This window comes from Callithrix jacchus, chromosome 15 (assembly GCF_049354715.1).
Source record: "Callithrix jacchus isolate 240 chromosome 15, calJac240_pri, whole genome shotgun sequence".
Lineage (NCBI taxonomy): Eukaryota > Metazoa > Chordata > Mammalia > Primates > Cebidae > Callithrix > Callithrix jacchus.
Genome location: NC_133516.1, coordinates 34,285,402 through 34,429,247, shown reverse-complemented (window position 1 = coordinate 34,429,247; position 143,846 = coordinate 34,285,402). Strand labels below are relative to the sequence as shown.

Below are 143,846 nucleotides of genomic sequence, written 5' to 3'. Positions count from 1 at the left end.
GGACTACAGGTGCATGCCACAATGCCCGGCTAATTTTTATATTTTTTTGTAGAGATGGGGTCTCACTGTGCTGCCCAGGCTGGTCTCAAACTCTGGGCTCTAGCAGTCTGCCTGCCTCAGCCTCACAAAGTGTTGGAATTCCAAGTGTGAGCCACTGCGTCTGGCCAAAATATGTATATTTCTATAAAATATGTCTATTCCTCAAATGATGGCAACAGGGAGGTTGCTGGAGGCAATGCACCGAGAAAAGGAACTTGGGCTAAAGTTCCTGCCTGGTTTGAGGCCCGGGTGATACTGATTTACTTCAGATGCTCCATAATGCAAAATAAAATCTCTGTTAACATGTAAGTGTAAGTACTAGAAGGAAAGCAGTGAGGTTCATAACGTCTAGGTAAATCAGAAACTACATTCAGCTAAAACAGAAATCTAAAATACAGTGAGTCAAACAAATTAGAGGTTTGTTTTACATCACCTGAAAGCAGTCTGAGAGTGGACAGTCCAGGCCCTGTGGGCAGAGCCATGGTGTCATTACGGAACTAAGCATTTATAGTTCCCGCACCGCCTCCCCACTATGTTGGACCAATATAAGTTATGAACACAGAAACAAAAAATTTATTAACATAGCATTAGCAAATCCAATTTAATGGAAAGTATATAACATTACAGTCACATATCGCTTAATGAGGGGGATATGTTCTGGGAAATGCACCATTAGGTGATTTCATTTTTGTGGGAACACCGTAGACTATCTTACATAAACGTAGATGGTATAGTGTTCAACATATCTAGGCTATGTAGACAAGGTATAGCCTATTGCTCCTAAGCTGCAAACCTGTACAGCCTATTACTCTGCTGAATACTTTAGGGAATTATAACACATGGTGTCTGTGTATTTAAGCATAGAAAAAGCATAGGAAAAACATCGTATTATAGTATTATGGGACAACTGGTGTATATGTGACTGAAATACTGTGATGTAGTGCATGAATGTATGTATTACATACACACTGCAACATGACCAAGTGGGCCTCATTTCAGGAATGCACAACTTCATATTTCAAAAATTCACAGTTTCAATACTTGAAAACCAACGATTATAACTTACATGATTAATTTAAAAGAGGAAAACCACATGATCATATTCACTTGAAGTTAGAAAACATTAGGGCTGGGCGTGGTGGCTCACGCCTGTAATCCCAGCACTTTAGGAGGCTGAGGTGGGTGGATCATGAGGTCAGAAATTCAAGACCAGCCTGGCCAACATGCTGAAACCCTGCCTTTACTAAAAATACAAAAAAAAGTTAGCCAGACATGATGGTGAGCGCCTACAATCCCACCCATCTGGGAGGTTGAGGCAGAGAATTGCTTGAACCTCGGAAGCAGAGTTTGCAGTGAGCCGAGATTGCGCCACTGCGCTGCAGCCTGGCAACACAGTGAGACTCTGTTTAAAAAAAAAAACAAAAAAACAACCATTTGACAAAATTCAACATTTGCTCATAATAAAGACTCTCAGCAAATTAGGACTAGAAGGGAATTTTCTCAACCTGATAAAGTTTATTTACAAGAATAAACTTTTTTTAATTTTTGTTACCCTACAGCTAATATCCTACTTAGCAGAGAAAGATTAAATGCTTTCCACCAATGTTGGGAACGAGGCAAGGGTGTTTTCTCTCACCAGTCCTGTTTACTAGATGTTCTTGCCAGAAAAAGAAATGAAGATATACAGGTTGGGAATAAGAAAATCAAACTACACCTATTCATAAGCAACAGGATTGTCTATGTAAAAAAAGCCCAAGGAATCTACAAAATAAAAGCCCAAAACTCTTCTAGAATAGGTAAGACAATTGAGCAACATTGCAGGAAACAAGGTTAACATAAAATTCAGTTATGTTTCTATATACTGACAATACACAACTGGAAACTTAAATATGAAAAACAGTACTATTTACAATAGTTCCACAAAGTGAAATTCTTAGGTTTACATCTAAAAAAAATGTACAGAATCTGTATTTGGAAAACTAGAAAACACTGACTAAAAGTACCAAAGAAGGCCTAAATCAGTGGAGGAACACTGTGTGTTCACACAATGGAAGACTCAGTAAAGATGTTAATTATACTCAGATTGATCTATAGATTTAATATAATTCCAGTCAAAATCCCAGAAAGATTTTTATAGATATATACAAGCTGATTCTAAAATTTATGTGGAAAATTCAAAATATGTGGATACCCAGAGCACTTTTGAAAAAGAACAACAAATTTAGAGTAATCGTATTATTTGATTTTAAGACTTATTATAAAGCTGCAGTAATAATTAAGACTGTGGTATTGGTAAAGGATAGACACATAGACCAATGAACTAGACTAGAGGGTCTGTAGACAGACGTACAAACAAGGCCAATCTATTTTTCACAAAGAAATAAAGGAATTCCCATGGAAAAAGGACAGTCTTGTTGTGGTCAAATAATTGGAAATTCATATGCAACAAAATGAACCCCAACCTAATCCTCATATAAAAATTAATTCAATGTGCACCTATGTAACAAACCTGCATGATCTGCACGTGTACTCCAGAACTTAAAGTATAATAAATACATTTCAAAAATTAATTCAAAATGAATCATAGCTATAAATGTAAAATGTAACTATAAAATCTTAGGAAATAACATATGAGAAAATCTTTATCACCTAGAATTAGAAAAGGAGTTCTTAGATACGACAAATGCGAAATTCATGAAGGTTCGTAATTTATTAATTGGACTTCATCCGTGAAAGATACTGTTAAGAAAATGAAAATATAAGCCACATAATGAGAGAACATATAAATCACATATCTCACAGATAACTTTTATCCATAATATATAAAGAACTCTCAAAATTCATTAGTAATTGTGATGGTTAATGCATGTGTCAATGTGACTGTGATAAAAGATGCCCAGATAGCTGGTAAAACAAAATTTCTTGGTGTGTCTGTGAGGTTGTTTCCGGAAGAGATTAGCATTGAAATTGGTAGGTTGAGTCAATGAGGTTGCCCTCATCAATGTGGTGGCCAGTATCCAATTTGTTGAGAGCCTGAATAGAACAAAAAGGTGGAAGAAGTATGAACTCACTCTCTTCTTGAGCTGGGACATTCACCTTCTCCTACAGAGCACCTGTTTCTCTGACTTCAGACTTTGGGACTTGCACCAGAGGGCACTCCTCCCCTTCCTACCCTTCCAGCTCCAGCCAAATTACCAGTTTCCTGGTTCTCCAGCTTTCAGAGGGCAGACTGTGAGACTTCTCAGTCTTCACAGTTGCAGTGAGCCAATCCCATGATAAATCTCTCTATTTCTATCTCATTTCCTATTGGTTCTGTTTCTCTGGAGAACCTCAATGAATACATTAATAAAATAAACAGTCCATTAACATATGGCCAAAGACTTGAGCAAACACATTACTGACACAAGAACAGAAAATGAAACACCGCATATTCTCACTCATAGGCGGGTGATGAAAAATGAGAACACATGGACACAGAAAGGGGAGTACTAAACACTGGGGTCTATTGGGGGGAAAAGGGGAGGGCCAGTGGGAGGGGGAGGTGGGGAGGGATAGCCTGGGGAGAAATGCCAAATGTGGATGAAGGGGAGAAGGAAAGAAAAGCACACTGCCATGTGTGTTCCTACGCAACTGTCTTGCATGCTCTGCTCATGTACCCCAAAACCTAAAATCCAATAAAAAATTAAAAAAAAAAAAGAAGATATATAGATACCAACTAAGCACACAAAGATGCTCATCACCATTAGCCATTAGGGAAATAAGTTAGCAAACTTTCTCAGTAAAGGATTAGACAGATAGTAAACATTTCCAGCTTTATGGGCTGAGAGGCAAAATTGATGATATGATGTGTATATGTAGTTACATAGCAAGAGAGAAAACAAGTTTCCACAAATTTTTATTGATGAAATTAAAGATATAATAAAAATTAAGTTTTGTAATGCAAGTGGACTAATGAAAATAACGCATTTTTTGGGTGAGGGAGGGACAACGTTTAGTTTAATTAGGGCCGAAAGTTAGTGTTTCCTGTCTTCGAAATCAGTTGCACATGCTTATATATAATAAATTTTATGTATTTCATCTTTGCACATATAAGCTTTATGTAAAATATTTGCTACTACCAAATACTAATACGAATCTGATATGGTTTGGATCTGTATCCCCACCAAATCTCAGGTTGAATTGTAATTCTCAGTGTTGGAGGTGGGGCCTGGTGGGAGGTGATTGGAGCATGGGGGTGGTCCTTCATGAAGGATTTAGCACCATCTCCTCAGTGCTGTTCTTGCCATAGTGAGTTCCCATAAGATCTGGTTGTTTAAAAGTATAGCAGCTCCCTGCCACCCTTCCTCCTGCTCCAGCCATGTGAAGTGCCAGCTTTCCTTTCATCTTCTGCCATGATTGTAAGTTTCCTGAGGTCTCCCTGGAAGCTGAGCAGACGCTGCCATGCTTCCTGTACAGCCTGAATCATGAGCCAATTAGACCTCTTTTCTTTATAAATTACCCAGTCTCAGGTATTTCTTTATAGCAGTAGAAAAATGGACTAATATAGAATCCATGAACATATGACTTTGATTGAGAATATTTTCACTTGGGAGACATTTATAGAGTTCTGTTAAATTCTTCTTTTGACATTTGCCTGTACACATGTCACTACATTTGTTGATTAACTACTTCCAGTTGAAGTTTAGGTGGTTGTTACTCAATTGCCCAAATAAGTATGTTTAGAAATGTTAAGATTCCCCTCATACTTGCCTAGAAGTCTGAAATGCACATGCTACTGGAACTGCAGTTTGAGTTCAGAAAAGACACCCCCTGCAAATGTGTGTGGGAATGGATATCTCACTTCATGTTTTAACTTTTGACATCTCAGGAAGTTCTTAGAGCAGTTTAACATTACTTATGATTCAAAACTGTGGCCAACATGACTTTACCACAGTGTAGGTGCTATGTATAAGTTTTGTTTTGCCCTTTAATTTCAGGTTTAATTCATTAAGGAACATAAAGACTGCAGCAAAAACTTATTTATAGTGCTATTCACTTATTTATAGTGTTATTTGGTAAATAGTAGTTAAAGGCAGTTTTTCTCATTCAGAAAAATTTCAATCTTGACCTTGAACTTTAAAGTTCTCAGTAAAACCTTGTCACTGCTAAGCCATGAAACTGCTGTGTGGTTGGGCAAGTCAGCACACCTAGCTTCTGTTTACCACAAAAGTTCATAGAACTGATGATGGTTCAGTCAATTATGCCATGTGAAGTTTACCATTGACACTACTGGTTCGGTAACAGGATTGATTCCAATATTTTCCACCAAGTACCCACAGATGAATCATAGGTTTTAAGCACCTATATTTTCATAAGCTTTGTTTTTTCAACTAAGCCTTTGTTTGGCCCCACACATATTTTCACTACTATCAGATTTATTACATCTTGGCACATTCCATTTTCAGGTTGTGTTGAATTAGCATTTTTTCAATTTCTTTAACAAATATTTTCATCCATGTTTGTTTCATACACATAGAGGTTAATTTCTCAGTCACTTCAAACTTGGCAGTTACCCTTCAGTAAGCAATAGCCGAGCTGCATTGGTACATCTGTCAATTCATTCAGAGCCAAGGAAAACCACTTGAAATTATTTGCCTTGTTGTTTAATTGACTCTCTGAGCAGTTATTCTCATTGAAAGGCTAACAATGGGCTTGGGGCAGTGGCTCACACCTGTAATCCCAGCACTTTGGGAGGCCAACACTAGCAGATTACCTGAGGTCAGGAATTCAAGACCAGCCTGGCCAACATGGTGAAATACCATCTCTACTAAAAATAAAAAAATTAGTCGGGTGTGGTGGCACATGCCTGGAATCCCAGCTACTCAAGAGGCTGAGGCAGGAGAATTGCTTGAACTTGGGAGGTGGAGGTTGCAGTGAGCCAAGATCACACCACTGCACTCCAGCCTCGGTGAGAATGACAGTCTGCCTAAAAAAAAAAGGCTACCAATGTTTATTTTCTCTGGACACATTTCTTCAGCTGCTGCAATCAAATATGATTTAATTAATTCACTACTGGTAATTGGAAAGCTATTTCTCTTGCAATCTCATTTTCATTTTTTAGTTTCTGTAAAGAAATTCAACTATAATGAGATAGGCCATTTAAAATGTCTAAATTTTATGATGATTGGTTTCTTGTAAGTTAGGAATATGGTGGCGTGCTTAGTCTGGTAATGCTGATGCATAACACTGTGCTCTTTTAGCACAGCTATAGTGTCATTGCATAATGGACACAATGCAATGATGCAGGTCTCCCGGGGGCCTGGCCAACATCTTTATCTTCAAATAGATGCTTCCTGCTCCTTTGCTGTCCCACACATTGTACCCTACTATTTCCCCATCCCAAACCTTATTGCTCTCTTCCCCACTCCCTCATTCCATTAACTCCAAACCAACACACTTGCCTCAAAGCATCTCCTCCTCTTACCTACACTCCCCCTACAGAACCACATCGGCCTCTGAGGCCAGGCTCAGGCAGAAAGGGGCCTTGCTTGTGCAGTGGCCACCCTCATCTATCTAATGCCTTGAGGTGCTGAGGGGCAGAGGAAGACAGGAGAGCACTTGAACCCATTTGAGCTTTGGATGGAGCCCAGGCTAGTCCGGCTAGTCCTGGGGGCCTCATGGAGTTTTCTGGCCTGTGTGTGTCCTGTCCTCTCAGGTGCCTGAAAGCAGACTGACCTGCGGATAGGTCAGACACAGGGGTATTAGCCACCGTGAAGGAATTTGTCTTGTCCCTCCAATTCCACCGTCCTCATCAGAGATATCATTGTTAGTTTTGTGTACATCCTCCTACTCCCCCTCTTCCAACACACATGTATTAATGTGTGCTTATATTGGGATCACCTTGCCTTTCATCGTGATTTGTTTCACTTACTAAATCTTGTACTTTTCTATATCTGTACATAGAGAGCAAACCCATTCTAATAGTTATTTGGAATACCAGTGTTTAAAGGAACTGAAAGCCATTTAACGAATACCAACCAGATTTTAATGAGCAGCATTATACCCCTTTAGGTCAATGCGTTAGTATTTGGGGTCTTCTAGGTTTTCTTTTTTTGTTTGTTTTTTGAGACGGAGTCTCACTCTGTCACCAGGCTGGAGTGCAGTGGTGCGATCTCAGTTCACTGCAACCTCCACTTCCCAGGTTCAAGCGATTCCCCTGCCTTAGCCTCCTGAGTAACTGGAACTACAGGTGCGCACCACCATGCCTAGCTAATTTTTGTATTTTTAGTAGAGACGGGATTTCACCGTGTTGGCCAGGATGGTCTCGATCTCTTGACCTTGTGATCCACCAGCCTCAGCCTCCCAAAGTGCTGGGATTACAGGCTTGTGCCACCACACCCTGCCAGAAGTTTTTTCTTTTTTTGAGATGGAGTTTCACTCTTACTGCCCAGGCTGGAGTGCAGTGGCGTGATCTCAGCTCATGGCATCCTCCACTTCCCGAGTTCAAGCAATTCTCCTGTAAGCTGTAAATTCAAGCTGTAAGCTGGGCTTACAGTGCCTGCCACCACACCCAGCTAATTTTTGAATTTTTAGTAGAGACAGGGTTTCGCCATTATTGGTCAGGCTGGTCTTGAACCCCTGACCTCAGGTGATCCACCTACCTTGGCCTCCCAAAGGGCTGGGATTACAGGCATGAGCTACCACACCCAGCATAGGTTTTTCTTAGAAGAGTCTCATATGCTGGAAGCCATCCTGGTGCCTGCATCACAGGTGCCCTTATGACATCACAGATCCCTCCCCTCCTCCACTCTTCCTACTGGAGTGGTGATCAGAGGAGTGCGGACCGGAGGGTGATGGAACCATCTAGCCCCTAGCCATGGGTAATTTAGTAAAGGGCAGACCTGTGGGGATTTTACCACCTGTCCCCAATTAGATGTTTTGTAAGAGGCAGTCAGAACCACACTCGCTTTCTGAGGAGGGGGTAAATTCCCCATAGTTACTTATGACAGGACCCCCTCTATGTCTGAAGTCCTAGAGGAAGCCAGGAAGCTGAATCTAGAAACAGTGAGAACCGTGGTTGACTTGGCACCTAGCAGTCGGGACAGTACCTTTTCCTTTCTCCCCTATTTTTCCCCATATACTCTGATTCCAGAAGGATAGCAAGCTGTTTTCAATGATCATCAAAGATAATGATGAAATCACAACGATAGAACAGAGCTGGAAGGAACAAAGGGGAGAAGAGGGAAGTGACTCCATTGCCAACACCCTCACCCCCACCCGGCCACGCGCTTACACCCAACTCTGAGAGTAGCTGGGTCCAGAGAGCATTAACTAGTGACATCTCTGACCCTTGTGGTCCAGCAGAGTGAGTCAAAGATCTATGGCCCTGTAATTTATTTCACTGAGGGAAATGGGCATTTGTCCTTATTACCTGACATCAATCAGGGTGTCCCAGAAAAACTGGGATGAAACATCAGCGTATGCAGAGCTGGAATGAACGGGGATTGGCTGTCTCTTTCCCCCAATTTCTTGTCAGGCAGAGAGATGTGAGTCTGGCTGAGATACAGAGCGGAGATTGTGGCAAGGAGCAGGGCAGAGGAGTGTGATCCCAGAACACACGGGGCTGGGGCTGCAAGTGGGGACTGTGGGGAATGCAGGGACCAAGGGGCAGGAATTAAAATGTATGTTAGTGTGTGGAGTGTCCATGTTTGTACTGATGTATGCACAGCTGAAGTTCAAGCTGTTCACCATGTGTGTGAGGCGGAGGAATCTGCTACTGCTTTGGTGAGGAGGAGGGAACACAGCAGCTTGCGGGTTTGACCTGAAGTCAGAGTAAAGAGGGCAGGGGAGCAAAGGACACCACTTCTCCGGCAGGTGGGAGGGCTCTGAAGGGAAGAGGCATGGATCCCAGGTAGATGGTAGCTCTTTTACCTCAGAGTCACAGTGTTCTTGCTCTAGACTGGCCAGCAAGGTCCAAGGAAAATGAGGTGAGGTAGCTAGGGCAGATGTACATCTATTTTGCAGATGGGGACACTGGGACTCAGAGGTCAAGGTGAGGTGAGCACATCCACTAACCTGTGGGTGGTAGAGGGAGAACACCTGCCTGGTATCCTGGGTTCAGCTGTTGTCCCGCCCCGTGCTGAGCTTCCATCATTGATAGAGGATCAGGGACCCTTCCTGGCATACCCTGAGTGTTCTCTGTTTTCTCTTGTAAGGTCCAAAAGAGAAGATCATCATGACAGAAAGGTCAGCGGCTGTTTTCATCCAGGCCTGGTGGCGGGGCACGCTGGTGCGACGCACGCTGCTGCATGCAGCCCTCAGGGCTTGGATCATTCAGTGCTGGTGGAGGCAGGTTCTGGCGAAGCTGCTGGCAAAGAGACAGAGGATGGTGTTGGAGATCTACGTGCAGCGGGAGTGGGCAGCAGTCAGGCTGCAGTCCTGGGTCCGCATGTGGCGTGTCTGCCGGCGTTACTGTCGTTTGCTCAACGCCGTCCGCATCATCCAGGTCTATTGGCGATGGCACAGCTGCCATTCCCGTGGCTTTATTGAGGGCCACTATGAACTCAAAGAAAACCAACTTAATGTTCAACTTGAAATCTCTCTGGGCTCACAGGCTTGTAAGGTGCAACAATGCATACCCCTTCCATTAAAAGAATGAGCAGGTCTGCTATATCTGTGTCCCCAGCTCTCTTTGCCAGATTTTTTTCGGGAGGTCATTGTTTGAGATAATGATGGGAAATACTAGGCATGTCACAAGTCAACTCTGAGGAATCAGCAGGGGTTGTCTGGGGTCCCATATGGAGAAAGATTCTGAGAGCCATCTTGGATGAGTAGGCCCTGTGATTGATTAGCAATGTCTGTCATAGGTAGGAGAGTTGGGCTTCAGGGTCACCAGGTCAACCAACTCTAGGGAGACTATGTAAAAATGGAAGCCCCTGTAGTTGTGCAGCATGGAAGACTGTGTCATCCTTTGCTATTTATTCATTCATTCATGGAGACTGGGTCTGCTCTGTTGCCCAGGGTGAAGTATAGTGGTTCAGTCATAGTTCACTGCAGCTTCCAACTCTTTCCTGCTGCCTTAGCATCCCGAGTAGCTGGGACCACAGGTGCCCACCTCCACACCTGGCTAATTTTTTAAAATTTGTTTGTAGAGATGGGGTCTCATTACGTTGCCCAGGCTGGTCTCAAACTCCTGGCTTCAAGTAATCCTCCTGCCATAGTCTCTGAAGTTGCTGGGATTACAGGTGTGACTCACTGTGCCGAGCCTCTTAAAGTAAATTTTAAGGATTTATTTTAAACACAGTGTTAAAATATACATAACATAAAATTTACTATTTTAACCATTTCAGGTGTATAGCTCAGTGGCATTAAGTACGTTCACATTGCTGTGCAACCATCACCCGCATCCAACCCCAGAACTTTTCTAACTTGCAAAATTGAAACATTGTACCCATTAAACAATACCTCCCCAGTCCTCCCTCCCCTAGCCCCTGACAATCACCATTCTACTTTCTGTCTCTATGAATTTGACTACTCAAAGTACCTCATATGAATGAAATCATACAGTGTTTGTTTTTTTGTGACTGGCTTATTCCACTTAGTATCATGTCTTAAAGAGTCATCCATATTGTAGCATGTGTCACATTTTCCTTCCTCAGGCCGAGTAATACTCCATTGTATGTATGTGCTGCATTTTATTCATCCATCCATGGAGGGACACTGGGATCCTTTCACCTTTTGGCTATTTGGATAATGCTGCTATGAACATGGATGTGCAAATATCTCTTCAAGACCCTGCTTTCAATTCTTTTGGGAATATACATAGAAGTGGAATTGCTGGATCATATGGTAATTCTATTTTTACTTTTTTTTTTGTTATTGTTATTTTAAGAGGTCTCATTATGTTGCAAAGGCTGGAGTGCAGTGGCTAGTCACAGGTGCAATCCCACTACTGATCAACACAGGAATTTTGACCTGCTCCATTTCCAATGGGGGATCGTTCACTGATACTAGGGAAACCTGGTGGTGCCCTGCTCCTAGTAGGTCACCATATTGATGCAAAACTTAGTGTGGACAACTGATTGGCAAAGGGCACTATAGCCCAGAGCTCCTGGACCAAAGTGATCTTCCTGTCTCAGCCTCCTGAGTAGCTGGGACTATAGGCACACCACCATGCCCCAGCTATTTTTAATTTATGCAGTAGCTGCCATACTGTTTTCCATAGCAACTGTAACATTTTACATTGCTACCAGCAGTGCACAAGCTATCCAATTTCTCCACGTCCTCATCAACACTTGTTATCTGTGCTTTTTTCATCATAGTCCTCCCAATGGGTATGAAGTGGCATGTCATTGTGTTTTTGATGTGCATTCTCCTAATGATTAGTGATGAAAAACATCTTTTTATGCTCTTGTTGGCAATGTAATATTTTCTTTGGAGAAATATCTATTCAAATTCTTTGCCCATTTTTGAATTGGGGTTTTTGGTCTTGTTAGTGTGTTGTAGGCTTTTAATACTTTCTAGGATATATGATTTATAAGGATTTTTTTCTCATTCTGTGGATTGCTTTTTACTCTATTGTTTTTGTCTTTTGATGCATAGAAATTTTTAATTTCTTTCTTTCTTTCTTTCTTTCTTTTTTTTTAGACAGAGTCACTCTCTGTCACCTGGCTGGAGTGCAGTGGTGTGATCTCCGCTCACTGCAACCTCCACCTCCTGGGTTCAAGTGATTCTTCTGCTTCAGTCTTCTGAGTAGCTGTGATTACACTCATGACATCACACACAGCTAATTTTTGTATTTTTAGTAGAGACGGGGTTTTACCATGTTGGCCATACTATCTTGAACTCCTGGCCCCAAGTGATCTACTCGCCTCGGCTTTACAAAGTGCTGGGATCACAAACATGAGCCACTGTCCCTGGCCAGAAGTTTTAAATTTTGGTGTAATTGAATTCACCAATTTTTTTTCTTTGTTGCCGGTTCTTTTGGTATCATATCTAATAAATCATTCCCAAATTCAGTGTTATGAAGATTTTCCTCTATGTTTTCTTCTAAGAGTTTTATAGCTTCATATCTTACATTTGGGTCTTTGATCCATTTTGAGTTAATTTTTGTATATGCTGTAAGGATTGCCTCTTCATTTTTTGCATGTGGATATCAGTTTTCCTGTCACCATTTGTTGAAGGCACTGTTTTTCCTTACTGAATAACTTGGGACCCTTGTTGGAAATCATTTGACCATATCCATGAAGGTTTATTTCTGGTCTCTCTCTTCTATTCTGCTGGTTTAGAGATCTGTATTTATGCCAGTACCACACTGTTTGATTACTGTAGCTTTGTAATAAGTTTTGAAATTTGGAAGAGATCTCCAACTTTGCTCTTCTTTTTTCAGTATTATTTTGGCTATTTGAGGGTCTCTTTAGATTCCATATAAATTTTAGGATGGGCATGGTGGCTCATGCCTGTAATCTCAGCACTTTGGGAGGCCAAGGTGGGAGGATCACTTGAGGTCAGGAGTTCAAGACCAGCCTGGCCAAAATGGTGAAACTCCATCTCTATTAAAAACACAAAAATTGGCCAGGTGTGGTATTGCACACCTGTAATCCCACCTACTCAGGAGGCTGAGACAGGAGAATCACTTGAACCCAGGAGGTGGAGGTTGCAGTAAGCCCAGATTGCACCACTGCACTCCAGCCTGGGTGACAGAGCAAGACCCTGTCTCAAAAAAAAGATACATTTTAGAATACATTTTTTCCTTTTCTTCCCTACCTCTCTCTAGTTTTGGATAATTTCTCTATTTCTGCAGGAAATGTCATTGGGGTTTTGATAGTCATGGCATTGACTCTGCAGATCCCTTTGGGTAGCACTGGCTTCTTAACAATACAAAGTCTTGAAGTCCATGCACACAGGAAGTCTTCACATTTGTCTGTGCCTTCTTTTGTTTCTTTCTGCAACATTTTGTAGTTTTCTTTTTTTTTGAGACGGATTTTCGCTGTTGTTACCCAGGCTGGAGTGCAATGGCACGATCTCGGCTCACCGCAATCTCCACCTCCTGGGTTCAAGCAATTCTCCTGCCTCAGCCTCCTGAGTAGCTGGGACTACAGATGCGCACCACCATGCCCAGCTAATTTTTGTATTTTTAGTAGAGACGGGGTTTTACCATGTTGACCAGGATGGTCTCGATCTCTTGACCTTGTGATCCACCCGCCTTGGCCTCCCAAAGTGCTGGGATTATAGGCGTGAACCACTGCGCCCGGCCCGTTTTGTAGTTTTCAAAGTTCAAGTCTTTCACTTCCTTGGGTAAGAGTATCCCTAAGTATTTTATTCTTTTTGATGGTATTGTAAATGGGGTTGTTTTCTTACTTTCCCTTTATGTATTATTTATTGTTCATGTACAGAAGTGCAACTGATTTAAAATTTTTTAATTAAAAAAATTTATTCATTTCTTTAGTCTTTTATCCCTTAAATGCAACTAATTTTTGTGTGTGTTGATTTTGTATCTTACTACTTTGCCGACTTCATTTATTAGTTCTAAGAGAGAGAGAGAGTGTGTGTGTGTGTGTGTGTGTAATTTGTAGGGGTTTTTACATGTAAAATCATACTGTATGTGAACAGATAATTTTACACCTTCCTTTCCAATCTGGATGCTTTTTATTTCTTTTTCTTGCTAATTGCCCTGGCTAGAACTTCCAGTACTATGCCGAACAGAAGTGGTGAGAGCAGTCATTTTTGCCTTGTTCCTGATCTTAGAGGAATAGCTTTCAGTCCTCCACCACTGGGGTTAATACACACAGAAAGGAAGAGATAGATCCTACAGCTTTCATTTTAGAATTTTGTTCATGAGACAGTAACACAAGCTCACTGGTTTATAAAAGACAGTTGAATCTAAATTATATTTCAGACAAAATGGGAACCTATTCATATGGCTTAACTTTGTTTTCCCTGTAGGTATTCTAATGAAGCCTGTGAACCAAAGTTTTGGAGAAAGCAGTTTCCATGGCAGTTTGATTTTTAAAAACCTCTTTCACACCCACTCCCTTTTTGTCCTTTTTAAATTTTAAAGTTTAAGGTTAAATTTTCCATGTTTATATTTTTGAAACTTGGAAAAAAAAAAAAAAACCATGGCTGAATTGTATAAGAAGAACAAAATCTCCAAGTAGTCTTGAACTAGTAACAAATCTATCTTTTGGTTGCTAGTCTGGTTGCTTAATTAGCATATGCAGCAGGGGAAACATTTTAGCAAATTTTTTCCAGCATTTTCTCATTGGCCTCTGTGTGGCAGAAAAAGTAAAATTTTTATGCTGGACAGAGATGCCTTATAGCATGGCTGTGAACTCAAGATTTTGACTTGTTTGATGTGAGAGCCTAACTTTTTTTTTTTTTTGAGACAGAGTCTCGTTCTGTCGCCAGGCGCCAGGCTGGAGTGTAGTGGTGTAATCTCAGCTCACTGCAACCTCCGCTTCCCGGGTTCAAGCAATTCTCCTGCCTCAGTCTCACGAGTAGCTGGGACTATAGGCGCGCGCCACCGTGCCCAGCTAATTTTTGTGTTTTTTCAGTAGAGATGGGGTTTCACCATATTGGCCAGAATGGTCTCAATCTCTTGACCTCACGATCTGCCCTCCTTGGCCTCCCATAGTGCCGGGATTACAGGTGTAAGCCACCATACCCGACGGAGAGCCTAACTTTTATAAACATTTATCTAGTTCATTTTCCTTTAGATTACTATTTTTTCAATTAAGCATTCCACTATCATTTGCAATTGTTAGGCAAATCTAAATGTATAGTTCTTTGTTTGTTGTTGTTTTTTTTTTTTTTTTTTGAGATGGAGTTTTACTCTGTTGTCCAGTCTGGAGTGCAGTAGTGTGATCTTGGCTCACTGCAACCTCCACTTCTTGGATTTAAGTGATTCTTCTGTCTCAATCTCCTGAGTAGCTAGGATTACAGGTACCTGCTATTACGCCCAGCTAATTTTTGTATTTTTAGTAGAGACAGGGTTTCGCCATGTTGGCCAGGCTGATCTTGAACTCTTGACCTCAGGTGATCTGCCCATCTTGGCCTCCCAAAGTGCTGGCATTACAGGCGTGAGCCACTGCACCTGGCCCGAAATTTATAGTTGTAAAAGGTGTCAACTTGTTGGTTACTATACAGCTGTTATAATTTGTAAAGCCATTAATTTGAAAGCCTTTAAGGCTTACAAAAAACAATCTTGGCCAGAATGCCATAAGGAGTGAGTTTTATCACAACACCAGTAGAAAAATCAGCAGGTTCAAAGTTGGCAGTAAAAAAATGCAGAGAACTTAGAAGACTCTAAGAGAGTTCTATAATGTTCTTCTGTAAATGTTAACTTTACAACTGCAGGTTTTTAGAATATTGATTATTTCAGTTCCGAATTTTTCTTGATTTAATTTTGCTCATCAGGGGCTGGGTGTGGTGGCTCATGCCTGTAATCCCAGCACTTTAGGAGGCTGCAACGAGAGGATCACTTGAGGCCAGGAGTTCTAGAGCAGCCTGGCCAACATGGTGAAACCGCATCTCTACAAAAATACAAAAATTAGCTGGGTACAGTGGCACATGCCTGTATCTCAGCTACTTGGGAGGCTGAAGTGGGAGGATCACTTGATCCCAGAATGTGGAGGTTGCAGTGAGCTGAGATGGTGCCACAGCACTCCAGCCTGGGTGACAGAACAAAACTGTCTCAAAAATAAAAAATAAAAATAAATAATGTTGCTCATCAATTTTAAAATGTTTTCAAGAGTGGGCTGTAATATGCAGACAGCTGGAGTCCCAGAAAATCTGGTATACCTTAATGTTTGAGAATTCCATTCTGTTTCTTATTAATCTCTCAAGAGCAAAGCAAATTCTATAAATCCTGTTGGGGAACATCAGGAGTTTAGGCTGGTGTTTCAGATGGTGGTGACTTCCCTAGTGGCTTTTCATTAGCAGTCCTGCACCCACCATCCAGAATGTTTGTTTTTGCTTTTAGAAGATCTTCAGAAACGAGAAAAAGAGTCAAACCAAATAAAAAAGAACCAGTATAAGAGTGTTTGCAAAAATTGTAACCTATGAATGCTGATCAATATATTAAATAAATTCCACGAACCAGAAAAGACATGTCTCACAGACTGAGTTCTCTTGTAGAAATAATAATTTACACTACCTCCTCTCCAAAAGTTTGTTATTTAGGTTGGAATAATCGTGTCAGAAATGAAACCTGAAAAAGAACACTATTGGAAGGGATGGACGATGCTTAGAACTGGTCTGCAGGACGCCCCTGAGCCCTTTGAGCTCTCTGCTTCCAAGGCTCACCTTGTAGAAAACATGAGAACTCAATTCAGAAAGACACACATCTTTATATAAGAAAGCACTTACCAGAAAAGGCAAAAAGTCTTTTCGTCATCCAGGGAGAGATGTATGGTCCTTTATTAAGGTTGCGTGATCCAAACCAGATCCCAAGTAATATCAAATAGTACCAAAAATAGGGAGGCTCAGCCTGAGGGAAGATTCAGCAGTGCAGAAAAGGTGAGCCTTGGAAGCAAAGCGCTCAAAGGGCTCAAGTGGGTCCTGTCAACCAGTGCCAAGAATACCGATCCCTTCCAATAGTGTTCTTTTTCAGATTTCATTTCTGACACAATTTATTCCAACCTAAATAACAAACATTTGGTGTAAATTATTCAACTCAGAAAACGTAAATGCAAATATCCTAGAGAAATTTATTGGGAAATTAGTCCAGTTGAGATATGTGGTCACGAATATAAATTAAGTCCATGCCTCACGGTTGTTGGTTTTGTCCCAGCCATGCTCCCTTATTCTGTAGGTGCGGAACAGGGAGATGGTTGGCTTCCTCTCCTACATGTCTGCAGAAAAAGAGTGGGCCAAGGGAGTCAGGTAATGCAGGGGAAAGAGGATAATAATTAACCATGGAATCTGCACTAGGTAAAGAAACATGCAAGAGCATGTCAGGGGTGGTGGCTGTAAAAAAATAATAGGGTCAATAAACTGGAAAACCTTATCATCTGAAGAAATATTCTATTGGGGTTATTGAAAAGGTGAACTGAAAGGAAAGAAGAAAGTAATCAAAGAATGGAAAACTAGAAAAACAATTTGAATAATAGTACATGTATTGGTGATGATGAGATCTAGAGCCTCATTGTCCAATGATTATTTAAATTTAAATTAAACAAAATCAAAAGTTCAATTCCTCAGTTGTACTAGGCACATTTCAGGTGCACTACACCCATGTGTGGCTAGTGGCTACTATGTTGGACAGCATAGAGAAGATCATCATCATCACAGAAGTTCTATAGAACAGCACTGTTTTGGTATGACTGTGGGAGTGAATAGCTGAGGAGAGCAGAAAACGTTTATTTGAGGTTAGAATGGAGGAGATTGTAGGGTCATCTTGACCAATGATAAAATCACCAATAATTGAGATAAGAGTAGGGGTGGGGGTAATATCAGAGGGAGCCCTGTTTGTCACATGACCTTTGGGGAGAGGAGTTCTGGTGAGAGAATTGTAGAGAAAGAGATGAGCTTCTGTGAACTTCTGTTTTCCACTAGTCCTCAGGGTCACCACCTAATCATTAGCATGCCCAGCCCCACTACCACTAAGGCCAGCCTCTTATTCTTCACCTGGGGCTGCATTGCATTGCTCCCAGGAGAATCAGCCAAATATTGCTATTCTTCCATCTAGGTGCTTGCCTAAAAGGAAACTGAGGCATCCCAGACCCCAGCTGACCTTGATTCTAGGTTGACAGAGCAGAGCCCAATAATCCATCCATATATGCAGAGGTGCCCAGAAGCTCCAGGAACATGCAGCCCAATTGCCTCCCAGATCTCTCAGTGAGAACAAAATAAGGCTGGGGATGGGTACAGAATTTCTAGCTCTGTCATATATCAGGGCAGACTGGAGCTTCCTAAAGCCATTATCAGCCCAAAACAGAGTCCATGGACACAGTGGGCAAACCTCACTGAAATTCTTTGCAAGGGAGAAGAGGAGGCAGCAAGGTTCAAGTCTCAAGATTCCCATTAGCTGGGGGACCCCGTGAGACACACAAGACCAGGTTAGACCTTTAATAGGGACAGTAGACTCAGTGCCTTTCCTGCCAGCCCTTAGGAATTGATGATCTCAATGTGAAACTGCAGGTGCGTGGCTGTGACCACACAATGGCCCCGGAGGAGAGCACAGGTCTGGCAGTTGTGGCATTGCCAGTGGCCCTGGATGACGTAGATGGCGTTGAGCACCTGGCAGTACCGCCAGTGGATACGCCACATACGGACCAAAGACTGGAGCTTGATCACTGCCCTCTCTCTGGTTGCGTAGGCGATCAGAGCTGCCCGCCGTTTCTTCTCCAGCACCCTCAACAGCGTCATCCGCCACCAGCACTGAATTATCCAGGCCCTGAGGGCCGCATGCAGCAGTGTCCTACGCACCAGGGTGCCCCGCCACCAGGCCTGGATCTTTATGGCTGCTTTTGTTCTTATTCTAGGTTTTTCCTAGGCAGAGACAAGGGAGATCACTCAGGAAACTTCCTGCCACCAACTTCTAGGATCTTCCTGGAAGGAGCCTAGGTTTCCTCTCTCAACATAAGGAAGGGCTGCCCCTTCCTTAGGGTTCAGAAGAGTTAGCAGGACACTGACTAGGATCCAGCAGACCTGGTGGTAACCTTCCTCTGCCACTGTGGACACATCACCTCACTCTCAGAGTTACAGAGTCCTTCTCCTGACTATCTCAGCAGTGCATGGATCAAGGGAAAAACCATTAGTAACTAGAAGGGTGCAGTAGCAATGTGCAGGACCTTGTTAGTTACTCATTTCTTCGGTGTTCACTGGGTTTGGAAAGCTTGGCCTCATAACCTTCTGCCTGGTTACTCTCTGCTAATTCCAGCCCCAAACCATCACTGGCCGATTTCTTTCTGCCACATCCATATATTTCAATACTATGGTGGGTTTTCAATACCCTGACCACATATTCTACTCTAAGTCTTTCCATATTTTGAACATTCTACCCTCTCATTCCAGGTTCTCACATTCTCACCTCTCAGCCCCATGCATTTCTTGATGGCTTTCATTCTTTCCAATCACTCTCAATGTCTCAATCAGACCCAGATCAGACAGCCTAGACTGAGAAGGGGATGGAGGGAAAATTAGCTAACATTGAGTTGACTCCTAATTAGCTAACATTGCGTTGACTCTGGATCCATAAGAGTCAAAGTCCCACACCTCATGATATAGATATAAATGTTCTGGATTTCTCTTAACTACATGGAATTCTCACCTTGGTTTTCTGCTGTTTCTTCTTCTGCAGTATCTTCCATTCAATGGTTTCGTCAACATCCTCAATTAAAATTAAAATTAAATTGCCTTTGGTCTGTCATCAGAATTAAATGTGAAATACATAAATGAGTAAGACTGTTGTTTCTCTCTATGGCTCTATACAAAGACATTACTTTAGCATCCTCTCTTTTCTCAAGTTCTGAAAAGCCCAGGGAGATACCTACCCACCCCTCATCCACCTAATAGATCTGGCCATGTCACTTACACAAAATCGAACCCCCATGGCCTGTCCCTAGATGGTTCATCAGCTCTGATTTCTCTGCATCCCAAGGTCTGGCATGAGTAACATGAGTGAGGAGAGAGCTCTGAATTCACAATTGCATTATGACATAGGGATTGGGGCATCTGCCACTGAGATGGGTCTCTGTCAGAAACAAACTCCAGGGGAACTTGTACCACCTGTCTACTTGCCTCTTGTCAGAGATGTGTCAGAGCTGAGAGTGGAAAAATAGAGCACTTGAGTGCCATTCCATACCAGGGCTCTCCTCATGTGAAGTCTATTTATAGTCCTTTCTCGTTACCAGAGGCATGGCAAAGCAGGGAGGACCATGGTGGTGCATCCTCACATCATTCTCCAGTGTCTGATGAAATTTAGCACTTCCTGTCTTACCTTGACTCAGTGCCTCATGATGCCTTAGGAATACACCAGATGAATTCAGATAGCTGTCAAATAAAGATCAAAACTTAATGACATAGAAAACAAAGATGGATAGTGGAAAATAAATTTAAAAGGCAGTATTCTGACAAGTTTTAAAGATACTCAGTTATTCTGACAAGTTTTAAAGATACTGGGTAATCAAGAAAGAGAACACAGTGGAATGGCAAAGGTGAAACAGCCACAGTAAATACAAGAAAATATTAGTAGTGACAAATTTGAACACTAAGAGGAAATGATTTTCTTTTTTCTTTTTTTTTTTTGAAATAGGGTGTCACTCTGTTGTCCAGGCTGGAGTGCAGCAGTGCAACTTTGGCTCATTGCATCCTCGACCTCCCTGGGCTCAGGCGATCCTCCCATCTCAGCCTTTTGAGTAATTGGGACTACAGGCACATACCATCATGCCTGGCTATTTTTTCATTTTTTATTCTTTTATTTTAAAAAATATTTATTTATTTAGAGAACCATTTCAACAATGTTTTGGAGTTTTCAGTGTACACTATGTTGATTGGGCTGGTCTCAAACCCCTGGGCTCAAGTAATTCTCCCACCTCAGCTTCCCAAAGTGCTGGAATTATAGGTGTGAGCCACCATACTTGGCCGATTTATACTTCTAAGAGTTTTTCAGCTTTAGCTCTTACATTTAGATCTTTGATCCATTTTAAGTTTTGTGTATGAAATGAGGCTAGGTTCAAATTCATTCTCTTGCATGTGGATATCCAGTTGTTTCAGCATAATTGGTTGAAAAGACAATTGTTTCCCATTGAATGGACTTGGCACTCTGGTCAAAACTCAACTGACCACAGATATATTAGTTTCTTTCAGACTCTCAATTCTATTTCACTGACCTATATGTCTGTCTTGGTGCCAGTACCACACTGGTTTGATCAACTGTAGCTTTGTAGTACAGTTTGAAATCAGGAAGTGTGAACCCTCCCACTTTTTTTTCTTTTTCAAGATTGCTTTGGCTATTCTGAGTTCCTTGAGTTTCCATATGAATTTTAGAACCAGCTTGTCAATTTCTGCAAAAGAAGCCAGCATAATAAGGGTTATGCTGAATCTGTAGATCAATTTGGAGAACACTGTCATTTTAGCAATATTAAGTCTTCTAACCCACAGACACAGATGTCTTAATTTATTTAGATCTTCTTAAACTTCTTTCAACAATATTTTGGAGTTTTCAGTGTACAAATCTTGCTCTTTTTCGCTAAAATTTATTCCTAAGTATTATACTCTTTTTGATGCTATTGTAAATGGAATTGTTTTCTTAATTTCATTTCATTTTTGGCTTGTTAATTGCTGATATAGAAATACAACCATTATTTGTATATTGAGCTTATATCCTGCAAACTTGAATCACTTCATCTGCAAATAGTGAGTTTTACTTTTTCTTTCCTAATCTCTATGTCTTTATTAATTTTCTTGACTAAGTGTTCTGGCTGGAATCTCTAGTACAATGTTGAATACAAGTGGTGAGCAGACATTTTTGTCTTGCTCCTGATCTTAGGGAGGAAGCTTTCAAAACTTCACCAGTAAGCATGATATTCGCTGTGAATTTTTCACTGGTGCCCTTATTCAGGTTGAGGGTTGAGGAAGTTCCTTTCTATTCCTAGTTTGTCCAGTTCTTTTTTTTTGTTTTTGTTTTTTGACCATAAAATGGTGTTAGATTTTGTCTAACGTTTTTTCTAATGTAGCAATTGGGATGATTATGATATTTTTCCTTTATTTTATTAATACAGTGACACAATAATTGTTGGGGGGTATTTTTTGTTTGTTTTGTTTTTTGTTTTTTGTTTTTTTTGAGATGGAGTCTAGCTCTGTCACCCAGGCTGGAGTTCAGTGGCATGATCTTAGCTCACTGCAACCTCCGACTCCCAGGTTCAAGTGATTTTCCTGCCTCAGCCTCCTGAGCAGCTGAGATTACAGCTGCCTGTCACACTGCCCAGCTAATTTTTGTATTTTTAGTAGAGACAGGGTTTCACTGTGTTGGAGGCTGGTCTCGAACTCTTGACCTTACCATCCACCCTCCTAGGCCTCCCAAAGTGCTGGGATTACAAGTGCAAGCCACCGTGCCCAGCCAATAATTGTTTTTTATTTGTTGAAACAATCTTGCTTCCCTTGGATAAATCTCACCTGGTTATGGTATATAATTCTATTTATAAGCTGCTGTATTTGGTTTATTAGCATTTTGTTGAGAATTTCTGCATGTTTATTCATAAGAAATATTGGTCTCTAGTTTCCTTTTCTTGCGATGTCCTTGTTTAAGTTTGGTATCAGGGTAATACTAACCTCATAGAATGAGTGGGAAAGTGTTCCCTCTTCTGTTTTTTTGGAAGATTATGCGAAGAGTTTGAGTTAATTATTATTTAAAATTTGGCAGAACTTACCAATGAAGCAATCTGGCTTTGGATTTTTCCTTGTGGGAAGTTGCTTTATTGTAATTCAATCTCTTTACTTCTTTGATATAGGTTTATTAATATTTTTCTATTGCTCTTGAGTCAGTCTTGGTAGTTTGTGTCTTTCTAGGAATTTGTTCTTTTCATCTATGATATGTGTTGTTGCCATAGAATTGTCCATTATATTGGCCAAAATATTCTTTTATAATTCTTTTTATTTCTGTAAGGTTGATAGTAATGGTCCCCCTTTCTTTCCTGATTTCAGTAGTTTGTGTCTTTCCCTCTTTTTCCTTGTTCAGCTTAGATAAAGCGTTGTCAATTTTGTTTTCCTTTCAAAGAACCAACTTTTCATTTTATTGACCTTTTTTGATCTTAAAATTATCCTTTATTTATTTATTCCTCAATCTTTATTATTTTCTTTCTTTTGTTTGTGTTGGGTTCAGTTTGTTCTTTTTCCAGTTTCCTAAGGTAAAAGGTTAGGTTATTGATTTAAAGGTTTTCTTTTTTAAAAAGTAGGAGTTTGTGGCTGTAAATTTCCCTCTGGGCACTTCTTTTGCTGCATCCTATAAGTTTTGGTATGTTGTTCTTGTCTTCATTCATCTCAAAATATTTTCTACATTTCTTTGATCCTTAGTTACTTCACAATGTTTTGTTTAATTTCCAAATTTTCTTCCACTATTTATTTCTAATTTCATCTTATTATTGTCAATAACATATATTATTTCAATTTTTAAAGAATATATTGAGATTTATTCCAACATATTTCTATCCTGGGGAATGTTCCATGTGCACTTGAGAAGAATGTATATTCTGCTCTTGTTGGATGGAGTATTCTATAGAGGTCTATTAGGTGTAGTCGGTTTTTATTGTGTTTTTCAAGTCTTCTATTTCCTTGCTGATCTTCTGTCTAGTTGTTCTATCTTTTGTTAAAATGCAATATTAAAGTCTCCAACTATGATTGTTAAATTGTTTCTTTCTCTTTTTAATTCTGTCAGTTTTTGCTTCATGGATTTTGGTGCTCTGCTATTAGGTGCATATGTATTTATCTTCTTGGTAAATTAACCCTTTTATCATTGTATAATGTCCTTATTTGTCACTGATAATGATTTTTGTCTCAAAATCTACTTTGTCTGATGTTAATACAGTTACTTCACCTTTGTTTTGGTTGTTGCTTGCAAAGCGTATCTTTTTCCATTCCTTTATTTTCAACCTATTTATGTCTTTGAATCTAAAACCAGTCTCTTGTACTTACAGTTGGATCATGTATTTTATCCATTCTGATAATCTTTGCCTTTTACTTTTAATTTAATGTAATCACTAATGAGAAAGAACTTCCTTCACTTTTCTGTCTGTTTCTACAGGTCGTGTGTGTGTGTTTCCTATTCTTCCGTCACCACCTCCCTTTGTGTTAAGTAGATATCTATTAGTGTACCATTTTAATTGCCTTATTGTTTCTTTTACTATATGTTTAAAAATTATTTTCTTTCGGTTACTCTGGTATTATTCTAGAGATATCTTAAATTTTGACGTCAAATCCATCTATTTTCCCTTTACAATTCAGGTTTTGTAATTTTCTAAACAAGTGCTTTCCCATCTAGAATGATGTTTTCCTATTAGATTCTGCTCCCAAAAGGAACTACCAGTTAACAAACCTAGATGGGCCTAACATGGACCACCCCCCATCCCTGCTCTTTAATGCTTTCTGTAATTTTTCCCTTTCCTGACTCTACTCAGTCCCTGCTTAGCCCCCTCTCTCATTCTCCCTTTAAAATGCCCAGTTACCTGTTTGCAAATAGAAGTTGAATTAAAACTTGTTGGAGTCTGTTCTTTATTGCAATAGTTACTACTAATTAAGATCTGTCCTTATCACTTTAACTAGTGTCCAGCTTAGTTTTTCTTTGATAATATCACCGCCCAGATCCTAAACTGGTCCCAGGGTGGCACACATACAGCATAGATTAGAAATGCATGCCAAAAGCTCTGAAAAAAAAATTAACATTGGAACTACAGCCAACAAAAGATCAGCTGTATCTCATTGGATTGACTGCCTGCTAAAACAAACAAACGAACAAGCAAAAATCAATACTCTCGAAAAGGTTGTAAGATGACACAGTATCTTACAAAATAGTACTGAAAATGTCCAGAATACAACAAAACTACTAAGAGTAAGAAAAACATAAACAACTATCGATGGGGAGGGCAATCGAAAGATGTCAACCCCAAGATGACTCACATATTAGAATTACCACACAGACTCAACAACAGTTATTATAGACATATTTCAAGAAGGAAGACTGAATAATATTGAAACATATGGAAATATAGGGTTCTTGGTAAAGAAATATAAGCATTTTTTAAAAGAAAAACTTATAACTGAAAATACAGTAATTATATAAAAAGTCACTAGAGTGGCTCAATAGCATAATGGAGATGACAAAGGAAAACTTGAAGATGAGCAACAGAAATTCTTAAATCTGAACAATGTAGAGAAGGATAAATAGAAGCAAAGGAAACATAGCCTCAGAGACTTATGGTATAATACCCAAAGATGTAATATTTTTGTCATGGGAGTACCCATAAAACAATGGAACAACATTTTTAAAGTGCTAAGTAAAAACAACTGTCAACCCAGAATTTTATATCTATCGAAAATAGTCATCAAGAAGGCAAAATGAAGACATTCTCAGTGAAGGAAAATCACAAGAATTCATCTCCAGTAGACCAGCTTTTTAAAAAATGCTAAAGTAAGTTATTCAAGTAGAAGGGAAATGACAACAAAGGAAAATCTGGAAAATTTAGGAAGAGCATTAAAATTAGGGATGAGCATCCAAAATGGGAAATAGCTGGGTAAATAGAATAAAATATTGTCATCTTAAATTCCTTAAAATATGTATGGTGGTTGAAATAAAAAATTATAACATTGTTAGATAGGACTGAGACAGCCAGGTGGGAAGGGATCCCTGGTAGAGCCTCCAACCAACCTGCACAGTAGGAGGAGTGTGCACTGGGGTGGAGCCACAGCAAGGAGGAGCCTGGCTCTTCCTCTTCCGGTTTGGAAGGTGGGATTCAAACTGTGAGGCAGGAAGCACACCAGCAGGGACTCTGGCTTTGTAGAGGACTCCCTGTTTCCCTTTTCTTTCTTTTCACCCAATAAAACCCTGCCTTATTCACTCTTCAAATCATCTGCAAGCCTAAATTTTTGTAGGCTGTGTGACATGGACCCCATCTTTAGCTGAACTAAGAAAAAGTCTTGCAACATTTTTGGCCTGCAACATGAGGGCTTGAGAAGTGTGAGTGAAATGGGGACTCAAAACCTTTCACTGTTGTTTCTAAGCCTTTTCATCCACAGACTTCTGAGCTTATGGGAAACCATCCCTCCACCCTTGTTGCTCCCAGGGGTTGGTAAGATTGGCCTTGGTCTCCATGATTTTTTCCTTCCTATTTTGGGAGCAGTGGCTCTCCTCCACCCTCCCCTTCCTGCCGGGTCTGGGACACATGGCCCAAGATACCCAAGTGGCTGGCTGGCATTTTCGGCCGTGCATGGAGTCTCTCTCTCCCTGGACCAGGGAGGCCAGCTCCAACCCACAAAGATTAAACTTGTCTCCCTGGTGGAGGAACCACTTTCCCCAGGCATTTTAAAACATTTTTTTCTTTCCTCTTCTCCATCATATCAGCAGTTAACTTTTAAGCAAGTTTTTTTTTTCTTTTTTACTTTTAAAGGACATTTTACTAGGCCAGCCCCACCAACTATCACTGTAAACAGTGATAGTTGTTTTTTCTCTTTACAGAGAATATAAATATTCTTTATATTGTGAAAAAGCTTTAATTGTGAAAAAGGATTTGTGAGGCTGGTCTTAAGCTGTAGCCAAACTGGTGTGCTCTGCATGTCTGTACGGTTCATAACAAACTTCCCTGCAAGCCTCCATCTTGTTTTACATCCTAGGAGCATGCCTTATAACTCCTGGGGCAAGGCTTTGTTTAGCAATCCTGCCTTAGGAATAAATTCCTTTCTGGTCCTGTTTCTTAAAGGGCCCCACCCAGTGACTGCCTGTAGTGTATGTGGGTGTGATGTCTATAAAAGGGCTCCAATAATTTGGCCTAAAGGAAAACAAGAGCTTGGATCAAATATTTTTTAAATGGAAGATAAAATACGTAGTATCTTTCAGTTCATGTGACTTTAATCTTTGAGAAATAAAAACAGCCTTAAAGATTATTGGTAAAATGCAGGTGTTATTAAAATGTAAGTAGGTGAACTAGATTGTGCAAGTTAGATGCATAGTTTGCTACATGTTTTAAGTTATAAACTGCTTTTTGAGTTTTGAAAACTATTTGACTTGCTGGCTTCACAATTGGTAAGGCCTGTGGACATACGGAACTAACCACACCCTTAATTAAGAAGGCAAAACTTGGCTACACCTAGCACACAATTAAAACAACGTACCAGGTTTTACATTAAAGTTAAAAATTGCTAGGAGTTACCATTATAACATGTAATTGAGACTACTGGAAATAAACTTACATGCAAGGTGTATAAGAACAATAAAATGTGTTTTTCAGCAAAAGGTTATAAGAAGGCATGGAAATGTAAACTTTTGCCTAGGGTTAAATAATTGTTTTAAATTAGATCAGATAAAGCTGAAGGGTCAAACAAGTGGTGGAAGATTGTGGAAATTAATCTTACAAAGGAGTTCTCTGCATGAACAAATTGACTAAGTTCAAAAGGGTATTATATAGTTTTTCTGTACTTAGAGCATTGAAATAAAAGCACAACAAGGTATTCTTAAGGCACTAATCTAGCTCATTGGCAAAATCTGTAAAGGGTTATAGGAGGTTTTTGCATCTTTAAAATTCCTCAGTCATTATTTTGGCAAAATAAATAGTTTATGGTAATCTGGAATTCTATTTCATAATATCAAGTTATTTTTTTTCTTGCTGGAGTCTTGTTCTGTTGCCAGGCTGTAGTGCAGTGGTGTGATCTCAGCTCACTGCAACCTCAGCCTCCCAGGTTCAAGCTAGTCTCCTGCCTCAGCCTCCTGAGTAGCTGGACTACAGGCGTGTGCCACCATGCCCAGCTAATTTTTGTATTTTTAGTAGAGACTGGGTTTCGCCAAGATGGTCTTGATCTCTTGACCTCGTGATCCATCCGCCTCAGCCTCCCAGAGTGCTGGGATTACAGCTGTCAGCCACTGCATCTGGCCAATATCAAGTGTTTTAAACTTCGAATGTATTTAACAGCCTTCCCAAAATCAAACTTCATTTTCAAAATTGTCTTTCCAATGCCTGGCTTTTTGGATGGTTCAGAGTCCCTGAAACACCCAGAAAAGAGGTAAAGAGGATTATTTGACATGCTCAGATACATGAGATTGCCAAAATAATGTTTAATTTTCTTTAGGTTATATTTTGGTGAATGGCAATATATATTCCAAACTTCTATGGGATTTCTAAAGTTCTTATGTCTGAATATATGCTATCAATCATAATTAAGGTTGTTATGTAAAGTTATTGTAAATCATGGTGATAACCAAACTTCTTTGTCAATTGTGTTTCTAACTGGAATTACCCAGGACATTTTGTTGTTCATAGAGAATTGTTGTCTTGTTTTAATTCTTTTCAAAAGCTGGTTTGTAATAAGCTCAAATACATATTTCTGATAACTTTAGAGACTGTGACTTAGGAATAAAAAAAGTATAGGACTTATGAAAAGCTGAAATATTTACAAATATCAAGCAAAACAAGAATTGACCAAATGGATCGAACTCAGAAAGCTGAAGCAATCTTTTTGACATTTGCTTGAAATATTGCTGATCCTTGTTTTGTTTTTCAGAGTCAAGGAAATGTATTTTGAACTATTTATAGCCTTTAATAATTAAGACAGGTATAGTCCTGTAATCAAAATTTGGAGCATGTTTATTTCTCTCTGCCTGCCTCTCCTGAATTTGGAAACTATCTGTGAGTTTTCTTAACTTATGGCAATATAGTTGTTTGCATCAGTGCAATAAGAATCCATTATTCTTTTGCAACAGGACACAATTGGAAAAAATGGTTATTTTACCAAGGATTTGACTGGAAAGGTATGCTTTCCTTTAGGGAGTCAAGCTTGACTTGCAGGGTAGTTAGAAACACAGTGGGGAAACTGTCTGCATACCTTCATCTATACAGTCCCTGTACAGGGTTTCTGACCTATGGTCAGTAAAAGAATGTCACTTTCTAACTGGTCCCAGAGCTCCAAGTTTATCTTGGGACCTTAAGAGAAGAGGATCACCCAACTTATAGGTATTTGAGGATAAAAGCCATGGCTGGGCTCAGCTTTAAAGGGTTTTATCTGAGATTCCTTGTGGAACAGACTTCTATCAAAGCCAATCCAAAAGGCCTATGTAGAAATAGTTATTCTTCTTGCACTTTATGCAAATAATTAGACTAAATATAAAATTAAAGTCTTATTTTCCAAACCACTGAGTTCTATGATCATTTGTTTCTTAACAAAAATGAGGACTGGAGAGAGAGAAATTATGTGCCAAAACTTAACATACATTTGTCATTAAATTATACACTTACTAAATGTTTTTAAGTTTTAGCCTACATTGTAGACTAACCCTGCTTGCTTGTTCCTGTGAACCAACCAGCAATCTCTCACTGCAGCTCAGAAAGAAGAAGGGGATGGGTAATGTAAAAATCTGGATCAATATTCTAGTTTTGTGCAATTATCCTGTAAATCCTGCCAGGTGATGGGAATAAATAGGATGCCCATCACTCAGAGGTTTCCTTTCTGGGAAAATAAGACCAAGGGAGCTAACCGAAGCCAAACACCATGCATCCAAATCCTAGCAAACATAAATATGGCCACCAGTTATCTGGGCATGTCACAAGACATTCTTTTCTCTCCCTTATTGGAGGAGGACTTGGTTCCACAGTTACACCTGAGCTTGTGATTCAGCTTATGATAAGGAGTCTATGCAACTGTCCTGGGACATTTTTGTCCCAAACTCAATTCCAAGCTTTGGGTCAAAGCCCTAGGGAAAAAAAACCTGGATCTGAGGGATCCAGAGTCAGATAATAATGGAAGTTAAAAGGCACAGCGAAGATGAGCGTGGCCGATTCCTGCCGATTAAGCGAAGCTTTCCATTTCATGGAAAAAGGCCACATTAGTATCCATGGAATAAATGAGGTCTAGGTAATCCAAGGCTACTGACAGTAGATGGGAAACAGCATAGGTGAGAGTGGGTAGTTCCTATTCTCTAGGCCCTCCCTGCTTCATGGGTGCAAGCCGGTTTACCATCCATGGCAGTGCCTGCCAAGTTTGCTGGGATTCAGGAGGCAAGGACAGAAGAGAGAAAGAGGATGCTCTTCCCTCTCTCCCTCATGTACCCTGGGTAACTGCTAGGAAGGGAAGGGAACCAGAGATGCCTGTTCCCCTCTTTCTAGATGGGTAGCCATTCATCTTCAGTCTGTACGCCTTTCTAGTGCATCATGAATCCCTGGAACTCCTTTGAAAAAAAACTTCTCTCTTCTGTCCTCTCTTCACTGATAGGTAATTGTGTCTCTGTAATACAGAACACTCCCATCAGATGCATCCTCCAAACTGGAAAGAGTTATTTTCCCAAACCTTAAACTGATTGGCTTAGGATTGGGCTCAGAGGAAGGGAACCCAGAAGCCCAGCATGCTGGCAAAAGGGTAAAGTTTTTTTACCAGTTGGGCTTTTGGCCTCCCTCTCCCTGTGCAAACAGGTAAAGGTCTTGGGATTTTTGAGCTCTCCTTACTCCTCCCCTTGTTTCATTTTAATACATGTTTTCTAATAACCTGATTTGGTTTGTCTGTTCTTGCCTTCAGGCTGTCAAACTCCAAATGGTCATGCAACCAGAGCAAGATATACTCCTGCTCACGGGAACCCTTAGGCCTCCGAGGGAGCTCTGACTGCCGTTTCCCCAAAACAGTGTCCCCTGTCAGCAGGAAGCAGTTAAGATCTATCTTCATCTTTATCCTTATTTTTATTCTAATGGCAGTTAGATGTACTTCATGTACTTCTTTAGAGAGGGGAATGAGACAGCCAGGTGGCAGAGCCTCTGAGCAACCTGCACACTGGGAGCAGTGTGCCCTGAGGTGGAGCCACAGAAGTTCACACCATTTGCAGCAAGGAGGAGCCTGGCTCTTCTTCTTCCTGTGTGGAACATGGGATTCAAACTGTGAGGCAGGAATTCTGGCTTTGCAGAGGGTCCCTGTTTCTCTTCTCTCCCTTTTCACCCAATAAAACCCTGCCTTAGTCACCCTTCAAATAGTCTTTGAGCCTAAATTTTTGTGGCTGTGTGACAAGGACCCCATCTTTAGCCAATCTAAGGAAAAGTCCTGCAGCAGGCCGTCAGTGTGTGTCGATGGAAGCCATACAACTACAATGCAGAGTCGTAAGGAAAACACGGGCAGGAGCTTTGTGTGCTAGGCATTGCCCAGGCCCTTTATATGCATTGTTTCATTTAATTCAGGCAGGAAGAGAACTCTGCAGTATAAGGAAGGTGACGAACACAGTCGCTTCACCAGTCCATCTGACAGGGTATCTGGATCTAGGCCTGTGGTCATTTCCTCAGTTCCCGAGTTCATCATGAGGACTGATACACTTAGCAGCTAGCAGAACCCTCGTTGAGTCCTTTGAGTTAGAGTCATTATGATAGGGAAGGTCAATAGGAAGCCCCTGAGGCCACCACTCCTTTATCAAAATAATAAATCAGAGACAATGCCACATTCTAGGAAGAAAGGGAGAATGGTCTTAAAGGGTGTGAGGGTGTTGGTCCACATCATGTCCTCATTTAATTCACCAATATGGCCTGTGAAACATTAAAAGGGTCATGGAAGACATTTGTAGATTAATATAAACTTAACCGAGTTGTAGTTCCAATCAGAGCCACTATGCCAGATTTATTATTATTAGCAGTGGAGTCTCACTCTGTCACCCAAGCTGGACTCAAGGGATCCTTCCACCTCAGCCTCCTAAATAACTGAGACTACAGGTGCATACCACCATGCTTAGTTAACTTTTTTAAAAAGTATTTTTGTAGAGATGGGGTCTTGCTATGTTGCCCAGGCTGGTCTTGAACTCCTGGCTTCAAGTGATCCTCCTGTCTTAGCCTCCCAAAGTGCTGGGATTAAAGGTGTGAGCCACTGTACCCAGCCTCAGATGTTATATCATCACTGGAACTTATCAACACAGCCTCCAGCACTAAATTTTTGAAATTCATATTAATAAGGGAAATAAAAATTGGTTCAAATTCACCTGACAAGGACAGTAGTGCATATTCGTCGTCCTGCACCAGGGCTCTTGCTCTAGACCCGTCTACCACATTATAATCCAAAGGGAATTTAATCCTCTGGATATGCTGCAGAACATCACACTATTTGTTTGTTTGTTAATTGGAACTGGGGAGCAGTAAGTGGTAAGTCTTCCGGCATGCATACCAGATGGTGGGAAATTACAGCAAAGATTTAGGGCCTTGTCACATTAGTGAAGGTTTTAAGGATTCTGTAGTCTAGGGTATGTTGGTGAAGGACAAGTTGTTAGACCTTGTACTTCCTACCACTAAGAAAGAGGAACGGTGCTAGTAGGTTTCTGTTGATCTTTGGAGGCAGCACATACCACAGTTGGGAACACTGTTTGATCTGTCTGTTGCGTGACTTGGACTTGGAAGCAGCCAGTTTTGAGTGCAGTCCAGAGTAAGAGAGAGGGAATTGCAGCAATTTCAGGCTATGGTATAAGCAGCCTGCAGCTTGGACCATTGCAGTAAGTGGAACCCATGGTGCTAGAGGGAATATGTAAGGATGCTGTGTGAGGGTCTCTGGAAAGCCTTCATTGAGGAGACGCAATTCTAAAGCAATGCCAAGGCATACTCAGCTATCCATCCACCATTCAGAAAGGAGCTCCTGATGCTGCTGAGTCCTGTAAGAGACTGAAAACCTTATCACGCATCATTAAACAGTGATGTGGTTGGAGATGTACATCGTGAGTTGGGTTTTGTCAGATACACCAAGTCATAGTGTTGGAAAAACACAGCGGCAACCAGCATTAAGATGAAAATGGTATAATCAGCATTAGGTCAAGATAGCCTGTTGCATTGACTCCTTTCTCTCAGCTCACTGTCTTCATGGGGATGTCTCTATGAACAGATGATGAAGGAGGAAAAAAATCCCAAGCTTGATTTATGAATCTGTCAGCTCAGTCATTGCTACAGTCAAGAACAGACTGCAGTCACACTCCCCCTCTACTCAGGGGTGGCCCTGAGGGACAGTGCTAAGGGAGAACTGCTCCAGTGGCAGAGTTTCAAATAGTACAGTGGGTCATCAATTTAGTGTGGAAGGAGATGTCAGTCAGGACCCATTATAAGATACATATCAAACTAGCTACTTTAACAGAGAATTTTAACAGAGAGTAAAATGCCCATTAACATGAAGATGTGCGTAATAAACTTCTTCACATCTTCTGTGTGTGGCGGGGGCTGGGTGGGTGTATGTCTGTGACATCATCAGTCCTGACATCTGAATGAAATTCTGGATGAGAGTAACCCTATGGTGACTATAATACAACTTGTTTTCAAGTGGCTGATTGGGCTCCTCTATGGATGGTGCATACTGGGGTTTCAGCATTGGTCTCTGATGCTGGCAGGTTAGACTTTGGGTAATAGAAGTAGGTTTTTTTTTTTTTTTTTGAGACGGAGTTTCGCTCTTATTACCCAGGCTGGAGTGCAATGGCTTGATCTCGGCTCACGGCAACCTCCGCCTCCTGGGTTCAGACAATTCTCCTGCCTCAGCCTCCTGAGTAGCTGGGATTACAGGCACGCGCCACCATGCCCAGCTAATTTTTTGTATGTTTTTAGTAGAGACGAGGTTTCACCATGTTGACCAGGATGGTCTTGATCTCTTGACCTCATGATCCACCCGCCTTGGCCTCCCAAAGTGTTGGGATTACAGGCGTGAGCCACTGTAGAAGTAGGTTTTTTTAGCCTTTATGCATGAAAGCCTGTACTGTTGGACGCATGTATCTCAAATCCTTCTGGCAACTCCATTTATATGCCCATTACATAGCTCTGGAATGGCCTGGTGCCTCTTCCATGATGGATACTCCCTGGCAGGTGTTAACATGTCTTACAAAGATCTTTGAACTTTGTTCACATACCCATAGGCCCATCCACAGGCCTCTACTACAGAGCTCATTGTCCTAATCTTCCAATCTTTTTACCTTCTAGGTCCCTGACCAATGGACCAAACAATTTATCACGGTCTATGAATCTGAATGTATTTTAACTTCAGTTCCCCACAAACTGATGATAAGGTCCACTGCCCTAAGCTCTTCTTTAGGAGGACTTCTCACTCCCATCTTTTAAGACCAGCCTTGAGTGAGACCACACTACGGCTTCAGGCCATTTTTGCCTTATACCCACATATGGTGTCAACCCATCTAGGAACCAGCAATGTTTTCCTCTCCCAATATCTGATCATAAGAGAATTCCCATGCACACTCAGGTGTAAGCCAAGGGAGAGGCGCTGATGAAATGGTGGTAGATGACATGGAGCTCAGGGCTACCTGCTGACGCAGCTTTCTTGTTTCCCCTAGCTTTGTTCATGCTCGGTCAGGAACATCCCGCTTCCATCTTATGATGGATTGATGCTGGGCTGACTCACCTTTGTGGATATGACAGAAACTAGGTTATGATGGGCATTTCTGGTTGCATGATCACTTGGAGTTCTATGATTGGGCATGTCATCTCTATCATAGCCCAGTGTCACACAGGGAGCTATTTGACAAAACGTGTACAGTTTATTGTGGGTGGCATAGAATTGCTTCAGAATCCTAGGAACCTGTGCTATGATTCAAGCAATCAGGTTTGCTATAAACTTTCCATGGCATCTTTTCCCACCACCATGAGAAGTGTATACTAAGACCTACCAGGTCATATGGCCCAAGTGGCAGAGCTACTTATACCACGGCCCAGACCTGCTGCAGAGCATTTCCTGCTGAGTCTTTTTCAACACTGACAGCCATTTATGTCACCTGAAATATGATCAGGTTAGAGCTGTATTCCCAGAAGTGAAACATACTGCTCCCAGAAGCCAGAGTCATACTAGATGTTCTGTTTCATTCCTCATGATGGGAGATGTGAAATATGATAATCTGTCCTTTATTTTGGAAGGAATGCCCTGGTATGTCTCAGACCACTTGCTTTTTTACTAATGTGGTGAAAGTCTCAATGTTCATAGAGTTCATCTGTCTTCTCTGGAGTGCACGTGCCTTACCAAGTCCTGCAGTGTAGTTGCCACTTCCGACTCATCATTGTGCTTAGCACAATGTCATCAATGTAGTAGACCAGTGTGTTGTTCTGTGGAATATGATAATATATTACAACAGTGGGCAGAAGAGTTAACATTGCTCTGGGGCAAGATACTAAAAGGTGTACTGTTGGCTGTTATAAATAAAATGAACTTTCTGATAGGGCTGGAAAGGAATGCACTTGCCAAGTCAATGGCTGAATAACATATGGACTGAGGCAATGTTAAATTGCTCTGCACAATATACAACATCTGGTACAGTAGGAATAATTGGGGATGCTGATTTATTGAATCTGACCCACTGTCTCATCCTACAGGATCTGCCTAGTTTTAGCTGGGGTCAGTTTGGTGAAATAAGATGTAAATAAATGACTCCAAAGGAAAAAATATCTGTAAGTCTCAACAGAAGTCTCCAACTTCCAAAGAACGTTTACTATTAAAAACACTTGAACTTAGGCCACCAGTAATTTTTATCCAAGAAGTCATGACCATGCAGAAACAAGAAAATATTTTCCCTATAGTATCTTCCCTAAAATAAGCGCCAGTAATCCTAGACTTCTGATATTCAAGCACCTGTATACTCCTCTCACCCCTTGAGTGTGGCTACACTAAGTGATTTGCTCTAATGGATAAAATATGGCAGAAATGATAGGATATCCCATATAAGGTTAGTTTGCAAAAAGTCTGTCTTCCATCTTGAGCTCCTTCTCTTTCTCAATCTGAGGGAATCAAGTTGCCATGTTGGAAGCTGCCCTGTGGGGAGGTGGACATGGCCAGGAACTGACATCTCCAGCCAGTAGCTGTCAAGGATCTGGAGCCTGCCTGCAGCCATGTGAATGGGCTTGGAGGTGGATCCTCTACCAGCAGAACCCTGGCTGACACCTCGATTGCAGCCTTATGATGGACTCTGAGCCAGAGATGTCCAGCTAAGCTGTGCTCAGATTTCTGACCTACAGAAACTGTGAAACAGTGTTTGTTGTTGTATTAGTCTGTTTTCACACTGCTGATAAACACATACCTGAGACTGGGCAATTTACAAAAGAAAGAGGCTTACTGGACTTACAGTTTCACATGGCTGGGAAGCCTCACAATCATGGTGGAAGGCAAGAAGGAACAAGTCATGTCTTACATGGATGGCAGCAGGCAAAGAGAGAGCTTGTGGAGGCAAACTCCTGTTTTAACAACCATCAGATCTCCTGAGGCTTATTCAATATCATGAGAAGAGCATGGGAAAGACTCCCATCCATGATTCAATCACCTCCCACCAGGTTCCTCCCATGACACATAGGAATTATGGGAACTACAATTCAAGATGAATTTTGGTGGGGACACAGCCAAACCATATCAGTTGTTTTAAGATGCTAAATTTTGGGGGTAACTTATGCAGTAATAGATAACACACACTACTTTGCAAACACTAAATCATGGATCTAAGCAATGTTTATCAATGACTACTGAAATAATCAGGTGAAAAGCTGATGCTTAGAGCAAGGTAACAGTACCTGAATCTCTTAATAAATCCCCATATCACAAAAAAAGACAGACAAATGTTATGAGCCTACTGATGTGACACAAGAGAAATTACACAATACCCTTATGACATGGTCTTGCAGAAAGAGCAAAACAATCCTGAAACCGATCAATCTTCTAGATCTATTTCCAGGAAAAATGGGGAACAAAAGGACATGCTATATGACACCCAATGATATAATCAACAAAATGCACACTGAGGGAAACCCTCAATTGTTCTGCAGAACTAATAAAAAAGTTTCTTCGGCAAATAAACTGCTAGTAAACAAAGGAGAGGGGAGGAAAATTTAGAGATTGAAAGAGACTAGGGTGAGGTGGCTCATGCCTATAATCCCAGCACTTTAGGACGCCAAGGTGGGTGGATCACAAGGTCAGGATATCGAGACCATCCTGGCTAACACGGTGAAACCCCATCTTGACTAAAAAATATAAAAATTAGCTGGGCATGGTGATGTATGCCTGTAGTCCCAGCTACTCGGGAGGCTAAGGCAGGAGAATTGCTCGAACCCAGGAGAGAGAGGTTGCAGTGAGCTGAGACTGCGCCACTGAACTCCAGCCTGGCACCTCGTGACAGAGCAAGACTCTGTCTCAAAATAAATAAATAAAAATAAAAGAGACTAAAGGGATATATTAACCAAGTGCAACATGGGGGCTTTGTCAAAAGCCTGATTCAAACAAATCAACTGTAAGAACAAAAAGGACATTTTTAAAGTAACTGAAGACGTTTGAACAATGACTGAATAATAGATGATATGAGGGAGTGTTTGTTGTGTTGGATGTGATGACAACATTATGGTAATGTGTTTTTTAATTACATTTTAAATCTTGAAGTAATTGCAGATTCACATACAATTACAAGACACAATTCAGAAGGATCCAGTGTATCCTTTATCCAATTTCCTCCAATTGTGAGATCTTGCAAAACTATAGTGCAGTATCACAGTGGCACTGATACACTCAAGGTCCAGAACAATTTCATCATCCCAGAGATTCTTCCTGTTGCTCTTTAAACACACACACACACACACACACATTAAAAAATAATAGAGATGGGGTGTTGCCAAGGCTGGTCTTGAACTCCTGAGCTTGAGCAATCCTCCCTCCTCGACCTCCCAAAGCGTTGCGAGAACAGGCATGAGCCACCGAACCAGGTCCCTGCTGCTTTTTTGTAACAACATTCATCCCCTTCTGCCCTCCCCTCTTGACTCATTAATGTGTTCTCCACTTCTATAATCTTTGTCATTTCAGGAATGTTGTATAAATGGAATTAGCCCCGGCACAGTGGCTCATGCCTATAATCCCAGCACTTTGGGAGGCTGAGGCAGGGGATCACCTGAGGTCAGGAGTTTGAGACCAGACTAGTCAACATGGTGAAACACTGTCTCTACTAAAAATACAAAAAGTAGCCAGGGGTGGTGATGCATGCCTGTTGTAATCCCAGCTACTGGGAGGCTGAGACAGGAGAATCGCTTGAACCCTGGAGGTGGAGGTTGCAGTGAGCCAAGATAGCACCATTGTGCTCCAGCCTGGGCAACAAAAGTGAAACTTTGTCTCAAAAAAAATGAATAAGAGAAAATGGAGTTATACAGTTGTACTGTGTAGTCTTTGAGTGAAGCTACTTGCTATTGTCACGTGTAGCTATGAATTACTCTAATAATGCTGCACTGCACACTGTATCCCACACCCTATAACTTAACAACTAATCAATGTTATTTCTGCAAACTGGGGAGAATTCCTGACAAACAACTTTGTATCAGCTCACTCCCTTTCCCCCTTTGCCTTTAAAAACCTGATTGAAACAAAGGCCAAATGGAGATCATATCCAAGGTTACCTGCGTGTGAGTCTTCCAGGCAGCTGTCTTAACTTTGGCTAAAGTAAACTCTTTAAATTACATTTTGTGCCTCAGCCTCTTCCTTTTAGGTCAGCACTGTCTAACCATTCACCCATTTGGGTTGGCCCACTTTTTTTTGGCTATTCTAAAGATACAGAAAAAAACAACTTACTTTATCCTATCATACATCCAACTATACTCAACACAGTACTTCACCTCTGGTCACCAAGAAGTGCGTGGGGATTTCTCCCCACAAAGAAATTCTCTGGCAGATTCTTCAATGGACACCAGCTTGGTGTCCTCTACCGCAATTCAGTTCTGACAGTATCTACCTAGAGATAACTTCAGATTCCATAGCTTGGGGGCTCAGTCCCACAAGACTGACTCACACTTCGGATGCTAATCACGAGCACAAGTTGTTGCCCTAGAGGACAGAAGGCAACAACAACAAGAAAAATCAGAGACCAAGGTGGGTGAAATGAATATTGTTGCTACAGTCAGTTATGAGTGATGACAAGGGCTAGGGCAGTGCTACCCAGAGTGTGGTCTGTGGACTGGAAACAGCGATGGGCTGTTTGTTACCAGTGAAATAAGTACAGAGATTGAGGATAAGCATGGAGAAACTATTATAGCAAATTAAAATAGCAGTATTATGTGTTCTAATAATTTAAAATAAGGCTTTTGTTCTCTATTACTTTTCCATGTATTTTTCTCAGAATTCATTTTTATTATTTTCCGTATGAACTGGTCTGTGATGAATTGGACATCTTTAGGAAGGAGTCCTTCCCTACGGACAGCTTGGGAGACATCGCCACACACAGGGAGGCGGTGAGGGCAGTGGGAGCCATGTTTGTGTTCAGTGCCCTGGGGGAAGCAGGTGCTAAGGAGGCAAGAGGGAGGCAGAGCTCTGGTGCTTTAAGATCGTGATTATCAGCTGCTTCCAAAGACTTGGAGGCTTCCTGTCCATCAGCCTCCAAGTTGGCATGAGAATCACCAACCTTGCACCCAGTTGTCACTAAGGACGGCCTCCTGTGCTTTCCCTGGGCAACACTGCTCCTGACGGCCTGACTTCTGTCAGGAGCTTGGCAATAGAAACCCAATGTGTGCAAGCCCCCTTTGGCCCCTGGCAGCTGAATGAAAGAGCATGGGCTCAGACACAACTGTCTTCCAAGAGAGTGCCCAGATTCTTCAGGAAGGTGAAGCCCATACCCTTCCGATTCCAAGCTCAGGAGACAGGAATGATGCCAGGGCTGTGGAGTGGGACATCTGGCTCTGCACATGAGGACAGCCTTGGGCTGCAATTTCTGATTTGCATGTAAAGGCAGCAGCATATGGCCACTGTCAGTCCTCACAGGGACCATAGGCACTATTGGGGCAGGGAGTGGGGAAGGAGGAGGTACTCACACTGAAGTCTTTCCCCAGGTAGAGAAGGAGAGAAAGAGCAGGGCACAAATCCCAGGGTCCCTGTGGTGAGGGGAATCACTGAGACTCATATGACCTGGTCAGACATTTATTGGGGCAGTGGAACCTGTTCTCCATGCCCCAGGCCTTTCAGATTGATAGGATTTCAATGTGGAACTCTGGATGCTTTGAAGGGATTGCACACTGGACCTGTAAAAAACCATCAGTCTGGAAGGCAAGGCTCCCCTCTGGAACCTGGAACAGGCAGAGAGCGTTGCACATTTGGCAGTAACGTTGCCGGCACTGCCACATGCGGATGCAGGCCTGGAGCTTGACAGCTGCTTGCTCCTGGATGACATAGGTCCTCAACAGGGCCTGCTGCCGCTGACGGATCCGCCTCTGCACCAACGTCCTCCACCAGCACTGAATCATCCAGGCCCTGAGGGCAGCGACCAGCAGGGTCCTGCGCACCAGGACCCCACGCCACCAGGCCTGGATCTGCCCAGCCGCCTTCACCCTTTTTTTGTGACACAGTTGTGCAAGAAGCAGCTAGCCAAACAAAGCAGAGGACTCCAGTGAATTTGTCAACATCAAACATAGGTCGTTCTCTAAAGAATCAGCTCTCCCCCTGCTGGTTCTGAGGACCCAGGAGACCCGGGTGGGGTTTGTCCTCTACTTCTTTCCTGTCCATGGCTCTGGGCACATCTGTCCACTCTCAGAGTCGCAGTGCCCTCATCTATGAAACTGGGATATGTTTGATCTGTGGACTTCTCGGGTTCATAGGTCTAGGGGAGACACTTTCTGGTCCAGAAGACAAGGGTGTGAGAAACTGAAAGATCTTTATGAGAATCAGTGAACCTCCGCATATATGGTCTGTGTCCTGGTCTAAACTCCAGCCCACGATGCTGCCTCCTGATGTCTTGTGTGGTGCTGCAGCCCTTTGGGGTTTCCCCTCACCTCACTTCTGCGGACTTCCACTACCATGTCTCAGAGCCTCCTCATCCTCCTGGGCCTTTCCACTTCCTGTGCTGAGCCCCACCCGCCAGGTGGCTGTGCACATGCTGCTTCCTCCTCTCTCTACCGTCTGTCTCCATACCTTACTCAATTCACCCAGGAGAGGCAGGGCTTGAGAGAATAAGAGGGCAATGCTGAGCCAGCCCCTATGGGACCAGAGATGGAGCTCCATTTCTAAGAACTCTGGGGTCAAAGAGTCAATGATCTGTGGTTCCCTCACCCTCCTGGGCCCCACTTACCTTCCGCTGCCTCTCTCTCTCTAGTGCATCTTCATCTGGACCAAATTTCTGTAATCAGAATGTGGGTGTAGGGGAGCATGGGTGAGGACCAGCCCGGCTGCAAAGTCCCCACAGCCCCAGTTCCCCATTCTTTGCCTGTGTCCTAAGAAGTGGCCTGGTGCTTCCCTGGGCCATGGGACAACTCCCCACCCCTGGGGGAGTGTGTGTCTTACACAGCATTGACTGCCCATGGTTTTGGAGCAGTGGTTCAGGTGATCATCTCCCTCTGGTTGCTGCTCCCTGACCTTGGCAGGGGCAGGAAGGGTGGAAAAAGAGATGGCCATGATGTCACAAGGGCAACTGTGACCAGGGGCCAGGGTGCCTTTTCCAGGCTCAAAGTTGATTGATAAAGAGCAAATACCTGCTCTCCTGTTGAATTCCTCGGGCAACTCTGTTGAATAAAAATTCTGCGAATATCCTTTCCCAGATCGTCATCCGCCTGCTAACTTTTTTCATGGTTGTCTTTCCTTCCACAGTGATCTTTAATTTTGGCATGCTGGAATCCATTGCCCCTTTGCAATTCTGCTTTTGTAGTTTTCTAAGGAAGTGCTTTTCCGTCCAAGATCATAGGTTTTTCTGAGATTCTGGTCTACCTTTTACATTAAGGTGTTTTAACATTTAATGTAGATGTGTTTATGAGACATTTACAATTAGAAATGACAATGGGGATGTTACCACTGACCCCACAGAAATAAAAATAACCATCAGAGACTACTATGAATGCCCGTATGCATACAAACTTGAAAACCTAGAAGAGGTGGATAAATTCCTAAACACATACACCCTCCCAAGATTGAAACAGGAAGAAACTGATTCTCTGAACAGACTAATAATGAGGTCTGAAATGGAATTAGTAGTAAATAGCTTACCAACCAAATAAAGCACAGGACAAGAAGGATCCACAGCTGAATTCTATAAGATGTAAAACGAAGAGCGTGTGGCATTCCTACGGAAACAATTCCCAAAAAATTGAGGGAGAGAGACTCCTCCCCAGCTCATTCTATGAGGTCAGCATCATCCTGATAACAAAACCTGGCAACAACAAAACTTTAGGTTAATATCCTTGACAAACATTGATGCAAAAATCATCAACAAAGTACTTGCAAACTGAATCTAACAGCCCATCAAAAAGCTAACCCACCATGATCAAGTAGACTTCATCCCTGCAATGTAAGGTTGGTTCAACATAAGCAAATCAATAAAATGTAATTCATCACATAAACATAGCTACAGATAAAAACTGCATGATTATCTTAATAGATGCAGGAAAGGCTTTCAATAAAATTCAAGATCTCTTCGTGTTAAAAACTCTCAATAAACTAGGTACTGAAGGGACATACTTCAAAATAAGAGCCATGTATGATAAACCCACAGCCAACATCATACTGAATGGACAAAAGCTGAAAGCATTCTCCGTGAAAACTGGCACAAGACAAGGATGCCCTCTCTCACCACTCCTATTCAACATGGTACTGGAAGTCTTGGCTGGATTAATCAGCCAAGAGAAAGAAATAAAGGGCATCCAAATGGGAAGAGAGAAGATCAAACTATCCCTGTGGGCAAATGAGATGATCCTATATCTAGAAAAAGCCATAGTCTTGGCCCAAAAGCTCCTTCAGCTGATAAATAACTTCAGCAATGTCTTAGGATACAAAATCAACATAAAAAAGTACTTGCATTCCTATACACTAACAACACTCAAGCTGAGAGCCAAATCATTCACAATCTCATTCACAATTGCCACAAAAAGAATAAAACCTAGGAATACAGCTAACAAGGGAGGTGAAAGATCCCTACAGTGAGAATTACAAAACACTGCTCAAAGAAATCAGAAATGACACAAACAAGTGGGAAAACATCTCATGCTCACGAATAGGGAGAAATCAGTATGATTAAAATGGTCTTCTGCCAAAAACAATTTAAAGGTTCATTATTATTCCTAGCAAACTACCAATGACATTCTTCACAGGACTAGAAAGAACTATTTTAAAATTCATATGGAACCAAAACAGAGCTCCAACAGCCAAGGCAATCCTAATCAAAAACAACAAAGCCGGAGGCACCACATTACACAACTCCAAGCTGTACTGCAGGACCACAGTAACCACAACAGCGTGGGAGGAGGGCAGAAACAGACATGTAGACCAATGGAACAGAATAGTGAGCCCAGAAAAAAGGCCACACACCTAAAAGCATCTGATCTTTGAGAAAGCTGATGAAAACAAGCAATGGGGAAAGGACTCCCTATTCAATAAATGGTGCTGGGATAACTGGCAAGCCATATGCAGAAGATCGAAGCTGGACCCCTTCCTTATACTGTATACAAAAATCATCTCAAGATGGATTAAAGACTTAAACGTAAACCACAAACTATAAAAACTCTGGGAGACAACCTAGGCAATACCGTTCTAGACATAGGAATAGGCAAAGATTTCATGATGAAGACCCTGAAAGCAATCGCAACAAAAGCAAAAATTGACAAATGGCATCTAATTAAATTAAAGAGCTTCTGTACAGCAAGAAAAACTATCAACAGAGTAAACGGGCACCTATATTATGGGATTAAAGATTTGCAAACTATGCATCTTGCAAATGTCTAATATCCAGTATGTATAAGAAACAAACAAATTTACAAGAAAAAACAAACAACCCAATTGAAAAGTGGGCAAGGGACACGAACAGACACTTCTCAAAAGAAGACATACATGTGGCCAACAAAATGTGACAAAAAGATCAATATCACTGATCATTAGAGAAAAGCAAATCAAAGCCACAGTTAGATACCATTTTACACCAGTCAGACTGGCTACTATTAAAAAAAAACAGATGCTGGTAAGGTTGTGGAGAAAAGGGAACACTTATACATTCTTGGTGGGAGTGTAAATTAGTTTAACTATTATGGAAAGCAGTGTGGTGATTCCTCAAAGAGCTAAAATGAGAACTACCATTCAACCCAACAATCCCATTGCCGCCCATCACTGGTATATACCCAGAGGAAAATAAGTCATTTTACCATAAAGACACATGCATACAAATATTCACTGCTATTTACAATAGAAAAGACATGGAATCAACCTAAATGCCCAGCAATGACAGACTGGATAAAGAAAATGTGCTACATATACACCATGGAGTACTATGCAGCCATATAAAAGAATGAGCTCATGGCTTTTGCGGGAACATGGACAGAGTTGGAAGCCATTATCCTTAGTAAACCAATGCAAGAACAGAAAACCAAGTACTGCATGTTCTCACTTAGAAGTGGGAACTAAATAATGATAACTGACAGACACAAAGGGGAACAACAGACGCTGGGAACTGCTTGAGGGTGGAGGGTGGGAGGAGGGAGAGGAGAAGAAAAGTAACTCGTGAGTACTAGACTTAGTACCTGGGTGATGAAATAATTTGTACAACAAACTCCTGTGACATGAGTTTACCTATATAACAAACCTGCACATGTACCCCTGAACCTAAAATAAAAGTTAAAAACCCAAATCAAAAACCAACAACAAAAAAGAACTTCATGTACATTGTTTAAAAAAACCTTATAATTACAAATTAATTATAAAAATTATGAATTATAATCTAGCATTTATAAAAATTATAGACATATTATGATTATAATTATGAAAGTTATAATTATAAATAAAAAAGAACAGTATGCATTTCCTGCCTTATTCGCTCCCAAAAGACTCTCCCATCGCTGAGACAACTATTTTTAACTCTTCAGTATATTTCTCCTATGATTTACCTCTATAACATGCTATATGGAAAATTCTTTATTTTCTCTTTTAGATATTACTCTTGACTTCTTTTCATGAAGTGAAAATTTACCTGTTCCCATCCTCTGCTCTTCTCTCAATATGATTATAGCATCTTAGTTTTTGGTTCAGTAAGTATTCAGTGCTTCTATCACTGATCACATGGACATCCTGTCCATGCTTAGCAACATGGCATATTGCTATGACAGCCTTTTATGCATTTCCTGTCCACTTTTCCTGGAGCTATTGGTTGCCATGGTTTGTAGTGATTTATCCCCAGCTTTCCACCCAAACTCCGATAATCAGTCAACTTTGCTTTTTTCATGGAGCCCTGCACCACTCTGTAATCTGGGTAGCTGCTCTTCTAACCTGCTGCTTGGTCATTCTTCTGGGGTACCCTCTCACCAGCATCCTAGGAATTCCCTTCCCCTCTCCCCTGTGAGGACTCTCCTACCTACTAGATCCCACGTGTAGCAGGCAGTTTTACTGGGGATGCAGAATCACTCTGGATGCTACGGGGTAAGGAATTCACTATAGGAAATAGAACTTAGGCGATTGTGTGAGCAGCTGGGAAAAAGAGGGCATTACATTCTAGATAGAAAATTTTTTTTTCCTTTTTCTTTTCTTTCTTTCTTTCTTTCTTTCTTTCTTTCTTTCTTTCTTTCTTTCTTTCTTTCTTTCTTCTTTCTTTTCTTTTCTTTTTCAATTTGAGAGAGGATCTCTCTCTGTCACCCAGGCTGGAGTGCTGGGGCACAATCATAGCTCACTGGAACCTCAACCTCCCAGCTCAGTGAACTCAAGCAATTCTCTCACCTTGGCCTCTGGAGTAGCTGGGACTACAGGCACGTGCCACTGTGCCTGGCTAGCTTTTTGTAGAGATGGGGTTTCACCATGTTGCCCAGGCTTGAAAATTATTTTTCCCTCAAAATATTGAGGAATTGGTTCCACCTTCTGTTAGAGGTTTGGATCTGTGTCCCCGCCCAAATCTCATGTTGAATTGTAATCCCCAGTGTTGGAGACAGGGCGTGCTGGGAGGTGATGGGATCATGGGAGCATTTCTCAAGGTATAACACCATCCCCCTTGGTGCTGTCATGTCAGTAGTGAGTAAGTGAGTTGTCGTGAGATCTGGTTGTTTAAAAGTGTGCGGCTCCTCTCCCTCCCTCCCTCCCTCTTCCTCCTGCTCATGTAAGATTTGCCTGCTTCCCCTTCACCTTCTGCAATGTTTCTAAGTTTCCAAGACCTCCTCAGAAGCAGCTATGCTTCCTGGACAGCCTGCAGAACCGTGAGCCAATTAAACCTCTTTTCTTTATAAATTACCTAGTCTCAGATATTTCTTTATCTTTTTTTAAGGTATTTCTTTATAGCAGTGCAAGAACTGATAATATCTTTTATGATAAAAGATAATACAATATCTTTTATCCCTCTGATTCCTTTGTTTGTGGAATGTGACCTATTTTTTTTCCTCTGGAAGCTTTTAGGATCTTCTTTTTCCCTGATGTTCTGAAACTACAAGACGGTATACCTAGAGATGTGTTTCAGTTTTAATAACCATTCATTGTGTTGGGCACTGGTTAGGCTTTTAATTTAAAAATTCATGTCATTTACTGGGAAACTTTGTTGTATTTGTTTTTCGATAATTCCTACCCCTCAATTTTTTTAGTTTTGTACATTTAAAAATCCTATTCGTCAACTCATGGATTGATCCTCTAAGTTTCTAATATTTTTCACACTATACTCCGCCTTTTTGTGTCAGTTTCTCCCTGTAAGGAGATGGAACATGTCTTCCTGTGCCTTGAGTTTGACTATATGACTCGCTTTGGCCAATGGAATAGAGTAGCACAACAGTGTGCAAGTTCTGGGCTGGGCTTTAAGAGGCTTGCCCATTTATGTTTGCCATCTTATAGTTTTTAATCTACTTTCTGGTAGATTTTCTTTCTTTCTTTTTTTAAGATCTCTTATTGTTACATTAATCCTTTTACCCTTGCATCCTTCTAGCTTTGAAATCTATTTTATTAACTGTGAGAATTGCAACTCCTGCTTTTTATTTATTTATTTTTGCTCTCCATTTGGTTGGTGAGTTTTTTTCCATCCCCTTGTTTTGAGTCTTTGTATATCTTTAGATATATCGTTAGATTTTGTGGATAATGTATATTTTGTGTGTTTAAAATGGAGAGCTCTATTGAGTTTATTTGTTCTGGATCTTAGTTCCAGTCCTGGATATCGTTATCAATTTTCTGTCTTGTTGAATCTAAATCTCATTATGGGTTTTATGTATCTGGGTGTTAAGATCTCTTATTATTACATTAATCCTTTTACCCTTGTATCCTTGTAGCTTTGAAATCTATTTTGTCCAATGTGAAAATTGCAACTCCTGCTTTTTATTTATTTATTTTTGCTCTCCATTTGGTTGGTACGTTTTTTTTTTCAACCCTTTATTTTGAGTCTATGTATATCTTTGGATATACCGTTAGATTTTGTCTGTATCTTTTGATTGGGAGATTTGGTCGATTTAAATTTAGGGTTGCTGCATTTGATATTAACTGGCTATTTTGTCCTTTCGTTGATAAAAATTCTTCTTTATGTTAATGCTCTTTACTTTTTGGTGTATTTTTAGAAAGGGTCATACTGGTTGTTCCTTTCTGTGTATAATGCTTCTTTTAGAAGTTCTTGTAATGCAGGCCTGGTGGTAATAAAATCTCTGAGTACTTGCTTGTTCCTAAAAGATTTTATTTTTCCTTCAAATGTAAAGCTTAAATTGGCAGGATATGAAATTCTGGGCTGAAAGTTCTGTTGATTAAGTATATTGAATATTGGCCCCCACTCTCTTCTAGCTTGTAGGGTTTCCGTTGAGAGATCTGCTGTAAGCCTAATAGGCTTACCTTTATGGGTAACTTGATCTTTCTCTCTGGCTGCCCTTAATATTTTCTCCTTCGTTTCGATCTTGGTGAATCTAACAATTATGTGCCTTGGAGTTGGTCTTCTTGAGGAATATCTTTGTGGTGTTCTCTGTATTCCCTGGGGTTGAATAGTGTCCTGCTTTGCTAAATTAGGAAAATTTTCCTGGATAATGTCCTGGAGAGTATTTTCCAGCTTGAATTCATTATCTCCGTCACATTCAGGTACACCAATCAAGCGTATATTAGGTCTTTTCACATAGTCCCATATTGCTTGGAGAGTTTGCTCATTCCTTTTTATCCTTTTTTCTCTATTCTTGTCTTGTTGTTTTGTTTCATTAAGTTGGTCTTCGACCTCTGATACCCTTTCTTCTGCTTGATCCATTCGGCTGTTTAAGCTTGTACATATTTCACTAAGTTCTCGTGTTGTATTTTTCAACTCCATAAGTTCATTTGTATTCCTCTCTATATTGTCTATTCTTTTCAACATTTCATCTAACCTTTTTTCCAAGTTCTTAGTTTCTTTACATTGGGTTAGAACAAGTTCCTTTAACTCCCAGAAGTTTCTTATCATCCATCTTTTAAAGCCTACTTCAGATAATGGAACACAGTCCTTTTCCATCAGGGCTTGTTCCGTTACTGATGAGTCCTTTTCCATCAGGGCTTGTTCAGTTGCTGATGAGTCCTTTTCCATCAGGGCTTGTTCTGTTGCTGATGGGTTCTGATTTTGAGTATACTCGGCCTTCTTAGGCTGTTTTTTTCCCTTCATTGTAGATGACCTGCCTTTCTAATTAGGTTTCTGAGTCGACGTCTGACTTATTGATTCCCAGTGCTGGGATCCGAGCAACCCACCGTGGCAGCCTAAATAGCAGCGATAAGACTGATGGTGCGCTTCTGCCCGGGAATCTCTGGTCTGGCTTCCCTCTTGAGTCCGCAACAAAGGGCTCTGACTTCCCAGAGCTCCAAACTCCAGTCAGTAGGGGAAGCGGTCCCATTGGCTCTGCATGAAGAGCTGCCGCGTGGAGACGCCGGCAAAACCACTGCGGCTGTCACAAGAGTCGCGCTGGCGATCCGTGGGGCTCCTCCACTGGGAATCGTCTAATCGGTGAGTGACGAAAATTTGTCTAAAAGTATGGCATCGTCTCGTTCTCTGAGCTTTCACTGGGAGCTACAATCCTCAGCTGTTAGTGGTCGGCCATCTTGGATCCGGTAGATTTTCTATATCTTGTAAAGAGTCATTTCCATCCCATGAATATTCTTTTCTTTATAGCACACTATGCTTGTTTCATTGATTTGTTATTATCTCTTATGTGTCTAAGAATGCTCATGATAGCTCTGTGTGTGTGTGTGTGTGTGTGTGCGCGTGTGTGTGTGTGTGTTTGAGACAAAGTCCCTCATCCAGGCTGGAGTACAGTAATGGGATCTCAGCTCACTGCTACCTCCACCTCCCAGGCTCAAGTGATCCTCCTGCCTCAGCCTCCTGAGTAGCTGGGATTATAGGCACCTGCCACCACACCTGGGTAATTTGTTGTATTTTTTAGTTGAGTGAGGGGTTTTACCATGTTGGCCAGGCTGGTCTCGAACTCCTGACCTCAAGTGATCTGCCTACCTCAGACTCCCAAAGTGCTGGGATTACAGACATGAGCCACCACGCTTGGCTTGTGTGTGATTTTTTTTTTTTTTTTTGAGACAGAGTCTCGCTCTCTCACCAGGCTGGAGTGCAGTGGGGCGATCTCGGCTCACTGCAACCTCTGCGTCCTGGGTTCAAGCAATTCTCCTATGTGTGGTTTTTAATCTTTTCTCCTGTCTCTAATATTTCTTTTAAGTCCCTCCCTTCTGCTTTTGTTTTTGTCTCAGTTTCTCAGAAAGAAATCCCAGAATCTTGGATAAGGGAGTAGGATAACGAAACCTGTCTGCAAGCCTTTGGGAAGCTGATTTGGCAGAGAGGGCTGGAGGCTTCTCTGTTTCAGCTGTACACTTTGGCATACTCCCTTGGGTTTTGGTATGGTGCTTTGCCACTGCCGCCAGCTATCCAGATGCTCTCTGGTTCAACTTATCTAGTAAATAAACCTATCTTCTGCCAAGGTAGGAACAGAACTCTTGCCTGGTTCTGTGCATCAAGGAGGAGGATGGGGTGAACACAACAAATTTGCAAATAAATATTTATTTCCCACTTAGATTCTTAGTAGCCAGTGCCTCAACTTCACACTAATCATTTTGTTACACATGTTAGTGTCTGTGAACACTTTTCTGTTTTCAAAACGGATTTAACTAATCGTGAAAATGAATCCTGTAATATGATGTTTTTGCATTTGTTTGTCAAGTTCTCATAAGTCATGATGAGATTTTGATTAGAATTGACCTTAATTTTATTATACTGGAATGTGAGTTTAATAGATTACCATGGAGACAAATGACAACTTTACAACGAACATTAAGAAATTCTATCAATAAATACAGGACATTTCTCCTTTGCTCAGATCTTTTACGTTCTTCCGGGCTGTGGGAAAAGTGGCATGTGTAGAGTACGCCTTGCTTTTGTTCTTTCTTCCTGTTGCTGTCTGGATTGTGAATGTAATTGTTGAGTTTGAAGCAACCATTTTTGAATCAACAATGACCTTGGAAATGGAGGCAATACACAGAAAAACACATGAAAGGGGCCAGGATTCTTCACCCTTTGAAGTGCCATGTCAGGTCTGGATCGCCTATACTGGACTTACATGGGAAAGAGAAAAAAATCTTCCCATTTATTGAAACCACTGTTCCTTTGGTTGTGCTGTCGCTCACAGCCACCTTCATCCTGATATACCTACGCTCTACCCCAGTGGTTCCAGTGGATGCTAGGTAGGGCCCAGTAATCTGGGTTGTGACCTATATATAAGTCAGAGCTGTGACCAACGCACGTTCAATTTACACCTCTGGCCATTCTGATTCTAGTGTGAGCTGATTTATCCACAGCAGATTCCCTTTCATTATAGTTTTCTGCATTACAGGAACGTTCTGGTCTTCTGTGTGTATTAATTCAGAGATAATTCCACATTTAATGTCAAGAACTCCCTAGTCACAGCTTCTGTCAAGTTTCTGATTCAAAAACCAGTGTTTGAAAACCATTTCCTGAAACGTTGCTCACATGATATTAAACCCTCTTCATTTATTAATCCAATGAGGTGTCCTACTCTTTAGATATATGACCTGGAAAACTGACTTGAGTGAAAATGGGGGTGTCTTGACTCATAAAATTAAAATTTCCCAGAGGACAGCTAGGCAATCTTCAGGCTTTGAGAGGCTGATTCCCTCCCTCTCCATCCCTTGGCTGTACTTTCGTCGGTTGGCTTCATTCTCAGAAAGCTTTTTCTGTGTGGCGCCCCCAGCAGCTCTGCTTACATAATTCCTATAGTTAGCAAAACAAGTAGTTCCAAGACAGCACCAGAGCTGAGGGTTATTGACCTGGTTTGGATCTTTTGCTCAGCCTTGAACCAATCACATGCATTAAGTGTTCGGATATTCCTCTAAGCACTTGCACATCCTGGCTGAGTCCCAGTGAGTCGTACCTCCATTATCCAGGAGCAACCATGTTGGTGCCTTCTCTAAGCCTTCTTCATCCCATGATTGCAGGGCTATTGTGGACAAAGGGTAATCAAGATTTAGAAAAGCAAATTGATTGTCTGAGGATTGTCTGAGGACCAGCCATTTACAGATCCAGAAAATCCAGTGAGCCGAAGAGGTAGAAGGAGACATGACATTAGCAGAGAGCAGACAGGGGGAAGCAGAAACCAATGGGGAAAGATGTTGAGGAGAAGAAGAGACAATTAGAATAAAAGACAACATTGAGAGGTAGGCAGAGACGGAGACAGGCAAAACCCCACAGAGAAAGAGAGCAGCATGCACCCATGATTCTAGGTGTGAGCTGATTTATCCACAGCAGATTCCCTTTCCTTATAGTTCTCTGCATTACAGGAATGTTCTGGTCTTGTGTGCATATTAATAGAGAGACAATAGACCCTGCCCCATCCCGCTGTGCACAGGGATGCACTCACTCACACACTTGGGAACACTGCCAGAGAGAAATGATAACACAGAGAGACTGAGGCTGAGAACAATGTGCATATTGGGTGTGAGGGATCTAGGCTGTTTGGCTGAGAGAATCATCCAGGGATGGTGGGACAATTGTTTCTAGGCAGTAGGATTTTCAACTGTGCTGAAGCCACAGATCTAAGATCTGGATAGAATTGTGAATTGTGTATTCATTCATCAGATAAATAAGTATTAAAACAACAAAAAGACAATCACCACCCAAGTAAAATTATTTCAAGGGACTTTAATATACATTTGTCCAAAGATGGTATTCAAATGGAGACCATGCCCCTAACTCAGCATCATTAGTTATTAGGGAAATGCAAATCAAACCCACAATGAAATAGCACATCACACCAACTAGAATGGTTATATTTTTTTTAAAAAGAGAAAATAGTGAATGTTGGCAAGGATGTACAAAAATCTGAACCCTTGTACATTGCTGGTGGGAATGTAACATGATGTAGCTGCTAGATATTTACAATGGCTTTATTCACAAGAGCCAAAGGTGCAAACATCCAAATGTCCATCAGTGATGAATGGATGACAAAGTGTGGCATATCCATGCAATGGAATAACTCAGGATAAAAAGTAACAATGTATGCTACAACATGGATGAAACTTGGAAACGTTATGTTCAGTGAAAGAAGCCTGACACAAGATATTGTATAATTCAACTTACATGAAAAATCTAGAATAGGTAAATTCATGGAGACAGAGGCAGATTGGGGTTGCCAGGGGCTGGGGATAATGGAAAATGGTAGTTTAATTAATGTGGGTGTATTATTTCATTTTCACGCTGCTGATAAACACATGCCTAATACTGGGAAATTTATAAAAGAAAGAGGTTTTTTGGCCTTACAGTTCCACATGGCTGGGGAGGCCTCACAATTATGGCAGAAGGAGAAGCAAGTCACATCTCATGTGGATGGTAGGCAAAGAGAGAGCTTGTGAGGAGAAACTCCCATTTTTAAAACGATCAGATCTTGTGAGACCCATTTCCTATCATGAGAACAGCACGGGAAAGACCCACCCCCATGATTCAATCATCCCCCATCAGGTCCCTCCCACAACATGTGGAAATTATGGGATCTGCAAGGTGAGATTTGGGTGGGGACACACAGCCAAACCATATCAATAGGATTTTCTTTTATTGTGATAAAAATGTGCGAGAGCTTTATAGAGATGGTGATTGCTTAACATTGTGAATGTGCTAAATACCACCAAATTGTTAATTTTAGCTTAGTGGTTAATCTTACGTGGTTGATCAGAAAATGGTTAGTCTCATGTTACATAAAGAACACTTCAAACTTACAGACCACACACACACACACACACACACACACACACACACACGCACTTCCTGTTTTTTTTTCTTTTAAATGAATTGGGTGTGGCCACAAGTGGAGACAAGAAGAAACTCAAGGAAACAAAGTTTATTACACTCCCACGTCGTGGTTCTTACGGTGGGTGGTATGCTATGCAGGTGGACAAGGGAGATTCCAGGTGTTGGTCACAGGTGGCAGAGGAAGGAGCAAGGGGAGATCTGAGCTCATGGTCTTAATTGAGTTTCTGAGGGAAAGGCAAAGCAGGGCAGGGTAAAGCATTTACAGTTGTCTGGTTTGGATAATGTGGCGAGTTCTAAGCTATAGGAGTGGTCCCTAGTGTCCTGGTACCTGCCCGGGGAATAACTAAGGGAGAGGAACGTTGCCTCCTGGGGTGTAAGAGCCAGATGCGGGAGGTCTGCTCTGAAATGGGTAATTTGGATATCTAAATATATACAGATTAAGTATCTCTAATCTAAAAATTCAAAACCCAAAATGCTCCTGAATTGGAAGTTTTCTGTGTGCCAAAATGAAGCTCAAAGACAATGCTTGTTGGAGAATTCTGGATTTTGATTGTCAGACAAGTGATACTGAATATGTAAGTAAAACACAAATATTCCGACATCTGATATCTGAAGCTATTCTGCTTCTAAGCATTTCAGATAAGGGATACTGAAGCTGTACATATATGTAGATACATACAGAGAGAACCACTATGTGCCAAGCCCCATTATAGGTCCTGGGGACACAGCATTGACCCCAGAGTCCTGCCTTCCTGGAGGCCACCCTCTAGAGGGGAAAAGAAAATAGACAATCGGGTAAGACAAGCTCAAGCAGGGATGAGGACTTTGAAAACAGGAAGGCAGACTGAGGAGGTGGGGAGGGCGCCTTTGCACAGAGACAAACCTGCATGGGGTGGGAGCTTCATCTAGAAGCTGATGGCCCTAGGAGAGCAGGCAGAAGAGCAAACTTCCCAGATGGGAAGACACTTGGGATAGTTGCTAAATAGCAGAGCAGCCAGGGAGGACATAGAGAGATGAGATAACCAGAGAAAGACCATGCAGGGTTATGTAGACCCAGGGAGGGCTTCTGAACTTGCTCTAAGGAAAGACACTGGAGGATTAAGAGCAAAGGATGGCACAGGCCTCCATACTGCACGGGCACAGGAGTCGCCGAGTAGAGGAGGCTGTTTCTATACACAGAAAAGGGCCGAGGAAAGCAGAATCAGAACAAAAAGCGGATTGGTGATTTCATTAGTTGCTTCTCTTGCAAAGGTTCAAGCACGGGGGAATGCCTTCTCCTGCCAGCTAATACTGGCCTACTTGGGGCTTTGCTATTTTTTCTAACTTTCTCAATTTCTCTCAAGGTCAGATAAACAGCTTCCTTTTGATTTCATGATGTGGAATTTCAGCACAAATGGGTTTCAGATGAAACCAATTTTGTTTTCATCTGTTGGTCCTAGCTCAGGAGCTCAGTCCAAGCCAATGGCCTCCTATAAATTTTAACAGCAGGAATGTCCCTATGAGAAGCAGCTGACATAATGATCTTAAGGCATCTGAGCTCTGCCAACCTCCTGCCTCCTCAGCACCTGCTTCCCCAGGGCACTGAACACAAACAGGGCTCCCACTGCCCTCACCGCCTCCCTGTGTGTGGCACCACCCTAGGGACAGCAGCATAAACCAGGGGATGCTCCCAAATCCCCTGCCTTTCACCTCCAGTGAGTTTGACTTCCATCCTATCTCAGTTACACTTCCTATGATCATACCTTAGACCATTGCCTCCCAAACCTTCTGTGAGGAAGGACCACTTCTTGAAAATGTTAAATCAATCACAGACCAATTAACATGTAAAACAATAAAAGTGAGGCCAGGGCGCGGTGGCTCAAGCCTGTAATCCCAGCACTTTGGAAGGCCGAGGCGGGTGGATCACGAGGTCAAGAGATCGAGACCATCCTGGTCAACATGGTGAAACCCCGTCTCTACTAAAAATACAAAAATTAGCTGCGCATGGTGGTGCGCGTCTGTAGTCCCAGTTACTCAGGAGGCTGAGGCAGGAGAATTGCTTGAACCCAGGAGGTGGAGATTTTGGTGAGCCGAGATCGTGCCATTGCACTCCAGCCTGGGTAACAACAGCGAAACTCCGTCTCAAAAAAAAAAAAAAAAAAATCTTTAAACTTATTTGCTGCAACTTTGTTTTTTGACACTGACATCAGCCTCCAGGTTAGCACAGGCTGGTAATCTGGAGGCTGCTGGGCAGTTGCACGCAGTTGTCGCTCAGGTCAGCCTCCTGTGCTTTTCCTGAGCTGCACTTGTCCTAAGGGAGTGTGCCATGGGCCTGACTCTGGTCAGGGGCATGCCAAATAGAAACCCAATGTGTGCAAGCCCCAGCTGGGCCCCTATCAACCCATCCTCTAAGTTCCCTCCCCTCATCCCCTACCCCAACAGGCCCTGATGTGTGTTGTTCCTGTCTGTGTCCATGTGTTCTCAGTGTTCAATTCCCACTCACGAGTGAAAACGTGGTGTTTAGTTTTCTGTTCCTGTGTTAGTTTGCTGAGGATGATGTTTTCCAGCTATTAAGCAATTTTTCATCATCTACCTCCTCCCACTTTCTCACCCTCTGAGTTTCCCTTGTCTATCATTCTACACTCTACATCCATGTGTACCTATTGTTTAGCTCTCACTTATAAGCAAGAACATGAAGTATTTGTCTTTCTGTTTCTGATTTGTTTTACTAACTTGCCTCTGGTTCCATACATGTTTCTACAAAAGGCATGATTTCATTCCTTTTTATGGCTGAATACTATTTAATTGCATATATGCCCATGTTTGTAATCCAATCATCTGTGGATAGACGGATAGGTTGATTCCCTATCTTTGCTACTGGGAATAGTGCTACAATAGAGATAGAGGGACAAGTATTTTTTGATATAATAATTTCTTTTTCTTTGGGTAGATGCCAGTAGTAGGACTGTTGGATCAAATGGTAGTTCTACTTTCAGTTATCTGAGAAATCTCCATACTGTTTTTCACAGAGGTTGTACTAATTTGCATTCCCACCAACAGGGTATAAGAGTTCACATTTCTCTGCATCCTCTTTAAAAAAACAATTGTTTTTTAAATATATAATAGTCATTTTGACTTATGTAAGATGATATCTCATTGTGGTTCTAATGTGCATTTGCCTGATGATTAGTGATACTGAGCATTTTTCCATATGCCTATTGGCCATTTGTATGTCATCTTTAAAAAAATGTCTATTCGTGTTCTTTGCCCACTTTTTAATGCGATTATTTGGGTTGTTTATTATGAGTTATTGAGTTTCTTGTCTCAAAATAACTGGCCGGGCCAGGTATGGTGGCTCACACCTGTAATCCCAGCACTTTGGGAGGCTGAGGCAGGAGGATCACTTGAACCCAGGAGTTCAAGACCAGGCTGGGCAACATAGTGAGACCCCATCTCTACAAAAAATAAAAAAACTAGCTGTGCATGGTGGCACACATCTATAGTCCCAGTGACTCATGAGGTTAATGTGAGAAGATCACTTGAGCCCAGGAGGTCAAGGCTGTAGGGAGCCATGATCATGCCACCGCACTCCAGCCTGGGTGACAGAGCAAGACCCTGTCTCTAAAAAACTTTTTCTAAAATAAAAGTAACTAACTGAATCTCAGAAAAGAATGCATTGGAGACGAATTTAGATAGCCAGTTTTTTAATTTAGCTTCTGTTTCTTTTCTCTTTTTTTCTTTTTTGAGACGGAGTTTCGCTCTTGTTACCCAGGCTGGAGTGCAATGGCGCAACCTCCGTCTCCTGGGTTCAGGCAATTCTCCTGCCTCAGCCTCCTGAGTAGCTGGGATTACAGGCACGCGCCACCATGCCCAGCTAATTTTCTGTATTTTGAGTAGAGATAGGGTTTCACCATGTTGACCAGGATGGTCTCGATCTCTTGACCTCGTGATCCACCCGCCTCGGCCTCCTTAGCTACTGTTTCTTAACTAGAGTACTAAGTACAGGGCAAAGCCAGTTAATAGGACAGACAAAGCATTTCTCCTCCTCCTCCTGTTCCTCTTCCTCTTCTTCTCTCCCTTCCTCTTCCTCCTTCTCCTTCTCCTCCTCCTCTCTTCTTCTTCTTCTTTTGAGACAGGGTCTCACTCTGTCACCCAGGCTGGAGTGCAGTGGCATGATCTCAGCTCACTGCAACCTCCACCTCCAGGGCTCAAGCAATCCTTCCACCTCAGTCTCCTAAGTATCTGGGACTACAGGCACAAGCCACTATGCCCAACTAATTTTTATATATTTTTTAATACAGACAGGGTTTCACCACGTTTCTCAGGCTGGCCTCAAACTCGTGGGTTCAAGTGAACTGCCCTCCTCAGCCTCCCAAAACGTTGGGATTACAGGTGTGAGCCACTGTGCCCAGCCCAGACAAAGCACTTTCTATGCCTGGAGTCATCACAGAAATTAAACTCAAGAATCTTGCCAGGGCATATTGGTGGTCAGAGAAGCATACATGGTGACCTGAGGGTTCAACTGTTATAAATACTTTTTTCTAGCTTTCTTTTCATCTTTGAGTCGGGATGGTAATTAGTTGAAAAGGTTAGCAGATTCCAATATTCTTATCAATTAGTTACTTAAGCTTTTCCTTTTCCCTTGGTAAGGAGTCTTTTTAAAAAGGCAATTAAAAAATATTTTTGGAAGCTTCTGCACATGATTAAAATAGACATCCCAGGTGGGCCTAATTTGGGAGCCCTTATTTTTAAGTGCACTTCTTAGATGAACAGTCTTGTTTACCTAGAACATTCTACAAATGGCCATTGTAATTCCAAATTGTTTCTAATAAGATTTCATCATTTGTGTAAGTACAATCATGCATCGCTTAATGATGGGAATACATTCTAAACTGTCAGGTGATTTCCTCATTGTGCAAACACTATGGACTGTACTTACACACCCTATAGCCTATGCCTACACTGCAGGATAGAGCCTATATCTCCTAGGCTGTAAGCCTATAAAGCCTGTTACTGTAGGCAATTATAACACAATGATAAATATTTGTGTATCTAAACATAGAAAAGGTACAGTAAAAATATGGTATAAAAGATTTAAAATGGTAGACCTGTGTAGGGCACTTACTGTAAATGGAGCTTGCAGGTCTAAAAGTTGCTCTGGGTCAGAGACTAAGTGAGGGGTGAGTGAATGGGAAGCCCTAAGACATGATCAGATACTGCTGTAGAGTATGTTAACACCATACATGTGGGCAAGACTAAATTTATTTTAAAAATTTCTTTATTCAATGATAAATTAACCTTAGCTTAGTGTCACATTTTTACTTCATAAATGTATTAATTTTTTTAACTTTTTGACACATAATAACAACAGCTTAGAACACAAACATATATAGCTGTACAAAAACATATTCTTTATATACTTACCGTATCAGCTTTCTTCTATTAAAATTTTTTTGTACTTTTAAAACTTTTTTGCTGAAAATGATGGCACAAATATACATTCGCTTAGGCCTACACAGGTTCAGGGTCATCCATATCACTGTCTCCCACTTCCACACCTTGTCCTTCTGGAACAGCTTTCGGTCAAAAACATGCTTGGAGCTGTCATCTCCTATAATTACAATGCCTTCTTCTTTTGGAAGGAACTGCCTGAGGCTGTCTTACAGTTAATTTATTTTAATAAATAGGAATACACACTAAAAAATAATAAAAGGTATAGCGACGTCTGGGCACAGTGACTCACGCCTAAAATCCCAGCACTATGAGAGGCTGAGTTGGGTAGATGGCTTGAGTTCAGGAGTTCGAGACCAGCCTGGACAACACGGCAAAACCTCATCTCTACAAAAAAATACAAAAATTAGCTGGGTGTGGTGGTGCACACATGTAGTCCCAGCTACTTGGGGGACTGAGGCAGGAGGATTGCTTGAGCCTGGGAGTTCAAGGCTGCAGTGAGCCTTGATCATGCCCCTATATTCCAGCGTGGGTGACAGAGTAAGACTCTGTCTCAAAAAAAATGTAAATACATGAACCAGTCATATAGTTGTTTGTTGTCGTTATCAAGTTCTATGTACTGCTCATAACTATATGTGCTACGCTTTTATACAGCTGGCAGCACAGTAGGTTTACACCGCATCAGCACAAACACATGAGCCATACATTGGCCATATCACCATGCAGTAGGAACTTTTCAGCTCCATTATAATTTTAAGGGACTGCAATCATATCTACAATCCATCACTGACCAAAATACTATGTAACACATGGCTGATTTGCAGCTTCTGGAGTCACAACAATGTTAAATGTAAAAGGCGGGCAGAGCCAAAAGGTGGAGTACTCAGTTCTTTAGAAGTTAAGGATCTCATTTTTACTTGAAATCTTGGGTCTCAGAGATGAAATAAAAGTCTGGGAGGTGAACACCATGAGGTTGGGTCATGAGATGCTTCTAACATGTTTCTCATTGCACAGAAATTTTCCTGAGGCTGGTGCGTGACCGAATGTCAAAATAACACGTTTCATGACCCAGCTTATTCTTTCTCAGAGTACCTTTGAGGTGTTGGGGCACACTTGCCAGCTCTCAGATGCCCGACTCATGCTCATCAGTCAAGTTGCGCCTTGGGTCTGAGATCCCCATAACCAACTTCCCTCACTTTAGCAGGCAAGGAAAATAAAAAAAAGAAAGAAACAGGAGAAAACCCAAATCTTTGCAAATTCTAAAAGCCAGAGTTATATTCCTTATGCAGTAACAGCCAATTACTGCAACCAACTTCAATCGCCTCTAAAATCCCAGGGAGGTCATGGCACATGACCCTCTCATGGCACAAACTATTTTTAATAATAAACCTTGACATCCCAAGGTCATGCACTGCCTCGCAGCACAAAGTAACCCTGAATTAAAAGACAAAAAGAACAGGGGTGGGGACTCACTGCAAAGACAGCAGAGTTGGAACCCAAGAGGAACTTTACTTACCACCCTTGGGGCTCCATGAGGAAGACAGAGGACCTCAGAAAAGCTCAGCAGCGCCTCCCCTGTGTTCCTCAGGGTCTCAGGGTCATCAGCAGTCCTCTCTCAGTCCTTTCAGAGGTTGCCAGAAACCACAACAAAATTGCAAACAACAAAATTGCAAAAATTGAAATATGTCATTGTTTTTATTTGTGATTCTAGAATCAGGCAACACTTATCTTTATGAAAAAAATGAGGGTTCCCATGAGCTGAGAAAAGGGCATTGGTGCTCATCAATGATAGACTGGATAAAGATAATGCAGTACATATATGCCATGGATACTATGCAGCCATGAGAAGAAATGACATCATGTTCTTTGCAGGGACATGGATGGAGCTGGAAGCCATCATCCTCAGTAAACTAAGGCAGGAACAGAAAACCAAACACCGCAAGTTTTCATTTATAAGTGGGAGCTGAACAATGAGAACACACGGACACAGGGAGGGGAACAACACACAAGGAGGCTGTGGGGAAGGGCAGTGGAGACAGAGAGAGCAGCAGAATAAATAGCTAATGCAAGCTGGGTTTATACCTGGGTGATGGCTTGAAAGGTGCAGCAAACCACCACAGCACATGTTTACCTATGCAACAAACCTGCACATCCTGCACATGTGTCTCAGAACTTAAAATAAAATTAATTTTTTTTAAATATAAAGGGCTTAGGACTGGAGAGTTTCAATAATCTGTTGAGTTCTAAATGATAGAGGTAGTCCATAATTGCCTGTCACCTGTGTGGGAATAATGAAGGCAGGAGAATGTTGCCTCCTGGAATGTAAGGGCCAGATTCAGGAGGTCTGGCTCTGGATTGGGTAGAGTGCACATCTATTTAGATGTATGTACAGTTTGAATAACCCTACATCTGAAAATTCAAACCTCAAATGCTGCAAAATCCAAAGTTCATTGAGTGCTGACATGACGTTCAAAGGATGTGCTCACTGGAGCATTTGAGTTCAGGTTTTCGGATTAGGGAAGTGGCACCCGCACATACGATGCAAATCTTCCAAAATCCCCAAAAATAAAAAACCAGAAACACTTCAAACCCAAGCATTTCAGAAAAGAGAGGCTCGACCTGTCCATATACATATAAATAGAGAGTCACTGTGTGCCAGGCCCTGTTCTAGGTACTAAACGCAGCTCTGACCAGAGTCCTGCTCTCCTGGAGCTCACCCTCTAGAAGGGAAAAGAAATAAGTAAATAATCAGGTAAGACAACCTCAGGTAGGGATGAGGACTTTGAAAACAGGAAGGCACACTGAGGAGCTGGAGAGGGCGCCTTTGCACAGAGACAAACCTGCGTGGAGTGGGAGCTCCATCTGGAAGCCGACGGCCCTAGGAGAGCAGACAGAAGAGCAAAGTTCCCAGATGGGAACATGCTTGGGATAGTTGCTAAATAGCAGAGCAGCCAGGGAGGACATAGAGAGGGTGAGATGGCCAGGACCAGGACATACAGGGTTACATATACTCTGGGGAAGGCTTTTGAACTCATTCTAAATGTAATGAGAAGACACTGGAGGATTAAGAGCAAAGGATGGCACAGCCCTCCATACTGCACGGGCACAGGGGTTGCCATTACACACACCATGGCATGAACTCCTCTCCCTGGAGCTGGCCTTCTTGGTGGCCCTGCAACCCCAACCCCCTCACCTATGGCCAACTGCTAATCTGTCACAAGCCTCGCTCCTCCGGCATGGAGCTGTCACATCCTCTCCGCACAGGACCCCACACAAGCCAGCTGACTCCTCAGAGCTGACCTTTGAGATGACAGGTGCCTGACTCTTTGCTGAGACAAATACTTGTCGAAGTTTTTAGAATAGAGACCTAGGGATACGTAGTTGGAGCAGATCTGGTCAGTTCTTTATTGGGAAGGGGATGCAGTCTGTAATTCGGCAAATCTGTGATCCCAGGAAGATGTCAAGCTCAAGGTTCAGCTGGCTTGTGGCGAGCTCGTAGCTGCCATGGAAAAAGCCACGGGTATGGCAACTTCGCCAGCGCCAATAGACCTGGATGATGCGGACAGCATTGAGCAAACGACAGTAATGTCGGCGGACATGCCACATGCGGACCCAGGACTGCAGCCTGACTGCTGCCCAGTGCTGCCGTGCGCAGAGCTCCAGCGCAGCCCACCTCCTCTTTGCGAGCAGCCTGGCCAGCACCTGCCTCCACCAGCGCTGGATGATCAAAGCTCTGAGGGCCGCATGCAGTAGCGTGCGTCGCACCAGCGTGCCCCGCCACCAGGCCTGGATCTTTTTTGCTGCCAGTACCTTGTCAACAGATAGCTTCATTTGGAGAAGGGAGAGGTTGTAAGAAAAGAAAGAACAGTCAGGACATTTTCCACACAAACATCAGCCCCAGGAGGTGAGAGGAAGTGGCCCGGTACTCTACAACGGCCCTGTCCTCTAAAGTTCAGGTGTACTGGGCAGCAACACCTAACCCTGGAGATCAGGTAGGTGTACCCCCTCTGCTACCCATAGGTCAATGGACATGGTCACCTCACCTTCACCTCTGAGTCTCAGTGTCCCCATCTGCAAAATGGGGGTACACCTGCCCTAGCTACCTCACCCTGTTTTTTGCAAACCTTCTTGGCCAGTCAAGAGCAAGGACACTGTGATGTAGGGTCAGAGGGTTAACACATTTCACCTGGGCCTTCCAGCTAGTGAGGTCCATGACCCACTCCTTCAGACCTCTCCCACCTGCCAGAGAGGTGGCGCCCTTGGCTGGCCCTGCCCTCTTATTTCTGACTCCAGGCCAAATCCACAACCTGCTGTTTCCTGCTGTCACATCATAGTAGTCAAAGTCTCCCTCCCCCACACAGTTTGGAGTCTTTTTCACCTACTTCTTACTTTCACTTATTTTAACACATTTTTTTCTTGTTAAAACTTCTTTTAAGCTTAAGCTTACCTATGCATAAGTGGACTCATGTGCACACTCCCCCACATCCCACCCATTTCAGGACTTGAGTTTCCCTTTATGTGGCCATACATTCCCCAAACATAGCCATCACCATGCCATACTCCAATGTTGAGTGTCTGCTTTCCACGTCTCAGGGTTTCTCTTTGCTACATCCAAGTCTCCATGCCTCAGGCACCCACCTTTCCCAGACTCATAAGGAAATGGGAGAAGAAGATAGCCCAGGATGAGGCCATCTCTATTTATTGCAGCTCTGAATAGGACGGCTATGTCCTTGTTGGCCTGGGAAATTCCTGGCTTACGGGGATTGTTCCTGAGTAAGGATTAATAGCAACACCTTTCACTCACAAATGTTTCCTAGTTTGGACAAGAAATTTCATGATTAACCAATTCTATGAGCCACAGGGAAGACAAGCACCACCACTACTGGGTGGCACGGGTCAGAGATGTTGCAGGTGCGGGGTCTCTTCCAACCTTGAGGGCCTGCTCTGACTTACCTTTGGTTTTGGAGGAGGAGGCTTTTTCTCCAGCTCCATGTGTTTGAACAATATGGTCTCATCAGTATCTTCTACTACGATTTGGCAAACATGGCCATCTTTCTATAATCAGATTTGAAAGAGGAGAGGTGGAGGTAGGAAGTTATTTGTAGAACTCAGGGCGCACGCCCTCACTGTGGCTGAATCCCCGTGTCTGCCTGTCTGCCAGATATCCAGTTTTCAGCCAAGTTCACCACATCCTTAACCTCTTGTCTTTCCCAGAGACCCTAGACACAGGGCTTGCATCTGATTAACTGTGGGAATTCACCTTCCCCTGCCTGTGTCTATTTCTTACACAACATCGAATGCCCATGACTTGCAGGTAGTTGGTTCAACCCCTTCAGGTCTGCAATCCCCTTAAGTGCCCATGATTAGAGGCTAGATGTCTCCATCATACTCAGATCTATACTTTTCTAGCCACCACCATGGCAGGAAGTGTGAAGGAGGAGAGAATGTGATGTCATAAGGGCACCTATGACTCTGGCATCAGAATGGCTTCCAACAGCTGTCTTTCCAGTGAATATGTGGAACTCTTGTCCATTCTTTTTTGCAGACATGGCCACAATTTGCCTACAAAAGCAAGCCACTGGAAATACTGGCTCATTCGCACAAAGAGGTATCTAGTTAATGATTTCAGTGTAGTTGATAAAAACAAAAATTGAAACAACCTAAACCTCCATCAAATACAAAATTCAGTGACATGGATTTCAGTTCAATGAACAGCTGTATAAGGATGAGGAAGAATGAATTAGTGGCAAAATTCTCAAACAGGTGCTTCAGAAAAGGAGATTTAAGAATGGCTGAGAAGCACATGAAAAGATGCCCAACATCATTAGTAATGAGGGAAATAAAACTGAGAACCAAAATGAGATACACCTAGACACCCTAAGAGAAAGGCTAACAAGAAATCTGACAGTACTAAATCCTGGCAGAGATACAGAATAGGCAGATCTCTTAAACACTGTTGCTAAAAGGTGTGAAACAGCAGAACCGCTTTGGAAAATAGTTTGGCCCTTCCTAATGAAGTTCAAAGTGTACCCGCCCTTATAACTCAGTAGTTTCAGTCCTAAAATTTGCAAACAATAAATGAAAACACATTTTACAAAGGCATGTGCATGGATATTCATAGCAGCTTTATTCAAATAGGTCAGAACTGGAAACAACCCAAATATCCATCAACAGGTGACTAGACAAAAATTTCACGATATGTTAGTATAATGGGGTAATAATAACAAAAATGAATACATTTATACATCGAATAACATAGATAACTCTCAGAAACTTGATGCTAAATGAAAGAAGCTAGACTACCTGTGGGTCCTCCCATTTATATAAAATTCTAAAACAGGCGTTTTGCCTGACAGGTAAAATAGAAAATAAATCAGATGAATCCCTACCCTACATCTAAGATAGGGATACAGGGGTTTTGCCTGCAAACAGCACAGGGAAACAAAGAGAAATGTGCTATATCTTGTTTTGGGTGGTGGTTGCCAAGGAATATGGAATTTGGAAAATTAATCAAACCAAGCACTTAATGAAACCACAAAGATGAACTTTCTTCCCTCGGTACTGATATGGAGTACAAGTGAAACAAATTGAGTTGATGGGCAAATACTTACAAGCACGTTATAAAAGCACTATGAAAACAAGCGAATTAGGAAGACCTATGCAAACAAAATATATCAATGATTATCTTTGGTGAGGCTAGCAGAACTGTGGGGACAGGGCACACTCCCTCACTGTGGCTGAATCCCCTGTGTGTGTCCTGTCTGCAGAGCACTCAGTTATCAGCCTCCTGAGAGAGCAGGACACACACAGAGAAGGATACCCTTGAGGCGCCAGCTAGGGTACAAATGTCTTTGACTGCTCTCCTGTCACAGTCAGAGGATGAGTCAGGACAGCCACTGCAGAAGCAGGCACCATCTCTGCCCGATCCCGACCACTGAAAAGCCACCTGTTGCCACAGGTCAATGCTCAGCAGAAGGTCCTCTGGCCACAGGTTGAGGCGTCAGCATCAGGCCCTGGTCCCCCTCAGAGTTTCTGCCCAGGGTTCACTGAGGAGTACATTTGGAATGTTTAGGGTGAGTACTAGGGAGGCTGCAGTGGGCTCTGGAGGGAATGTAGGGAAGAGGAGGAGGCCAGTTAAGGCTGGGGTGGATATCAGGGTGAAGATAGCAGGACGACGGGCATGGGAAAGACAGGGGGAAGACAGGGTAAGTGGTGAGAAGAACTTGTGGGACAGGGAAGCGGCAGAAAGTGTGTTTTGATGGAGCGATTAGACGATACACACAGGCCAGTTTTGCATCTCTGAGTATCTTTCTTTGGATCATGGCCCTGTGATATTCTTTTTTTTTACTGTATTGTTTCTTTCTTCTTTTTTCAGGGTTCAAACTAAGTATATTTACTTTTTTTATTGCATTTTAGGTTTTGGGGTACATGTGCAGAACATGTAAGATAGTTGCATAGGTAGACACATGGCAGTGTGTTTTGCTGCCTTCCTCCCCTTCACCCACATTTGGCATTTCTCCCCAGGCTATTCCTCCCCAGCTCCCCTCCCCTGCTGTCCCTCCCCTATTCCCCCCGAGAGACCCCAGTATGTAGTATTCCCTTCCCTGTGTCCATGTGTTCTCATTGTTCATCACCCGCCTATGAGTGAGAATATGCGGTATTTCATTTTCTGTTCTTGTGTCAGTTTGCTGAGAAAGATGTTCTCCAGATTCATCCATGTCCCTACAAACGACACGAACTCATCATTTTTGATTGCTGCATAATATTCCATGGTGTATATGTGCCACATTTTCCCAGTCCAGTCTATCATCGATGGGCATTTGGGTTTGTTCCAGGTCTTTGCTATTGTAAACAGTGCTGTAATGAACATTTGTGTGCATGTGTCCTTATAGTAGAATGATTTATAGTCCTTTGGATGTATAGCCAGTAATGGGATTGTTGCGTCAAATGGTATTTCTATTTCTAAGGCCTTGAGGAATCGCCACACTGTCTTCCACAATGGTTGAACTAATTTACACTCCCACCAGCAGTGTAAAAGTGTTCCTATTTCTCCACATCCTCTCCAGCATCTGTTGTCTCCAGATTTTTTAATGATCACCATTCTAACTGGCATGAGATGGTATCTCAATGTGGTTTTGATTTGCATCTCTCTAATGACCAGTGATGATGAGCAGTTTTTCATATGTTTGTTGGCCTCATGTATATCTTCTTTTGTAAAGTGTCTGTTCATATCCTTTGCCCATTTTTGAATGGGCTTGTTTGTTCTTTTCCTGTAAATCTGTTTGAGTTCTTTGTAAATTCTGGATATCAGCCCTTTGTCAGATGGGTAAACTGCAAACATTTTTTCCTATTCTGTTGGTTGCCAATTCACCCTAGTGACTGCTTCTTTTGCCGTGCAGAAGCTGTGGAGTTTGATTAGGTCCTGTTTGTCTATTTTGGCTTTTGTTGCCAATGCTTTTGGTGTTTTGGTCACGAAGTCCTTGCCTACTCCTATGTCCTGAATGGTTTGCCTAGATTTTCTACTAGGGTATTTATGGTGCCAGGTCTTATGTTTAGGTCTTTAATCCATCTGGAGTTAATTTTAGTGTAAGGTGTCAGGAAGGGGTCCAGTTTCTGCTTTCTGCACATGACTAGCCAGTTTTCCCAACACCATTTGTTAAACAGGGAATCCTTTCCCCATTGCTTGTTTTTGTCAGGTTTATCAAAGATTGTATGGTTGTAGATATGTTGTGTTGCCTCTGATGTCTCTGCTCTGTTCCATTGGTCTATATCTCTGTTTTCGTACCAGTACCATGCTGTTTTGATTACTGAAAACTTGTAGTATAGTTTGAAGTCCGGTAGTGTGATGCCTCCCGCTGTATTCTTTTTGCTTAGAATTGACTTGGCTATACGGGCTCTCTTTTGGTTCCATATGAAGTTCATGGTGGTTTTTTCCAGTTCTGTGAAGAAAGTCAATGGTAGCTTGATGGGGATAGCATTGATTCTGTAAATTATGTTGGGCAGTATAGCCATTTTCACAATATTGATTCTTCCTAACCATGGACATGGAATGTTTCTCCATCTGTTTGTGTCCTCTCTTATTTCGTTGAGCAGTGGTTTGTAGTTTTCCTTGAAGAGGTCCCTTACGTTCCTTGTTAGTTGTATTCCTAGGTATTTTATTCTCTTTGTAGCAATTGTGAATGGCAATTCATTCTTGATTTGGCTCTCTTTCAGTCTGTTATTGGTGTAGAGGAATGCTTGTGATTTTTGCACCTTGATTTTGTATCCTGAGACTTTGCTGAAGTTGCTTATCAGTTTCAGGAGTTTTGGGGCTGAGGCAATGGGGTCTTCTAGGTATACTATTATGTCGTCTGCAAATAGAGACAATTTGGCTTCCTCCTTTCCTATTTGAATACCCTTTATTTCTTTTTCTTGCCTGATTGCTGTGGCTAGAACTTCCAGTACTATATTGAATAGGAGTGGTGACAGAGGGCATCCTTGTCTAGTGCCAGATTTCAAAGGGAATGCTTCCAGTTTTTGCCCATTCAGTATGATATTGGCTGTTGGTTTGTCATAAATAGCTTTTATTACTTTGAGATACGTTCCGTCAATACCGAGTTTATTGAGGGTTTTTAGCATAAAGGGCTGCTGATTTTTGTCAAAGGCCTTCTCTGCGTCAATTGAGATAATCATGTGGTTTTTGTTTTTGGTTCTGTTTATGTGGTGAATTACGTTTATAGACTTGCGTATTTCGAACCAGCCTTGCATCCCCGGGATGAATCCTACTTGATCATGATGGATACGTTTTTTGATGTGCTGTTGCAATCGGTTTGCCAGTATTTTATTGAAGATTTTTGCATCTATGTTCATCATGGATATTGGCCTGAAGTTTTCTCTTCTTGTTGAGTCTCTGCCGGGTTTTGGTATCAGGATGATGTGGGTCTCATAAAATGATTTGGGAAGGATTCCCTCTTTTTGGATTATTTGGAATAGTTTCAGAAGGAATGGTACCAGCTCCTCTTTGTGTGTCTGGTAGAAGTCGGCTGTGAACCCATCTGGACCTGGGCTTTTTTTGTGTGGTAGGCTCTTAATTGCTGCCTCGACTTCAGACCTTGTTATTGGTCTATTCATAGTTTCAGCTTCCTCCTGGTTTAGGCTTGGGAGGACACAGGTGTCCAGGAATTTATCCATTTCTTCCAGGTTTACTAGTTTATGTGCATAGAGTTGTTTGTAATATTCTCTGATGATGGTTTGAATTTCTGTGGAATCTGGTGATTTCCCCTTTATGGTTTTTTATTGCATCTATTTGGTTGTTCTCTCTTTTCTTTTTTATCAGTCTGGCTAGCGGTCTGTCTATTTTGTTGATCTTTTCATAAAACCACCTCTTGGATTTATTGATTTTTTGAAGGGTTTTTCGTGTCTCTATCTCCTTCAGTTCTGCTCTGATCTTAGTTATTTCTTGTCTTCTGCTAGGTTTTGAGTTTTTTTGATCTTGCTCCTCTCGCTCTTTCAATTTTGATGATAGGGTGTCAATTTTGGATCTCTCCACTCTTCTCATGTTGACACTTATTGCTATATATTTTCCTCTGGAGACTGCTTTAAATGTGTCCCAGAGATTCTGTTATGTTGTGTCTTCATTCTCGTTGTTTTCGAAGAACTTCTTTATTTCTGCCTTCACTTCATTGTTTATCCAGTCAACATTCAAGAGCCAGTTTCTGAATTCTGAGTTCTAACTTGATTGCACTATGGTCTGAGAGGCTGTTTGTTATGATTTCAGTTGTTTTGCATTTGCTGAGGAGTGCTTTACTTCCAATTATTTGGTCAATTTTAGAGTAGGTGTGATGTGGTGCTGAGAAGAATGCATACTCAGTGGATTTGGGGTGGAGAGTTCTGTAAATGTCTATCAGGTTTGCTTGTTTCAGGTCTGAGTTCAAGCCCTGGATATCCTTGTTAATTTTCTGTCTGGTTTATCTGTCTAATATTGACAGTGGAGTGTTAAAGTCTCCCACTATTATTGTGTGGGAGTCTAAGTCTCTTTGTAAGTCATTAAGAACTTGCCTTATGTATCTGGGTTCTCCTGTATTGGGTCCATATATATTTAGGATCATTAGCTCTTCTTGTTGTATCGATCCTTTTACCATTATGTAATGACCTTCTTTGTCTTTTTTGATCTTTGTTGCTTTAAAGTCAATTTTATCAGAGACAAAAATTGCAACTCTTGCTTTTTTTTTTTGCTCTCCATTTGCTTGATAAATCTTCCTCCATCCCTTTATTTTGGGCCTTTGTGTATCCTTGCATGTGAGATGGGTTTCCTGGATACAGCATACCAATGGGTTTTGGCTTTTTATCCAATTTGCCAGTCTGTGTCTTTTGATTGGTGCATTTAGCCCATTTACATTTAGGGTTAATATTGTTATGTGTGAATTGGATGCTGCCATTTTGAGGCTAGCTGGCTGTTTTGCCCATTAGTTGATGCAGATTCTTCATTTTGTTGATGCTCTTTATCATTTGGTATGTTTTTAGAATGGCTGGTACTGGTTGTTCCTTTCTATGCCTCTTTCAGGAGCTCTTGTAAAGCAGGCCTGGTGGTGACAAAATCTCTGAGTACTTGCTTGTTTGCAAAGGATTTCATTTTTCCTTCACTTATGAAGCTCAGTTTGGCTGGATATGAAATTCTGGGTTGAAAGTTCTTTTCTTTAAGAATGTTGAATATTGGCCCCCACTCTCTTCTGGCTTGTAGTATTTCTGCCGAGAGATCTGCTGTGAGTCTGATGGGCTTCCCTTTGTGGGTGACCCAACCTTTCTCTCTGGCTGCCCTTAGCATTTTCTCCTTCATTTCAACCCTGGTGAATCTGACGATTATGTGCCTTGGGGTTGCTCTTCTTGCGGAATATCTTTGAGGTGTTCTCTGTATTTCCTGGACTTGAATATTGGCCTGCCTTGGTAGGTGGGGGAAATTTTCCTGGATAATATCTTGAAGAGTATTTTCCAGCTTGGATTCATTCTCTTCGTCACATTCTGGTACACCTATCAAACGTAGGTTAGGTCTCTTCACATAGTCCCACATTTCTTGGAGACTTTGTTCATTCCTTTTGTGCTTTTTTTCTCTAATCTTGCCTTCTCAATTTATTTCATTGAGTTGATCTTCGACTTCTGATATTCTTTCTTCTGCTTGATCAATTCAGCTGTTGAAACTTGCGCATGTTTTGTGAAGTTCTCGTGTTGTGTTTTTCAGCTCCTTCAACTCATTCATATTCCTCTCTAAGTTGTCCATTCTTGTTATCATTTCCTCGAATCTTTTTTCAAAGTTCTTAGTTTTTTGCATTGATTTAGAACATGTTCTTTTAGCTCATGGAATTTTCTCATTACCCACCTTCTGAAGTCTGATTCCATCATTTTATCACACTCATTCTCCGTCCAGCTTTGTTCCCTTGCTGGTGAGGAGTTTTGGTCCTTTGTAGGAGGCGAGGTGTTCCAGTTTCAGGTGTTTTCCTCCTTTTTGCGCTGGTTTCTTCCCATCTTTGTGGGTTTATCCACCTGTCATCTGAGTAGTTGCTGACTTTTCAATTGGGTCTCTGAGTGGATACCCAGATTGTTGATGATGAAGTATTTCTGTTACTTAGTTTTCCTTCTAACAGTCTAGCCCCTCTGCTGTATGACTGCTGAGGTCCACTCCAGGCCCTGCTTATCTGGGGTGCACCTGTAGCAGCTGTGGAACAGTGAGGGATGCTACCAGTTTCTTCTTCTGCTATCTTTGTCCCAGAATGATGCCCACCCAATGTCAGTCTGATCAGTCCTTTTTGAGGTGACTCTGGATATACAGGGGTTAGGGAGCTGCATGAGGGGGCAGTCTGTACTTTATAGGAGCTCAAGTGCTGAGCTGTGAGCTCCATTGATCATTCAGGGCTGTTAGGCCAGTACATTTAACTCTGCTGCAGCAGAACTCATAAAACCCCCTTTTTTCCTCAGATGCTCTGTCTCGCGGAGTTAGGGTTAGGAGGCAGTCTAGTCACTATTTGCCTGCTGAGGCTCTGCCCTGTTGCTGTGGGGTCTGCCCTGTTGTCATGGGCTCCTCCCTGCTGCCATGGGCTCCGCCCTGTTGGCAGAGTCTCTCTGTTATGGTGGGTTGCCTTGGCAACGGCAGGCTGCATCAGCAATGGCAGTGTACCTCAGTAGAGGCGGAATGCCTCGGTAATGGCGGATGCCCCTCCCCCACCGAACTGCACCATACTGGGTTCAGCTGTGCCCACAGTGAAACTCTCAACCCTGAGCATTTCAAATCACCGTTTTGTTTGTCCCTGTGGGGGTGGGACCTGCCAAGCCTGATCACCTGGCTCCCTGCCTCAGAGTCCTTTTTTTTTTTTTAAGTTAAACGGTTGACCCTCTCCCAATTGTTTCAGTCACCTGCTGATAGGGCACCGGGATCTGTGTGATTTTCTGTGCAGCGACTCACTGTGCCGACTCAAACATCCCTTCCCGGGAATCTCCTGGTCTGGCTCACTGTCCAAGTCCCATTTAATCAGATGGATATGCTAATCTGCCCTCCCAAATCTCAGATTGCCAGTTTTACAGGGCACCCAGACCAGTGTGTTTTGTGCAGAGTGCCGCTGCGCTGCGGCACTGGCCAAAACGGCCATGCGAGCTGAAACAGCTGCGCTGGCATCCTGTGTCTCTCCTACAATTGGGAATTTCCCCGTTCTGTGGGCAACAAAGATCCCTCTGGAATTGCAGATTGCACTCACCCTCTGCATCTTCACTGAGAGCTGCAATCCTGATTTGCTCCTACCGCGCCATCTTCTTTTCTCCGCTCTACTGTATTGTTTATTTTCAGTTTCTTCAAGCAGAAATTTAAAAAGTATTTTGATCAGCTTTTCAGCAAAAGAACCATTTCAGCTCCTTAGCACATGATTACTAGAAGTGGGAGTCCCTCCATGCTGTATCCTTACCCAGTGCTTTATTTTCAACTTCCCTTCTCCTTCTGTTCACAAAATACATGTTTCTCTTTTAATCCAGCAAGAAAATCTCCGTATCTTGATAGATACTACAACAAATTCATGGTTATTTTTATTTCTACTATCTTTTGACTTATTGCTGTATTGCTTTATAATTTCCAGCTTTTCAATTTTTTTTTTTTTCATTTTCACTTTTGTTGTCTTTTGTTGAATTGGTAGGAAATTGTTTGGACTTTTATTCTTTTTTTTTTTTTTTTGAGACGGAGTCTCACTCTGTCTCCAGGCTGGAGTGCAGTGACGCGATCGCGGCTCACTGCAACCTCCACCTCCCTGGTTCAAGCGATTCTCCTGCCTCAGCCTCCTGAGTTGCTGAGACTACAGGTGCACACTGCCATGCCCAGCTAATTTTTGTATTTTTAGTAGAGACAGGGTTTTACCATGTTGGCCAGGCTGGTCTTGAGCTCTTGACCTCATGATCCACCCGCCTCGGCCTCCCAAAGTCCTAGGATCACAGGCTTGAGCAACCACGCCCGACTATTCTTTCTTCACTGAAGAAGTTGAGGCAGACTGCACTTGCCTGTCCAGCATTCATTCTCCTCATTTTCCTAACTAGTGGAACCAGGAATATTTGGGGTAGCAATATCTGCAGCCTGATGGCACCTCCAGGTATTTGTCATGCAGAATTCCAGGCACAACCACCTTACAAAGGGAGACATGCAAGAGCAGGCACGGCTTCCATCAGCGATGGCAGAAAGTTGTTTTCTCGCTACTTTGGGAGGAGGGGGGAGGGGACTACTCCTAAAGCTTCTGAAGAAAAGAGCCCCTAGAGGAATGAGGCGCAGGCCAAAGGCAATGGATCCTGAGCGAAATCTTTGCAATCTGCCCTTGCCAATGGTGTTGGCACCAGACTAAACTCTGGACCTGAAAATATGCTATGGCTGCTCTGCCGATCCCCACTGTCATACCTTCCAGCACACAGAATGGGCTTCGTGCTGAGGAAGACATCAACCAGCTGCAAGGCATGAAGACTCCTGTACCTCCCCACTGGCTGTCACACCACTTGTTCAGGGCCCACCATGGAAAGAGCCTGTGGAGGGTTGCAGACCTCAGACTTCTGAGATGGAGGTTCACACAGACATCTGAGGGACACAGGCTGAGTGTGAGGTACCTTGGGCATGGATGACAACACAGAGACAGTGAGAGACCACATGAGAGATGGTTGCACCATAGGTGCCCAGAGACAGAGGGACACTTAGCAAACCAGTGACCCAGCAGCACCCACCCAAAGCAGACCAGCAGAGGGTGAGGCAGCCTAGGGGAGGACAGAGAGGGGAAGTAGGGGTGGAGGAAGAGCACGGCTGTTTCTGAGGCTGTGGTAGGATTTAGAGGCTGTGTGCCCAGTGACCTCCAGGAGCAGAGGGACAGCCCTTCCCCCTGCCTACCCCTCATCCTCTGTTTGTTTACCTGCCCCCATGCCACCCCCACCACCATCCTTCCACACCCCTTGAGTCTCTTTCTCCTCCCCCATCTCATGCCTGGTTCTCCCAGAAGTGGCCAGCAGAGGGGAGGGAAGCCTTCTTATGCAGCCGGAGGGTGGGGAGGCGGCAGACATAGCTGCTGCCCTTAACTCCTGCTCTGGCTTCCCCAGGGGCTGGCTCTGGCTGGCTGCTCCCCCATTGCCTCCCCCACAGTAAGGCACAGTGTCTGTCCTGCTGTTGCACAGCTAAAGTGCCCTGTCCTCCTGGCTCCATGCCAAGCACGCTGCTTGTCCTGAGGGCCCAGCCGAGCACAGGCCTGTGGAATCCTGGCCTTCCCAGCTGGCCCTGGCTGCAGCCAGACTCTCTGACGTCCTGCTCTGAATGAAGATGCCTGGACAGGGGCCATGAAAAAATAAAGCCCAGTTTCTACACTCCCTGGGGAAAGGGGTTGAAACAGCCCTCCTGCCTCCGTTGACATCCCAGTCAGCCTGAGCACTAGTGTCTTTTTTAGAGACAAGTTTCACCAGGTCTGACAGCAGGAGCAGCAGCAGAGGGTCAGCCTGGGCCAGGCCTTCTATGCAACAGCTCTCCCACAAGTGGCCATCAGCCTGGCGAGTCTCGGGTTAGCCAGGTTTTCCTACAGCCAGGCCTATGTCATGGAATTCTCTACTTTAAGTTCCATCTGGCTTGCTGTGACTTTGCAGACTGGGCAGGTGTGATAGGAAGTGAGAAGGTTCTGGTAATATTGTCCGGGGCTCTGAATCCAACTACAAAAGATGGGTCTTGTGGTATGCTGACAAATGGGCCTCTAAAAGATATGCACAGGAAACCCCTGGAATCTGTGACTGCTATCTATGACAAAAGATGCGATTAACTTAAGGACCTTGTGACGAAGGGTTTATCCTGGATTATCTGTGTGGGACCTAAATACCGTCACAGGTGCCCCTGAAAGAGAATGGCAGAGGAAGTTTTAAGAGAGACACACCTTAGACAAAGCAATGTGAAGAGGAAGGCAGAGACTGGAGGGATGTGACCTCAAGCTAAGGAATGCGGGGAACTACCAGCAGCTGTAAGTGACAGGGAAGGAAATCTCCCCAGAGCTTCTGAGAAGAATCTGGCCCTCTTGACACCTGGATTTCAGCCTCTAGCCTCCAGAACCGTAAGAGAACATATTTCTCTTGTTTTAAGTCACCAGGTAAGTGGTAATTGTTACAGAAGCCACATAAACAAATAGACCATTTATTTTATTTATTATTTTTTTTTTGAGACAGACTTTCACCTTTGTCACTCAAGCTGGAGTGCAGTGGCACGATCTCTTCTTACTGCAACCTCTGCCTCCCGGGTTCAAGTGATTCTTCAGCCTCAGCCTCCCAAGTAGCTGAGATTACAGGTGCCTGCCACCACGCCCGGCTAATTTTTGTATTTTTAGTAGCGATGGGGTTTTGTCATGTTGGCTATGCTGGTCTTGAACTCCTGACCTCAGGTGATCCATACACTTCAGCCTCCCAAAGTGCTGGTATTAAGGCATGATCCACTGCTCTCTCCCTAGACCTCTTAACTTTTAAGTAAACCAATAAATTCCCTTTTTTGGCTTCCAAGTCTATTTTCTGTCATTTGCAACCAAAAGAGTCTTAATTTAGACAATAGCTTAAGAGAAGGGAGACAGGCAAAAGGAAAGGATGGAGTGTTAGACAGGGGTCGGCGGATGAGAGAACGACACTTTAAGGGCAGAGGAAAGGAGGACAATGCGTGTCTGCCAGTGTGATGATGTGAATACTTTTGTGGGAAGAAAAAGACTGATGGAGGTAGCACAGCGATGGAAATTTTATCCAGGCCACAGTGGTGACAGTAATAATTGGCAGAGCTGCTGTGGTCGGAATGTTTATGTCCTTTCAAAATTCATATGTTGAAACCTAGTCTCTAATGTAATAGTATTAAGAGGTGGGGCTTTGGGAGGCTCTATCCTCATGAATGGGATGAGTATTCTTATAAAAGCACCTGGGAAGATGGCGCTGTGAGAACAACCCAGGATCGGAGTTCTCGTTGTGTCTGCGGAGAGGTGAGTCTGAGCTGCATTTCCAGACTGATCTTTGTTGCCCACGGAACGGGGAAATTCCCAAGTGAAGAGGAGACGCGGGACGCCAGGCAGATATTCCGCCTGGCGAAGCTGGCAGCCGGGGTGGCGGCGGCCGGCCCTACCCAGTGCTCCCCACAGGGCGCACTTGTCCGGGTGCCCCGTTGAACCGGAAACCGGAGACGTGAGAGGGCTGGACTGAGACTGAGCTAGACTTGGACAGTGGGCCAGCCCAGGGGATTGCAGGAACAGAGCGTTAGGATTGGCCCAGTGGGACGAACAAAACCGCGATTTCAAACAAGCCCCGTGCAGACGGCCCGAGACGCTCTGAGGGGGAGGGGCGGCCACCATTACCGAGGCAACCCTTCCCTACTGAGATACACGCCCACTGCTGACGCAGCCAGCCGTTGCCGAGGCAACACGCTACAACAGGGAGACTCCGCCGCAGGGCGTGGCGGAGAACAGCAGAACAGCGGAGCCAGGGCGAGCCTCACAACAGCAGGGCAGAGCCTCGGCAGGCAAACAGTGGCTAGTCTGCATCCTAGCTGGGCAGGACCTTAACGGACATCCAAAAATAAAGCCCAAACCCCTCAACACAGAGCATTTGAGAAAAAAAAGGGTTTTTTTAATGAGCTCTGTTGCAGCAGAATCAAACATAGCAGCCTAACAGCCCTGAATGAACAACACAGCTCACAGCTCAGCAATTAAACCCCTATAAAGTACAAACTGTCTCCTCAAGCAGCTCCCTGACCCCTCTATATCCAAAAGACTGATATTAGGCAGGCACCATCCTGGGACAAAGATAGCAGAAAAAGAAACTAGTAGCATCCCTCGCTGTGCCACAGCTGCTAGAGGTGCACCCCAGACAAGCAGGGTCTGGAGCGGACCTCAGCAGTCGTACAGCGAAGGGGCTAGACTGGTAGAAGGAAAACCAAGCAACAGAAATACTTCATCATCAACATTCAGGGTGTCCACTCAGAGACCCAATCGAAAAGTCAGCAACTACGCAGACGACCAGCGGACAAATCCACAAAGATGGGAAGAAACCAGCGCAAAAAGGAGGAAAATACCCGAAACCAGAACACCTCGCCTCCTAGAAAGGACCAAAACTCCTCACCAGCAAGGGAACAAAGCTGGACGGAGAATGACTGCGACGAAATGACGGAATTAGACTTCAGAAGATGGATAATGAGAAACTTTGGTGAGCTAAAAGATCATGTATTAAACCAATGCAAAGAAACTAAGAACCTTGAGAAAAGATTTGAAAAAAGATTTGAGGAAATGATAACAAGAATGGATAACTTAGAGAGGAATATGAATGAATTAAAGGAGCTGAGAAACACAATACGAGAACTTCGCGAAGCATGCACAAGTTTCAATAGCCGAATTGACCAAGCAGAAGAAAGAATATCTGAAGTCGAAGACCAACTCAATGAAATAAAACGAGAAACCAAGATTAGAGAAAAAACCGCAAAAAGGAATGAACAAAGTCTCCAAGAAATGTGGGACTATGTGAAAAGACCTAACCTACGTTTGATAGGTGTACCAGAAGGGGACGAAGAGAATGAATCCAAGCTGGAAAATACTCTTCAGGACATCATCCAGGAAAACTTCCCCCACCTAGCAAGACAGGCCAACACTCAATTGCAGGAAATTCAGAGAACACCACAAAGATATTCCGCAAGAAGAGCAACCCCAAGGCACATAATCGTCAGATTCAATAGGGTTGAAATAAAGGAGAGAATACTAAGGGCAGCCAGAGAGAAAGGTCGGGTCACCCACAAAGGGAAGCCCATCAGACTCACAGCAGATCTCTCGGCAGAAACACTACAAGCCAGAAGAGAGTGGGGGCCAATATTCAACATTCTTAAAGAAAAGAACTTTCAACCCAGAATTTCATATCCAGCCAAACTGAGCTTCAGAAGTGAAGGAAAAATAAAATTCTTTGCGAACAAGCAAGTACTCAGAGATTTTGTCACCACCAGGCCTACTTTACAAGAGCTCCTAAAAGAGGCACTACACATAGAAAGGATCAACCAGTACCAGCCATTCCAAAATCACACTGAATGCTAAAGAGCATCAACATAATGAAGAATCTACAACAACTAACAGGCAAAACAGCCACTTAGCATCAAAATGGCAGTATCAAATTCACACATAACAATATTAACCCTAAATGTAAATGGACTAAATGCACCAATCAAAAGACACAGACTGGCAAATTGGATAAAAATCCAAAACCCATCAGTGTGCTGTATCCAGGAAACCCATCTCACATGCAAGGATACACAAAGGCTCAAAATAAAGGGATGGAGGAAGATTTACCAAGCAAATGGAAAGCAAAAAAAAGCAGGAGTTGCAATTCTCATCTCCGATAAAATAGACTTTAAAGCAACAAAGATCAAAAGAGACAAAGAAGGCCATTACAGAATGGTAAAAGGATCGATACAAGAAGAGCTAACGATCCTAAACATATATGGACCCAATGCAGGAGCACCCAGATACATAAGGCAAGTTCTTAAGGACTTACAAAAGGACTTAGACTCCCACACAATAATAGTGGGAGACTTTAACACCCCACTGTCAATACTAGACAGATCTACCAGACAAAAAATCAACAAGGATATCCAGGGCTTGAACTCAGACCTGGAGCAAGCAAACCTGATAGACATTTACAGAACTCTCCACCCCAAATCCACAGAATACACATTCTTCTCAGCACCACATCACACCTACTCTAAAATTGACCACATAATTGGAAGTAAAGCACTGCTCAACAAATGCAAAACAACTGAAATCATAACAAACAGCCTCTCAGACCATAGTGCAATCAAGTTAGAACTCAGAATTCAGAAACAGACCCAGAACCGCACAGCTTCATGGAAACTGAACAACTGGCTCTTGAATGTTGACTGGGTAAACAACGAAATGAAGGCAGAAATAAAGAAGTTCTTCAAAACCAATGAGAACGAAGACACAACGTGCCAGAACCTCTGGGACACATTTAAAGCAGTCTCTAGAGGAAAGTATATAGCAATAAGTGCCCATATGAGGAGAATGGAGAGATACAAAATTGACACCCTATCGTCAAAATTGAAAGAGCTAGAGGAGCAAGATCAAAAAAACTCAAAACCCAGCAGAAGACAAGAAATAACTAAGATCAGAGCTGAGCTGAAGGAGATTGAGACACGAAAAACCCTTCAAAAAATCAATAAATCCAAGAGCTGGTTTTTTGAAAAGATCAACAAAATAGACAGACCACTAGCCAGATTGATTAAAAAGAAAAGAGAGAACAACCAAATAGATGCAATAAAAAATGATAAAGGGGAAATCACCACAGATTCCACAGAAATTCAAACCATCATCAGAGAATATTACAAACAACTCTATGCGCATAAACTAGTAAACCTGGAAGAAATGGACAAATTCCTGGATTCCTGTGTCCTCCCTAGCCTAAACCAGGAGGAAGCTGAAACTATGAATAGACCAATAACAAGGTCTGAAGTTGAGGCAGCAATTAAGAGCCTACCACACAAAAAAAGCCCAGGTCCAGACGGGTTCACAGCCGAATTCTACCAGACACACAAGGAAGAGCTGGCACCATTTCTTCTAAAACTATTTCAAACAATCCAAAAAGAGGGAATCCTTCCCAAATCATTTTATGAGACCAACATCATTCTGATACCAAAACCCGGCAGAGACCCAACAAGAAAAGAAAACTTCAGGCCAATATCCATGATGAACATAGATGCAAAAATCTTCAATAAAATATTGGCAAGCCGATTGCAACAGCAAATCAAAAAACTTATTCATCATGATCAAGTAGGATTCATCCCGGGGATGCAAGGCTGGTTCAACATACGCAAGTCTATAAACGTAATTCACCACATAAACAGAACCAAAAACAAAAACCACATGATTATCTCAATTGACGCAGAGAAGGCATTTGACAAAATTCAACAGCCCTTTATGCTAAAAACCCTCAATAAACTCGGTATCAATGGATATCTCAAAGTAATAAAAGCTATTTATGACAAACCAACAGCCAATATCATACTGAATGGGCAAAAACTGAAAGCATTCCCTTTGAAATCTGGCACTAGACAAGGATGCCCTCTTTCACCACTCCTATTCAATATAGTACTGGAAGTTCTAGCCAGAGCAATCAGGCAAGAAAAAGAAATAAAGGGTATTCAAATAGAAAAGGTGGAAGCCAAATTGTCTCTATTTGCAGACGACATGATAGTATACCTAGAAGACCCCATTGCCTCAGCCCAAAAACTCCTGAAACTGATAAGCAACTTCAGCAAAGTCTCAGGATATAAAATAAATGTGCAAAAATCACAAGCATTCATCTACACCAATAACAGACTTAAAAAAAGCCAAATCAAGAGCGAACTGCCATTCGCAATTGCTACAAAAAGAATAAAATACCTTGGAATACAACTCACAAGGAACGTAAGAGACCTCTTCAAGGAGAACTACAAACCACTGCTCAACGAAATCAGAGAGGACACAAACAGATGGAGAAACATTCCATGTTCATGGTTAGGAAGAATTAATATCGTGAAAATGGCTATACTGCCCAAAGTAATTTACAGAATCAACGCTATCCCCATCAAGCTACCATTGACTTTCTTCACAGAACTGGAAAAAACCACCATGAACTTCATATGGAACCAAAAGAGAGCCCACATAGCCAAGTCAATTCTAAGCAAAAAGAACACAGCGGGGGGCATCACACTACCGGATTTCAAACTATACTACAAGGCTACAGTAATCAAAACAGCATGGTACTGGTACCAAAACAGCGATATAGACCAATGGAACAAAACAGAGGCACCGGAGGAAACACAACATACATACAACTATACAATCTTTGATAAACCTGACAAAAACAAGCAATGGGGAAAGGATTCCATGTTTAACAAATGGTGTTGGGAAAACTGGCTAGCCATGTGCAGAAAGCAGAAACTGGACCCCTTCCTGAAACCTTACACTAAAATTAACTCCAGATGGATTAAAGACTTAAACATAAGACCTGGCACCATAAAAACCCTAGAAGAAAATCTAGGCAAAACTATCCAGGACATAGGAGTAGGCAAGGACTTCATGAACAAAACACCAAAAGCATTGGCAACAAAAGCCAAAATAGACAAATGGGACCTAATGAAACTCCACAGCTTCTGCACGGCAAGAGAAACAGTCACTAGAGTGGATCGGCAACCAACAGAATGGGAAAAAATTTTTGCAGTTTACCCATCTGACAAAGGGCTGATATCCAGAATTTACAAAGAACTCAAACAGATTTACAGGAAAAAAACAAACAAGCCCATTCAAAAGTGGGCAAAGGATATGAACAGATACTTTACGAAAGAAGACATATATGAGGCCAACAATCATATGAAAAAATGCTCATCGTCACTGATCATCAGAGAGATGCAAATCAAAACCACATTGAGATACCATCTCACGCCAGTTAGAATGGCGATCATTAAAAAATCTGGAGACAACAGATGCTGGAGAGGATGTGGAGAAAAAGGAACACTTTTACACTGTTGGTGGGAGTGTAAATTAGTTCAACCATTGTGGAAGACGGTGTGGCGATTCCTCAAGGCCTTAGAAATAGAAATTCCATTTGACCCAGCAATCCCATTACTGGGTATATATCCAAAAGACTATAAATCGTTCTACTATACGGACACATGTACACGAATGTTCATTGCAGCACTGTTTACAATAGCAAAGACCTGGAATCAACCCAAATGCCCATTGATAATAGACTGGATTGGAAAAATGTGGCACATATACACCATGGAATATTATGCAGCAATCAGAAATGATGAGTTTGTGTCATTTGTAGGGACATGGATGAATCTGGAGAACATCATCCTCAGCAAACTGACACAAGAACAGAAAATGAAACACCGCATATTCTCACTCATAGGCGGGTGATGAAAAATGAGAACACATGGACACAGAAAGGGGAGTACTAAACACTGGGGTCTATTGGGGGGAAAAGGGGAGGGCCAGTGGGAGGGGGTGGTGGGGAGGGATAGCCTGGGGAGAAAAGCCAAATGTGGGTGAAGGGGAGAAGAAAAGAAAGCACACTGCCATGTGTGTACCTACGCAACTGTCTTGCATGCTCTGCTCATGTACCCCAAAACCTATAATCCAATAAAAAATTTAAAAATAAATAAATAAAAGCACCTGGAGGGAGCCATTTTGCCCTTCTATCATGTGAGAACACACATCTATCCCTTGTGAGGTCAGAGCCACAAGGTGCCATCCATAAAACAGAGCAAGCCTTCACCTTCATCTGCTGACACATTGATCTTGGACTTCCCAGTGTCTGAACTGTGAGAAATAAATTTCTACATCCTACATCCCATGCCTGGATCTCCCAGAAGTGGCCAGGGACACATGCTGAGAGGGAGGGGCTGTATGCTCTGCTATAAACTTACCCAGTCTGGGGTATTTTTATAGCACAGCATGAATGGCATAAGACAAGAGCCATTATAATAATAAACTAGGGAGTAGGAACATCACGATGTTCTCAACTGTGTGTGTGAGTGTGTGCATGCATGAGGTGTGGGGGAGTCAGAGAGGGACAGAGAAACAGAGACAGAGAGAGTTTAAGCTAATCTGAGACATGACCTAGGAATTGTCAACCTAAGGTTGCCTGAAAACCTAAATGATGAGGCATTAGCTTTCTGAGAGAAAAGAGGAGCAAAAGTGATGATAAGTCAAATGCCAATAACTTATAGAGCAAGAATAGAACCTACTCATTTATGCCAAGACATAGAGAGCCTGGCTGTATACTAAGAGGAGACAAGGTAACACAGAGTTGGAGGCAGAGGGTTAGAAAAGGTAGAATTTGCCTAAGCAGGCAAGGAGAAAGTGAAAGAAGAAGTAAGTGGCTCTTTCTCAAATCCATGAAGCTGCTGAATGTGGAGACAAACCCTTTCTCAGTGCACGGAATGGCAAGTGTTCAGCTGTGGGGGATGTTCAGTTGCGAGGGGGCATGTCCAGCCATGGATGGGGATGACTAGTCATTGGTGATTACGTTCAGTCAGGAAGGAGATGTCTAGCCATGACTGGATGTGCAGACATGGGAGGATTTACAGCCATAGGTGGAGAAGTCTAGCCATTGGTAGCATGTTCAGCCATGGAGGAATGTCCACACATTGGCAGAATGTCCATCCATGGAGGAGGCACTCCCAGCCACGGTGAAGACGTCCAGCTATGGGTGGATGTGCAGTAATGGGAGGAGGTCGAGCCATTGGGGCAATACTCAGCCACGATTAGGGTATCTGTCCACGAGTAAAAAGTCTGTCAAGAGCTCAGCTGAGCTAAGAGAGCTGAACTGAGAGGCATCAGAAGAGGTGATTAAGACAACAAGCCAAGATGAAGGTAACAGTGAAACTGTTACTTACTTACTGCAATACAAGCAGGAGGCTAAACTGGAGCCAGTGCCCACTCTCCCACATCCTTTTCCCCCACGGAACAGCATACCGGTTGAGGGTCATAGATCAGCATAGATGCGGGGGAGGGCAGTCTCACTGCCAAAGGAGCCCTGAATTAAAGGCTTCTGCAGTTTTATGAACCCAGGGGCAGGGACAAAGGAAAGAGTGAAGGGCTAGGAGTGGGAACATACTGGGTACGAAGTCAGAGCAGAGAAAAATATCTTTAAGCCCACCACAACCCATTCAATTAAGGCGGTATTGGCAGAGGCGCCTAGAGAAAGCCTCAGCTGAAGGTCCGCAAGAATGAGGCCTCCATATGAAGCTGCCTGGGCTACAGTGAGATATTAGTAAAAACATAGCAAGCCACAGGGGCCTTATTCCTTAACTGTAACTCGTTCAGAGGTTGCAATGCATTGGCTGCACACCAAGTCTGATGCAGGGAGAGCAGCCTTCTTCCATGAGGCCTGCCAAATAATGCTTTTGTTGATGCCTATGTTTGGGCCTGAAAATATCAGAGGAGCTGGACTCTTCAATGTCCATGCGTGAGGAGGGTGTCCAGCTATGAACGGGAATGTCCACCCTTGAATGGGGATATCCACCCAAGGGGGAGCATGACCAGCTATGCATGTATGTAGATTTCCACCAATACACCAGGATAACGAAACGCGAACACGTCTAATTACGTGTAGAGTTGTCTGTTCAAGGAGATAAACAACCATGCATGGGATTGAGCTCCCAGCAGAAGGAATGTCTAACCATGTATGAAGATTTGTCCAGTAATGTGAGAGAATATCCATTCTTGAACAGAAGTATCTAAGCATCGTACCAAGGCTGGACATTTGGACTTCGGCTCTGACATACATCATGTCAGCCTTGGCCTGTTTCTAATTTACAGAGTGTGTCAGTGGAATATGGTCATCGTCAGCCTGGAATGGAAGTCCCTGGAGTCTGAAGACTTAAGGAGTCTGTGAGACACAAAAACACAGACCAGATCTTTATTAGAAAATGGAGTCAGTTTTCCTCACAAGGACTCTTCACACCAAGATTTCAGTGTGGAACGCAGCTGATTGGAAGTGATTTCATATTGTTCCTGGAAAAGGCTGTGGGTCTGGAAGATTTTCTATCAATAATGGGCCTGGATCATTCACCACAGCACTTGGCAGAGGTGTGGGTGGATATACCACATGCAAAGCGAAACTGCAGCCTGACCACCTGGTTTATATAGAATCCCCACCTCCACCTCCACCTCCAAGATGCCAGCCATTTCTGATCCAGCAGCCTTGCCAGTCTTGGCCTCAACCAGTACTAAATGATCACAGTTAAGAGCACAGCATACAACAGTGCATCGTACTTGAGCAAAATCTTCACAGTTGCTTTGTTCTGCTGTGTGTTCTTTAGTATTTAGAAAGCATAGGTACTTAGAGAAATAAAACTACCTACACCTCAGCCCCAGTGTCTGCCAAGAAGGGACACCGGTTCTCTTTTAACAATCGACCCTTCCTTGGGTAGTTCCAGAGAAACGGGCAGGTGCCAATATAAATCTGGAGGTTTTGATTTGTGTCCTGCTTCTTGCAGATGATGACCACAAGTACCTACATCCTCATCTGAAAGAGAGACGCATCTGTCCTTTTCTCCTCACAGGTGCAGGGTCTAGGAGAAAGCAGATGATGAACAGGAGAATACCACGTCCGTCTGAGGAACATTGTTCATGATACTAATAGCTTTTCGATTTCTTGGACTTTATTATTTTTCTTGATCTTTAATTCCTTTTTCATTATTTCCTTCTCTCTATTATTTTTCTCTTTCTACTCTTACTGGTTTTAAATTGCTTTTGTAATTTTAAGATAAGTAATTAGCTCATTGGTTTTCTACCTTTCCTAATGCATACATTTGAAATAATAAGTTTCCCTCTAAGCAAGCTTTAGCTGCTTCCTATAGTTTTGAATATTTAGTATTTTTTATCATTTGGTTTAAAATATCTTCAGTTAAAGTAACTTCTAATTACTATTTTGATGTCTTCTTTGACTTCTGAGTTGTAAAGAGGTATGTTGGTTAATTTCTAGAAATTTGGAAAATTTCTAGTTGTTTTCATTATTATTGATTTCTGGCTTATTTCAACTGTGCTCAAAGAACATAAATCTATATGATTTACATTTTTAAAAATTTGTTGAGGCTTGCTTTAAGGCTCAGAATATTGTCAATTTTGGTAAATATTCAATATGCGTTTGAAAATAATGATTCAAGCACAGCAGTAGGGTGCAGTGTTCTATATATGCTGATCAAGTCATTGTTGTTAATTGTATTGTTTAAATATTCACTATCCTTACTTACTAATTACTTTTCTTCTTATTCTATCAGACACTGAAAGAAGTATGTTAGAAAGGCCCACTACATTGTAAGTGTGCACATTTCTCATTGCGAGTCTGTCAATTCTTGATTTACATATTTTAAACCTATCTTATTAGGTGCACACAAATTTAGAATTAGTATATCAACCTGTGGGTGAATATTTATCACTGTGAAATGGGCATCTTTATTTCTAGATGATTTTGCCTTAAAATATGCTTTGTATGGTGTCATTAATTAGACCGAGTTTCTTTGGTGTGTTTGCCTGGTTTATAATTCTCCACCTTTTTACTTTCAGTCTTTCTAAATCTTTGTATTTCAGAGATTCCTCTTATAAGCAGCATGCTCTTTTGCTTGAAATCCGGTCTGACAATCTTTATCTTCCAGTCAGAGCCCTTTGTCCATTGATGTTTAATGTAATTATTGGTATATGTATGTTTCAATTTACGGTCTTACTATTTGCTTCCCATTCGCTTCATCTGTTATGTTTTCTTTCCTCTCTCTCTCTCTCCTTTCTTTCCTTCTTTTGACTTGATTTTTTTTTTTTTATTATTCCATTTCCCCCACTACCCTCAACCTCATTAACTTGGAAGTTAAACACTATTTTTTTTTTTTTACTATTTACTCAGTGATTACCTCAGACCAGCACTGCCCAATAGAAATATAATGAATGTTTGCAAATACAATAATATATGTAATCTGAGAGACATATATGTAATTTTTAATTTTCTAATATCCACAATAAAAAAGGAAAAGAAACAGGTGAACTTAATTTTAATAATACATTTTATTTAATTCAACCTATCAAAAAATATCATTTCAACATGTAATCAATATAACATTAGTGATGGTACCATTTTCCTTTCTTTCATTTTCCTTTTTTCTTTTCTTGCACTATGTCTTTGAGATCTGATGTATATTTCACATGTACAGCACATCTGAAGTAGGACTAGTCACATTTCTAAGTGCCAATAGCCACATGTGGCTAGGGGCTACCATAGTTAACAAAGCAGCCTTGTAATACAATCTGCATCCTTAACTTATCAAAGTCTAACACAAATACAGTACTTTGACCGTAACTCTTCTCAGACATTCAAGAAGCTCAGAACATTTTTATTTTATTTAATCCTCTTCCCAAATTATATAATTATTGCTTAATGTGGCATATTCATTAGAATTTTTCCAAATATTTACTATTTGCATTGATTCTGAATCTGTCTGCCATTTAGGCTCTGAAGAATACCCTTTTGTATTTCTTTAAGTGTGATTAATTTTCTCAACTTTTGTTTAAAAAAGTCCTGTATTTCACCCTAATCATTGAAGGATGATTTCAACAGGTAGGTCAGCAGCTTTTTTGTTTTGTTTGTTTGTTTGTTTTTATTTTGTTTTGTTTTGGAGACAGTCTTGTTCTGTCACCAGGCTGTAGTGCAGTGTGTCACGGTCCTGGCTCAGTGCAACCTCTGCCTCCCGGGTTCAAGTGATTCTCCTGCCTCAGCCTCCCAAGTAGCTGGGACTACAGGTGTGTGCCACCATGCCCAGCTAATTTTTGTATTTTTAGTAGAGATGGGGGGTTTCACCATGTTGGCCAGGATGGTCTTGATCTCTTGACCTTATGATCCACCCGCCACAGCCTCCCAAAGTGCTGGGATTACAGGCGTGAGCCACTGCGCCTAGCCATTCAGTAATTATTTATTGCTTTCAGTACTTGGACGATGTAATTTCAGGGTCTTCTTGCTTCCATTGCTTTTGTTAAAAAGTCAACTATTAGTCTAACTCTTGCTTCTTTGAAGTAATCTTGTTCTTTATCATTTTGAGAACATAATCTACATGATTTACATTTTTTGAAACTTCTCGAGGCTTCCTTTAAGACTCAGTATATGGTCAATTTTGATAAAACAGTTTTTGGCTTTCACCAGTTATGTGTCAATATGTGTGAGAGGGTTTTGTTTTGTTTTGTTTTTTTCTGCTTGGGATTTATAGGGCTTCTTGAATCTGTAGTTTTATATCTTTTCTAAGTTTTGAAAATTTCTCAGCTATTCTCTCTTTAAATATGGCTTTTGCTTCATTCTTACTCCTTTTCTTCTGGGATGAGATTCTAATGAGATGTGTTTGTCCTTTTCATTGTATCCTGTGTCTCTTATTCTTTCTTGTAATTCCATCCTTATGTCCCTCTGTGCTTTATTCTATATATTTTCTCCTAATCTATCTTCCAGTTTAGTAATTCTCTCTTTGTCTAATCTGCTGAAACTCATCCATTGAGTTTTTAATTGAGTTATTGTGTTTTTCTGTTCTAAAATTCCCATAGGATATTTTCTGAAAGATTTCAATTTTCTGCTGAGTCCTCATTTTGCCTTCGATTTTCTTTAACACACGAGGGCATAATGTGCTTACAATTTTTAAAATGTGTATAACTACATGACCTGGATCCTCTATGAGTCTGTTTTTATTGTCAATTATTTCTCTTGTTTTCAAGTGTTTTGGGTGGAGGTTGTTTGTTTCATTTTTAAGTTTGGGGTTTTTTTTATGGAGTGCTGGATGGTTGTATAAGAAAAATTTTCAAAATAAGTTGAGGTCTGGTATTATGCTACCTTCCTTCCCAGATGATTTACATTTGCTTCTGGTACATGGCTGGAGCATTAGCAATAATAGATCACTTTAATCCAGTTTCAGAGATTAGGATGTGAAACAGGGCTTCCACCATGGGAAATGCTGGCCTAATTTAAATCCACCTTTCTCCTGGTATGATATAGCCCTCTTGACTTCCACCCTTAAACACTGGGGATTTACTAGTGTGTCCCCAACCTTAGCAGGCCTGGTCGCCAACTTCGGGGCCTCCTCACACAGAAACTGTCAAAAATTCTGCCCAAAATTTCAGCTCCTTGGCTTTCCCGCTGCCTTCTCACCACCCCTCCCACTCCCTCTACCACTACTCAAGAAGATGAGGAACAAGATGCAATGCTTACTGATCGGGGTGATCCTTTTTATTTTTGGGTTCTGGATCCACACAGGAGGCACAGCTCAGCATCCTTAGGACACTTAAGTTTCTGATAGTAATAATCTGGGTGTCTTTTATTTGTATGGAACACCTACTTACCTTCTGCTTCCCTTAAAATATTTCTTCAACTTTTTGGGTCTCAATTATAGTTGCCTATTCATTTTTGTAGTGATTTTATAGAGAAAGATATAGATGTGCATAAGATATAATTCTTTCTCCTTTTGGCTTAGAACAATGACATCCACAACCCAAGCTGCCTAATCAGTCTCAGAGTCTAAGAATTTCCAGGGTCCCTCTCATGCCGGGATAGTCACGGGATACTTCTGCTGATTGGGTGGATATGGTTATGCTTCCTATAGCCCAAAGCTTGTTTCTAGATGGTTCAGTCACCAGGCATGGGTAAAGGTGATGAAAAATTATGAGATCGAAAGTGACTACAGCCCAGGGATTAGGATGCTGACCATATAGCTGGGTCTTCTTCAGGGAGAGGTTCTATGGACAGGAATGAAACACTTGTCTGTTTCCCTCCTGTCAAAGATAGGATGGGGTGTAAGTAAAAATACATGAAATCTGAATCCCATCACTCACCAGGTTCTCCTTCTGTGTGGTCTGTGCACAGTTCTTTCCTGATGTAGTTTTTTAAGATGATAGAGGCTGGGGTTGGTAGCTCATGCTTATAATCCCAGCACTTTGGGACGCCAAGGCAGGTGGATCGTTTGAGCCCAGGTATTCAAAATCAGCCTGGGCAACACGGCGAGATCTCATATCTACAAAAAATTTAAAAATTAGCCAGAGCATAGTGGCACACTCTGTAATCCCAGCTACTCAGGAGGCTGAGGTGGGAGGATTGCTTGCGCCCAGGAGGCAGAGATTACAGTGAACCAAGATTGCATCACTACATTCCAGCCTGAGAGACAGAGTGAGACCATCTCAAAAAAAAAAAAAGAAAAAAGAAAAGAAGGACCAAGGCCACACTGCTCCTTGAGGGCCCTCTCTGTACCCTCTTCTCAGGCCCTAGCTGGCCCTGGACATGTTTCCGTTGGCCCTGATCTTTTGTCTTTGGGTCTGTTTTCTTTTATGTCCTGTGTGCACTTGAGGATTTCCCTCATGTCAAATCTAGATGCTCTCCAGCTCTCCTCAATGCCTCCCAGGGAGGCACACTATTCCTCTTTCTTTTAAAGGTTTCATACATGGGGAATGAAAAAAAAAGTGGTATGGTAACAAAGTTTATAGTTTTCATATAGCACTGATTCCCAACCCCTTGTTCCTTACTACACATGACACAGTATAGGGAACCCAGGTATTCTCACGCTTATTTTAATATATCAGGGCTGATGCCTCTATTTCCTTCCAATGGATGCCAGAAACCTCAAGATTAGCTGTGACAGCCAGCACCAGGTGGAGGGACAAGTCCCACTAGGACTTCCTGGCAGACCAGGTTCTCATGGACTTTACCCACCCATCTATGTGTCCACCATGGCACTGCGTCATAGCTGTGGCAAGAGAGTCAAAAGAAGATTTCATTTTATTTCCCTTTGTTACAAGAAGGATGGCTTCTCTTGAACTAGCTCACGTGATGGACGGCCAATACAAGATCAATACAAAGAAGAGTGTTGGGCAGATGCAGGCTTAAAAAGTCATAAAATGGTTGGGAGGCCGAAGCAGATAGATCACGAGGTCAACAGTTCAAGACCAGCCTGGCCAAAATGGTGAAACCCCGCCTCTACTAAAAATACAAAAATTAGCCGGGCGTGGTGGCAGGAGCCTATAATCCCAGCCACTTGGGAGGCTGAGGCAGAGAATTGCTTGAACCTGGGAGGCGGGGTTTGCAGTGAGCCAAGATCACTCCACTGTACTCCAGCCTGGGGAACAGAGCAAGACTCCATCTCAAAAAAAATTTAAAAAGTCATAAAATGGGTGGGGCACGGTGGCTCACACCTGTAATCCCAGCACTTTGGGAGGCCAAGGCAGGTGGATCATTTAAGGTCAGGAGTTTGAGATCAGCCTGACCAACATGGCAAAACCCTACCTCTACTAAAAACACAAAAATTAGCTGGGCATGGCAACGCACACCTGTAATCCCAGCTACTCAGGGGGGTGAGGCAGGAGAATTGCTTGAACCGGGAGGCGGAGGCTGTAATGAGCCGAGACTGACCCACTGTACTCCAGTCTGGGTGACAGAGCGATATGCTGTCTCAAACAAACAAATGAAAAAGTCGTAAAATGGAGCATCTCAAAGACTTGAATGGAATGCAAGGTAGCTGTGGGACTTCCTCAGGACTTCAGTGCCATTCACTCTGGGCTGGGCTCTCCAGTTTAGGCCGATGTTTTTATGCTCTAAGTGTTCTTGTTACCATTTCTTCATGATTGCTATTGTCTTTGTTTTCTCTGCCTTATAACATTGGTGGCTTCATACTTTTGGCTGGTCATGACCCCTCATGCATCAACGCATATGATCCTAAGCTCTGCCACTCTCTGCCCAATTGCCTCGATTTTCCACATTCAAATGTACGTACGTGTGTGTGTGTACTGAATTTTTCAAATATCCTATTGTCATATTTCTGTCCCCTTGATCCATGAGTGTCTGAAACAGGTATAAATGTAGAATTATCTACTTTTTAATTCTATCAGCCTTTTTATTTTTATATTTTGAAGTTATGCTGTGTACACACAAATTCCCAAATATTATAGCATCTTAGAATAGTGTTCCTGTCATTGGTTTACAACTGGAGTTGGCAAAGTTTTTCTATAAACAGCCAGGTAGTAAATAGTTTAGGCTTTGACAACCATTCAGTATCTGTCACAACTACTCTGAAGAGGGAAATTAAATAATCACAATGGTAGTCTGTAATTGCTACTAATAAAATTAAGTTGACTGTGTTGTGTTCAATATAAAACCTAACCCCCAGCTCTGCTTAAAATTAACTAACTCCCTGTGAAACCCACCTTGTCTATTCTCCCCACATTCTCAGCAAGGTTCCCAGGCATCTCAAGACTCCTGTTTTTCTTGCTGACCAGCTGCAAGGTCACAGGGCAAGATAACACCCAAAGAATGTACAATGTGTTTCTCAAAATGCTATTTTTCAAATGTAATGTTCATCACAAGATATGTTAGAAATTAATTAACTGTTCTCTGTTCTAGCTTCTGTAAACCTGTTAGCTGCTATGTCATCCTGGACGCATAAAAAGTACCCTATTTTCTTTCTCCTTTGCTCAGCCTTGGGATGCAAATCCGCTGAGCCGGTGGCCACCTTAATACAATCCTCCTGCTTCACCCATTGGTCTCTCCGGTTTCCTGGACTTTCTGCAACACTCAACCCTGCCATTGTACCTCAACAGCAATGTACAGACTACATGTAAACAAAAAGGAGTGACTGTGTTGCAATAAGATGTTATTTCTAAAAAAAGACAGTGGGTTCAACTGGCCCGCAGGCCACAGCTTGTGGACTCCTTCGTTCCTTTTAAGGTTTAAATTATATCTTGTTGTGATAGTTTTCTTTGATTGGAAATTTGCCTGATACATCTTTTTTCTACCCTTTTGTTTTCAAACTTCCTGTGTTACTTTGTTTTAGATATATCTCTTACAAACATTATCTAGGTCTATTTAATGTAATCTGTCCAACTGCTTTCTAATGAGCACGTTTAGCTCATTGAACTTATTGTGATTACTGATCTATTTGGAAACTTATTTCAACCTTCGTCTGAAGATTCAGGTCTGTTCCTCCACTGAGAGAGTAGGCTACACAGCAAACTCAAGGCACAACAGACTTCAACCTAGCACTAAGTTTCCTTTGCTCTGTAGAATATGCAGGTCGGAAAACAAGCTACACTCCCCTCAGGAGTCCCAGCAATTACTTAGAATGCAGATTCTGATTCCTCCCTGAACCCCACTTCCACCCACAAGGGGCAAGGAGGGGTGCAAACAACCGCCAGGAATGTGGTCAAGGTGTGTGCGGTTCCCCTTGCCACAGGGAGCCACTGCTTCACGTTTCCACTGGTCTTTTATATCATTCCCGTCACACAGGCACAGCACCAGCATTACAATGTACAGCTCTCCCGGCCCAGAGGCCTCGCAGTAACCACGACAGACCCCCAGTATGCCCAGTATGCAGCCTTCTGTCAAGCACACACAAGAGAAAACTAAGGCCAAGGTCTGACGGAGCCAATCGAGCCACTTCAGACTGATAGTTTATTACTCACGTAGACAGAGAAAGGAAGATTAGGCAAAAGTGCCAGCTCCCTGTGGTTCTTGTCTCACACAACAAAAGGAACAACACGAAAGGGATTCGATAACTACAGGGCAAGTCGTGGGACGCCCTGTTGCTGTTGAGCCAATTCGAGACTGCAGCTATGTGCAGCTGTATTCTGAGAGGCACAAGGCAGAAAGCCCCACACCTCCCCAGAACTAGGGAGGAGATAGGAAACTGTCTCATCACAGCCTCTCAAGGGAGACAAGGGCCTCAGAGCATGCCTTCTGTTCTGGTGGGGATCAAGAAGTGTTCTGCCAAGACTCAGATTCGCTGTGGTTCAAGCCTTCACCTTTGCAGAGCGTGTAGATATATACAAGGTTGCCATGGCAAAGTCATTCCCCTACAACTCCAACCCTTGATGCTCATGTGTCCTACTAAGAATTCTCAGGAACCTGAGCCATCAGATACCCTAATTCATTATACAGATTAGGGCTTGAACAAATGCATTTTGTTTGTCATAGACAACGAGGTGTGTGACCAGAGCAGTGACTCTTAATACGGTGATCAGGCAGACTCAGAGTGCTGACTGCAACCAGGCCTTCCATCCGGAGCCAGGCTCGCTGAATACGTCATGAATCCAGAGACAGTAAGAGGTATTGGCACCAGCACACACCCCACCTCAACTAGCCAGCAGGAAGCCCAGGACAGCACCATTGCCACTTACACCACAAAGTTCAGAATGATTCGTAGACTGTAAAAAAAAAAAAAATACAAAAGAATCTAACAACAACAAAATGAGGCTAAAAGGAATCATATCAGTGTCCAAAAAGGTTAATCTTGTTTTGTCATCTCCAGTGGAGGCTGTTTCTTTCTGGCTGTTGGGAGGTTTTGAGAGTTTTTAGATTAAGATTCTTCAATGAAGAGTGGTAGTCACAGGTTTGGGTTAAGTGGGCCTGGTGCCCTGCAGACAGGAGCTGAAAGAGACAGATGGTCCCTTCCTCCACCTCTGACGTCCAGGGTCCAAAGTGCTCTCTCTCACCGGCTTAGTTCAGCCAGAATCCGTTCCAGCAGGTTCTCCCCTCTGTACCTCAAACTCGCCTAGAACACCTCGCACCTCGTGGTTCTGCAGCAGAAGCACCTCAGGTGTTGTTACCTCATTTTCATGGTCTGACTCTTTCCAGGAAAATGGTTTCAGAGAAAACCTGAAAATCGCCTTTAGAAGCAGGGAAGGATGCAGGAAAGGTCTAGGCCTGCTTTGCCCTTGACTCACAAGGTCCTTTCTCACTGCTGGAAAATCTTCAACCATTCTCTCCAGAGATTTCATATCTGGAGGCCACATGCTTCTGACACCAGCCCCCATCCCTCTCCCTGTCCCTTACTCGGCTCTGTCGCACCAGCCTCCTCCGTGTTCTTCAAACATGCTGGCCATGTTCCTGCTTTGGTGCCTTGATGTCTGACTGTCTCCCAGATGTCTGCTCAACCTCCTTCACGTCTTAGTGAAGTTTTCTCTTACCACAGAAAAAATCGAGACCTCCTCTCCATGTCAGAATACTCTGTCTCTCTTGCCTGATTGATTTTTCTCCATAACAAGTATTACCATCTCAACATTCTCTATATCACTGTTCCTTAAGTTCAGGAATCTTGCCTGCCCTTTTCACTGTTAGGAGCCCAGCCCCTACAACAGTGTCTGGCACATACTGGTGCTCAATAAATAAGCATTGAATGAATATATTTGGCATAAGCCAGTTAAACAAGCCTCACCCACACCCTCAGCCCAGGCTACTCAGCCTTAGGTCACAGACAAATGCCTGCCCTTGGTCACAGAGCCTAGTCATGGATTCCAAGCAACACTAGCTCAAAACTTTTATTCAAAGGTTTTTTCATTGATTCAAAACTTATTGAACTGTGCTATGTGTCAGGTACTGTTATTGGCATTTTTTTAAAGAAAACAATAAAACAGGCAAAGCCCTCCCCACATAATGGTCACATTCTGGTAAGAGAGACAGACCAATATATGTGCTTTCCACGCAGAGAGATGGTCATTTGTGACTGTGCTGCACTGACAAAGCATTTATGGATCACACTGTCTAGTGATAACAATACTAAGCCTTACCAGCACAGGCAAGGGGATTAAAAAGATTTCCACAAAAAGCCCTAGGCTGAAATGCACAAGCAAGAAACCCTGGTGCTGATATTTTTCTTTCCCCTAGAGGGAGCTCCTCATCAGCCAAATTAAGATACCGTGGAAATGCTTTTAGAAAACAGATGTTTTGAAATGTTTCCTTCTTTATGTGATTGTGTTGCCAAAAGGAATGTGGCCCACTCATAAGAACTCTCTCAGCTGAACACTTAAAACTTTGGAAATAGAATTTCCTCACCTTAGAAAATCATTGTATTGGTTTTGGACCCATTTGTTAGAAATAGAAAAATGCAACAACTTCTGACTGGTTTATAGTACAGCTGATTATCATTAAGGAATATGAAATTTTTTCCACCAGACTTCAATGAAAATCTTTGCATAACTGTCAGATGCGACTGGAAAGTGAATGCCTTGAGTTAGAAGGCAGAGCCCAACATGCCATCTTCCCTCTGCATTGCAGGTCTCTGTGAGGGTCTCTTCCAGTTTCAACAGCCATTACAATCAACATCAAGGAACTGAGTTTAAACCAGACCAACAGGTCACTGGCGGACAAAAGGTTAAACCTTGACTCTCCCATGCCTCCTCCCTCCCCAACAAAAAGCATAAGAGGAAAATCTAACCACCTAGTCAAAGATCATCAATAGACAGTTCATAGAAAACAAAATAGCTGGGGAAAGAAAAGACTCTGAACATATGCAAGGATGCTCAACTCACCCATGAAAAGATAAAGAAACAGACTGATAACGGGTCCTTTGTGTTGGAAGGATGGAGAGGAACATGCAGTGCTATACGCTGTTGCTCAGAATGGAACCTGGCAAAATTTCTTTGGATAGCAATTTGACAATAGCCATCAAAACTGAAAATACACAGACCCCTTGATCTAGCAATTCTACTGTAGGAATTTTTCTAACCAAAAACATTCCCAAAAGTTGGCACCCACTTAACACTAAAATAAGACTAGAACAGTGCAAGAAGAGAAAACTATCAGCCAATCTGATTTATGAACACAAGTATAAATGCTAACAAACCGAATTCAACGGTGATTTCAGATACTGCTTGAATGAGTAGGATTTACTCTACAAATGTAAATATATTAGTCATTGATCTTAACTACAAACAACATAAACAGATTCATATTTATTTAGGCAGAATATAAGTGTATTGAAACAATATTTAGTAGCTCACCAAATTGTCAGAAAGTCCAGGCTCAGAAAACAGGCAGATCAAAGAGAAGTCATGCACCCAGAACCACGGAAAACATCATACCACAGAATCAGCCTGCTGAGGATCCCAGCACCAGCACAGGGCATGCCATCCTTGTTCTCTGGATCCCAAGCTATAGACTGAAAGTTCTCAGCATGTAAATTTGATTGGTTAAACCTGGTCACATGTCTGTCCCAGCAGCCAAGGGAGCTGGGAAAGTGAGAAACTGGTATTTTCAGTTCTATAATTAGAGGCAGGCTGTTTCCCACCCAGATAGGTAAGAAGGGGAGTCCCCAGACATGGGGAAAGGGCTCAGGTGTGTTGGGCTTAGGAAACAACACTCCCAAAGTATTGCTATTCAGCGCACCAAGCACCTTGAATGAAAGACTATCACAAGGCCTCCCAAACTGCCTCAGAATCAAGGTCTCTGATCTTCCCTTGTTTCTCCCTGCAAGTGCAGGAAGGAACTCTCTGAGGTTCCTTTATCTGACTGAGGGAAGTTTTTTTTTAAAGAAACACAATTGCCTTCAATCCACTGTTTGAAATCAAATTTAAAAGGGATACTCACTGAAGAAGAAATTAAAGATCATCTGCATAAGCAGACTTTTCATCTGTTCTGAGGGGTGTCACCAAGAGACTTTATCTGCCTAAGAAGACGACCTTTGTTTGCAATGCATTTCCACCCCTCACCTTCCTACAGCCACCAGCCCTCCTGGAGCCTAGAAGAACTTTGCCTTCAGCTATTGTTTGTGCTTCAGGCTCATTCATCGTTCTTAAAAATCATTTACTCTTCCTCTAAAATTGTCTACATCCTCCACTTTCCTCTCCCATATGAAGAGGGTATTTAAGCTTCCACTGTCTGACTTTTCTTTGAGTTTCATACTTGTATGATTCCCATGTGCTTGCATGCTAATATATTTGTATGCCTCTTCTCCTGTTAATCTGTGTCAGTCTGTTTCAGCAGACTCAATTATCAAAACTTCAGAGAGAAAGTTTAAACTTCCCTGAAGGTGTCAGGTAGCCTAAAATCTGGCTAAAGTCCACCACTGTGAGGAGGTTTCCATAGGAAAAATATATTGATATAATTTACCGTATTAACAGATCAAAGAGGAAAACCATGGAAATCCTCCCTGCTTGAAGCTGCCTTTGCAAAAATTATAACTGAGAAAATTCTGACAGTGAAAGAGATCTGACCTAACTCACTCCATCTTGCTTCTAACCTCCAAGCTGTTCTTGTTCATTCCTGGGCATAGGCTAAACTAACTTTGGGAGGAATTTAGTTTATAGTTTAATTTTGAAACAAAGATGGTAACAGCCCTTTCCCAAAACAAACCCCCTTCCTGCCTGGAGACTAGACTGCCTATGCAGGACTAAATGAATTAGCCACAAGAGTCAAGCATCTCCATCCTTCCAACACAAAGGACCCGTTATCAGTCTGTTTCTTTATCTTTTCATGGGTGAGTTGAGCATCCTTGCATATGTTCAGAGTCTTTTCTTTCCCCAGCTGTTTTGTTTTCTAGGAACTGTTTATTGATGATCTTTGACTAGGTGGTTAGATTTTCCTCTTATGCTTTTGTTGGGGAGGGAGGAGGCATGGGAGAGTCAAGGTTTAGGAGTCAAGCAGCTAGAGGCGACAAGATTATGAACCTCCCCAAATTGCCCCTGGAGATAACTTCACTGTTGTAAAACCTAATATCAGTGCTTGAAATATTTTCAGACCCTGTACCTGATGGATCAGTTGGCACCACCCAGATCAGTTAACTGGTTCATTTGGTCTTGTGGCCTCGACACCCAGAAACTAACACAGCACAAGAGAATAGCTTCGACTCCCTATGATTTCATCTCCAATCTGACCAATCAGTGCTCCCTACTTGCTAACGCCCCTATCCACCAAATTATGCTTAAAACCCCCTATCCGCAAGCTTTCAGGGAGACTGATTTGAGTACTAATAAAACTCAAGTCTCCTGCAGAGCCAGCTCTGGGTGAATTTAACTCTTTCTCTATTGCAGTTCCCGTCTTGATATTGGCTCTGTCTAGACAGCAGGCAAAAAGAACCCACTAGGTGGTTACATGCTGTTATTAAAAAGAAAAGCATTTAATAAACATCTTGATTAAAAAAACAATTAGCACACAAGAGTGGAAGGAAACGTGTTTAATTTGCTAAGGCTACATAAAATGAAACTCCTGCTAATATCCTCGCTGGTGGGAAAGCATAAGAAACATCCCCATTAAAATCAGAGGGAAACATGGTGCCGCTCTCCACAGTGCTTTCCAACACTGTACTTGAGTCTTTGTGCAACAGCGGAAGGAAGGAAGGAAGGAAGGAAGGAAGGAAGGAAGGAAGGAAGGAAGGAAGGAGGAGGAGGGAGGGAGGGAGGGAGGGAGGGAGGGAGGGAGGAGAAGGAGGGAGAGAGGAGAGGGAGGGAGGGACAGAGGAAGGGAACATGGACAATATAAAAGGAAAGCACAAAGCCTCCTGATAAGCTGAATATATGCTGAAAATGCTGCTTATGAAGTTCAGCAGCCGGCTGGACGCGGTGGCTCACACCTATAATCCCAGGACTTTGGGAGGCCGAGGGGGGTGGATCACAAGGTCAAGAGATCAAAGACCCTCCTGGTCAACAAGGTGAAACCCCGTCTCTACTAAAAATACAAAAAATTAGCTGGGCATGGTGGCGTGTGCCTGCAGTCCCAGCTACTCGGGAGGCTGAGGCAGGAGAATTGCTTGAACCCAGGAGACGGAGGTTGCGGTGAGTCAAGATCATGCCATTGCACTCCAGTCTGGGTAACAACAGCAATATTCTGTCTCAAAAAAAAAAAAGTTCAGCAGCCAATCTGAATAAAACTCTGAGAAAAACTAGAATAGAAAGAAACCGCTAAAAACTAAAGACTAGATCGTTGGGGTTTTTTTGTTTTTTGTTTTTTTAAGGCAAGGAGCATTCTCAATGGTTTTTTTTTTTTTTTTTTTTTTTTTAAAGATGCTGTGGGGGCAGGCAGGAGGAGGGGTGGTGGCGGCAGGCACAATGGCACTCACCTGTAATCCCAGAGCTATGGAAGGCCCAGGAGGGAAGAGTGTGTGAGGCCCCGAGCTCAAAGAATTCACCACTGCACTCCAGCCTGGATGACAGAGCACCATCTCCATTAAAAAGCCATTTGCATTAAAATTAGGAACCTGACAAGGATGCCTTCTGCTATCACTATATATATATTATGGTCATGATTCCAGCAAATGTAACAGGATGGCAAAATGAAAACATTAGAATACATTTTGCAAAGAAGATAAAAATTATTTCTTTCCGCTGCTGATATAATAATGTACCTAGAATATACACCTACTATGTACCCATAAAAATAAAAAATAATAATAAAGTACCTAGAAATCCAAGATAATCTAATGAGGACAAAACAGTCTATGAGAATTAATAGAGAATTTGGTATGTGACCTAACAAAAAATAAATACACAAAAATTCATAGTGTTTCTCTGTATTACCGTAGGAAAATAAAGAATGAATTGGATAAAATATCCCATCCATCATACCCCCCAAAAACCCACAACTGTTAAATACTTGGGAATCAATTAAATATGGAACCTGTATGAAGTAACCTATAGGTCAAGTTAAAAGGCAAAAAACAGGATCTGAAAGACATCTTTGGATGGTAAGACTATTAACATATCCTCTGAGAGAGAGAATAGATTATGATAATGAATATATAATTAATACAATCCTAAATAAAATACCAATGGAATTGAATCATACAAAATGGTACAAAGGCATATCTCTCAAAACAAATATCCAGTTACCAAGAAATCATTAATAAAGAATAGCCAGGGGGCCAGCGTGGTGGCTCGCGCCTGTAATCCCAACACTTTGGGAAGTCGAAGTGAGTGGATCAGCTGAGGTCAGGAGTTTGAGACCAGCCAGGCCAACATGGCGAAACTCCGTCTCTACTAAAAATACAAAAATTAGCCAGGCACAGTGGCATATACCTGTAATCCCAGCTACTCTGGAGGCTGAGGCAGGAGAATCACTTGATCCCAGGAGGCAGAGGTTGTGGTGACCCTCGACTGACTGTGCCACTGCACTCCAGCCTGGGTGACAGAGCCAGACTCCATCTCAAAAAAAAAAAAAAAAAAAGAATAGCCAAGGGGCCCAGACTTAGCACTCTAAAGTAACTGAAGTGACTGGTCCCCAAATAGCAGGAGTAGACATACAAATTATCTGAACAGAATGGAAAAACAAAAAGAAATAGATCCCAACTAATATGGAAATTTAATAAATGATAAAGGTGGTATTTAAATTTTATGCAAAAATCCCAGCTTCTTTAATAAATGGTGGGTCCGTCTAGAAAAATAAAGTTGGACCCCTCACCCCTCAACACATATCAACCTTCATTCCTGGTAGACTAAAATCTAACTGGAAAAACAACTCCTGAGGTGGTTGACTCCCAGTTCCCAGTCAACCAGTCCCAGCACACTGCATGGCCCATCCTTGACAAGATGGTCAGGCAATGAGATCTGGGCCAGGATCTCAGACCCGTCCAAGGACACTTGGAAGAGAGGGGGCCCCACGTCTTAAAGCCCTTGTCCCAGTTCCTGGGCTGTCCAACTTGGGTGTGTAGCAGCAGCAACAGCCAGGAGTTGCCTGCCAGCTGGTGGACTCAAGCGAGTCCTTCCACACCCTAAGTATAGTTTATAGTCTACAGCAGGGGTCCGCAACCCCAGGCCAGGGACCAGTAGCTGTCTGTGGCCTGTTAGGAACAGGGCTGCACAGCAGAGGGTGAGCAGCAGGTGAGCTTTACGGCCTGAGCTCGGCCTCCTGTCAGATCAGCTGCATTAGATTCCCATAGGAGCTCGAACCCTATTGTGAACTGCATGTAGGGATCTAGGTTGCACGCTCCTTATGAGAATCTTATGCCTGATGCTCTGAGGTGGAACAGTTTCAGTTTCACACCCCCAACCCCATCCATGGAAAAATTGTTTTCCATGAAACCAGTCCCTAGTGCCAAAATGGTTGGGGACCACTAGTCTTCTCCTTCCTGATACCACCACACATCACCTGGCAGGCCTCCCCTGGTGCAGAGCTCAGCAGACAACGGAGCCCTCCTCTTGCTGATGTTATCTCATTTCCACATAGTTTCTCTCACTATAATTCTATAACTGTGGGGGTTGGGATACCGGTGCCAGAGTAACCGGGCAAGGAGTTTGTGAGAGAGGGCAGCTCCACATGCAACCTCCATCTGGACCTTGGCTCCCTCGCTCTTGTGGTTAACAGAAGACAAACCATTCTACCTGCTGCCTGCGCCCTACCTATTTTCTGTCTTTCACCTTAAGACTCTAGCTGATGGCCATAGTTTCTCCTGGATGTCCTAATTAACTTTCTTGATGTTTTCCTTTCTTCCCTTTTACTAGATTTTACCTGTGATCAATATTTCCCTCTCCACAAAGCTTGAGACAATACTGTATGACTTGTAGGTTTGAGAGAACTTTCTAGTTCAGACAGGAAACACAAAATCTAGGAAAGAGACTGAAATGCTTCACTGGCAAAAGATATTTTCATAAACAAAGGTTAAAGAACAGAAAGGAGAAGTGCAAACAAATGACAGAGAAACAGTTTGAATGCCTGCAGAGTTGTCCCGGTTAACAAAACTACAACCCAACAGAAAAATGGCCAAAATAATACAAATAGAAGAGCAAATATATATTAGATTGTGTAAAAGTAATTGCGGTTTTTGCCATTGAAAGTAATGGCAAAAACAGGCCAGGCAAGGTGACTCAAGCCTGTAATCTCAGCACTTTGGGAGGCTGAAGCAGGCAGAACACCTGAAGTCAAGAGTTCGAGACTATCCTGGCCAACATGGTGAAACCCCATCTCTACTAAAGATACAAAAGTTAGCCAGGCATGGTGGCCAATGCCTGTAATCCCAGCTACTCGGGAGGCTGAGGCAAGAGAATCACTTGAACCTGGGAAGCGGAGGTTGCAGTGACCCAAGATTGCACCACTACACTCCAGCCTGGGCGACAGAGCAAGACTGTCTCAACAACAAAAAAAGTAATGGCAAAAACCACAATTACTTTTGCACCAACCTAACATTATCAATAAACATATGAAAGTATGCCCAATCCTCCAGTAGCAACAGAAATGTAAAATAAAGTTACTATATTACTTTACACCCTTTAGACTAAAAAAGAATCTGTAAGTGTGATAATGCCCACTGTTGGCAGAGACGCATGGTGTTCTCATACACTATGGTTGGTGGAATTATGGCTTTCTAAAGGGGCAGTTTAGCATCATTTATTGAAATTTAATAGACCCATACCCTCCATACCCTTTGGCTCATAAGCCACGCTTTCCTGTGAGAAGCCCTGAATGTTAACATTGTAATATTGAGGTACAGGGGTTCAGGGTGCTCTCAGCTCCCCTGAGTGAACGTTTCTCCACGTTCTTGGTCTCCTGCGCTCTCGAGAATGAGAGAGGGGACGACTGCACAGTGCTCAGTAAATGCAGGACTCAAAAGCGTTTGTAGAAAGTGATTTATTTAAAGAGAGAGAAACAGGAGGAGGAGAGAAAAAGAAACAGCTAACTCTCACACTGAGTGAGAGAATCCAGAAAGATGGAATCCAGGAGAGGAAAGCAGCTTCCACGAGAGTGTTAGGAAATAAAGAGAAATGGAGTTTAGGAGGGGAAGACAGGCTTCCACTAGAGAGTGTGGAAGGGGACTCCAGAGGGAAAATCCAGGAGAGAGAAAGACGGCTTCCATGAAGGGAGAGTTCGTGGAAGGGGACCCAAACATGGAGTCCGAAGGGGTGTGGAAGAAGGGGACTTTTAACCTGGGAGGAACCCCCACCTTCTCTAAGACCCCGGGCCAATGAAAGGAATTCCTTGGAACTGCCACAGGAGTGATTGACTCTTAGTTTCTCCCCGCACCTGTGAAACTTGAACCATTAAATCTCCCAGACTGAGAGAGATGGGAGGGGTGCATGGCGCTAGGAAGTTCTTGCCCTTAAAACTACGCCCCCTCGTGGACCCGAAAAGAGAACACCTTCCCTCAGCATCAGTGTGTGATGACACACGAGAAAGACATTTATGCCACACAATACGTAGGAGCGAATAAAAATGATGAACAAAAGAATACCCATCGGTAAGGGAATGGAGGACTAAATAGTGGTACTTCCATTCCTTGGAGTATTAATTGTCAATAAAAAGAATGGTTAGATCTATACCATTGGTTTTATCAATGGTTATATCTATATCTGATATAGATACCAGATATTACCAATGGTTATATCTATATCTGATATCTATCAGATATCACCAAATATCTGATTTGGTGATATTTCCAGAACATATTGTGACATGAGGAAAGCAACATATATATATATATTTTTGAGACGGAGTTTCGCTCTTGTTATCCAGGCTGGAGTGCAATGGCGCGATCTCGGCTCACCGCAACCTTCACCTCCTGGGTTCAGGCAATTCTCCTGCCTCAGCCTCCTGAGTAGCTGGGATTACAGGCACGCACCACCATGCCCAGCTAATTTTTTGTATTTTTAGTAGAAACGGGGTTTCACCATGTTGACCAGGATAGTCTCGATCTCTTGACCTCGTGATCCACCCGCCTTGGCCTCCCAAAGTGCTGGGATTACAGACGTGAGACACCGCACCCGACCGCAACATACATTTTTTAAATGCTCTTATTTGTATAGCAAAGACAATACCCATACCTGTAAAATAGACTGATGGCTAGGTATGATTATGTGAGCAGTAAAGAAAGCTATGACAGGACACACAGCGGGTGTAAATGCTCGGAGGGAGGAAGGGCAGGTAATGAGGGGTGAGTGGGGAAAGAGGACAGGGAGAAAAGGAATCAAGAGAGGATAAATATTAAGAAGGTATTTTCAGAGTGAACCTGAACAAGAGGTCTAGAGCAATGTGGAGCCATCCCAGCCCAGACCGCATGGAACAAACCCAGTATGGAAGACACTGAAGATGCCCTTAACTGTTCCTGTACCATCTCTTCCCACCCTCTTGGAAGGTCTGCTACCAGGTGCTTACAGAGGAGGAACTGGAGACTTATTCCAGAACTTTTTTGTTTCATGCGTAATAGTATGTGAGTGTACATGAAAACTCTATAGGACTTCCACTTCTAGCCTAGATGAAGTAGCAGGAACCTGACTTACCCTCCTGCTTGAAACAACCAAAACAACAACAACAAAACCCAGATATATATAAAGCAGCACTTCTTAAGACACTGGTAATTAGGCAACAAAGAACGGTGATCCCTGAGAGACAGGACACAAGCACAATGAATCCCATGGACTTGAGAGTTTCCTGGCAATAGCACAGGGAAGAAGAGATCAGACAGGGCCTGGCAGATGCCCTGAATTAAAGAAGCTGGAAGTTCAGGGAAACTGAGTAGGCTGGAACTCACAATGCACACTATAAGAGAGAGACAGCTACAGAGAGAGAAATTTGCAGATCTTCAGAAGGTTCCCCTTGAGTATCCAGCACAGCACCAATCAGCATATGCGCAGGAGGAAACTACCTGAGACCAGGGAAAGAACCACTAGCAATACTTACCCAGTGCCTACACAGGGTTAGGAATAGTGCCTATTTCCACCAGCCAGAACAGGAAAACCTCACGGTTCATGGGGCATTAGATAGAATATTCAGAATGCTTTTCCCTTAGTAGTGGGGAGTAATTAACCTAAGACTAAACATGATTCTCGCCTTGCCTAACGAGGTTTAGAAGCAATATCCAAAATGATCAAACTGTTTCCAAGTAACTTAACTGCACTCTGAAGAAAAAAACAGGAATATTTATAGGAATATAAAAATATCCAGCATCCATCAAAAACATTCTCAATGTCTGGCATCCAATAAAAAAATTACCAGGCACGCAAGGAAACAGGAAAATACAACCCATAATGAGGGAGGAAATCAGCCAGCCAAAACTGACCTAGATATCAGAATTAGAAGACAAAGACTTTAAGACAATTACTACAACTGCATTCTGTGTGGCAAAAAAGTTAAATAGAAGAGACATGGAAAATATTTAAAAGACCCAAACTGAACTTCTAGAGATGAAAGATACAATGTCTCAGATGAAAAATGCAACTGGCAGGATCAACAGATTAATGTGGCAGAAGAAAATATTAGGAAACTTGAAGATGTAATAATAGAAACTATTCAAACTTAATACATAAAGAATAGCGATTTTTTTGTTTTTTAGATGGAGTCTCACTCTGTCACCCAGGCTGGAGTGCAGTGGCTCCATCTTGGCTCACCACAACCTCCACCTCCTAGGTTCAAGCAATTCTCCTGCCTCAGCCTCCCAAGTAGCTGGAGTCACAGACATGCATCACCATGCCTGGTGAATTTTTGTATTTTTAGTAGAGACAGGGCTTCACCATGTTGGCCAGGCTGGTCTCGAACTCCTGACCTCAAGTGATCTGCCCACTTCAGCCTCCCAATATGTTGGGATTATAGGCATAAGCCACCACACCTAGCCTAAAAATAATGAATTTTAAAATTGAAGGGAAAGGACATCAGTGAACTGTAGGACATCCTCAAATCACCTAATACACATGCAATTTAAGTCCCAGAGGATAGAGAGAGAAGACAGAAAAATTATCTGCAAAAATAGGGCTTAAAAATTTCCAAATTTGAGGAAAACTACAAACTCACAGATCCAAGAAGCCCAAAGAAAACCAAGCACAAGAAATAAGAAGAAAGCCAGTGAGAACTGAGGCCTCCTGCCATTAGCCATGTGAGTGAACCTGGAGGTGGGTCCTCCAGTCCCAGTCAAGCCTTCAAATGACAGCGGTCCAGCCAGCATTTTCACTGCAACCTCAAGAGAGAACCTGAGATGGAACCACCCAGGTAAGACTCCCTGAATTCCTGACCCACAGAAACTGAGAGGTAATATGTTAGTTGGTTTACACACACCACAGACATACACACACACAAACTTTATAGAATTCCCCCTTTAAAAATAAAAAATAGCAATTTCTATGCTGTACATACTCTGAAAAAAAGGAAAATTATAAAGCAAGTTGATGATAATTTTTACTTTAAGAAATACTCAATAACGGAGTAATGTCAGCATAAAAGGCCAAATAGAGAACTCCAGAGTCCCTCCATGAAAGCAGTAATTACAGTCTGCTGTATTTACTTTATTTAAAAAGGAAAACTACCTGTTTGCAGATAAATAACCTTACTTACAATAAGACATAAAGAAAATTCTAAAGAATGCACAACAAAATCTATTCAAGCTACTAAGCTAATTCAGCAAGGTTGTAGGATACAAGATCAACATACAAAAGTCATGTGTATATCTATACACTAGCAATGAACAACTCAAAAATGAAATTAAGAAAACAATTCCATTTGTAATAGCATCAAAAAGAATAAAATGCTTAGGAATAAATTTAACCAAGCAGATGAAAGACACGTACAATGAAAACTACAAAGCACTGTTGAAAGAAATTAAAGATGTAGATGAATGGAAGATACTCCATGTTTGTGGGTTGGAAGACTACTCCCCAAATGGATCTACAGATTTAATGTAATCCCTGTCAAAATTCCCACTGCCTTTCTTTGCAGAAATGGACTAACTAATCTTAAAGTTCATATGGAATTGCAAGGGTGTAAGAATAGCAAAAATGATCTTGAAAACAAAAAACAAAGTTGGAGGACTCACACTTTTCTTTTCAAAATTTACTACAAAACTGTCATAATCAAGACAGTGTGGTATCTATCCTGGCATTTGGATAGATACAGAGAGAGAGAGAGAGAGACCAGAAATAAAACCGTATATCTATGTTCAATTGATTTTCAACAAGGGTACCAAGACCCAGGGGAAAGAATAGTCTCTTCAACACAGGTGCTAGGACAACTGGATAACCCCATGCAAAAAAATGAAGTTGGATTCTTTCCTCAACATCTACAAGCGTTAATTCAATACTGAGCTAATATCTAAATGTAACCAATAAAACTAAAAAATCCTTACAATAAAACACACAGGTAAATCCTCATGATCTTGGTTTTGGCAGTGAGTTATTAGCTAGGATCCCGAAGCACAAGCAACAAAGAAAAAATAGATAAATTGGACTTGACAAAATTGAAACAAAGACTATTATGTAGAAAGTGAAAAGACAACCTACAGAATGGGAGAAAATATTTTCAAATCATATATCTGATTAGGGTCTGCTGACCATCAGGTATAAAGAATTTCTACAACTCAACCACAAAAAGACAAATAAGCCAATTAGAGCAGACAAAGGGTTTTAACAGACATTTCTCCAAAGAAGGCACACAAATGGCTAACATGTGCTTGAAAAGACACGCAATGTCATTGGTCTTAGGGAAATGAAAATTGTAATCACAATGAGATACCACTTCACACCCAAGATTGCTATAATTTTCCAAAGGAAAATAATAAGTGTTGGTGAGGATGCAGAGATTGGTGAGAATAAAAAATGGCTCAGCTGTGTGAGTTTTGTGCTTCCTTAGAAAGTTAAACGCAGAATTACCATATGACCAAGCAATTTCACTCCTAGGTATGTACCCAAAAGAATTGAAAACAGGTGTTCAAACAAATACTTGTACAAGAATGTTCATAGCAGCACTGTTCACAATCACCAAACAGTGGAAACAACTCACATGCTCATCAACTGAGGAATATACAAACAAAATAGAGTACATCAGACAGTAGAATATTATTCAGCCATAAAAAGGAATGAAGTACTGATACATGCTATGACATGGATGAGCCTTGAAAATGTTACGCTTAGTGAAAGAAGCCAGATACAAAAGGCCCTATATTGTATGATTCCATTTATATGAAATGTCTTTTATAGGCAAATTCATGAAGGCTAAAAAGCAGATTAGTGATTGTCAGGGGCTAGGGTGGGAAAAAGGTAATGGGGAATGACTGTTACTTAATGGGTACAGGGTTTCTTTTTGAAATTAGATAAAATTGGAGGCTAGAATTTTAAAATGGTTAAAACAATCAATTTTATGTTATATGATTTACTTCAATTCATTAAAAAGATATACAGAAACACATTAAAAACAGTATTATGTATTTTTTAGGTACATGGATGTACTGTGTTTACAAATGCACAGTTAAAAACAAAAAAGATAAATGCATAGCTAGTTGTCCAGGATACCCTCCAAGCTGGAACCAGTTATAATACTGATCGTCAGGGTAAAGTTTGAAATGCATAAATTTTTACAAGAATATACTTAAAATGTACATGTTTAATTAAAAATAAGTTATTTTATTAGAAAATTTCTATCAGTATATACACGGTATAAGGTCTAAACGAATAGCTCTGGGGAAAAATTTCATGGGAAATTCCCTTTTCACCTAATGTGTGTCTGTATATTGAAATTTTGGCAACAGAAATATACTATATTTATAATCAGAAAAAATATATATCAAGCAAGAAGAAAAGAAGAGAAAGCTGGAGAAGCAGCAGTAAGGAAATCAAGACAAAGGACTGTGCTCTGGGAAAGCTTAGTAAGATTTAGGGACTTTGCCTTACCCCCCATCCCCATCTGCTGCCACTTTCAACTGCAAAACTGTGAACTCTGGCAGGATTTTCCAGAGACAGCTAAGAAGGTAGACAAGTTATGGAATTATGGTAACTCCCAACCAGGCCCAAATGGGGGAGGGATGGTGGAGTGTGGCATCTTGACCATGGCAACTTGGCCTGGATGGGCTGAGCCCCAGAACACTGGCCACTAAGTGATCCCTTCTGTAGGGCTGGATGCCTAACGGGAGGACTGAGGAAGTGAAGGCTCTTGAGATGGCTGGTTCCAGCACTTTGCTCACCCAGATTGGCAATCATTAATGGAGCAATAGGATCCACTATTTGAGGACTTTAAACATGTTTGGTTTACCAAGCTTGCTTGGTTGACAGTGGGTCCAGAACCTGTAAGATGCCCAGATGAGCAGTACTAGCAATGATATGAGGCAGGAGGATTCTCAAAAACGTATAAACAGAAGCTATGGACAGTGTGTGGCCCTACTAGCTGCAGGCACCCAGGAAACCTTTATGCAGAAAGATGAACAATGAAATGCACGCAAAAGCCAGAGCCAAAATGGCTTCCCAGGTCTCAAAGGACTCCCAGCATCTCTGCATCACCTGTGTGTGCAGTTCCAGTGCTAATTCTGAATCCTAGAAGCATAGCTTTCTGTGAGCTCCCAGGAGATCTGCTTGCACAACATTCTTACAGCGAGGCAGAACAGATCCAGGTTTTGTGGGACCTAAAATGTATCTGGAAGGCCTACTTTAAGAAAAGCACACAAAATCATAGATGTCAAATTAGTGACTATTTAAGATGATAAAAGAAATCATAACAAATTACACATTTTTTAGCTTGGTAAATACCTCAAACATAACATAATATTTCTATGAATTAACTGACACACCTCTATATTTTTCTACATTTTATCTGCATAACTTTTGAATGTTTCTTTATAGGATGATTTTACAACTGCATTTTCTACAGAAATATTACCGACATTTGGGATGCATAAAGCATGTGATTTTTCACACTGACTTCCACGTTGTTCACGGTAGTTCTGCTGGTTGTGCCCTACAATCACAGGAATTTAGATAAATTCTATTCACGAAATTTCCACCAAGAAAAGAAAAAAGTTTGAAATGTTTAAAATTGTATCACTGAGTTGTCAAGTATATTCCTAACAAGAGCGAATTTCAATTTTAATCAGGCATTGATGAGACTTGAATCTTCCACTTACAGTTTTACACGTCTAATAAAAGGAAGAATTTTCTACAGACTGACTTCTGGTTTCATACTCTTCACACTTACTTTTCCTCCCCTGCCCAAACACTTCTGGTACTGGCCCTGGAAGACACATTGTCAGGATAGCAGCGCTTCTGTCCCCGCATCTTCACGCCATGACACAAGGTGAATGAATGAACACCAACAGCAGAATGGCCAGCAAGGATTTCTGTATTCCCAAGCGTGACTGTGAACCACATAAATCTATGCTGTGAAACTAAGTCTATCCCAACTCAGCCTCCCCTTAATCACATGGCAAAAGAGGCTGCCATTCCACACTACTCAACAGGAGGAGAGTGATGGCGTAAGAGGGAAGACAGACAGAGGTCCTCTCCAATTGCAGCTAAAATATCGTGTTTCACAAATTTTATATTATTTCAAAAATATACAGTTGTATGAACACATTGCTTAGGCCCTGACAGGCACCCTGACACTTAAGCTTCAGGAAATCCAAATTGACTATGAGTAGGCTTAAAGTAAAACTCCTTACTTGCAGGTAAGCTGCATGACTCTCTTCACTGCCATCAGGAGGAACAGAAATGCCACTGGGTCTGGGAAATAAACTGAAGGCAGGAGATAAATGGTAGGCTCCAAAAATGGTGGGAATAAATAAAGCAAAGGAGATGCAAGCAAGAGAAGAGGAGAGAGAGATGTGGTTAAAATGTGTGCAGACAGGACCTGAAGAGGTGGAGTCTTGTGTGCAAGTGGGCGGAGTCCAATGATGGAGGTGTGACTAACAGTTGAGGGCGGGGCTAAAGACTAGGGTGGTCTAAATGATAGATAAATGGACCCTAAAAACCAGGGCCATGGATACACAAAATGTGAGTAAGGCCCTTGTAGGAGGGACTTGCCTGACAGAGAACGAACCGTATCTGAAGGTGAGAGGGGGACTGGAAACAAACAAGAAGGCAGAGGCACCTGGGCCGGGCCTTCCTTCCTCCCAAGATCAGAGGTGGGGATAGGAACAGGAGGGGAGAGTGACCCATTGAGCATCTCCCTGTTCTTCCTTCCCCGCAATCAGTTAGAGAAGAGAGCCATAAAGATTCAGTCATGGTGGCGTGGCAACATGGTGCGCCGGACATTACTGCACGCAGCACTCAGAGCCTGGGTCATCCAGTGCTGGTGGAGGTCAATGCAGACCAAGATGTTGGAGCAAAGACGGCGCCTGGCACTAAGACTCTATACCTGCCAGGAGTGGGCGGTGGTGAAGGTGCAGGCACAGGTTCGAATGTGGCAGGCCCGCAGGCGGTTCCTCCAGGCACGCCAAGCAGCCTGCATCATCCAGTCTCACTGGCGCTGGCATGCGAGCCAACAACGAGGCCTGATCCGGGGCCGCTATGAGGTCAGAGCCAGCCGGCTGGAGCTTGACATCGAAATCCTCATGACCTAGGGCTCTGGCAGAGCCAAAGAGGCTGGATCTCTCTTCCAATAAAGACCCTACTGACCACACACTTGCCCTTTGGAGATTAGACTCACCAAGGAGGGCTCAGCCCCTAACTGTTCTGCCTTCCACCCAGAATGATTCCGTGGTGTGGTCTAGAGTACCTGTCCTCAGGTCACCAACCCTAGGCTCCTCTTCCTAACAGGATACCTGGCCAGTCTTGCATCCAAGAGAGACCCCAGGGCCCAAGAGAGATCAAGCACTGATGCCTCAGTCAGCCTGATTTTGGCCCCTTCCACAGTGGAAGTAGGCATTGGGCTTTAGTTTTCTGCAGCCCCTGTCCAGGCATCTCCGTTCAGAGCAGAACATCAAAGAGTCTGGCTGCAGCCAGGGCCAGCTGGGAAGGCCAGGATTCCACAGGCCTGTGCTTGGCAGGGCCCTCAGGGCCAGCAGCATGCTTGGCAGGGAGCCAGGAGGACAGGCCACTTCAGCTGGGCAACAGCAGGACAGACCCTGCGCCTTATGGTGGGGGATGCAGTGGGGGAGCAGCCAGCCAGAGCCAGCCTCTGGGGAAGCCAGAGCAGGAGTTAAGGGCAGCAGCTGTGTCTGCTGCCTCCCCACCCTAGGGCTGCATAAGAAGGCTTCCCTCCCCTCTGCTGGTCACTTCCTGGGAGAACCAGGCATGAGATGGGGGAGGAGAAAGAGACTCAAGGGGTGTGGAAGGATGGTGGTGGGGGTGGCATGGGGGCAGGTAAACAAACAGAGGATGAGGGGTAGGCAGGGGGAAGGGCTGTCCCTCTGCTCCTGGAGGTCACTGGGCACACAGCCTCTAAATCCTACCACTGCCTCAGAAGCAGCCGTGCCCCTCCTCCACCCCCATGTCCCCTCTCTGTCCTCCCCCCAGGCTGCCTCACCCTCTGCTGGCCTGCTTTGGGTTGGTGCTGCTGGGTCACTGCTTTGCTGAGTGTCCTTTTGTCTCTGGGCACCTATGGTGCAACCATCTCTCAGATGGTCTCTCACTGTCTCTGGTTTATCATCCATGGCCAAGGTCCCTCACTCTCAGCCTGTCCCTCAGATGTTTGTGTGAACCTCCATCCCAGAAGCCTGAGGTCTGCAACCCTCTGCAGGCTCTTTCCATGGTAGGCCCTGCACAAGCAATTGGAGGGCCAGTGGGGAGGTGTGCAGGGGTCTTTATGCCTTGTAGCTGGGTGATGCTTTCCTCAATCCGTGTGTGTGTGTGTGTGTGTGTGTGTGTGTGTGTGTGTGTGTATCCAGAACAGCTGTAGCAGGTGTGAGGGTTCAGGGTTCAGCCTGATGCCCATCATCTCCAGTAGCTGCAGGTGGCAGTGAAGCAGCTGGGTACCTGGACTTTCTGACTGAATCCTGCTCTTCCAAGGGAACCCATTCAGGGGCACTGGATACAGCTTTGCCCACCTCCTACTCACAGCAGCAAGTGGCATGAGACTGGATAGGTCTGCAGCTGGGCATAATAGGAATTCTGCGTGACTAACCCCTTAAGTGCTACCCCAACAGTGAGACATGTTTAAACCCTTGATTGGCAATGGTTTAAGTCTCTGAGTTATGTATTCTCAACATAGGACGTTGCAATCCCCTAGGACACTAAAAAAAATACTGATACCTGGACCCACCCAGGGATTCTGCTTTAACTGGGCTGGTGTGACACCTGGCATCAGGATTCCAAAGTGCAGCCTTGGTTTGGGAACTGCTGAGTTAAGCCCTTCTCAGCTGGCTCATGTAGTCCCACTTGGGGATGCGCTACAGAATTTCAGGCTGAACACAGCAGACTCAAGGTCATAAAGGCTTCCTGCTCTCTGATGAGCTAAGAATGCCAAGTGAAATAGGAATCCAATGGGAGCAACCCGTTTGGGTCAAAAACTTTTGGAAGCAGGAAGACACAGTTTGGTAGCTGGGGGCTGAATGGGAGGGGCTTTTGAGGGGAACATGGGTGAGACCTCTTGTCCCAGGTAGACAGGCTCCCAAGATGACACCACACAGGTGTGAGCAACGAGATTCACAGGCTAGTGCAAGAAAGCCAAGCTTCATCCAAAGCCTTCACCACCACTTTGGGTGTTCTGCTGGTGGTCAGGGGTCTTAAGAAGCCGGGAGTGGTCTGGACCTGTGGGCAGTGGGCATTGGAGATCCGCAAGGCAGAGGAGGTGGGTGGATGGGGTGGGAGTCAGGAGAAAGACTCCTGTGAGGTCTGTAGCCAGTGTTGGCCTAGATCACTGGAGCCACCCTTCCCCCCTCAGCAGGGGTGAGGCTGCTGGTGGGACTCTCAGAGGCAAACCTCAGAGGCCCTTCCTGCTGCTCCTCACCATCACTGAGGATTGAACTGCAGGAGGAACTCTTCCTGAGAACATATATCATATGCTGCAACACTAAAGTGTGGAAGGGGAGGTTGTGCTTGTGGCATTGGGGTGGGAGTAGGTCTGAGAGCACTCTAGAGGGACCAAGTGTCCCCAGTCTTGCTCCGTCTTCAGATGACATGGTATCCCCAAGAGATATGTGTCCCCAGCCCTCCCATCTATAAAGAATTGTATTGGCCCTCAGACTGGCCCAGCCTACTGAGCCCCTGAAAAGGTAGTTCAGTAAGTGAGGGCCCATCCCCTGCAGTTCTCTTCCACCACTGGAAAGGATTCCAGGATGACATCTCATTTCTTTGTCCCCAGGGTGCCCACCCTATGCTCTCAAGCCTCCCACCTAATGCATCACCAACCTCAGCTCTGACCACACAGCCCCAGGGTCTCCAGAGCCTTGTCTTCTTGCTTCTTTGTGTCCCACATGCTAAATCCAAAATGAGATGGCCACAGCTGCCACCATGCCATGCCAGGCAGTTTGAGTGAACTGACCAGCATCCCGCTGACCACACGTGCACCCATGTTACACATTGATTATAACCACCACCCTACTCCATCCCCACCCTGCCAGAGTGGAAATGCTTGGTGTAAAAAAGTCGTTGAGGCCAGGCATGGTGGCTCACGCCTGTAATCCCAGCACTTTGGGAGGCTGAGGCGGGCGGATCACAAGGACAAGAGATCAAGACCATCCTGACCAACATGGTGAAACCCCGTCTCTGCTAAAAATACAAAAATTAGCTGGGTGTGGTGGTGCATGCCTGTAGTTCCAGCTACTCAGGAGGCTGAGGCAGGAGAGCCACTCGAATCCGGGAGGCAGAGGTTGCAATGAGCCTTGATCATATCACTGCACTCCAGCCTGGGTGACAAAGCAAGACTCTGTCTCAAAAAAAAAAAAAAGGTGACCATAGATTGTGAGAGTGAAAGGGGCACTACTGATAAATACGTTGGGGACACCAAGTGCAAACCCCAACTGTCTTGGGAAAACCAGAAGGTGTTCTCAGCCTAGTGGTAAGGCTCCATGTGCAGAGGGTGGCAGGAGGTGAGAGATGGGGTATAGAACAGAGAAATTTCCAGCTACACAAGAAGAGACAAAAGCCCATGCATGACCCCGAGACAGAGTGTGAGGAGGCTGAGGTACTGCTGCAGCCTGCTGCCTGCCCCTGCCCTCCACCTCCTTCCCTTGTGTCACCCCAATAGGCGAAGGGAGATCTGAGAATATGACATGAGGAGACTGCATAGCTCAGAGGTGAAAGGAAGCCGAAGTCAAAGGAGATGCCTAAGCGATGAGTCTGAACCCTGTACACTTCACCATGGAGCTTGCAAGTCGCCAAGATCCCTGGGACCCTCAGATGGGGAGGCAAGAAGTGCCAAGAGGACTGGTGGTCTCAAAGAGGCCTGAGATAGAGACAAGAAGCCACAGACTATAAGGACCTTGTCACTTGAGGCCAAGGCAGAGACCAGGAGCATTGCAGAAGGTGAGTTTAGGTCAGGGGTGGGGCACAGGGAGGTCCATTTCTCAGAGGTGGGTTGAAAACAAACAACATGGTACCCATGAGAGCAGCAGAACCAGCTGCAGGAATCAACCCAGGGCTGGGAACAGTGGCTCATGCCTGTAATCCCAGGACTTTGGGAGGCCGAGGTGGGAGGATTGCTTGAGGCAGGAGTTCAAGAGCAGCCTGGGCAGCAAAGCAAGACCCTGTCTCTAATACATGTATATATATATATATATATATACACACACACATATATATATATACATATATATGCATATATATATGCATATATATATGTATGTGTGTGTGTAATTATATATTTTATATATAGATGTCATTATATATTTTATATATAGATGTAATACATATATAGATATCAACTCAGGATGGGAAAGGGGCATGTGAGTGAAGCATGACTGGCTATGAGTTGATGATTGCTGAAGCTGGATGATGACTACTCAATGTGTTTTTGGATATGTTTGAAAGTTTCCACAATAAGAACATAAAAAGTAATGTTCATGTAAATAATAGAAGAATAAAAATTACCTCTGTACCTTCCATAACAGTTAAAAATTGTATTGGGTTGTTAGGAATAGACACCTGAAAAACAATGGCTTAAACAAAACAGAAGTTTGTTTTCCTCTCCCAAAAATGAATCCCAGATGTGGGAAGTCCAAAGTATGGCAGCTCCAGGATGTCAACAGGGTCCCAACTCCTTTCCTTTGTCCACACTGCACCATTGGATGAGCCCCTGTTCCTCATGCTCTCAAGATAATTCCCACAGTTCCAGCCATCATGTCTACATTCCAAGAAGGAAAATTAAGGACAAAAAGAGAAACTTCAGGCCAGCTGAATTTATTTCTTTAAAAATCTTTTCCTAGAAGGCTCACTTGCCTAGTCACCTCAGTTTATCATTTGCTAGAACTCTTACTTGACCCTCAAGGATGCATGACTAACCTCAGATGTATCCAAATAGCTAGTTTTTGCTGCAGTACAAACTGCCTAATCTCAGTGGCTTGACTGAAGCATACTTCTCACTTACACGAAGCCTGCTGGGGTCCATGTAATGGTCCACAGCAGCGTTCCTTTGTGCGTTTGCTCTGCATTCCAAGTTCCTCCACTGTGACACCATCTTCATATCGATATGAACCTCTGTGATTGTGCTCTCAGCTGGGATGGAGAGAAGAGCATCAGCAATTAGAGCCTTTCACTTGGAAGTGTAACATTTCACTTCTGCTCCTCTTTTGTTGGCTCAACTAGCCATGTAGCTGTGTCTAACTTTAAGGAGAAGGGAAATACAATCTTCCCACATGCCAGAAAGGAAAAGAGAAGAAGAATGTTGATGAACAGAACAATGTCCTCTACATCTACGTTCCATATATAAGGTAAAAGTGAGAGTGGACTTTGGGGGGTCAATCAGCAGCCTCTGCCACAACTCCTAAAAACACTAGAAGAAAAACATGAAGGGGAAAACTCAATCAATTCAACAGCAGCATGAAATGGAAGAAAACAGTAATAAGAAAGCATAGTAGGTAGAAAGCTCAAAGGTGGATAAGCCTGTGTTAAATGGAAATGGGTAAAATGTGTCTATTAACAGAATCTCACAGTGGGTTTTAAAAATACCCAGCCGTATGTTGTTTATAATGGACACACCTGAAACGAAAGGAAGCTGGAGGATGAAACTGAAAAACAGAAAAAGTAAAGCAGGAGAGAAAACTTTGCTGTTAAAAATACATTTAATCCTCTCTCCTGAGCCCAAGTAAAAGATGAAGATGAAGAAATTCACTTCACCCAGGAAAGCTCACATCATGAAGACAGTGAGAGAAATGCTTTCAGCGGATAAGAGAGGACCACAATTCTGGAAAGGGGAAAGCTAGAAGAGAGGGGTAGGCAGGAGGGAGGCAGCTGAAGAAAACAGTGCTCAGAGGAACGAAGGCATGAGGTGACCAGGATTCAACTGCAAGTGTCTGACGCCGGTACCTGGGCTCTTCACCACTCTACAAACTGCCTCTTTGAGAGGACTTGTGACTCCAGCTGTAAGAAAGCCCTGATATTATGGAGTTTTCTATAAAGAACACACACACACACACACACACACACACACACACACCCTCTCTGATTAAAATACCACACACACATACATTTGGATAAAATGGGTATTGAGAGCAATGGGCAGTTTTGCCACCAAGAATACTTCTGCAAAATGTAAAACAGCAGACCATTCCAGGTACTATAAACTATTCTAGAGTACAGAAAGAACAGAAAGCCACCCAACTGTCTATCATGCTGGCATAGCACCAATGTCAAAGCCAGACAAGCATATTATGAGAAAGGAAAATTTAGACCACTGTTAATAATAAATGTAGATGTAAAAACTCTAAACAAACTATAAGCAAATTGCAATCAGAATTATTTCTATATATATAGGAGTTTCTCCAGGAAAATACTGACGGTTCGACAGTGAAAAATCCATCGCTGTAACTATTTTAAAGAAGAAAAATCATACGATTATAATTAACTACTCATTCCCATTTTTTAAAATTACAAAATGTAAAGAAAAGAAACTTTATACTAGTAATCCAAGGAATTAAGATCAAAAACTGGCTTCTGACTTTCTAAAATAAACTCAAAATCTTGGAATTGGCTCTTAAAACTAATGGCAGAAGCAAAATCTTTTGATTGGCAAGAACCATGCTTTTTGAGAAAAGACAGGATTTAGTGTTTCAAAAATTTCAAGGAATCTGGGCCTAAACTTGTACTAAAAACACTAAATATAGAGCAAGTTGGAAGGGAAACTAGAGAGCTTAGCCTGCAGTGTGTCCCTGAGAAAGTGGCCTTTGCCCAGATCAGTTCCCCAACAATAACCATTGAAGGTGGCTAACAATCTCCATACAATTTGGAGAACCTGAGAGCAAGGGTACCAGTGTTCTTTTCCTGGGTGGGGCCCAGGAAAAGAAAGCAAAATCACAGTACTCCCACGAGCTCAGCCAGCAAGTATAGCAGCAGTGGTGTACAATTGGCAACATGATGGCCTCAGCAGAGAGGGCCCAGGACCCACCCCCTCCAGTCTCCAAAGCTTGGGACTTAGCTACATATGTGAATGTGCAGATATCAGCAGCCAATGCCAACATGGTGAAGAAGCCACCAGCTAGGCACCTTCCAGATCTGCCAGAACAGTGCACAACACCTAATACGTGGATGCCAATCTAGGGAAGAGCAGGAGAGGGCAAGAAGCCCCTAAGTGACTGAGAAACAAACAGAAGTGATTGAGTTTGTCAGAAATTCATTAGACTACTATTTTAGCCAAGAGATAGTGGAGTATAGAATTGAAGTAGAATTACAGAAAATTAAAATCAAAAATCAGAATTTTTCTAGAACTAATAAATAAGTACAATAAGTTGCAGGGTACAGGTTAACATGCAAAAATTGTTTTCCTATATGCCAGCAATGAACAATTTCAATTTGAAATTTAAAACCCAGTATCTCAATGGATATAGTTTCAGTTCTGCAAGATGGATACATTTTTAAATAAAAATACATATACCATTTACATTAGAACAATGCCTTAAAAAAGAGAAAAAGAAAGATTTATGTATGAATCCAACAAAATATGTGCAACAGCTATATGAGAAACACTACAGAACCTTGGTAAAAGAACTCACAGAATATCTAAATAAAGAGCTATTACATGTTCATGGATAGAAACTTCAATAGTGTTGAGATTTCAGTTCTTCCCAATTTGAGAAGATTTAGCAGAATCCTGATCAAAATCATGGATGTTATTTTGTGAACAACAAACTGATTATAAAGTTTACATTAAAAGGCCAAAGACCCAGAATAGCCACCATAATACTGAAGAGGAGAAGAAGGAGGAGGAGGACGAACAAGAAAGAAGGAGAAAGAGGAGAAGAGGAGGAAGAGAAGGAGAAGGAGAAGAAGAAAAGGGAGGGAGGAGGAGAGGGGAGGAAGAGAAGAAGAAGAAAGAAGGAGAAGGAAAAGGAGAAGGAGGAGAAGAGGAGGGAGTGGAAGAGGAAGAAGGAGGAGGAAGAGAAGGAGAAGAAGAAGTAGGAGGAGGAGGGGGGAAGGAGGAGAAGAGGAAGAGGAAGAAGAAGGAGAGGAGGAGGAAGAGGAAGAAGAAGTACTACTCAACTTCAAGAGTCACTATAAAGCTACAGTGGAGCCAGAACAAATAAACACAATAGAGGTCTCCATTTCAAACACATAAAATATGCATTAACCACTTTAAACACTCAAAATATTGATCGGCCATTATTGAAACCCATTTTAGGAATGAAGTGATATTCCTTTTTCCCTCTTTTTCTTTTTTTCCCCTTCTTTTTCTAAAATAAATAAATAAAAATAAAGCTACAGTGATCAAGACATTGTGGACCTGGTGAAAGAACAGCAAATAAATTAATGGAACAAAAAAGAAAGCCCCAAAATAGACCCACAAAAATACAGTCAACTGGTTATAGAGAAAGGGGCAAAGGCATTCAGACAATGGAGAAATGATAGTCTTTTCAACAAATGGTTGAACACTGCATATCCACATGCCAAAAAATGAATCTAGACACAGACCTTGTATCTTTCACAAAAATATCATTGACTAAATGTAAAGTATAAGACTGTAAAACTCCTAGAAGATAACATAGAACAAAATCTAGGTGGCCTTGCTTTCAGCAATGACTTTTTAGCAAAAGCATGATCCATAATGGAAAAAATTAACAAACTTAAAAAGTGATAAAGTAGAATTTAAAACTTCTTGGCACTGTTAAGAGAGTAAAAAGAAGCCAAAGACTCAGAGAAAACATTTCCCAAAAGACAGATCTGATAAAGGACTGCTGTCCAAAACATACCCAAAAAAAAAAAAAAAACTATTAAAAATCAACAATAAGAAAACCAATTTTTAAATGAGAGAAAAAAAGCCTAAACAGTTCACTAAAGAAGCTATACAGATGGAAAGTAAACATATAAAAAGTTGTTGAACATGATATGCCACTGGGGAATTGTAAGTCAAAACAATAATAATAAGATATCACTGCATAGCTACTAAAAAGGCCAGAATCCAAACACTGACAACACCAAATGCTGATGAAGATACGGTGTGACAGGAACTCTCATTTACTGCTAATGGAAATGCAAAATAGCATAGCCCCTCCAGAGGACAGCCAGTGTGTCAGTTTGATTTAAAAAAAAAAAAAAAAAACTATAGTTTTGCCGTATGATCCAGCAATTGTGCCTCTTGGTATTTACCCAAATGAACTGGACTGGTGTCCACACAAAACCTTTACTCAAATACTTACAATAGGTTTATTAATAATCACCCAAAACTGGAAAGCAACCAAGATGTTCTTCAATAAGTTAACGGATAAACACTGTTGTACATCCATACAATGTAATATTATTCAGTGGTACAATGAAATGAGATATCAAGCCACCAAAGAAGACGTGGAAAAAACCTTGAAAACATGTTGCTAAGTAAAAGAAGCAATCTGAAAAGGCCAGGTGCTGTATGACTCCCAGAATTAAATTGGCATTATTCAAATATATATTGTGATAACAGTTGATATACACATTGTAAACACTTGAACAACAGAGTGTGACTCTGTAACAAAAAAATATTTTTTTAACTGGATGAAAAGAAAAACAAAATTGATCAAAAATTATGGGATGCAGCTAAAGCAGTGTTTAGGAGGAGCACTAAACACTCATAAAAGAAAAAAGTCTCAAATACACAATTTAAGTTTCCACCTTAAGAAATTAGAAAAAGGATACTAAACTAAACCCAGATCAAGCATAAAGAAGGAAATCATAAAGATTCAATGAAATAGAAAACAGAAAAACAATGGAACCAAAACTTGGTCCTTTGAAAAGAGCAACAAAATTAGCAAATCCTTAGCTATGGTTACCAAGAAAAAAAAGAACAAATTACCAAAATCAGAAATAAAAGATGGGTCATCACTACCGACCTTACTCTATATTAACAAATTGGACAATTTATGTTAGACAAATTCCTGGAAAGATGCAAATTACCAAAACTCACTCAAGAAGAAACAAAAGATCTGAAAAGATTAATAACAAGTAAAGGCACTTAATTATTATTCATTTATTTGAGACAGGGTCTCCCACTGTTGCCCAAGCCGGTGAGCAGTGGTACTATTAAGTGATCCTTCCACCTCAGCCTCCTGAGTGGCTGGGACTACAGGCATGTGCTACATGCCCAGCTTTTTAAAAATTATTTTTTGTACAGATGGGGTCTCACTATGTTGCTCAGGTTAGGAGATTTAATTATTAATTTGAAATTTTCCAATAAAGAAAAGTCCATGCTTAAATGGCTTCACTAGTGAATTCTACAAAATGTTTAAAGAAGAAATAATACACAATCTAGACAAAGATATTATAGTAAAAGAAAAGTACAAACAATATATCTCATGAACATATATACAAAAAGCCTTAAAAATATTAACAAACTAAATTCAGCAATATGTAAAAGGATTTGACACCATGCCCAAGTGGAATTTATCCAAGGAATTCAAAGTTGGTTTAACATCCAAATATCAATTAATTCAATATGATATTAAATAGAATAAAGGCTAAAAACAAAGATCATCTCAACAGACATAAAAACAGGGGCTGGGTATGGTGGCTCACACCTGTAATCCCAGCAGTTTGGGAGGCTGAGACAGGCAGATCTCCTGAGTTCAGGAGTTTGAGACCAGCCTGGCCAACATGGTGAAACTCCGTCTCTACTAAGAATACAAAAATTAGCCGGGCATGGTGGCTCACACCTCTGGTCCTAGCTACTTGGGAGGCTGAGGCAAGAGAATCACTTGAACTCAGGAGGTGGAGGTTGCAACAAGCCAAGATCGTGCCACTGCATTCAATCCTGGGTGGGCAACATAGCAAGACTCTATCTCAAAAAAAAAAAAAAAAAAACGCATTTGACAAAATCTAATGCCCATTCACAAATTTCTCAAAAAACTAAGAAAAGCTACAGCTGACACCATACTTAATTATGAAAGACTGCATGATTTTCCCCTAAAATCAGTAAAGCCGCAAGGATGTTTACTTTTGCCACTTATATTCAACTATAATAAACATTCTAGCCAGTGCAATCAGGTTAAGAAAAGAAGGAAGAGAAGAAACAACGGAGAGAAGGAAGGACAAAGAGAGAGGAAAGAGGGAAGAAAGGATGAAATGCATCAAATTCAGATTATAAAGTAAGAAATAAAACTGTCTTTACTCATAGATGACACGATTGCCAATGTAGCAATCCTTGGGAATCTTCAAAAACAATTACTAGAAGTAATAAACAAATTTATCAGGGTTGAATACATAAGATCAATATATAAAAATCAATTAACTGTACTTCCATATATCAGCAATGACCATCCAAAAATAAAATCAAGAAAATTTATTCCATTAAATAGCATCAAATATGAGAAATTACCTAATGGGTACAATGTATGTTATTCAGGTGATGGAAAACCTCAATCTCTGAGTTGTGTATAACAAATTACACTTGTACTCCATATAAGTAAATTTTCAAATATCATCAAATAGAATAAAACGTTTGGCAATAAATTAAACCAAATGGATTATAGACTAAAATCTAAATGCAGAACTGTAGGACTCCTAGAAGATAACATAGGAAGAAAGTTAGATGACCTTATGTATGGTGAAGACTTTTTAGATATAACACTAAAGGCATGAAATGAAAGAAGAACCACCATGAATAGTATGCAATAAAAAATGTATTATAGGTCATGGTGGATACATTATATTATGCAATTGTCAAAGACCATGCAACTGTACAAAACAAAACATGAACCCAAATGTTAACTATGGACTTTAGCTAATAACGGTGCATTATTTTTGGTTTGTTAGTTGTAACAAATGTACCACACGAAAGCACGGGGTTAATAATAGGAGAAACTATGAGTCAGGGGTGAAGAGAGGGTATATGACAACTTGTGCTTTTTGTACAGTTTTTCTGTAAATCTAAAGCTGCTCTTAATAATATTCTATTTCAAAATGTAATACAGTAAATAGACCTTACACAGTTGTGGGAGGAAGTGAAGAAGTAAAAAAATCTAAAAAATCTAAAATTAGAGCTGAAGATCAGAGAAAAGTCACTAACCAGTACTGGTGAGAGTGAATAAGTCAGAGTTTACAGAGAACTCTAGAAAGTAAGCATGTCCAGCTGCTGGATGAGAACTGATGAGGAGGGAGTGGAGGCTAACATAGAATTCCATGGAAGGTAGCTAATTTTTGTGGTTTCTACCTTGTGAATTTGCAGCAAAGCATCTGGTGTTGGGCCTGAGGCCAGTGTTGGTCGGCAAGACTGACTGTCAGGAAGGAGAGCTGGATACAGGGTAGGAAAATCAGGACAAATTGGAATCCCCTCAACAGGTCTGCACTTGAATCTTAATTGCTAACCAATGTCAACCTTTAAAGAGTAATATATGCTGCTTCACTTACACCTTTTGAATCTTATGCAATTTCACTTTGGACTGACTCTCACTCAGAAGTACACATGGAAGAGGATTCTGGGAAACATAGTTTCCAGTAAAACCTAAGTTGACAATAAAATGATCTAGTGTGACAATTCCATTTAACATTTAAAATCAATTCAGGCCAGACACAATGACTCATACCTGTAATCCTAGAACTTTGGGAGGCCAAGGTGGGAGGATCACTTGAGGCCAGGAGTTCAAGATCAGTTTGGGCAACATAACAAAAACCCATATCTATTTTTTTTAATAGCCAAATGTAGTGGCATACACCTGTATTCCTAGTTACTTGGGAGATTGAGGCAGGAGGATCACTTGAGCCCAAGAGGTCAAGGCTCCAGTGAACCATGATCATGCCTCTGCACTCCAGCCTGTGCAACAGAGCAAGACCCTGTTTTCTAAAAAATTCAATGTTAATCTGTCATAACATTAGAGTTAAAAAAATCAATGTAAGGGAGTGACATAACAAGATAGTTAACTAGGGGAGTTCCAGCTCTCATACTCATAAAAACAATAATTTGGCAATCTGGGGATGAAAATAGCTCTGTGAGAGCTCCAGAGTATAGTTAAGAAAATGCAGTAAGCCAGGAGAGCACAAGAACAGAGGAAAACTGAAAAATCATTTTACCTTCACCCCATCCCCCATCTTCTAGGCTGGCATAGCTCAGAGCCAAGAGGAATCTCTTTAGCCAAAGCTATTCCCTGTGGAGGAAAAGGAGAGAAGGAAAATCCCAGTAGCTTTCATCACTGAAGACCAAAGTGACCCTCAATACTGTTGAGGACCCCTAGTCTTTACAGACATGGATTCCAGCTGACAGAGTCATCCTGAGCCCATGCCATGCCACCACAAATGCACCTGTGTTCTGGACCTGGTGCAACTCTGCATACACCCACACTCAGGACCTAGCACTGCCATCCATGCCCTATAACCAGTACCAAGTAGAGCCCACAAATCTGTGCCCCTGGAACTGAAGCCACTTCATTCCTTCCTTTATCAACCACTGTGCCACCATCCCTGGGCATCCCAGACCCAGTGGTACTTCATGCCCACAAAATCCAGTGCTGATGTATCCCCTGGACTCTCAGTACTGCCATGCCTCTCCTCCCAAATTTGTGCTACTATGTACCTCTGAAACTGGTGCTATCACACATCCCCAGAATGAGCAACCCCAGGTACCCTCAGAACGATACTCCATATGTCCTCAGAACTGGTATTCCCACCTGTCCTTAGACTTGGTTCAGCCATGTAGTTCATCCAATTGATGCCCTCACACTCACCAACAGTTGTGTGTGGCTTTCCTGACTGAAGCCAATCCATTAATTCTGAAAGAGGTAACTACTTCTTTAAATATGCAGATACCAATGCAAAGCTACAATAAACACAAAAAAATAAGGAAAACGTTTCATCACCAATGGAACACATAAATTTTCAGTAACAAACCCAAAAGAAATGGAGAACTATTAATTGCCTGACAAAGAATTCAAATAACTATTTTTTAAAGCTCAGTGAGCTATAAAAGAATACAAGTAACTCAACAAAATCAAGAAAATAATGCATGAACAAAACAATAAGTTCAAGGAAGAGATCAAAATAATTAAAACCAAACAAATTCTGAAGCTAAAAATATAATGAATAAAATGAAAACAAATAGAGAACTTCAACAACAGACTATATCAAGCAGAAGCACAAATTAGCAAACTAGAAGAGAGGTCACTTGAAATTATCCAGTCGGAGGAACAAAAAGAAAAAAGACAAAACAAAGTGGAGAAAGCCTACAGGATGTATGAGGCACCATCAAGACAACCAATAAATACATTATGAGAGTCACAGAAAGAGAAAGGAATGAAAAAAGAGCAGAAAGATAATCTAAAGAAATAATGACTGAAAACTTCCCAAATCTGGTAAATAAAATAGATATTCATATTCAAAAAATACAAAGCATCTCAATAGGTTTAGCATAAAGAGGTCTTTATCAAGGCACATTATAATTAAATTTTCAAAAGTCAGAAACAAAAGAGAATTTCTTTTTCAACAAGAGAATAGCAACATGTCACAAGTGACAGGGTGCGGTGGCTCAAGCCAGCAATCCCAGCACTTTGGGAGGCCAAGGCGGGTGGATCACGAGGTCAAGAGATCGAGACCATCCTGGTCAACACGGTGAAACCCCGTCTCTACTAAAAATACAAAAAATTAGCCGGGCACAGTGGCATGTGCCTGTAATCCCAGCTACTCAGGAGGCTGAGGCAGGAGAATTGCCTGAACCCAGGAGGCGGAAGTTGCGGTGAGCCGAGATTGCACCATTGCACTCCAGCCTGGGTAACAAGAGTGAAACTCTGTCTTAAAAAAAAAAAAAAAAGCCCAGAAAGAGAGTAGAATGAGATATTTGAAGTACTGAAAGAAAGAAAAAACTGCCAACCAAGAATACTATACCTAGCAAAATTAATCCTGAAAAGAAGGAGAGGCCAGGTGCAGTGGTTCATACCTATAATCCCAGCCCTTTGGGAGGTGAAGATGGGCAGATCACTTGAGCCCAGAAATTCAAGACCAGCCTGGACAGCACAGTGGGACCCTGTCTCTAAAAGAAGAAGAAAAGCTAGGTGCAGTGGCTTACATCTGTAGTCCCAATCCTTTGAGAGGCCAAGGCAAGTGAATCACTTGAGGCAGGAGTTTGAGAGCAGCCTGGTCAACATGGTGAAACCCTGTCTCTGCTAAATATACAAAAATTAGCTGGGTGTGATGACACATGCCTGTAATCCCAGCTACTCGGGAGGCTAACGCAGGAGAATCATTTGAACTTGGGAAGTGGAGGTTGCAGAAAGCTCATGCCACTACATTCCAGCCTGGGTGACAGAGCAACTCCATCCCCCCACTCCCACCAAAAAAAAGAAAAGAAGAAAAAGTTTTCTTTAATGAAGGATAGATAAACTCTTTCCAGAAATTTTTTAAAAAAAGAAACTGAGGGAATTCATTACCACTAGCCCTGCCTTACAGGAAATGCTTAAGGGAGTTCCTCAAAGTAAAATTAAAAATAAAAACATGCTAAATAGCAATATTAAAGCATATAAGAACATAAATCTCACTGGTAAATACATAGAAATATACAAAATAATATAACATTATGAGTCATAAAATACTTTTAACCCTAATGTGAAAGTAAAAAAAATTTTTTTGTTAATATATACAAAATATTTTAAAAAGTAAATGTAAACTACAAGAAGATAAAGCGGGTGCAGGGAGTAAAAGTGTAGAATTTTTGTGTGGAATTGAAGGTGAGCTGTTACCAAATTAAAATAAATGGTTATAACTACAAGATATTTTATGCAAACTTAGAGATAACCACACACAAAAAAGACTCTGAATAGATATATAAATTTAAACAAAAGAATTGAGAGGCAAATCACTTGAAGTCAGGAGTTTGAGACCAGCCTGGCTAACATGGCAAAACCCCATCTCTACTAAAAATGAAAAAAAAAAAAAAATTAGCTGGTGTGGTGGTGCACTCCTGTAGTCCCACTACTCAGGTGGCTGAGGCATGAGAATTGCTTGAACCTGGGAGGTAGAGGTTGCAGTGAGCCAAGATCATGCCACTGCACTCCAGGCTGGGAGACAGAGCAAGACTCTGTCTCAAAAAAAAAAAAAAAAAGGAAAAAAAGAAAAAAGAGTTTAAACAAAGCATTAGAGAAAATCATCAAAAAACAAAGGAAACCAGGAAGAGAGAAAGAAAGGAGTAAAACAACTATAAAATAGGCAAAAAAAAAAAAATGGCTATAGTGAGTTATCATCTATTAATAATCTCTTTAAATGTAAATGGATTTAACTCTTCAATCAAAAGGCATAGAGTAGCCAAATGGATCAAACAATAACAGCAACATCAAGCAATATGCTGCCTACAAAAGACTTACTTTAAATTTAAGAGCATAAATAGGCTTAAAGTGAAGGAATGGCAAAATATATTTCATGCAAATGATAACCAACAGAGAGCAGGGGTAGCTATATTAATATTAGACAAAATAGACTTTTAAGTAAAAAACTGTCACAAGAGGTGAAGAAATTCATTATCTAATGATAAAAGGGCCAACACGAAGGAAGATATGACAATTCTAAATGTACATGCACTCAATATCAGAACACCTAAACATGCAGAGCAAATATCAACAAATCTAAAGGGAGACATTAATAGCAATACAATAATATCAGGGGACTTCTATACCCCACTTTTTAAAAGCCTATGGATTATATTAAATATATCCTTAATTTTAGAAATGGATAAAACATCCAGATAGAAAAGCCAATAAAGAAACAACTGACTTGGCCGGGCGCGGTGGCTCACGCCTGTAATCCCAGCACTTTGGGAGGCCGAGGCGGGTAGATCACGAGGTCAAGAGATTGAGACCATCCTGGTCAACATGGTGAAACCCCGTCTGGGCACAGTGGCGCGTGCCTGTAATCCCAGCTACTCAGGAGGCTGAGGCAGGAGAATTGCCTGATCCCAGGAGGCAGAGGTTGCGGTGAGCCGAGATTGCACCATTGCACTCCAGCCTGGGTAACAAGAGCAAAACTCCGTCTCAAAAAAATAAAATAAAATAAACAAAATAAATAAATAAATTAAAAGAAACAGCTGACTTAAACAAGAATATAGGCCAAATGAACCTAATAGACACAAAAAGAACATTCTACCCAACAGCAGAAGAATATACATTCATTCTCAAGTGCACACAGAACATTCTTCAGAATAGATGACATGTTAAGTCAAAAAAAAGTCTTAACAAATTTAAGATCAAAATTATTTCATGTATTTTTTCTGACCACAACAAACTGAAATTAGATATCAATAACTTTTTAGAAAGGAAAATTTACACTACCTGAAAACTAAACAATACACTCTTGAACTACCATTGGGTCAAAGAGGCAATCAAAAGAGGATTTTAAAAACATATCTTCAGACAAACAACAACACAACCTACCAAAATTTATGGGACTCAGCAAAAGCAGCACTAAGAGAGAAATTTATAATGATATATATTCTATCAGTCCATTTTCACAATGCTATAAAGACCTACAATTTATGAAAGAAAGAAGTTTAATGGACTCACAGTTCCACATGGCTAAAAAACCTCACAATCATGGCAGGTCTCACATGGTGGCCAATAAGAGAAGAGAGCTTGTGCAGGGAAACTCCCCCTTATGAAACCATCAGATCTCATGAGACATATTCACTATCATGAGAATAGCATGAGAAAGACCCACCCCCATAATTTAATTGCCTCCTATTGGGTGTCTCTGACAACACATGGGAATTGTGGGAGCTAATTTTTATTATTATTATTATTTTGTGGAAATGGGTTTTCACCATGCTGCCCAAGCTGATCTCAAACTCCTGGGCTCAAGCAATCCACCTGCTTAGGCCTCCCAAAGTGCTAGGATTACAGGTGTGAGCCCCCATGCCCAGCCTCTTTTTCACAGAAGCAGGGTCTGGCTATGTTGCCTGGGCTGGTCTTGAACTCCTGGGCTTCAAGCAATTTTTCCTTGGCCTCTCAAAGTGCCAGGATTATAGGTTTGAGCCTCCATGACTGGCTGTAGCAATTCTATATACTAACAACAAACTATCCAAAAAAAGAAATCAAGAAACAATCCCATTTACAATAATTATTTTTTAAGATGTAGGAATAAACTCAGCTAAAGAAGTGAAAGGCATATACACAGAAGATTGTAAAACATTGATGAATGATATTAAACAAGACGTAGATAAATAGAAAGATGTTTCATGGTCATGATTGAATAATTAATATTGTTATTTATCCAATGTCCTTACTATACAAAGCAATGTACAGATTCAGTGCAATCCCTATGAGAACACCAATGGCATTCTTGGCATAAATGAAAAAAAAAATCCTGAAAATCACGTAAAGCTACAAAACTCCAAATAGTCAAAGCAATCTTGAGCAAGAAAAGAGCTGGAGGCATAATACTACCTGATTTCAAAATATACTGCAAAGCTATAGTAATCAAAATAGCATACTGGCATTATAAACAGACACCCCAATGGGACAGAATAGAGAGCTCAGAATTAAATTTACAAATTTATGGTCAGTTGATTTTCAACAAAGATGCTAAAAACACTGAATAGGAACACATAGTCTCTCCAATAAATGATATTGGGAACACTGGGCATACACATGCAGAAAAATGAAATTGAACACTATATACATCACACTATATACAAAAATTACTCACAGTGACTTTAAAACTTAAACACAAGACCTGAAACTGTAAAACTTCTAAAAGAAAACAAGAGAGAAAGCTTCTCGACATTGGTCTGGGCAAAGATTTTTTTTTTTTTTTTTTTGAGACGGAGTTTTGCTGTTGCTACCAGACTGGAGTGCAATGGCACGATCTTGGCTCACCGCAACCTCCACCTTCTGGGTTCAAGCAATTCTCCTGCCTCAGCCTCCCGGGTAGCTGGGACTACAGGCACACACTACCATGCCCAGCTAATTTTTGTATTTTTAGTAGAGACGGGGTTTCACCTTGTTGACCAGGATGGTCTCAATCCGTTGACCTCATAATCCACCCGCTTCGGCCTCCCAAAGTGCTGGGATTACAGGCGTGACCCACCGTGCCCGGCCTGGGCAAAGATTTTTCTGAATATAACATCAAGAACACAAGCAGCAAGTGCAGAAACAGACAAATGGTACTGCATCAAACTAAAAAGCTTCTGGACAGCAAGCACAACATCAACAGAGTGAAGGGACAACCTATGGAATGGGAAAAAATATTTGCAAACCATATCTGACAAGGAGTCCAAATCCAAAATATGTAATAAACTCATACAACTTAATAACCAAAAAAAAAACCTGTGTTTAAAATGGGCAAAGGACATAAACAAATTTTTCAAATGAAGATACACAATGGCCAACAGGATATGAAAAGGTGTTGAACATCATTAATTACCAGGGGAATGCAAATGAACACCACAATGAGATGTCATCTCACACCCGTTAGAATGGCTATTAGCAAAGAGACAAAAGATAACAAGTGTTGGCAAGGATGTGGAGAAAAGAGAACCCTTATGCACTGTTTATAGCAATCCTCATCTGGGCATATATCCAAAGGAAATTAAATCGTATCTTGAAAAAACATCTGCATATATATATATATATATATATATACACACACACACACACATATTTATCTGTATTAAAAAATCTATATATCACTATATATCTCACGTTTTCCTTTCTCTGTTTACATATACAAAAAGATAAGTTTTCATCCTTGAAAAGAAATAAATCCTGCCATTTGCAACAACATGAATGCACCTGGAGAACGTTATGCTAAGTGAAATAAGCAAGGAACAGAACGACATATTCTACATGATCTCACAGACATGTGGAATCTAAAGCAGTCAAACTTACTGACACAAAGAGTAGAATGGTGGATGCCAGGAGCTGAGAGGAGGGGCAAATGAGGAGAGGTCGATGAGAGTACAGTTTTATAAATTCTGGAGAGTTAGTGAAGAGCAATGTGACTATATATAACAATACTGTACTGTCTATGTGAATTTTGCTAAAAGAGTCAATCTTAAGTGTTCTCTGCATAAAAAAAGGGTAACTATGTGAGGTGATAAATATGTTAATTATCTTGGTTGTGATGATCACTTCACAATGTATACATATATCAAAACATAAAGTTTTACACCCTAAACAACATAATTTTTGTCAATTGTATCTCAAAAAAGCTGAAAAATTAATGTAATTTAATATAACAGTATGGATGAGAAAACCCATATGATTTTCTCAATAAGTACAGAAAATTATTTTTTTAATTCAACATCATTCATAATAGAAAATCTCAGAAAATGAAGAATAAAAAAAATACTTTCAATCTGATAAAAGACATCCACAGAAAACCTAAAAGTGATGTTATACTTACTGTTCAAATGTTGAATATTTTCTCTCCATTATTTGGAATAAGACAATGCGTCTATTTTCACCACTTTTATTCAGTGTTGCACTGGAGGTCCTGGGCAGTATAATAAGACAAGTAAAAACCAAATGCATAGATTTTATGTTAAGCCACGATAAAATAAAATTTAAAAATAAAATGGTTCACTTTTAGTTTCACATGCAAAGACCATGAAAGTCATCACTCCCATCTCATCTTCACTAAAAAAAAAAAAAAGCTGGACAAAAATCAACAATTCTTCCTAGATTTATCAGAGAATTTACATCACAGGACAAACTACTGCCCCAAAAGCTGGAGAAATAAGTGAATATGGAGAATCACAACAAATAGGAAGACTTAAAGAATAATTGACTAATTGCTAAGTTGGGGCATGCACTAGCTTGAGAAATAAAAATCTTTTGAGGCACAGCCCTACGAGTACCCCCACTCACTTTCATGAGTTTTACCTCTAGGAACCCCACAAGTTCTCACAGTAAATATGGAGAAAATATCCACTCGAGAAGCTGGATGGAAACAGTAACCATCTTGAAATATATGCAGAGGGTTCTGGTCACCTTAACAAAGAGGTGCTCTCAAGGGAAAGTATTCTACCAAAGCCTAACTCATGCAGGGGAAAGGAAAATACTCAACTCACCCCTCTCTAGCTTTCTTGTCTTATCTATGGTAAGTTGATTGTGCTGAGAAGCACTTGTGAAAGTCACATCCCAGGGCCACAGGCTCACTGACTGAGACCTGCTTATAGGATTTTACAATGCTTCCCTTCCCCCTACATTTTGCCATCATATCAACAGGGTGCTTGTATAACAACAAGGGACTACAGTTAAAAGAATTGCAAGCTCTGACTCTAAGAAGTCTCTAGGGAAAGCCAAAGACAGCAGAGGAAACAAAAACAAGGACACTTGAGGAAATTACCTCTGGTCACTGCAGCCACACCACAGTAAAGACAGCCTAACATCTACCCAGATAATCATAAAACTTCACACAAAGGCCTATTTACTTCAGTTCACTTAACCTCTTACAAAGCATAGCAAAAAAATAACTAAAATAAGGCTGGGCATGGTGGCTTACACCTGTAATCCCAGCACTTCAGGAGGCCGAAGTGGGAGGATCACCTGAGTTTAGGAGTTCTAGACCAGCCTGGCCAACATGGCGAAACCTCATCTCTACTAAAAAATACAAAAATTAGCTGGGCATGGTGGCAGACACCTACTACTCGAGAGTAATCCCAGCTACTCGAGAGGCTGAGCACCCTGAAGGCAGAGGTTGCAGTGAGCCAAGACTATGCCATCATTGCACTCCAGCCCAGGCAACAAGAGCAAAACCTCATCTCAGTAAATAAATAAATAAAATAAAAACACCCACAATCTGAAGAGACAAAGCAGGCAATAGAACCAGATGGAGAGGGCATAGATTTTTGATTATCAGACTGGGAGTGTAACATAACTGCGATTAACATGCTAAGGATGCTAGTGGAAAGGGGAACAACAGGCAAGAAGAGACGGGTAATGAAGCAACATGCTAAAAATAAAAAAAAAAGCAACAGAAATGAAGAATTTGTTTGATAGGCTTATGAATAGATTGGACATGGCCAAGGGAAAAAAATCAATGACCTTGAGAACATGTCAATACAAACTTCCCAAACTGAAATGCAGAAAGAAAAATGAATGAAAAAATAGAACACAACATCTAAGAACTGTAAGATAAATACAAAAGCTGTAACACATGCCTAATGTGACCACCAGAAGAAAAAAGAAAAAAAAAAAAAACAGAAGAAATGTTTAAAGTAACAATGGCTGAAAATTTTCCAGAATTAATGACAGACAACAAAACACAGATGCAGGAAATTCACAGAACAACAGCCAGGATAAATATCCAAATATCTACACCTAGGGATATCATAGTCAAATTGCAGAAAAATCAAAGAAAAAGAGAAACTTCTGAAAGAAGCCAGAGGAAAAGCAATGCATTACCTACAGAGGTACAAGATAAAAATTACATTGAACTTTGCTCAGAAATCATGCAAGAAGAGAATGGAGTGAAATATTTAAGGAATTGAAAATTTTTAAACTCCAGCCTAGAATTCTGTATCCAGCAAAATTATCCTTCAAAAGTGAAGGAGAGAGGATTCTGGGCAGATAGATGGCAGGGATCAATCTCTCCGTCTAGACAACTACTGTGCTGGCACAATCTACCTAATGTAGCTGTTTTGGAACTCTGAGAGTCTAGAAGAAGGCTTGCAACTTGCCAAGTCTTGAATTTGTGGTTAACTTTGATCCATTTCAGTTCTAAGCATGGCAGTATCTACCCATTACCCACCACCAAGCACTGTGGTAGGCATCCATGCACATATTCCAGGAGCAGCTTGCACAGTTCCCAGGAACTCAGGTAGGCAATGAGGATCCTGTCCTCCAAATATTGGCAATTTGTACTCTGATTATTGATTGCTGCTTTTGATCATAGAGGTCAGACACAGAAGTGGGCAGCTATTGTTACAACCTGCCATACCCTCACCCCATTGTTGCAAGCCCCTCTCCCTCCAGCTGAAGGAACATCAAAAAGATTTAGAGGGCTTGAATGTCTTTTTCCCCCCACACTTCATTTTTCTCTTTTTCCTCTTTTGGGAGCCAGGGATTTAAAAACTAGGATATTCCAAGCAACCAAGTTAGAAAGTCATTACACATACCCAGGAAAAGGGACGGGTCTAGAAAAGACCTGAGAGACCTTAAGTTTGCACTTCAGGCTGATCCTGACACAGAGACAACTCACAACAACTTAAATGTTAAAAAGAAAGAAAAAAACCCAGCAAACTCTGGGAAAGGGGGAGAACCTAATTTCCAGAGTTACTACATAATTCATTATATGCCCAGTGTGAAAGGAAAATATCTTGGGCCCCCAAAATCACTAAGCTAAAAGGAAAAGTCAAGCTGGGATCTGCTTAGGGCAAACCTGCCTCCCAATTGTCTTGTTTTGGTCCTCCTTAGAAGGTGGTTTTATAATCACCTATAATGTAATAATTATAATATAATAATTACCTATTATAATCAGCTATAGAAGTCTAGCAGGTGTTTTTAAATGCAGGTTTCTGATAACATTGGAGACTATGACATTAGAATAGAGGAAAATCTTTCAGGACTCTCCCGGAGAGCTAAAATGTTCATGAATATCAAGCAGAACGTAAGTTAACTGCATGAGCTGAACTGAAAGAACACTGAAGTAATCTTTATAACTTTTTGTTTAAACGTTGTTGATTCTTTGTTTTGTTTTTCAGTATCAAGAAAACTTTTTGTTTAACCTATTGACAGCTTTTAACAATAAACTATACTCCTATGAACAAAATTTGGAGCATATTTGTTTCTATGTGATTTCTCCAGAATTTGAAAACTATTTGTGAGTATTCTTAACTTATAACAATACAGTTATTTGCATAAGTACAATAAAAACCTGTTTTTGTCTGTAACAGGACACAATTGGAGAAGCTGGTTATTTTATGAAGGCTTTGACTGGAATGGTGTGTTTTCCTTTAAGAAATCAAACTTGACTTATGGAGCCAATAAAAGCCCCTTGGAAAAAGTGACCTCATACCTTTGTCTACACAGCCCCTGTACAGGATTTCTGACCTGAGCTAGTTAAAGAATGTCAGTTCTTGACAGGTCTCGGACCCCCGAGTTTATCTTGGAAGGTCCAGAGGAGAGGATCACCCAATTCATAGGTACTTGAATGCACAAATATATGGCTGGGCTCAGCTTTTAAAAATTCTTATCTGAGATTCCTCCTATGGAACACAGTTTCATCAAAGTCAGTTTAAAAGCCTATGTAAAAAATAATTATTCTTAATACACTGTATACAAACAATTAGGCCAAGTATAATAAAGTAAACCAGTCCTATTGTGATTTGTCTTTAGCAAAAATGGGAAACTGGAGAGAGAAAAATTGTTTTAGAACTATAGTACACCTGTTGTTAAATTCTAGTCTTGCCTAATGTTTTTTCAAGTTGTATTGTTTTCTACAGTTTGAATCCAATTTCTTGCTACAAGTCTTCAAAGTAATCTTTTTTCTCTCATTTTTCCTATTTGGAGTCACTAAAAACTGACTTCGTAGAGTCCTGCGAATTGAAGCTAGATAACTTAAACTTCACAAGAAAATAACAGCAACTTGTTTACATTCATAAGCCACTTTTTTTTTTTTAGATGGAGTCTCACTCTGTCACTTAGGCTGGAGTACAGTGGCTGACCTCAGCTCACTGCAACCTCCACTTCCCAGGTTCAAGTGATTCTCCTGCCTCAGCCTCCCAAGTAGCTGGGACTACAGGCATGCATCACCATGCCCAGATAATCTTTGTATTTTTAGTAGAGATGGGGTTCCACCATGTTTGCCAGTCTGGTCTCAAACTCCTGACCTCAGGTGATCTGCCCACCTTGGCCTCCCAAAGTGCTTGACTTAAAGGCTTAAGTCACTGTGCCCAGCCCATAAGCCACTTTCATACCTGCCTTCTAATCTATGGACTTCAGAGTAATGTGGCCTATATCCATTTTCCAAAATTGTTCTTTTGTTTGTGGCTGTTTTTCTCCCTTCCTCCCCCTATTTTCTCTTCATAAGACATGAAATTTCACAACTTTCTAAAAGTGGGCTTTCCTAATAACTCAGGACCTACCTTTCTAGGAATAAACCATCCTAGCCATGAGAGATCAGATGAAACCTAGTACCAGAGATTCATTTTCTTCTAAAATGCTTTCACCAAAAGATTTTAAAAAAATAGGGGAGAATGTGAAAGAAAAATATCTTGGGCCTGTAAAATCACTAAGCTAAAGGGAAATTCGAGTTGGGAACTGCTTAGGACAAACCTGCCTCACACTCTGTTCAGTCATCCCTCTGCTCACTGAGATGAATGCATACCTGATTGCCTCCTTTGGAGAGGCTAATCAGAAACTCAAAAGAATGCAGTTGTTTTTCTCTCATCTACCTATGACCTGGAAACTCCCTCCCTGCTTTTGCTTTGAGTTGTTCCACCTTTCCAGACTGAACCAATGTTTATTTTATGTATGTTGATAAATGTCTCATGTCTCCCTAAAATGTATAAAACCAAGCTGTGCTCTGACCACCTTAGGTAAGTGTAGTGTCATCAGGACCTCCTGAGGCTGCATCACAGTGCACATCTTCAACCTTGGCAAATAATCTTTCTAAATTAACTAAGGCTGTCTCATATTTTGGGGGTTCACACCCAGTATTCCATTTTCTTAAACTCATAAGTCATACAAAGAAACAGAAACATATGACCCATTCAAAGAAAAAAAACAAATCAACAGAAACTTTCACTGGAGAAAGATGATGTAGTAGACCTACTAGACAAACATTTTGAAACAACTGTCTTAAAGATGCTCAGAAAAATAAAGAAACTGTAGTAAATTCAAGAAAACAATGTATAAACAGAATGTAAATATCAATAAAGAGAAAACAAAAAGAAACAGAAAAGAAATTCAGGAGCTGAAAAGCACAATAACTGAAATGGAAAATTCACTAGGAGAATTCAAAAGCAGAGTAGCGCAAGCAGACAAAAGAATAAGTAAACTTGAAGATAGGATGGTTAAAATTATCAAGTCTGAAGAACAGAAAGTAAAAAGACTGAAGAAAAATGAACCGAGCCTAAAAGGCCTGTGAGACATCATCAAGCAACTAACATTTATTATGGGAGTTTCAGAATGAAAAGAAAGAGAGATACAAATAAATTATTTAAAGAAACAATGAATGAAAACTTTCCAAATTTGATAAAAGGTGTGACTATAAACATCCAAGAATTTCAACAAACTCCAAGTAGCATAAACATTCCAAGATTCATGATAATCAAACCATCAAAAGACAATGATAGAATCTCATCATCACTGGCTTATCATCACCAGTCATTAAAGAAATTCAAATCAAAACCACAATGAGATACCATTTCACACCAGTTAGAGTAGCAATTCTTAAAGAGTCAGGAAACAGATGCTAATGAGACTATGGAGAAATAGGGATGCTTTTACACTGTTAGTGGGAGTATAAATTAGTTCAACCAGTGTGGAAGACAGTGTGGCAATTCCTCAAGGATCTAGAACCAGAAATACCATTTGAACTAGCAATCCTATTACTGGGTATATACCCACAGGATTATAAATCATTCTACTATAAAGACACATGTACATGTACGTTTATTACAACTTTATTTACAATAGCAAAGACTTGGAACCAACCCAAATGCCCATCAATGATAGACTGGATAAAGAAAACATGGCACATATATACCATGGAATACTATGCAGCCAGAAAAAAGAATAAGTTTATGTCCTTTGCCAGGGACATGGATGAAGCTGGAAGCCATCATTCTCAGCAAACTAACCCATGAACAGAAAACCAAACACTATATGTTCTCACTGATAAGTAGGAGTTGAACAATGAGAACACATGGACACAGGGAGGGGAACGTCACACACCAGGGCCTGTTGGGGGCTGGGGGAAAGGTAAGGGAGAGCATTAGGACAACTACCTAATGCATGCAGGTCTTAAAACCTAGATGACAGTTTGATAGGTACAGCAAACCACATGGCACATGTATACCTGTAAACCTGCACATTCTGCACATGTATCCCAGAACTTAAAGTAAAATAAAAGAATTTTTTTTAAAAACTTACTCTAAAGCTACAGTAATCAAAACACATGGGAGGACCAGTGTGATGGCTCACACCTGTAATCCGAACATTTTGGGAGTCTGAGGCTGGTGGATCACTTGAGGTCAGGAGTTTAAGACCACTCTGGCCAACATGGTTGAAACCCATCTCTACCAAAAAAATACAATTATCCGGGTGCAGTGGTACATGGCTATAGTCCCAGCACTTGGAAGGCTGAGGCAGAAGAATCGCTTGAACCAGGGAGGCAGAGACTGCATTAAGCTGAGATTGTACCACTGTACTCCACCCTGGGAGAAAGAATGAGACCCTGTCTCAAAAAAACAAGAAACAAACACACAAGACTGGCAATAAGCCAGACATAAAAACAAGTGGAATAAAAGAGAGAGCCCAGAAATAAACCTTTGCATATATAGTCAATTAACTTCCAACAAGGGTGCCAAGACCATTCAATGAGGAAAGGATAATCTTTTTACCAAACGGTGCTGGAAAAGCTGCATGTCCACATGCAAAAGAATGGAGCTGGACCCTTAGTTAACACCACATACAAAAATTAAAATGGGTCAAAGATCTAAATTTAAATGCTAAAACTCGAAGACTCTTGGAAGAATACAAGAGGAAAGCTTCATAACTTGGATTTGGCAATGATTTCTTTCATCTTGCATGAAAGACACAGGTAACAAAAGAAAAAGAAAAATTGGATCTTGTGAAAATTAAAAACTTTGTGCATCAAACTACACCATCAACAGAGAAAGCAATCCAGGGAATAGGTAAAATATTTGCAAATTACATAAGGGATTAATATCCAGATATGTAGGAAACCCCTAAAACAACAACAACAAAAACCTGTTTCAAAAATAGGTAAGGACTTGAATAAGCATTTCTCCAGAGAAGATATATTAATGGCTGATAAGCACATGAGAAAAGGTTCAACATCTAATCAGTAAGGAAATGCGCATCAAAACCACAATGAAATACCACTTCACACCCATTAGAGTGGCCACTATCAAAATTACTGCAAATAACAAGTGTCAGAGAGGATGTGAAAAAACGGGAACACTTGTGCATTCCTGGTGCAGGTGCAAAATGGTGCACCTGCTGTGGAAAACAGTGTGACAGTTCCTCAAAAACTTGAAAATAGAATTACCATATGATTCACAAATTCTGCCTCTAAATATATACCTGAAAGGATTGAATACAGGATCTTGAAGAGATTTTGTACACCCATGTTTATGGTATTTGTAAGGTTGATTCTTTTGCGAGGTTTATTGCCGAGTTAAAAATGAGGAAACTGAGGCCAGCACAAGAAGATTAAATGCCAATTTATTCGGCTCCCGGGTGACGTTCCGTGGTCCTGGGGAAAGAGGCCAGAGAAGTCACACCCGACTCCTCTGGGCGTGGGGATTTTATAGGGAGTGAAAGCATTTGATTGGCTGTGGAGAAACAGGACGTGGATGTGGCAAGCTGCTATAGGTAGGTAGGCGGGATTTCCGGATGGGGCAATGTGCTATTGGGCAGGTTTTGGCGGGGCTTTCTAAGGGCGGGCTAGGTGCCGAATGCAGAGGGGATTTCCAAGGACGGGGTTGAGTGCCGAGTGCAGAGGGGATTTCCAAGGCGGAGCTAGATGATGGGCATATTCTGGTGATGTAATTTTCAGGCGGGGAGAGGGATGGGGGTGTCCGAGCTCCCGGCGAGGCAACCAGCCTTACAGTATTATTAGTCACAATACCTAAAAGGTGGAAACAACTCATATCCATCAACTGACGAATGCTTAAGCAAAATTTGGTATATACATACAAAGGAATATTAGCCTTTAAAAAGGAAATTGTAACACATGCTACAGCATTAATGAACTTTGTAGTCACCATGCTATGTGAAATAGTGCTTTACAAAAAGACAAATACTATATGTTTCCATTTATATAAGGTACTCAGAGACAGAAAGTAGAATGGTGTTTGTCAGGGTTGGAGAGGAAGGAGAATTGGGAGTTACTGTTAATGGGTATGGAGGTTCAGTATTGCAAAATGAAGAATTCTCAGATGAATGGTGGTGATTGTTGCACAGTGTGTAAGTACTAAATAAGACTAAACTGCACATACTAAAAAGCTTAGGGAGGTACATTTTATGTTACATGTATTTTACCACAGTTTTTAAAAGTGGAGGGCAAAAGTGAAAGACAAGGATTTCCAGTTTCTAATCAGGCATGTAAAGAGCTTGAAAGTCATCACTCTGCCCTAACAAAGTAAAAAGCTGAACAAACTGGAAATCCACAACTCTTTATAGATCCATCAGTGAATTGCGCTCACAGGGCAAGCTGCTGCCCCTCAAATTGGAGAGAGACAAGGAGATACAGAAAATTACAACTTAACATGGCAGAAACCTATGAATGGAAACTCCCACATAAACCAAAACCAGGGTAGAAAAACCTAAAATGCTAGAGCATCCGCATGGACATTTCTGAGAGTCTAAAACTCCAGGGAGCCAGTGTTGGGTGAAGGATTGTCCACACTTGGTGGGTTTTACCTCCAGTAGGTCTACCAGAAATCACAGTAAAGATCAGAGAAAAAAAATCCCTTCTGCTTCTGTTGGAGGAGGGGAAGAGTAACTGTTTTGAAACACAGCAGACCATTCTGTTCTTTATAAGGCCTTCTCTCAAGGGAAACTATTTTAACCAGAGCATAACCTATTCAGGTTTTCTCTGAAACTAACCAACCCGGGGCAAGGGAAATACCCAACTCTAGACCCTTCTAGACATCTTGTTCCACCTAACGAAGAAGAAAACTGAGAAACACCAGTGAAGTTCACAGTCCAGGAACACAGGCTCCCGGAAAGACTGAAACCTAATCACAGAACTAGAGAGTGCTTTCCCTCCCCATGCAGACTACCACTCCATCACCAAAGGCCTGTATACCACAGTTCTCTAACATTCCTATGATATCTCACCCTGATTCTGATGCTTGTTCATTCTCCTCAAACTGTGTATTTTGTCTTTCACTATGCCTTGTAACTTTTTTGTTCCAAGGGATATCAAACCATATAAATAATTCTATTATAAAGATACATACATGCATATGTTCACTGCAGCACTATTCACAATAGCAAAGACATGGAACCAACCCAAATGTCCATCAATGATAGCTGGATAAAGAAGATATGGTGCATATACACCATGGAATACTGTGCAGCCATAAAAAGGAATGAGATCATGTCCTTTGCAGGGACATGGATAGAGCTGGAAGCCATTATCCTCAACAATCTAACACAGGAACAGAAAACCAAACACCACATGTTCTCACTTATAAGTGGGAGCTGAACAATGAGAAAACAGGGACATAGGGAGGAGAACAACACACACTGGGTCCTGTCGAGGGGTGCAGGGAGAGAGAGAGCGTTGGGATCAATAGCTAATGCATTTGGGGCTTAATTGTATAGGTGTTTAGTTGACAGGTGCAGCAAACCACCACGGAACACATTTACCTACGTAACAAACCCGCTTGTCCTGCACGTGTATCCCGGAACTTAAAATAAAATTAAATTTAAAAATGTTTTTAAATTATCAGACCAGGAATTTACAAATAGTGTAATTAATATGCTAAGGACTCTAATGGAAAAAGTAGATTACATACAAGGATGGATGGATAATGTAAGCAGACAGAAGAAAATTCTAAGAAAGAATATAAAGGAAATGTTAGAGACCAAAAACACCATAACACAATTAAGAGTGACTTCGATGGGCTCATTTCCTCAGCCTGGACATGGCTGAGGAAAGAATCTCTGAACCCGAGTACATATCAATAAGAACTTCTAAAACTGAAAAGCAATGAGATTTTTAAATGGGACAGAATATCCAAGAACTGCAAAACAACTACAAAAGGCGTAAGAAACATATACATAATGGGAATGCCAGAGGGAGAACAAAAGGAGAACGAGACAGAAGTAATGTTTGAGGCAATAATGATCAAGTATTTTCCCAGTTTAGTTTCAGACACTGACAACGGATCCAGAACTCTCAGAGAACACCAGGCATGATAAATGCCAAGACAACAAAAATAAACAAACAAAAGCTATAACTAGGGATATCATATTGAAACTCCAGGCCTGCCATAGTGGCTCACTCCTGTAATCCCAGCACTTTGGGAGTCCAAGGCAGGCGGCTCACCTGAGATCGGGGGTTTGAGACCAGCCTGGCCAACATGGTGAAACCCTAGTCTCTACTAAAACTACAAAAATTAGCCTGACATGGTAGTGGGCACCTGTAATCCCAGCTACTCAGAAGGCTGAGGCAGGAGAATTTCTTGAATCTGGGAGGCAGAGGTTGCAGTGAGCCTAGATCACACTCCAGCCTGGGAAACAAGAGCAAAACTCAGATTCAAAAAACAGAAATTACAGAAAATCAGAGGAAATCTTGGAAAAGGCCAGAGAGAAAAATAGCTTACCTATAGAAGAGCAGAGGGAAGCATTACCTCTAACTTATCCTCAGAACCCACGCAAGCAAGAAAGGAACGGTGTGAAATATTTAAAGAATTGAGAGAAAAAAAATCATTGACTCAGAATTCTGTACATTTTGAGGTTATTCTTCAAAAGTGAAGGAGAAAAAGTGAGAAAGTTCTTATCTCAGACAAACAAAAATTGAGGGAATTTTTTGCCAGTAGGCCTGACTTTCAAGAAATGTTAAAAGAAAGTCCTCGGAGAGAAGAAAAAAGATATAAGCAGAAATTCAGATTACAGAAAGAAAGGAAAAGCATTAGAAATAATTAAGTGAAGGTAAAATAAGAACTTTTAAAAATTAATTCCTAATTAATCTAACAGATAACAGTTCATTCAAAATAATAGCAATAGCTACAATGTATTTAATGATTATAGCTTATGTAGAAGTGAATTAATGACAGCAATAATACAAGGGATAGGAGAGAGGAATTAGAAACACTTTATTATAAGATACTTGCGTTACCCATGAAGTGGCACAGTTTTTACTTAAAAGTGAACTTAGATTAGTTGTTAATGTATTTTGCAAACTCTAAGGCAATTACTAAAAAAATTGAAAAAGAAGTATTGATACGCTAAAGAAAGGGAGAAATGGAATCATATAAAATGGTCCATTAAACCACAAAAAGCAGAAAAAGAGTGGAAGACAGAAACAGAAACAAAGAAAAAGGGCAACAAATCTCATAGATATTACTTTCAATGGCAAAAACTGCAATCACTTTTGCACCAGCCTAATAGTTATATCAATAATTACTTTAAATTTCAATGAATTAAATACACCAACTAAAAGACAGAGATTGTTAAAGTGAATCACAAAACGAGACACACTTGTTGTCTACAAGAAACCCACTTGAAATATAAAGACATACATAAATTGAAAAAAGATGAAGAGGCCAGGCACAGTGGCCCATAGCTGTAGCCACAGCACTTTGGGATACATAGTGCTGAGGCAGAAGGACTGCTTGAGGCCAGGAGTTTCAGACCAACCTGGGCAACATGGAGAGAACTCTATTTTTAAAAATATCAAAATTAGAATTTATAAACAGGGATGAAGAAAGATATAAGCTA

General features: G+C 41.7%; 5 protein-coding genes and 1 long non-coding RNA gene across 18 annotated transcripts; 2 read left to right on the top strand and 4 right to left on the bottom strand.

The window, feature by feature from the left end:
* Positions 1-2,733: 2,733 nt before the first annotated feature.
* LOC144579534 (uncharacterized) lies at positions 2,734-16,654 on the bottom strand. 2 transcript variants are annotated; one of them, XR_013527341.1, is made up of 3 exons: positions 16,384-16,654; positions 7,680-10,285; positions 2,734-7,541 (listed from the first exon to the last, which is right to left on the bottom strand). It is a non-coding gene; the product is annotated as an uncharacterized LOC144579534 (long non-coding RNA). The 2 variants fall into 2 exon arrangements; XR_013527342.1 differs by having other exon boundaries at positions 2,734-9,093; positions 9,205-10,285.
* Positions 7,849-9,688, top strand: IQCF5 (IQ motif containing F5). 6 transcript variants are annotated; one of them, XM_078351054.1, is made up of 4 exons: positions 7,849-7,898; positions 8,747-8,802; positions 9,043-9,075; positions 9,234-9,688. In XM_078351054.1, the coding sequence occupies exon 4, from the start codon at positions 9,254-9,256 to the stop codon at positions 9,674-9,676; it is 423 nt and encodes a 140-aa protein (XP_078207180.1). In that variant the 5' UTR covers positions 7,849-7,898; positions 8,747-8,802; positions 9,043-9,075; positions 9,234-9,253; the 3' UTR covers positions 9,677-9,688. The 6 variants fall into 6 exon arrangements, with proteins under 6 accessions (XP_078207180.1, XP_078207179.1, XP_035131587.1 ...); XM_078351053.1 differs by lacking the exons at positions 8,747-8,802; positions 9,043-9,075 and adding exons at positions 8,171-8,383; positions 8,464-8,564; XM_035275696.3 differs by lacking the exon at positions 9,043-9,075.
* A 702-nt stretch (positions 16,655-17,356) lies between the features above and the next one.
* Positions 17,357-19,622, bottom strand: IQCF2 (IQ motif containing F2). Of its 2 annotated transcripts, none has more exons than XM_002758399.6 (3): positions 19,553-19,622; positions 19,289-19,381; positions 17,357-18,507 (listed from the first exon to the last, which is right to left on the bottom strand). In XM_002758399.6, exons 1-3 carry the CDS (start codon positions 19,568-19,570, stop codon positions 18,124-18,126), a joined length of 495 nt encoding a protein of 164 aa, XP_002758445.1. In that variant the 5' UTR covers positions 19,571-19,622; the 3' UTR covers positions 17,357-18,123. The 2 variants fall into 2 exon arrangements, with proteins under 2 accessions (XP_002758445.1, XP_035131583.1); XM_035275692.3 differs by having other exon boundaries at positions 19,289-19,348.
* Positions 19,623-39,559: 19,937 nt separating this feature from the next.
* IQCF3 (IQ motif containing F3) lies at positions 39,560-96,229 on the bottom strand. Of its 2 annotated transcripts, XM_054245694.2 has the most exons (4): positions 96,151-96,229; positions 41,626-41,788; positions 40,718-40,765; positions 39,560-40,013 (listed from the first exon to the last, which is right to left on the bottom strand). In XM_054245694.2, exons 2-4 carry the CDS (start codon positions 41,698-41,700, stop codon positions 39,615-39,617), a joined length of 522 nt encoding a protein of 173 aa, XP_054101669.1. In that variant the 5' UTR covers positions 41,701-41,788; positions 96,151-96,229; the 3' UTR covers positions 39,560-39,614. The 2 variants fall into 2 exon arrangements, with proteins under 2 accessions (XP_054101669.1, XP_002758444.3); XM_002758398.6 differs by lacking the exons at positions 41,626-41,788; positions 96,151-96,229 and adding an exon at positions 40,930-40,998.
* Positions 49,764-110,592, bottom strand: LOC100409913 (IQ domain-containing protein F5-like). 4 transcript variants are annotated; one of them, XM_035275688.3, is made up of 6 exons: positions 110,397-110,592; positions 89,143-89,321; positions 73,161-73,363; positions 71,986-72,077; positions 63,218-63,319; positions 49,764-62,089 (listed from the first exon to the last, which is right to left on the bottom strand). In XM_035275688.3, the coding sequence occupies exons 3-6, from the start codon at positions 73,216-73,218 to the stop codon at positions 61,661-61,663; spliced, it is 681 nt and encodes a 226-aa protein (XP_035131579.1). In that variant the 5' UTR covers positions 73,219-73,363; positions 89,143-89,321; positions 110,397-110,592; the 3' UTR covers positions 49,764-61,660. The 4 variants fall into 4 exon arrangements, with proteins under 4 accessions (XP_035131579.1, XP_078207177.1, XP_008979991.1 ...); XM_078351051.1 differs by lacking the exon at positions 110,397-110,592 and adding an exon at positions 96,070-96,229; XM_008981743.5 differs by lacking the exons at positions 71,986-72,077; positions 73,161-73,363; positions 89,143-89,321; positions 110,397-110,592 and adding an exon at positions 63,525-63,695.
* A 68-nt stretch (positions 110,593-110,660) lies between these two features.
* IQCF6 (IQ motif containing F6) lies at positions 110,661-111,939 on the top strand. Of its 2 annotated transcripts, none has more exons than XM_017964690.3 (2): positions 110,661-110,784; positions 110,928-111,936. In XM_017964690.3, exons 1-2 carry the CDS (start codon positions 110,680-110,682, stop codon positions 111,294-111,296), a joined length of 474 nt encoding a protein of 157 aa, XP_017820179.2. In that variant the 5' UTR covers positions 110,661-110,679; the 3' UTR covers positions 111,297-111,936. The 2 variants fall into 2 exon arrangements, with proteins under 2 accessions (XP_017820179.2, XP_035131584.1); XM_035275693.3 differs by having other exon boundaries at positions 110,668-110,784; positions 110,932-111,939.
* The last annotated feature ends 31,907 nt before the right edge of the window (positions 111,940-143,846 follow it).

What these genes read in the sequence shown, in the direction of transcription:
- IQCF2 (XM_002758399.6), bottom strand. An exon ending in AGAAACAGCAGAAAACCAAG is followed by an intron (nt 18,508 to 19,288) that starts GTGAGAATTCCA and finishes GTCTCTGCCTAG; the next exon opens with GAAAAACCTAGAATAAGAAC.
- IQCF3 (XM_054245694.2), bottom strand. Translation starts at nt 41,700, where the DNA reads ATGCCACACGCTCTTCGTTTTACATCTTATAGAATTCAGCTGTGGATC. An exon ending in TCCTGTGCTTTATTTGGTTG is followed by an intron (nt 40,766 to 41,625) that starts GTAAGCTATTTA and finishes TTCTGATTACAG; the next exon opens with AAATTTGGTCCAGATGAAGA. An exon ending in AGAGAGAGAGGCAGCGGAAG is followed by an intron (nt 40,014 to 40,717) that starts GTAAGTGGGGCC and finishes TTGTTTGGCTAG; the next exon opens with CTGCTTCTTGCACAACTGTG.
- LOC100409913 (XM_035275688.3), bottom strand. Translation starts at nt 73,218, where the DNA reads ATGCCTTGCAGCTGGTTGATGTCTTCCTCAGCACGAAGCCCATTCTGT. An exon ending in CCCATTCTGTGTGCTGGAAG is followed by an intron (nt 72,078 to 73,160) that starts GTATGACAGTGG and finishes TTCTGCTTGAAG; the next exon opens with AAACTGAAAATAAACAATAC. An exon ending in CTCCTCCTCCAAAACCAAAG is followed by an intron (nt 62,090 to 63,217) that starts GTAAGTCAGAGC and finishes CTCCAAATGAAG; the next exon opens with CTATCTGTTGACAAGGTACT.
- IQCF6 (XM_017964690.3), top strand. Translation starts at nt 110,680, where the DNA reads ATGATAGATAAATGGACCCTAAAAACCAGGGCCATGGATACACAAAAT. An exon ending in AGAACGAACCGTATCTGAAG is followed by an intron (nt 110,785 to 110,927) that starts GTGAGAGGGGGA and finishes CCCCGCAATCAG; the next exon opens with TTAGAGAAGAGAGCCATAAA.